This window comes from Carettochelys insculpta, chromosome 29, assembly GCF_033958435.1.
Source record: "Carettochelys insculpta isolate YL-2023 chromosome 29, ASM3395843v1, whole genome shotgun sequence".
In the NCBI taxonomy this organism is placed as follows: domain Eukaryota; kingdom Metazoa; phylum Chordata; order Testudines; family Carettochelyidae; genus Carettochelys; species Carettochelys insculpta.
In genome coordinates, this window is record NC_134165.1 from 3,353,877 (window position 1) to 3,469,177 (window position 115,301).

A 115,301-nucleotide genomic window follows, 5' to 3' on the forward strand; every position below is an offset into this window, starting at 1 on the left:
GGCTCTGGTTTCAGAGCAGGGAGTTGAGCCCAGGGCAGAGCTCTAAGCTGGCGCAGGCCTCCCCGGGAACAACCATGTCCTCTCTCCCCTCCTCCTCCCTGGGCTTTGCTGGTGCCTGTCTCCCTGGGCTTTGCCACCCCACAGCTCTGCATCCCAATCTGCTTTGGGTCAGAGGGGTGAGGGGCTGGGTTCCAAGTGCTGCTCCTTTCTCCAGCAGCCATGCAGTGCCAGACCCTCTCCTGGACAATTACCATTCCTCAGCTCCAGGTGTGTTGCCCCTGGGCATTATGTGGGTCTGAGGCCGACCTCCCTTCCCATGATGGCCCACAAAGCTCAGGCAGGGCTGGATCAAAGGGAGATTCTTCCCCAAGGCTGATAGAATCAGACAGACCCTGGGTGGCTCCCCAGAATCAGGCGCAGTTACCCAGTGCTGCAGGGGCCTAGGCTGGGAGCTGGGCCTGGTAGGCCTTGGGGCTGAGCCCTGCATGGCTCTGTGCTGGCAGCGCCCAAGCTGTAAACAAGCCCCAGCGTGGCTGCCTCTGGTGCAGCTCCCAGCCCTTCGTCACGTTGCCCGGGGTGACCTGCAGCTGGGAGTTGTGCCCCCCCAGCCCCCCCGGGCACGGTGCTGGGAAGGATCAGGCGGCAGCAGGAGAGGCTGGTGCGTCTCCCCTGGCACTGCCCTGGGAACGGTCCCCTGCTAGTGCTGCTAAGAGAAGCCAGGTGCCTGGGCTCCCAGCCCCCACCTCCCTTGCTCACTGGGCCCTGGTGCCCCTAGGAGTGGGGTGAGGGGCTGCAGGCCCTGGACACTCAGGGGGCGGCTTCTCCCCTGGGGTGGGAAGCTCTGGGCTGAGGCACTGGGCTCTGCAAAGGGGCCATCTCTAGGGCAGCGGCTGGTGGGGGAAGGGCACAGGCCGGGAAGCCCTGACCCCAGCCGGGCTGGGTGACTCTCAGGTCAGCGTGTGGCTCTGTGGGGTGGTCTCCCACCTGCCCTGGTTCCTGATTCCCTCCCCAGCACCTTGGCTGCTGGGACCCTGGGCCTGGCCATCTGCTGGGAACCAGGACTCCTCTGAGAGCACTGGAGGCCTAGTGGTTAGAGTGGGGCAGTGCAGGGGGTTGCTGACTCCTCTTCCTGGCTTGTGGGGGCCTGTTAGGAACCTGCTTTAATTTTAAAACTACTGGAGAAATAAATATCTTGGCCAATCTCCAAACCCTACCCCCAGGCTTGATGGGTAAAGGGGCTTGCCTAGGAACCTGGCTTGTTGTCAAGGTGTAGTGGAATGGCTGGGATAGTGTGTGTGTCTGAGCCATTCAGTGTGTATCTGAGTCCCTATACAGCTAGCTCCAGAGGGAGTCTCCTGTATCAGAGGCATTTGGCCCCAGGAGTGGCTGGGAGCTGCCCCAGTTGCGTGGGTCCATTCTAGCTGAGCGGGAAGGAGGGGGTACTGGGTGAACACCCCCCCTCAACCCATCGCCTCCCACCTCCAGGGCTCTGTTACCTGCGCTCCGGCTGTGTGCTCTACTGGTGGTTTCCAGGGAGGCCCCAGGGTCAGACTGCAGGTGGGGGACCTCTTAGGTCAAATTGTAGCTGCTTCCTCACCCCTCCTCCTGCAGTGCGTCAATTCAGCCAGGCAGGGCCTCTCTGCCTGTGGATCTGGGCTGTGCCCAGCCAGGGGGGCCCTGATCTCGGCTGGGGTCTGGGCAGCGCCTGGCACAATGGGGCCCTGATCTAAGCAAACAACTGCCTTTGCAAAGTGCTTTAAGGCCAGTGGCAGAATTCCCTGTAAGCTGGGCCCTTGGGCATCCACCCAGGAGAAATCCAGCTGCTGTCCAGCTGATGGGCAGAGTGCCCAGGGGATGAGCAGTGTGTGAGGCTGTTGGTGGTGCCCAGCCGCACATGCCTCGGTGCACGTGGACAAATTTATTCCACACATGAAAAAATGAGAGGGAACCCGGGTCTGTGAATGAAAGATGCTCAGTGTTGGCAGCTGTGTGATGTAGTCAGGGATAGGTGTGTGTCTGGCAGAGGGTGGGGGGCTCCTGCTGAGAATAACTGAGGTGGCCAGGTGACACCGCTGGACTGCAGACAAAGGGGGAGGTGGAGCCTGAGGGGTTGGAATTGGAACTGGGAGTTGGGAAGCAGTTGGTCTGGGCTGAGAGAAGGAGACAAAGGCGGGGGCAAGGCCCCGGCTTGGGGGGCCCCTTGAGGGCTCCTCTCCCCAACATGGCTTGGCTTGGCTGTCTCTGCCTGCCGTACCACACTGTGCCCTGTTGGCTAATAAACCTGCTGTTTTCCTGAGTGAGAGTCACTCCTGCCTGCAGCCGGGGTGCAGAGCTTGGGGACCCCTGAACCCCATCACAAGCTGTTTCTCCCTCGGTGCCAGGTTTCCCTTGGGCGCAGCGTGCTCTCTGCCGTGCTCCTACGGGGCTGGCGAGACAGCGGGAGTTCTGCATCTCGGGGTGCTGAGCTGCGTGGTGCGTGGCAGGGCAGTATCCAGCAGCTCCGGGGTTCGTTTTGGCCGGGCGAAAGCAGAAGCAGCCGGACAGGGGCTGTTCTCATCGGCCCCGGTGGTTAATTGATTTGGAGTTGGCCCCTAGAATTTCTCCAAGGGCCGAGAGCTGGGTTAGGAAGTTGGTTGCGGAAGTGGCCCCGGGATTAGTGGGGGCGGCGTGGGCTCTGGTGGGGGAGAACAGCATGCAGCTGGCAGTCAGGACTCCTGGATTCTACCCTCAAACCCAAAGTGACTTCAGGGGAGGCAGTTCCCCTCTCTCCTCCTCAGCCTCCTTGGGTCACTGGAGTGAAGCCAGTCAAGGGAAGAGTGTTTGCTCATCCCCCGATGCCGTGTCGGCTGCGCGATGCACCCTGTGTCTCAGGGGAAACAGCCCAGGCCCCCTTTGGACACCCAAAGGCAGGAGCAGCTTAAAACCATCCTGCGTTCGGCTGCAAGCAGGGGACTGGCAGGTTCGCTGGGCCCAGGAAACGCCTGCCTGGGCTGGTTTTGGTCACAGTGCTTAGAACTGGGTGGCCGGGAGCACCCAGGCTCTGGGGACCACAGATCAAGGGCCTCTGAAGCTTGGGCTGGCGTGGAAGTCGTGACGGAGGCTGGGCTGACAGGTGACAGGGGCTCTGTAAAGTTGAGGAGTCAGAAACCCCCGAGAATGAGGGCCGTGCACTGGGGGCTGATTTTCTCCCTCTAGGAAGGGCTGACGGGAGGCCTGGGCCCAGTTACAGAAGAGAACAACCACCACACAGGTCCGCCCGGCTCAGCGTCCTCTTGGCCGACAGTGGCTGGTACCAGATGCTTCAGCGCCAGTGAACAGAACAGGGTGACTGGCAAGAAATCTGTCCCCTGGTGTCCAGCTGAGGGGCACCCTGAGAATGGTGCTGCCGCCTCGATGCCCTTGGGTAATAGCTGTCAATGGAGCTGTCCTCTGGGTCACTTGACTTAGACTCTTGTTCTCCGAGCGGAGCAAAGGGCATCTACAAGTCTCCTCCACTTTTTTCTGGCTCAGGACAAAACTTCCAGCCGACCCCAGGAGCAGCCCCGGTGTCCTTCCAGCTCAGTCGATCTTCTCCACGTTGTCTGAGGTCTTCCTCTTTTGCGATTTCCTTGGGAGTGCGAAGTGAGAGCTCGACAGACTCCGCTGGGTGATGATCTTCTGAGAGTGTGGCCCGGCCATCCCTACGTTCTTCTCTTGATTTGAACCTCCGGTGGTTCTTGTCCTGCTCCGTTCCAAAGCTCCTTGGCTGTGACCAAGTCCTGCCATTGGATGGGAAGGATGGACCTCAGGCATCTGTTTATTGATGTCTGTAGATTGTGGTGTGAAGACTTTTTAGCAGGCCAGGTCTCGGATCCACACAAGAGCTGCCCTGCGCATTTATGTTGAAGACCCGGTTTCGTCTTCGCAGATGTTGTTGGTGAACTCCACGTGGGACGAAGAGTCTCGAGTGCAGCCGTTGCTTTCCCTATCCTGGCATTGATATCCTTACCTCTTCCTCCGTCTGCGTCCCTGGTACTCCCCAAGTAGGTGAGCTGCTCAACATCTTCCAGGTCATCCCCTCCCAGTGTGATGATGTCCTCTGGGAACATATCTATTACTTTTCTTAACGCCTGCCCCCATGGTACTACAGCCGTCACAGCATCCCCTGGCAGTGAGTTCCACAGGTTGACTGCACTGTGGGCAGAAGCGCTTGCTTGTCTTTGCGTTAGTCTGGCTGTCCGGCCCCCCTCTAGCTATCTCTTTTACAAGCTGAACAATCGCACTCTTCTTAATCTCTCCTCATGCAGAACTCGTTCCAGACCCTTAATCACTGCTGTTGCCCTTTTCTGGCTTCTTTCCAATTCTAACGTATCTTTGTTAAGATGGGGCAGCCAGAGCTGCATGCAGTAGTCAAGGTGTGGGTGGACCAGGGATTTATTTAGAGGCATTATGATATTTTTCTGTCTTATTATCGGTCCCTTTCTGAACGGCTCCTAACACTCTTGGTTTTTTTTTTTGACGGCTGCCGCACATTGAGTGGATGTTTTCAGAGAACTCTCCACCAAGACTCCCAGAGCTCCCTGGCGTGAAAACAGCTAAATTAGGCCCCATCACTTTGTGTCTTTTGTCTGGATTGTGTTTTTCAATGTTCATTCCTTTGCATTTATCAGCGTTGAATTGCAGCTGCCATTTTGCTGCTAGTTTTATGAGATTCCTTTGGGTCGCATTACACTTTGGACGTAACTATCTTGAGGAGTTTTGTATCAGCTGCAAACCTCCCTGTTTACTCCCTTTTCCAGATCACTTACGGATACGTTGGACTGGTCCCAGTGCAGATCTTTCGGGGATGCTGCTATTTACTTCTGTCCATTCTGAAACCTGACCAGTTATTCCTACCCTTCCATGGCCTATCTTTTAACCAGTTACTAAACCAGGAGAGGACCTTCCCTCTTAAACCAAGACACCTTTCAGGAAGTTCAAGTGTACTCTATTCCCTGAATCACCCTTTTCCACAGGCTAATTGACCCCCTCAAAGAATTCTAGTAGACTGGGGAGGCATGATTTCCTTTGCAAAAGCCAAGTAGATTATTCCCCAACATATTGTGTTTCTCCATGCATCTGATATTCTGTTCTTCCTTATTGTTTAGCCTAATTTGCTCGGTATTGAAGTTTGGCATACAGGTCTGTAATTGCCAGGATCGCCTCCAGAGCCTTTCTGAAAAGTTGGCATCACATTAGCCATCTGCTAGTCATCCGGCACAGAAGCTTGTTTACGTGACAGGTCACATGCCACAGCTGGTAGATCTGCAATTTCTTGTTTCAGTTTCTTCAGAATTCCTGGGTGAATCTCAGCTGGGCGGGGTGACTTATTACTGTTTTCTTTATCACTTTGTTCCAAAACCACCTCAATCTGGGACAGTTCCTCAGAGGTCCCATTTGTAAGAGGATGACTCAGGTGCGGGAATCTCCCTCACATCCTCAGCTGAGAAGGTGCGTTGAATTCATTTAGCTTCACCGCATAGCACCTTTAGCACTTTGATCATCCAACGACCCCTTGCTGGGCTTCCTGTTTCTGACGTACTTAAAAAAAAATGGGTGTTTTTGTGGTTAGTTTTTGTCTTTGGCCAGTTTCTGTTAAGAGTCTTTTTTGGCCAAGCAAGTAAGTCAAGATTAGACTTTTACATTTGTTTTGCCAGAGTTTATGCGCTTTTCTGTTTTCCGCAGTAGGCTTTGACTTCTTGTTTGGAAAGGATGCTCTTTGTGTCTCTCATTCAAGCTTGTACACTGTTGTTTAGCCCTGGTGGTGGGTTGGCCTTATTTTTTTTTTGGTCTGCTCACAGGACTTGTTTTGAAGTTTGGTTTGTGCCTGGAGTTTGCACCTTTGTTAGGGTGTTCTCAGACAGTCCCCACGCAGCTTGCGGGCATTTGACTCTGGTGGACTGCGCCTTTTTGTTTCTGCTGCACTGTGTGGTCTCTGCCTTTCTGTGTAGTTCCCCTTCTAAAGTTGCCTGCTATTTGTCACAGAGCTGGGGGGGGGGGGGGGTGCAACAGGCCATGCCCCCATCGGCAGTCAAATGGGATTCTCATTCAACAGGGAGAAGAGAAGCTTTCTGAGTTATCAGGGACACAGTTATTAGTGCAGTAACCAGAAGCTGCCAGTACAATCCATCTTGGCGAGAAGGGCCCAGAGGGGGTCCCCAAGCTGGGGCCCTGGCCCCTCTTCTTCCCTCTCCGGCCAGACCAGACTGCCCCACCCCACAGCCCAGTTCCAATTCAAACCCACCAGGCCCCTCCTCCACCTTGCTCCTGTTTCCCGAGGAAGAAAGACATCACCAGGTGGCCTAGGTTACAAATGGCCTGAAGCCCCATTGCCTACCTGACAGAAGTCATCACACCAGATCACCCATCACTGGCTATGCACTGAGGCTGTGCCTAGGGAAACTGAGGCACCCACCCTGCATTGCTACAGGACGGTAGGAAACACCTGCAACCCAGCCGGGGGAATGAAACCCCCACCCCCGCCACTGGGTCACACTGCCCAGCACAAGGATGTTCAGCCTGGTTAGTGGTGGCCATGTGCCTTTTGAAAAACACAGAGGACCCAGAGAAAAACCACAAAACCACAGAATCCTAGAGCTGGAAGGGATCTTCAGAGGCCACCGAGTCCAGTCCCTGCCCTCATGGCAGGACCAAGCGCTGTCTGGATGACTCCTGATAGATGTCTATCCAGCCTCCTCTTAAACATCTCCAGGGATGGTAACAGAGAGGGAGCCGTGCTGGTCTATACACTATCAAAACCAAAAAGCAGCCAAGTAGCACTTTAAAGACGAACAGAATAATTTACTAGGTGATGAGCTTTCATGGGACAGATGAAGAAGTGGGTCTGTCCCACGAACGGTTACCTGGTAAATTATTTTGTTCATCTTTAAAGTGCTACTTGGCTGCTTTTTTGTTTTGATTTCCAGGGATGGAGATTCCACAACCTCCCTAGGCAAGTTACTCCAGTGTTTGACCACCCTGACAGTTCAGACATTTTTCCTAACATCCAACCCAGCTCTGCCTGGCTGCAGTGTAAGCCCATTGCTTCTCGTCCTCCCCTGTGAGAGTAAGAGGAACAATTTTTCCCTCCCCCGCTCACAACCTTTCACGGACTTGAAAATGGTTTTCACGTCCCCCGTTGTGGTCGTCCCCAGACAAGCCCCACTTTTGGAACCTTGTCTTCAAGCTCTCATGTTCTAGACCTTTATTCATCCAAGCAACAAGTGAGCTGGGGATCAGCAAGCAAATTCCCGGTAGTGGAAACCAGAGGCCTGGTACGCCCTTTCCAAGGTTTGCCGATGGAGCTGTGCGTGTGAGACGTCTGGAACTGACAGACGCTCAGGTTGGAGCATCAACTGTAGCTCTCTGGCTGCAAAACCACCCCGAGAAGCAGGAGCTGGGCCTCCCTGGCTTGCTGGCCACGAGCCATGGTAACCAGCTCCTCGGGGAGGATTTGCGTGGTGCCAGGGTGCTCCTTGTCTGGCAGATGCTTTAGTCGAATGCTGTCTGGGCTGAGCACAGGGTGAATTCGTGGGCCTGTGGGAGGCCGGAGGAGGTGGAGGTTTGGCCGGCTCCTTCTGGAGTTGAACTAGACAAATCTCTGCAACAGTCACCAGTGTGGTGTGAAGGAGATTAGTAACAGCCAGGCTGGCTCCAACCTCCTGGGGCTGCAGAGGTGCGTTAGCTGGTGGAAGCTCCTTCAACCCTGTCCAAGAGGTCCATTCAAAGGGCATCTCTGGCCGGCCCCACTGCTGGGTCTAGGGAGAGCATCCAGGGGGCTCTTAAACCCAACCGGAGGAGAGACGGCTTTAGGAAGGGGCCTAACAGGTCCGGTTTTGCCCACATGTCTGCAGGACGGGGCAGTTTCTGTGTAGCTCGGGGTCTTTAAATCCCAACTGGGATCCCATCTCCTGCTGAAAGAGGCACCAAGATCCCTTGGAGTTACAGCCAAGCGGGGCTGCTGGGAGCATGCAGGCTGGCCTCCCGTGTTGCATGGGCCAGAGAAACCGCTCAGCTGATCCTGCATGGAGATTCTGACCAGCTCGCCCACCAGATATGGGCTGAGGACGGAGGTGGGAACGTCTGGAAGGCAGAGTAGCAGACCATGCTGGTCCTAAACCTCTCTGACTGTTACCCGAGGGCAGCACAGCTCGGCACTGGGAGAGAGAAGCTCTTTCAGGGGGGTCATCTTGCCAGTGTTGGCACTCTGAGGCTGGGAGACATATTGCTCGAGGGACGTGGATGGAGGCTGCCCTGGGACACCTGTTTGCAGCCTGGGCTGGAGACGGCAGTGTTGGGGTTGGGAGCAGTCCCGTGGCAGGTTCTCTGGGCACCGTGAGGCCGGGCAACCCGACAGGCAGGTGTGTTGTGGGGGATGCGAGCAAGTGGCTCCCTCAGAAGGGAGTGTCTGCAAGGCAGAAAGGCCTAGTGGTTAAGAGGCTGGCCTGGGATGCAGGAGCTCTGGCTTCCCACCGCAGCTTTGCTGCAGGTGCTCTGTGGCCTGTTGACGTCGCGTTATCCAACGGCCCCATGGGGGGGTGGGTCAAAGCACTGAGATCTGCCCCACACGCCCTGTGACCCCCACAGCCGAATGGGAGGAGTGACCCCTTCCCCGGCTAGTGAAAGTGTGAGCAACAGGCGCCAGGGAGTGTGTGTCTGGGCAGCGCCCGGCACAATGGGGCCCTGATCTCAGCCGGGGTCTGGGCAGCACCCGGCACAACGGGACCCCGATCTCGGCTGGGGTCTGGGCAGTGGCCGGCACAACAGGGCCCTGTTCTGGGCTGGGCCTCTACGTTCTCCGGTATTCCCGACTGCCAATAGCGCCTTTAACCCCCCGCCCTGTGGTGAGAGCAGCCAGGTAGCTGGTGATGGGGGCAGGGGATCGCTCCCAGGGGCAGCCCTAGGCGTCAGCCAAGGGCTTGAACCCAGGAGTCCTGACCCCCTGCCACCGGTCCCTGGCCTTTCCCCGCTCTCACCCCTAGGTGCTCCTACCCTAGCCTGTCTCCCAGCACTGGCACGCCAGCGTAGCTCCACCCCGCTGCCTTCGGCTGGCTGCTCAGGCCTCGGGGCTCCCTGCCATGGGGTTGCAGGGGGGAGGGGGCGGATGTGTGGAGAATAGCAGCACTCGGTGGCTGGCAGCCCGGTGCCTCCTGTCGCCTGGGCGCTCAATACCCCATTGTCCGTGGGGCCTGGGGCCAGCATTGTGTGTACTGGGTTTGTCTCTGCGTGGGGGGAGGGGAGGGGGCCTGGAGCTCCTTTCTTGCTCCCTGCCTGGCGCACAATGGAGGATTATCCCGCCATGGACAGCTCGCTTGGCTGCGGCTGCGGGCCGAGCAGGACAGGCCGGGGCTCAGGAAGCCCCGCTCCACAAGTGGAGTGGGGCCTAGTGGTTAGGGCAGGTGACTGGGAGCTACGACGCCTGGCTTCTACCGTCTGCAACGGCAGGAGAGCCGGGTTCAGTGGCTAGAGGGGGCTGGGAGCCCGGACTCCTGGGTTCCGGCTTTTGGAGGGGAGTGGGCCCTGGTGATGAGAGCTGGTCTCAATTTAAAACCGGCCCGTGGGGGAGAAAAGCCCTGGAGCCGGAACAACCCCTGCCAGGCCCAGGGCCACCGTTCAAGATTGTGTCAAGAGAGCAGCGCTTTGTTTTAAAGCCATTTGAGGGTTTTTCCCCCCTCTCCGGGCTCAGTGCCGTCACAGGGCCACGGTTCCGTGTACTCACCAGGGCTTGTGCACTGCTGTGAACCCTGGGATTCCCTCTCGAACGCCGTGACTCAAGCAGAGGCCTTTAAAGGGGCCCGGCAGCTGGCGTGAAGCAGTTCTGGGCCCAGCCCTGGGGCTGGCAAGGGAGCGAGCAGAGAATGCAGACTCCTGGGCTCTGTCTCCAGCTGTGTGAGGGGAGTGTTACCTAGTGGTCAGAGCAGGGCTGTCCTTCCCACTTTTGCCCCAGGCTTGCTACGTGAGACTTCCACACACTCGCGTCCTTGCTCCTGTGCCTCAGTTTCCCCACCGATAGCATGAGGATGCCAGCCCCCTCTACCCCTTTGCTGGCTCGTCTGGTCAGCCCCTGAGCACTGAGGGCTCAGCTTGGCTCGGCTGACCCGTTGTGTCTGTGCGTCGCTGACGCACCCGAGGGCCCTGATCTCAGCCGGGCTGTGTGCAGCTCCGGGCGCGGCGGGGCCGTGTGTTCTGCACAGTGTGAGAGGCGCCAGTGGCAGGAAACTCAGGATATTTGTCTTTGGCACCGGATCCATATTCCCAGGAAGACAAGGCTGGCAGGTGCCCCCCCGGCTGGGCACAGGGGGGGCTGGGAGACCTGGGGCTGTAGGCTCCATTCCCTCCCAGGTATCACTGGGGGCAAGGCAGGTATAGGGGCCCCCTCAGAGCTCTGCCCTGCTGGGACCCTCCCTGGCCTGTAGCCGCCTCCTAGAGGTGACCCACCCCAGCAGCAGTGGAGGGGCTGAGCCCATCTGGAAGGGTTTATGGGGAGTCTATGGGAGGGGGTGCGGTCTGGGGTTACCCAGAGGCCCCGTGGGGGGCATGATGCAGGCAGGGGGGTGGCAGAGCTGGGGGGGCAGCACTGCCCCCCGCTTGGGCCGCACCCAGTTGGGGATGGCTGTTCGGTTGCCAAGTGGCTGCCGGGAGGCTGGTTGCCATGGCGACGGGGCCGCGGGCTGGGCCAGATGGCTGTCATGTTGGGAAGGGGCCCTGGGGGTGTGTGTCTCGGTCCAGCCCCCCACCCCCTCCGGGCACATATGCTTGCTGGGGCCGGGGGGTGGGGGGGGGGGCGGTAAGCTCGTTGTGTGGCGCTAAGGCGGATGGAGCTGGGATCATCCTCATTACGGGCTTAGCCTGGCTCAGCTGGACCACAGCCGGCAAGTGACAACTCGGCCGGCTGCGCCATCCCTGCCGCCCACCCCCGGCACAGCTGCCCACGCTGGGCGGGGCGGCCGGCCGGCACAAAGGCCGGGGCCCAGAGGGCAGCGCTCCCTCCTTCGGCCTGTCTGTCTGCGCCTCCCCCCGGGCACCAGCCTCGGCCCCATCTGTGCGTCCCAGCCCCTCTGCTGGGTTCCGATTCGCCCCGAATCAAGGGGGCGCTGAGGACAGCCCCCCCCTTTACTAGCAGCTCCAGGGTGGAAGCGGGGGGGCACAGCCAAAGACGGGACGGCTGGCTGAGCCCCTCACCTGGACGCTGGGCGGGTGATGGTGGGGAGCATGTTGCAGGCTGGGAGCAGGGGGGAGGCGCATCTCAGGGTGGTTGCAGGCCGGGTGCGGGGCAGGGGAGGTGCGTCGCAGGCTGGGCATGGGGGAGGTGCGTTGCAGGGTGGTTGCAGTCTGGGGGCGGGGGAGGTGCGTTGCAGGGCGGTTGCAGTCTGGGGGTGGGGGAGGTGCGTTGCAGGGTGGTTGCAGTCTGGGGGCGGGGGAGGTGCGTTGCAGGGCGGTTGCAGTCTGGGGGTGGGGGAGGTGCGTTGCAGGGTGGTTGCAGTCTGGGGGCGGGGGAGGTGCGTTGCAGGGCGGTTGCAGTCTGGGGGTGGGGGAGGTGCGTTGCAGGGTGGTTGCAGTCTGGGGGCGGGGGAGGTGCGTTGCAGGGCGGTTGCAGTCTGGGGGCGGGGGAGGTGCGTTGCAGGGTGGTTGCAGGCTGGGGGTGGGGGAGGTGCGTCGCAGGGCGGTTGCAGGCTGGGGGTGGGGCAGGTGCATCGCAGGGCGGTTGCAGGCTGGGGGTGGGGGAGGTGCGTCGCAGGGCAGTTGCAGTCTGGGGGCGGGGGAGGTGCGTCGCAGGGCGGTTGCAGTCTGGGGGCGGGGGAAGTGCGTCGCAGGGCGGTTGCAGACTGGGGGCGGGGGAGGTGCGTCGCAGGGCGGTTGCAGTCTGGGGGCGGGGGAGGTGTGTCGCAGGGCGGTTGCAGGCTGGGGGTGGGGGAGGTGCGTCGCTGGGCGGTTGCAGGCTGGGGGCGGGGGAGGTGTGTCGCAGGGCGGTTGCAGGCTGGGGGCGGGGGAGGTGCGTCGCAGGGCAGTTGCAGTCTGGGGGCGGGGGAGGTGCGTCGCAGGGCGGTTGCAGTCTGGGGGCGGGGGAAGTGCATCGCAGGGCGGTTGCAGACTGGGGGCGGGGGAGGTGCGTCGCAGGGCGGTTGCAGTCTGGGGGCGGGGGAGGTGTGTCGCAGGGCGGTTGCAGGCTGGGGGCGGGGGAGGTGCGTCGCAGGGCGGTTGCAGGCTGGGGGCGGGGGAGGTGTGTCGCAGGACGGTTGCAGGCTGGGGGCGGGGGAGGTGTGTCGCAGGGCGGTTGCAGGCTGGGGGTGGGGGAGGTGCGTCGCAGGGCGGTTGCAGGCTGGGGGCGGGGGAGGTGCGTCGCAGGGCAGTTGCAGGCTGGGGGCGGGGGAAGTGCATCGCAGGGCGGTTGCAGGCTGGGGGCGGGGGAGGTGCGTCGCAGGGCGGTTGCAGACTGGGGGCGGGGGAGGTGCGTCGCAGGGCAGTTGCAGTTTGGGGGCGGGGGAGGTGCGTCGCAGGGCGGTTGCAGACTGGGGGCGGGGGAGGTGCGTCGCAGGGCGGTTGCAGACTGGGGGCGGGGGAGGTGCGTCGCAGGGCGGTTGCAGGCTGGGGGTGGGGGAGGTGCGTCGCAGGGCGGTTGCAGGCTGGGGGCGGGGGAGGTGCGTCGCTGGACGGTTGCAGGCTGGGGGCGGGGGAGGTGTGTCGCAGGGCGGTTGCAGGCTGGGGGCGGGGGAGGTGTGTCGCAGGGCGGTTGCAGGCTGGGGGCGGGGGAGGTGCGTCGCAGGGCAGTTGCAGTCTGGGGGCGGGGGAAGTGCGTCGCAGGGCGGTTGCAGTCTGGGGGCGGGGGAAGTGCATCGCAGGGCGGTTGCAGACTGGGGGCGGGGGAGGTGCGTCGCAGGGCGGTTGCAGTCTGGGGGCGGGGGAGGTGTGTCGCAGGGCGGTTGCAGGCTGGGGGCGGGGGAGGTGTGTCGCAGGGCGGTTGCAGGCTGGGGGTGGGGGAGGTGTGTCGCTGGACGGTTGCAGGCTGGGGGCGGGGGAGGTGTGTCGCAGGGCGGTTGCAGGCTGGGGGTGGGGGAGGTGCATCGCAGGGCGGTTGCAGGCTGGGGGCGGGGGAAGTGCATCGCAGGGCGGTTGCAGACTGGGGGCGGGGGAGGTGCGTCGCAGGGCGGTTGCAGTCTGGGGGCGGGGGAGGTGCGTCGCAGGGCAGTTGCAGTCTGGGGGCGGGGGAGGTGCGTCGCAGGGTGGTTGCAGACTGGGGGCGGGGGAGGTGCGTCGCAGGGCGGTTGCAGACTGGGGGCGGGGGAGGTGCGTCGCAGGGCGGTTGCAGTCTGGGGGCGGGGGAGGTGTGTCGCAGGGCGGTTGCAGGCTGGGGGTGGGGGAGGTGCGTCGCAGGGCAGTTGCAGTCTGGGGGCGGGGGAGGTGCGTCGCAGGGCGGTTGCAGTCTGGGGGCGGGGGAGGTGCGTCGCAGGGCGGTTGCAGTCTGGGGGCGGGGGAGGTGCGTCGCAGGGCGGTTGCAGACTGGGGGCGGGGGAGGTGCGTCGCAGGGCGGTTGCAGTCTGGGGGCGGGGGAGGTGCGTCGCAGGGCAGTTGCAGGCTGGGGGTGGGGGAGAAGCGTCGCGGGGCGGTTGCAGGCTGGGGGTGGGGCTCAGCGTTTCCCTCGGACGCACTGTGCGTCTGGCCTGGGGCCGGGGACGGTGGACGAGATCAATGGACTGATCAATAACCAGCCAGTTGCCACCAGAGCCGCCGAGGAAGCCACTTGGCCAGTGGGGGGTGACACTGCTGAGAGGGTGTTCACAGCGTGTGGATGCTCTGGGGCTTTGGCCTCTGCCGTGGGTCAGGCAGATCCTGCTGGGAACAGACCTAACCTGCTGGGGCGCTGACCCTGGCAGGCAGGGCTGTCCCCAGGGCGGTGCTGGGGGGTAGGGAGTGAGTTGGGGACTGGCCCCAGGGCAGCCCTGGGGGGCACTGTGGGTCAGGAAGCGAGTTGGGGGCTGGTCCCAGGGCAGTGCTGGGGGGCACTGTGGGGCAGGAAGCGAGGTGGGGGGCCTCTCCTCTGGCAGGAGCTCACTCTCCCTGTGCCCTGCATGGTGCTGGGGGGCAGGTACCTTTGGGCCAGAGCCAGCCTCATACTCTCCTGGTGAGCTGCCCCCCACCCCCCGGCAGGGCTCTGGGGCAGGTCTCCACCCCCCACTTCTCCCCCCCCCATACACCCCCAGCCGCACCTGCTGCCTCTGGGCAATTTAACCCCCACTAGGGTCCTGGGCCCAGTGCTGGCAGCACAGTGGGGTTACGGTGCCCATGGGCCAGGGCAGGTGTGTGCAGCCCCACTGCAGGCCCTGTACTGGGGGGCCCATGGTGCCTGCCCCACCTGTCCTATAGGGACGAGATGGTCCCCCCACTCAGGTCCACCCGGGGGGGGCTGCAGATTGCAGCAGGTGGGGCCAGCCCGTGCTGGGACTGGGGTGCCCCATTTCCCCCCACCACCAGGGTGCATACGGGACGGGGCGACCCCCTGCACTAGGCCCCCCCGGTTATCCCCAAGGCTGTGCCCCAGTGGGAGGGGGCTCGAGGGCCGGGGTACGAAGGGGGAAGGCGAAGCTGTGGCAGGCCTTGGGAGGAGGGGGTGCCCCCCAGGCTGTAGGGAGATTGTGGTGCTGCTAGGCCTTGAGTTTGTGACCCCGACTGGAGCCGTCTGAGTCGTGCTGCTTTTTGCAGTTGCAGGTGGGGGATCTGGCCGAGATCCCCAGGCGCTGGCAGTTTCCTGTGGGGCCAGGGCTGCAGGGAATTGCCTGGTTTGGGGGTCTGACTGTGCTGGGGTCCCGCACCACCCTGGTGAGCCGCTGCCATCGGCGGGTTAGTCCGGGCAGGACTGGGTGGGGGGGACGTCGCACTCCCACCGGTGCCTCCGTTCCGGCCTGTGATGCCCTTTTCGCGTCGGCCGTTTCCTCTGTCTCCCTAGGCTGAGCAGGTCCCGACGCGGCTGGCAGAGCCGCAGAGAAGAGACTGGGTGAAACTAACTGGCCGCTGCACGCAGGAGCGGCCCGGATGGGTGCCGGGGACAGGGTGGGGTGCGGGGTGCCAATCCAGCTGCCCGGGCCCCGATCCAGGCACTGAGCTGGTCCTTGCTGTGGGGGGGTGGCAGTCAGCTCAGGAGAGCCCCCATCTGGGCACCGGGTACCTCCAGACCCTGCGATCCGAGACATGGCATCCCCGGCTGCCCCCAGCTCTGTGATGAGATGGGATGTGCCTCGAAGTGGTGCCTGGTTCCACCAACCCACGCGCTGGCTGAGCCGCCGGGCTGTGACCCCTCATGTCTCTGGAGCTTTCAGGGAGACCCCCCGGCCAGTCTCCTCGCGGAAATGCAATGCCACTGGGTGGCAGTTGCCGGCGGGGAGCTGCCCTGCATTTAAGGATGGCAGCCGGGGCAGGGGACCAACCACTCGGCAGGTTAAAGGGGCCTTAGCAGGGGCCTTTCCTGCTGGCTGAAGCAGACAGAAGATGGGCCGGTGATGGCGGGAGGGATTTGACAGCCTGGGGGACAGGCCTGGGCATGGGGGTCGCCCCGGCCTTGGGACGGTTCCTGCCTGAGCCATGGGCAGAATCCAACCTCATGCTTCAGGGCTGCAGCCAGGAACTGGCAGGGGTCAGGAAGGAACGTCCCCTCCCCCCACAGTGCACAACCAGCCCAATGGGGCCCCGTCTTTTCCCTTCTTTCCTGTGGCGCTGCAGTGCTCAGACCCAGCTGGTGCCAGCGGGACTCAGGGCAGGCTGGGCTGGCTCCAATCAGGCCCCGGGTGCTGGCTGCAAGGGTTTGCTCAGGCTCAGACTGACCCATGTGTTAGGGGCAGGGAGGAAATTCCCCCAAGGTCAGATGGGATCCTCTGGGGGGGGATTGTGTCTCCCCCGCAGCCAGACTGTTCTCCATGCTCTTCCCCAGCCTGGCTGTCCGTCTGTACCCCTTGGCCCAGTTCTCTCTGGGCTGTCCTCCAGGGCTAGGGCCCTTCAGCCCTGTGTTTCATGGGCACCAGACCTGCCAGCCTGGCCCAGTTTTGCCCATAGAGGTTCTCTGGTCCTCTGGCTTCTCCCTCAGCGTGTGCGGGAGGGCGTCTGTCTGTCCGTCTGTGCTTGCTGCCCTGCGACAGCTCTCCCCGGGGCTGAACCAACCACACAAGCTCAGAACGCCAGAACTGGAAGGGCCCTCGAGAGGCCATTGAGTCAAGTCCCGCCCTCTCGGCCAGACCCAGAACCATCCAGACCATCCCTGATAGTCGTCTGTCTCACCTGCTCCAGGGATGGAGATTCCAGAACCTCCCCAGCAATTTATTCCAGCGTTCAACCACCCTGACAGCTCCAAAGTTTTTCCTAATGACCAACCTAAACCTCCCTGGCTGCGGTTTGAGCCCATTGCTCCTTGTCCTGTCCACAGAGGCCAAGGGGAATAATTTTTCTCCCTCCTCTTTGTAACCCTCTTTGAGGTACGTGAAAACTGCTGTCATGTCCCCTCCCAGCCTTCTCTTCCAAACCAAACCAGCCCAGTTCTCTGTGCTGCCTCACAGCTCATGTTCTCCAGACCCTTCACCATTCTTGTTGCTCTTCCCTGGACGGTCTCCAATTTCTCCACACCTTTCCTAATATATGTGGCCTAGAACTGGAGGCAGCATTCCAGTGCAAGTGCTGTATTCCAGTGCCAATGTCGTATTCCAGTGCCAGTGCCGCGTTCCAGTGCCAATGTCGTATTCCAGTGCCAGTGCCGCGTTCCAGTGCCAATGCCGTATTCCAGTGCCAGTGCAGTGTCCAGTGCTGTACTCAAGTGCCAGTGCAGCACTCAAGTGCCAGTGCAGTGTTCCAGTGCCAATGCCGAGTTCCAGTGCTGTATTCCAGTGCCAGTGCAGCGTTCCAGTGCCAATGCCAAGTTCCAGTGCCAGTGCAGTGTTCCAGTGCTATAGGGCCAGGGCGCTTAGCTGCCCCTCACAGTGGCAGTGCACACATGGACATCCTGCTAGATCCAACCCCCCTGCCCCATGGATGTCCTCTCCCTGCACTGCCCCTCCCCCCACAACGCCTCTACCCCCACAGCACCGCCTGCCTGCAGAGTGGTCACCCCCTTCCCCCCCTCTTATCTCCAGCAGATAATCAGCACCATGGAGACCCAGGTGTCCAACGGCCCCACCAGCAACAGCCTCCCTAACGGGCCGCCCCTGAGCGCCAACGGGGCCGATGACAGCAAAACCAACCTCATCGTCAACTACCTGCCCCAGAACATGACGCAGGAGGAGTTTAAGAGCCTCTTCGGCAGCATCGGCGAGATCGAGTCCTGCAAGCTGGTCCGAGACAAGATCACAGGTGGGGGGGCAGCGGGTTAAGTGTGGGGCACCGGCGGAGCTGAGGGGGCAGCGGGTTAAGTGTGGGGCACCGGCGGAGCTGAGGGGGCAGCGGGTTAAGTGTGGGGCACCGGTGGAGCTGGGGGGCAGCGGGTTAAGTGTGGGGCACCGGCGGAGCTGGGGGGCAGCGGGTTAAGTGTGGGGCACCGGCGGAGCTGGGGGGCAGCAGGTTAAGCATGGGGCACCGGCGGAGCTGGGGGGCAGCAGGTTAAGCGTGGGGCACTGGCAGAGCTGGGGGAAGGGGAGGGCACCGGCAGAACTGAGGGGCCGTGGGTCAGAGGGGGGCACTGTTGGAGCTGGGGGAAGGGCAGGGGGCTCTACCTGTCTGAGGGGGATGGGGATCATGGCCCCATTGGACTCAGCTGAGGAAGCGGCAATCTGAGCTCCTACCCCACCCCCACTGCCGTGCCCCCCATCCCCCGATGCCCTCACACCTCTCCCCCCTCGCAGGGCAGAGCTTAGGCTACGGCTTCGTTAATTACGTGGACCCCAATGACGCTGACAAAGCCATCAACACCCTGAACGGGCTGAAACTGCAGACAAAAACCATCAAGGTCAGTGGGGGCAACGAGGCGTGGGGGATGGGGCAGAGGGATGGGGTGAGGGTAGGGGTGGGGGATGTGTTGGAGGGTCAGAGCTGGGGGGGATGGGGCAGAGGGACGGAACTGGGGTGGGGAATGGGGCAGAGGGATGGGGTGAGGGTAGGAGTGGGGGATGGGGCAGAGGGACGGAGCTGGGAGGGCATGGGGGAGGGGGTGTGGGTGGGGGGATGGGGTGGAGGGACAGAGCTGGGGGTGGGAGATGGGACAGGGGGTGCGGGTGGGGGATGGGGTAGAGGGACAGAGCTGGGGTGGGGGATGGGGCGGGGGTGCAGGTGGGGGGATGGGGCAGAGGGAGGAGCTGGTGGGGGGGCCAAGGAGCTGGGGGGCCGGTGCTGGCTGGTTTCAAGGCCTGGCCGGGCTGGGGGCTCACAGAGTAACCCCCCCCAACAATGGGCAGACCCCCAGACCCTGCCCCGCCCAGCCACCCCCAGGGCGATCCTTCCCCTGGCCTGCCGCTCGGGGCTCGGAGTGGGGCCTAGTGGTCAGAGCTGGGGGCTGGGCTCCGGGCCTGCTGGGTGGTGACACGGGAGCCACTGGCCCCACAGCCCCCACCTGACCCCTCCGCCCCCCAGGTGTCCTACGCCCGGCCCAGCTCGGCCTCCATCCGCGATGCCAACCTGTACGTGAGCGGCCTGCCCAAGAGCATGAACCAGAAGGAGATGGAGCAGCTGTTCTCGCAGTATGGCCGCATCATCACCTCCCGCATCCTCCTCGACCAGGTCACAGGTGGGGGCGGGAGCCCGGACTCCTGGGTTCTCGGCAGGAGCTGTGGGGCAGGAGCAATGGGGCCAGCGTGGGGCGGAGACAGCTGGGCTGGGGGGGTCAGCGGTGGGGGGGGGCGCGGCTCCCACTGGGGGCCCAGGCTGCTGTGAAAGGAGAGCTTGGAGCTTATTGGCACCCTGCCTGCTGCCCCATAGTGCCCCCTACTGTCCCCACACCATGCCCCATAGCACCCCCTACTAACCCCCACTTCCCTGGAACACAGGGTCCCCACTGAGCCCCTGCTCCATAGCACCCCCCTACCGAGCCCACACCTTGCCCCACACACCCCATACTGACTCCACACCCAGCCCCATACCCCCCTACTGACCCCACACCCTGCCCCACACACCACTACTGACCCCACACCCTGCCCCACACACCCGCTACTAACCCCACACACCCCTACTGACCCCATACCCTGCCCCATACCCCCCTACTGACCCCACACCCTGCCCCACACACCACTACTGACCCCACACCCTGCCCCACACACCCCCTACTAACCCCACACACCCCTACTGACCCCACACCCTGCCCCATACCCCCCTACTGACCTCACACCCTGCCCCACACACCCCCTACTGACCCACACTGCCCCTTGTGCCGTGCTGTGGCCAGGCCCCCCCTCACCTGGCTGCTCCCCCCAGGCGTCTCCCGAGGGGTTGGCTTCATTCGCTTCGACAAGCGGATCGAGGCGGAGGAGGCCATCAAGGGGCTGAACGGGCAGAAACCGCTGGGCGCCAGCGAGCCCATCACCGTCAAGTTCGCCAACAACCCCAGCCAGAAGACGGGCCAGGCGCTGCTCACCCACCTGTACCAGACCACGGCACGGCGCTACGCTGGCCCCCTGCACCACCAGACCCAGCGCTTCAGGTGAGAGCTGCCGGGCGCCGTGGCCACGCCACCTGCCGGGAGCCACGCCCTCCTACTGGAAGCCCCTCCCACTGTCCCAGGAGCTCCTCCCCTTTTCTTGGCCCCGCCCCCTTTTGCCAGTTGCTCCTTGGTAGAACCTGCCCTCTTTTGGCCCCACCCCTTCCTCCTTTACTATTTGCACCTTTCCCTTCCCCTCTTAGTAGCTCCTCCCATTTCTCTAGTAGCTCCTCCTCCTTTGCTCCTGACTCCGCCCCTTGCACTAACATTTCCCCTTTTACCATTGGCTTCCCTGCTTCGTCAACAGCCCCACCCATCTCCACAGCCCATTGCTCCTGGGGGCCCAGTGAAGAGCCTGGGGTCCCCGAAACGGCCCCGTGTACCCCAACCCCAGGCACTCCACTCCTCTGTCTCTGCTGGAGCTGGGGGCACCTCCCCACCACCCCTCCCCTGCCCCCCAAAACAGGGGCGGGCTCCAGCCCTGGGGTGTGAGTGGTCTGGGACCCCAGCCAGGGGCAGTCCAGCACTAGGCAGGGTCAGGCTGTGCCAAGGGCTTGGATGGGAGACCCCCAAGGTGCTGAATGAAGGGCTGGGGGGCACCAGGGCTGGGGGGGGCACTGCCTTGTGGAAGAGAAATAAAACTCAGCTTGTAGGAGCGAGGTTCTGGGCGTGAACCCAGGAGTCCTGGCTGAAATCCCACCCTGCCCGCGGTCTCCTCCCTTGCTGGAAAACCAGCCCCCCCCCGCACCCCCCGGAGGCGGCTGCATCTCAGCACTGGGCTCATCCTGGCTGGAGGTGGGGGGGCATTCCTGGGGAGCCGGCCATTCGGGGCCCTGAAGCACAAGGCCAGCGAGTGGGGGCGGGGGGGGCGTGCTGTCTGCATGGGGGAGGCAGGGGCTGGGTTACTATAGCAGCTGTAACCCCCCCATCTCACATGACCCCCACACCCATTTTGAATTGCTTTGTCACTGCAGCCTCTGAAGGAAGGGCCATGGGTCTGAGCCCCCCCCCCAATGAGATGTGAACCCCAGGATCCAGCCTTCTCCCGTACCCCACCCCTGGACCCCAGATTGGGACGGCAGCGTCCGTGCTCCTGGGCACCCCGTTTTCTCTACCCTTGTAGGTTTAACCCACCAGGTTTAAAGTCCCCCCAGCAGTAAAACAGGGCCTGACCCCCCCGCCACCCCCAGGAGCCCCCAAAGCCAGGAGTGCAGGATGCAGCCGGGTCCACTTGTGTGACACAGGTCCCCTCCCGCATCTGTTCCCAGCGGGCTGCTCTGTGCACCAACGATGACACCCCCACATCCGGGCGCCACCAGCAGTGAGTCCGTGTGTGTGTCACGCCTGTGTCACGCCTGGGACATGGGAGCTATTCTGCACATGGCAACATCACACACACCGCACACACTTGACACGCGTGGATTGGGCCGTGTGATTCAGCCTCTCCCCATAGCCGCGGAGCGGGCCTCTGCCACGGCCCCCGAGCGTGTGTATGGCATGCTTACGCATGTGGCCAGGCCACACGCCAGGTTGGGGTACACACGGGCCTTCACGGCCACAGCGTGCACGTCACGGTATGTTCGTGCAAGGGGCTGCCAAGTGTAACACGTGCGAGAGCCCTGCCGTGCACAGGCCTACATTTACGTGTCACACGGCCCGGGTGGCTGCGTGTGCCCAAGCGGCTGCCTTGCCGGCGGGCCGTGCATTTGCTGTACACCGACGTGTGAAGTGGCCGGCACGCCAATGTGCAGTGCAGCCCTCGCACGCCCACATGCAAGGGAGCCTGCGTTGCATCTCCCCTGCCCCCGCCCCATCCACACGCCGTGCCCCGAACTTTCCTGCCCCATAACCAAGGCCGATGCTGGTGCCGCCCCTCCCCCCCCAACTCCCCACTTTCCAGGGTCAGCTACTAACCGGGGCCTCTCCATCTCCCTCTCACAGGCTGGACAATTTGCTAAACATGGCCTACGGCGTTAAGAGGTAACGAGCCCCCCTCCCACCCCCCCCCGGGCCACCGGCACTGGGAATTAACCAGCCCCCCTCCCCAGCCCAGCCTTAGAGCAGACCCCCACCGCCCCTCACCCCAGAAGCAGCGCAGGTTCCCCCAGAGGAGGTCAGGTGGGGCGGGGGCGGTAGGGGGCACTTTGAACACCTCTCGTCATTAGCATCCTCCCTTGGGTGGGGGGGTGGAGGCTCGGCAGAGCCTGGCCTGTGTGTGGGGCGAGGGGGGCATCCTGTGGGGTTGGGGGTTGGGGGGGGCGCTCTAGGCCAGGCAGGTGTCCCATGGGGGGATTAGCTAGGCAGGAAGCAGGTGTGGAGGGCAGCTGGGTCGGCGCAGTGAGAACGTGAGTGGCTGCCCCCCCCCGTGGGGGGTGAGCTGTGAGTGGTTCAGGTGGGCCCAGGGTCGGGGGGGGAAGCCCCAAGGAACCTCTGTGCCAGAGCCAGCAAGGTCCAGCCCTTACTGGCGACGCTGCCAGTACCAGCCCCCCATGCTCATCTTGTGGGCGCTGAGCTCCCCATACCCAGTGGGTGGGTGCTGGGCTCCCCATGCCAGGCAGGATGGTGCTGAGTCCCCAAGCCAGGCAGAAGGGTGCGAAGTGCCCCATGCCAGGCAGGATGGTGCTGAGTCCCTGAGCCAGGCAGGAGGGTGCTGCGTCCCCCCATGCCGGGCAGGCTGGTGCTGAGCTCCCCATACCCGACGGGTGGGTGGGCACCATGCTCCAGCCCGGCCCAGCCCGGCCCCGCCCGCCAGCCTGCCGCGGCCCACTGACCCCCAAGGCAGCCCCCTCTCCTTGATCTCCAGGTTCTCGCCCATCACCATCGACAGCATGACCAGCCTGGCGGGCGTCAGCCTGACGGGGGCCTCCACCAGCGGCTGGTGCATCTTCGTCTACAACCTGTCCCCGGAGGCGGACGAGAGTGTCCTTTGGCAGCTCTTCGGGCCCTTCGGCGCCGTCACCAACGTCAAGGTCATCCGCGACTTTGCCACCAACAAGTGCAAGGGCTTCGGCTTCGTCACCATGACCAACTACGAGGAGGCAGCCATGGCCATCGCCAGCCTCAACGGCTACCGCCTGGGCGACCGCATCCTGCAGGTTTCCTTCAAGACCAGCAAGCAGCACAAGGCCTGAGCTGGGCCCGCGAGGAGAGCGGAGCCGCGGCAGAGACCAGGCAGCCCCCGACCCCCCCACCGGATGGAAAGAGCGAGAGAGACCGCCCCCCCCACCCCAAAATCACCTGGCCCCCCAGGCGAGCTGCCCCTCAAAGGCGCAAGGCAAGGACCCGCTGGCAGCCTGGGGGGGGGGTGCGGGCCCCGGCCGCCGTGGGAGCTGTGACAGGTCAACGTGGGGCGCTGGGGGTCCAACCCACCCTCTGGCGAGGCAAACGTAAGCCTGCTCCCTCCCCCGCCCCTGGAACTGTGCCCAGCCGTGATGCCGGGACCCTCCCCCGCCCTGTCAGCAGCTGGGCAGTGTGGGTGGCGGGGGGGGGGGGACTGGAATGGCCCCTCCCATCCTATGCTGAACTCCCAATGGGGGGCTCCCGCCATCACTCCACAGCCTGCCCCCCATCCTCAGCCCCCCAACAGCGCTCCTCCGGCAGGCTCTCCCCCGGAGCAGCCGGCATCCTCATGGCTGCGGGGGCAGATGGGTGAGACAGGATGGGGGGAGCACTGAGTCCCAGTTAGCACTGGGTGGGGGATGGGCTACTGCAAAGGGGACAGCCGGGGGGGAAGGGGAGATGCTGCCCTGAGCCGCTGCCCCGTGGTCCAGCTGGGCCCGAAGCCCCTGCCTGTGGGGCTGCCCCAGGGGTGGTGGGGGAGCAGAGCTCTGAAGCTAACTCCGATCCATCCTGGAATAACATGTAGGGGTGCGATGGTTTTGCCACTGGCTCCTGGGCAGGTGCCTTCAGCCGCTGGCACCCTAAGATCTGCCGGCACCCTGTGCCGTCAGCCCCTGGCCCAGCCTGGCTGTGGGCGAGGGGCCTGTTGCAAAGCCCTCTCCTGCTTTCACCCGGCTGGCGGGGCTCAGGGCGGTCTTGCGGGCCCGGTGCTGGGAACCTTGGCTGGCGTGACTCCCCTGGGGCTGGTTCCTGAGTTGTGCCCCGAACCTGGCCAGGCCTGTCAGGGGGGAGCAGGTCTGGGGAGGGGGGACGTTCAGGTGACTGTACTTTTAAAATCCAGACACGCGAATCTTCCAGTCCCGACTCAACAGCCGCTGGCACCTGGGGCCAGCGGGGCTGTAGCGCCAAACAGGGAGCAGTAAACCAAGTCCCACCGGCTCAGTGGGAAGGCCACACCCACTGTGAATGCCACATCCCCCTTGGCAGGCAGGCCACGCCCACCATGTGAATGCCACGCCCCCGTCAGGTAGGCCCCGCCCTCTCAGGGTGGCACTCTGTCCCCCTCTAGAGGTGGCTGGATCACACGGAGGTGGAGGAGGCTGGGCCGGTGTGGCTAACAGAACGGGGCAGTGGGGTGGGGCGGGGTGGGGTTGGCCTCCTGTTTAACGAGGCTCTGGACCAGGTGCCAGGCTCCATGGGCCCAGCATCAGCTGAGCACCCGGTGGGCTCCGACAGCCCCCTGTGCCCAGCGCTGCTCGCCGTGGGGCTGGTGTTGCAGGGGGCTTCCGGCAGCTGAGCCTGGGCCACTCGCATGCCTGCTGGCTGCTGGAAGCTGGCACGGGCCTGAGGCGGGGGGGTTGCATCCAACGGCTGGCTCGCCCCATCAGACGCCTGCTCCAGGGCCGCTGGCCTGGGGCCGCCTGTTGACAGGCGTTGGCTGCGGAGCGGCGTCTGGCTGTGGGGGGGTGAGAAGCCGCTCGGGTGGACGGCAGCGGGAGTAGGGTATGTAGCTTCAGTGCCTTTGAGGATCGGGGGTCAGGCGCCTAACCCCCTTGGGCGCTCTTGGAGGCTCTGAACAATAGCAGCCGGTGTCTCCTAGAAATTGGGGCTGCTGCACTGGTTTGGAAACTGAATCCCTCCCTGTTCTCTGCACCCTAATAAGTCCTGACCAACCCCTCCCCGCTGCACCCCACCCCTCCCTGCCGTCTGCAGATTGCACATGGCTTTCGTTCCACAACCGCCCTCAGCAAAACGGGGGCGGGGGGTAGAGGTGCAATGGGACGTCGAGAGAAATGCACTGAACCCACTTGAACAGCAAACGAACGTCCCCCCCCCTCGGCCCCTCCACACCCCCCGTGTTCATCCATTGCCTAGAGAACGGTGGTTATTTTGTTGCCAAAAAGGGGTGAGGCCGGGGGGGAGGGCGGGGGAAAAGCGCAGGGCTTCCTCTCTCATCTCGCGAACGAACAAATGAAATAAAATAAATAATAATAATAATAATAAATAATAATAATAAAAAGGCTGAAAACAAATAATCATAAAAACCAACAAAAAATGGGGGAAAAAAATCTATTTTTATAAAAAAGGGGAAAAAAAAACCAACCTCGCTGGGAATTTTTACTGGGATTCTTGAACTTCACACACACACACACACACACACGCGCACGCACGCACGCACGCACACACGCGCACACTCAAAGCAAACACAAAAATCAGCGAAAATCGTTGTTTTGTTTTTAACAAAGAGGTTCCATGCTCGCCCGCCTTTGGGCCGAGCCGGGCCTGGAAACGGTGGGTTTCTTTCGTTGGGTTTCTTTTCAGAAGGGGGGGGGGGGTATGACTATTCATGCTCGTCACCGAGGATATTTTTATTTGCTATTTTACAACTAAAATCCCCCTCCCAGAACAACACAAAAATCAAACCTCGCCGAGAAAAGCAAGGACAACACATCAAAGAGGAGTTACAACCTGCCCCCCACTAACCAGAAATGCCACTGATTTTATCCATTGCGTAGTTTGTAAAAAGAGCTGTAATTTCCTCCTTCCCCCTGCTCGGGGGGTGAGAAGCTGGCGGCGTGTGACCAGCCCTTATTGATTTATTGTGTGTATCATGTCATGCCTGGGAGCTCTTGGCTTGGATCAGTCTCATCGTGTGAGTCACAGCACAGCTCATAACCTGATCGATAGACAGGGCACAGAAGCGTTTCTGATGAGCTCGGCGGAGGGCAGATAAAACGAACCCCCGCCCAGACCGGACCTCCCTTGGCGCGAGTCCTGTATTGATTCTCGGAACTGCATTTGACCGGGTCGAAAGGAGGATTGGTTACAGGGGCGTCTCGTGTGTTCCTCGGTTCGCAGGCCTTGACGGAGGCCTAACGTTTCAGGGACCGGGGCTCCTCAAAGTCGAGCGGCTGGACACAAGCCAGAGAACCTCCCTTGGCGATGGCCAATCCACCACCTCTGCTGGTTGCGTTAGAAGGGCACCTTCAGCTACACTCCTCACCCCCTGGCTGGAAAACCCCTCAGTTGCTGCACAGGCCGTCTTCCTCCCGCCGGAGGCGTTTGCCCCTCTGGCTGGATAAACTTGGCACCATTCTCCCCTCCGAAGTCCTCTGGCTTGGAAGCCGGATCTCGCTTGGCCATCGGCTGGTGGGTTGTAGAGTCCTGCTTCATCAGCTCGGCCAGCTGCCCGAGCTGCTCTTCCATTGGGCTGAGGCCTCTTGTGTCCCAGGGCCAGAACCCAACATTGTTCTCAGGGCCCTTCTCTGAACCCGCCCCCATTGCGCCAACAGAGAACACCAATGCCAGCCTGGTGGCAGGCCGCACGCTCCTCTGTGCCCTGCATACCAGGCTCAAGCCTGGCTCATGCCCCTCCCTTGTTGAGCTAATACCAGGAGGACGCCATAGTAGCACATTCTGCCCTCATGCCCATGACACGACCTCGCCCGCTGCTCTGGGTGTGAGCTCCTAGGGAGGCACAGTCCCCATGGCTTCCTCCGGCACGGCTCCTGTCTCCTCTCTGGAAAGGCTGAACTCATCAGAAGCTGAGCCCTGGGCTTCCCCCATCACAAGAGCTACAGCTGTGCTATGAAACTGATCCACGCCGGAGACTCAGGTCTTGGGGGCAGACCGATGGGGAGGTGCTACTTTATCTCAAGCCATAGGATAATCATGGGGGGGCGGGGAAGGCTATTTAAGAAACCACTGTCTGGCACCTGGGTCAGTCACCCCAATTCCCAGTCGCACAGCTGGGGGGGTAGGCCAAGCTCGGCTTGTCTGCGCCACAGCTTTACAGAACACTGCCCAAAGGAATCTGGGCCAAAAAAACCTAAAAACAAGAAAACCTCAGGGGAAATCAGATTTTCCAAAAATGTGAAATTTCACAGAACTTTCTCCTCCTCCCATGTTCTGCTCTTGTCTCGGAAAACTGAAAAATTGGGGACCAAAACTGAAGTTTTTGGCTTTTCAGCTCAAAATATTGCAGGCTTTTTTTGGCCAGTATTTGGCTAACAAATTTCTGGTCAGTGGCTGAATGCTTCTGTTGTTTCAGTTTTCACCTGGAAATTTTCTACTTTTTGGGCCAGATTTTTCCATTTTTTTTTTTTTTTGGCCAAAAATTTACCACGGTTAGAGAGATTTGGGCTATAATATTTTGGTGGATTTTTGGGTTATTTTCCCAATTTTCATCAAAATCTGATCATTTTTTCAGAAGTTTTCAGTCCCCCCCTTTTTTTGGACTTTTTTAAAAAAATTTTTGGGCCAAATATTTACCAGTTGTTAACACCCCATCTACCTACCCCAGCCTGTTTTCAGGATTTTTTTTGACAACTTTTTCATGTTTTCATTAGGCTTTGGCCAAATGCCCCCGTCCCAAATTTTAAGCAATTTTAAGGCAATTTTGGACAAGGCTTTGCCCTGTTTTATTTTCAGTTGCTATGAAATATTGACCAAAATAAATTTCCAATTTTGGTACTTTCCAGCCACCCTTTTTTAAGTTTTCTGCTTCTAAATACTCCAATTTTTTGGTTTTCCAACTCAAAATCTGTATTTTCCAAAGGGAGGGGGCCCTTTCTCCCATTAGCCCTTATTTAATCGATGCCTCTGACAAGGGCCAGTTGATCCCAAAGGTGACTTGATTGCTTGTGGCAGAACTCTACCCTTGGTTAATTTTTTTGCAACGGTGGTTTCATTTCAAGGAGTTGAAAGGGGCGGGCTCCTGGCTTTCTGTCGAAAATGCCCGTTCAGCTCCTTGAAGACCAGCCATTTCTGAGAAAGTATCCTCTCGTCTCTCCTCTCTAAGCCAAACCATATAAAGAATTAACCTTTCAGGCATCCTGATGGGCTTTGTAAAACCATCATTCTTTTTGCTCGGTTGGCTTCTTTCATGGCAGCATGGAACGGGACTAGGAATGGGATGGATCTATTATTAGACTTGTGGACTGTCAGCTCACCTGGCCGTTTGCTCTTCTGTTCCGCCCTTCTGAGCGCGAGCAGAAATGACGGGTTTTTTCATTGAAATCCCAAACCTTAAAAAGGGGGAAAACACAAGAGCTCTCACCTGAGCAAGTCCCGACTGTGTGGCGAGTCACGTTACACCTCACATCCAAACTGAAAAGTGGTATTTTGCTTCACGCGATTTTCTTTCTTTTTTTTTTTAGAACAATTTGACTTTCCATCTTTGGTTTGACAAAGACCGAGACCCATTCTTTCACTTTAGAAAAACGGGGAAAAAAAAAACAACATAAAAAAGCAAACGTAACGCTACTTAAACCTTTTAGCATTAGTTGAGTTTTAATTGTTTAAATGATTTAGAAGTTAGGTTAGGATTTCTTGAGTTTTGAAGATAAATGTGTTCTGTGTTCGTAAGAATCTGTGAGCGCTTCTGTTTGCGGAAAAAAAAAAACCATATAAAAAGGACAAAAAAAAATGAGCTGGCACCATTAACTTTATCTTTTTGCGGATTTTAGCTTCTCGTAGTTTTAACTTATTGTTAACTTAAATATTTATTATTACTGCCTCGTATGAGTACATTTGTGTATATTTGTGTTACCTCATCAGATTTGCAAGTTAAAAAGGAACTATTTTTTAATTTGCTGAGATGTGGTTTTACCTAATTTATTTATTAAAAAAGGGAACAGAAACATCAAAGAATAATAAATACTCATGAAGAGTAAAATGTTAAAGGACAGGTTCTCCGCACGAAGCAAAGTGCACTGAGTTAATTTAAGGGGGAATGATGTACGCAAGAAAACAAAAGGAGTATAGAGCATTATCTATAAAAGTGTGTCTGTGGGAATCAATGTTACATCGATTACTTTTGTCTTGTAGGGAAAAATTGCAAGCCTGGTTCTGCTCTTCATTTTACTAGCAGGTCAAGGGAATCGAATTTCTAGCTTGTCGTTTTCTCTATTTATTCTTGTGCGTATGTATGAGCCCTTTTGCCCTACATAACACAGCCCCCCCAGTCCCCTACTGCCCCCCCCGCCTGGACCAGAACAAACAGAAAAGGATCAATTTGGTTTTGGTGATGGATTTCCTTTTATTTCAGTTTTTTTTTCTTTTGAAAAGAGCCTCCTGTGAAGCCGACATCGCGCATGTAAGGGGCAAATGACAGTTCTCCTTGGACCTGATTCAGCAACGGCTTTAAGTACGGGAGTGGGGTTACAGAGCTGAAGTGGGGGGCAGGATTTATCCTGCCAGGCACTGCCCAGACCCCCACCTGGGATCAGGGCTCTGTTGTGCTGGCCGCTGCCCTGACCTCAACCGAGATCGGGGCCCCATTGTGCCAGGTGCTGCCCAGATCCCATCTGAGATCTGGGCCCTGTTGTGAGGCCCAGACAGACTGAGAGACGATCTCTCCCCTGAGGAGCTAAATACATGAGGGCCAGGAGGGGAAACTGAGGTACAGAGCTGTGGCACGACCTGCCCCAGCTCACACAGCAGAGAGAACCGACTCCGGTCCTTCCCTCTACCCACTGGCCCCTCCACAGCGGTGGCCGTCTCTATGCAGACCTTTGCTGAATCAGGGCTGGGAGAGCTGCCCGCTTCGCTCGGAGCTGCAGGCGAGAACTGCTGGCTGGCTTGGGTTGGATAGCCAAGACCCGGTATCTTTCAAGGCCCCTCCCGAAACCGTCCTCGGCATCCGAGGGGCCGCCGGCAGCTGCAGGGGCGCGCTCAGCAGCAGAAAGGAAAAAGCTCTACCCAGAGCCGGTCAGGTCACGCCATCTCCCCCGATATTTCTTCGAGTAGCAATAAGCGCTGTTGGGTTACTGAAGCGAACAGGAGATCGGAACAGGCCGCGTCTCCGGGTGCGGAGAAAAAGACCTGGTCCCTTCGCCAGTCGCTAGGACAACTGCTTCCACACCGTGGGATGGGGGAGTGGGCGGGAAGGGTTCATTATCTCGGGGACTTTCTCCTCCCGTCTCTCCTCCCCCCCGACGCATGGATTGAGCTGGGGGAAGAGGGACCGAGGCTGGTCGCTAGAGATGATGGATTCCCCCCGCTGCTCTGTAGTTTGCTCCGGTTAAGTTACGTGGAAGGGTTTAAAGCCGAGAGAGAACGCGCGTCAGCCAGAGCAAGGGGGGTTAGGAACAACAACAGCAACAAAAAAGAACAAAAAACTGGTTAAAAAAAAAAGAAAAAAGAAAAACTCACCCAAAGCAAAAGCGGATCTCAATGACACTTTGCATTTCGTTTCTTTATTACTGGGATTTCCGGCACAGCGACTGTAAGGACCTTTTACATGGACTTGTTGAATTATTTGTACTTTTCATGCCAGAAAATTAAAAAGTTCAGAATCTTCCGGGTCTGTGGCTCTGCTGTGTGGGCGGTGGGTGTGCGCGGGGCGGGGAGGCAAGCGGCACTTCCCTGTGTTTGTGTGTGTGGGGCAGGCACGGGGAGGGGGCACAGGGTTGTGGGCCCCTGGCCTCAGCAGAGCAAGTGTTCAGGAGCCTCCAGGCTGCTGTGTTCCCTACCTCCTTTAGGCCTTCGGAGTCCTGCGATCGGCTCAATGAGGACGGGATTTTTCACAAGAGGGGAAACTGAGGCAAGGGCAGGGCCAGGACTTGCCTCAGGCTGGACGGAGCTGGGGCTAGAAGCCAGGACTCCACAGCCCTAATCCACCCTATTGCCCCTCCCTGTTAACCCCCCACCCACCCGTCAACTAAACCCCTTGTGAACCAGCGACCGACCTCTAAACTGGGCGCGTGCCCTCGACACAGGTGGCCAGGAACTCCGGTGGGGGAATTGCCATGAGAGACGCCACAGGGGCAAGTCCGAAAAGGGCAGTGAATTCGGTGTGCCTGGTGGGGAAGAGCCACCCCCGGGCCTCTGCCTGGACCCAGCAGCTGCCTTATGGGAAGGGACCGGGGCAGCCAGCATGGACCTGGCTTAACTAACCCACCTCTCTGGGCCAGGCTGGGCTGACAGAGCCTGGGCTCTGTTCCTGGCATGGCAGGCACTGCCCAGCCTCCCAGGGCCCTTCCCTCTAGGTCAAAGCACATGGGGAAACTGAGGCACGGAGCAAGACCAAAGCATGGCTCCTTGACAAGGCAGATACACCTGGCTCCTAAGCCTCCAAGGCTCAGGGCACCTGGACCAACACAGCGCCAGTGCTGGGCATTCAGCCCCCGAGTGTGTCTCCATGCCCTGAAGGAGGTGCCAGCCCTGCTGAGGCTCGGCCGGGGGGCGGCGTAGGGGATTGGCCCTGGGTTGCACCCCCGCCACCCTGGCCGAACTGACCCAGGAGCCCGAGTGCGGCTTTTCCCCTCCTTGGCAGGCTCGGGGGACTGGGGAGAGCAGGGTGACGCCACAGCTGCCCAGCCTCACCCACCTACAACTCAGGCAGGCGGGACAGGAAGGGGACCGCCCCGCCCTGCCTCCCCCCACCACACAGCCCCAGCGCATTGCCTGTGCTGGGAGCTGCCCCCTGCACCAGGAACCTGCGGCTGAGCCGGGGGCAGGGTAGTCCCTTCGTTATGAAAATAAGCTGCGGGGGGGGAGCGGTAGAAGGGAGCAGAGGAAAGGCACCAAGCCCTCCACTCCCCCCCCAACTCCCCGCCAGCTGAGGCCTCTTGGCCGGGCAGGCGGGAGGGTCACTCCACCCCCGCCAGCTCCCCCACAGCCCCTGGCAGCCCAGCCCAGCCGCCCCAGCGCTGCACGTGCCCCTTGTAACGGGGGCCACCGGGTGCTGGAGAAGGTCTCGCCCGGGTGCAGACACGGGGCCGGGACCTGACTGGTTTGTCTTAGGGGCTAAGCTCAGCGCCCGCTGGGAGCTGTCCATGGTGCTCCTGGTCTCCCAGGCAGGGTCCAGGGTCCAGCTCGCTGGAGGGACTGCCCTGCCCTAGCCCAGGCGTCGCTTTTATAGCCCTCTGCTGGGCCCTGATTGGCTGCAGCAGAGCCAGCCACTCTACCCTGCCTGGAGGCCCTCTTGTCTGCTCCTCTCGCTGGGAGCGGGTGGGGCAACCCCTCTGGCCTGCTGCCGGGGGACATCACAGCCCCTCCCTCCCCACCCGCAGCCCCCCACGGGCCCAGCCCTGCTGGTGCCGGGGTCAGGACAGACGGGGCTGCAACTGGAGAGAAACTTTCCTTTATTGAGCTGGAAATCATGAAGACAGTTTCTCCCCGCTCACGCCCCCGGTGCCGGCCGGGCATTGGGACCCCTGAGTGCCTGTCCCCCCAGCCTGGCTCAGTCGACAGCAGGGGCGAGGGGGGCTCCCGGCAGGGGCTGGGGGGGGGGCTCCTTGCATGGAAGGTTTTGGACCCTCTAGCCAATAAACAGGAGCCTCCCCCAAGCCACCTAGGGCAGATCACGCCGGGGCACTGCCAGGGTGGCCTGTAGCAGCAGGGCCCGGCCACGGCTCACATTCTGTGCAGGGAAGGCTATGGGGTCTTGGAGATCCAACAGCCGCTTGCGGGCGTCTGTCTGGGCAGCTGGGAGGTCCCGGTGGGGGAGTCGTGAGGTCCAGCTCAGGGGTGGGGGAGGAGGGCCCCTGGACTGGCATCCTCAGCTGCCCCATGGAATGGCCTGGCTGGGAAGTGGGGCCACGGGAGAGGTCCCCTGAGAGAGACAGACAGAGAGCAGGCGCCCATGAGATGGGGAGCAGAGGGTGCCAGGCAGGGTAAAGCAGGCCCCATGCCACCAGCAGGCAGCCACCGGGCCCCCGAAGGGCAGCAAGGCTCGATGACAGATGGGGCAACTGAGGCACACCCAGCCTGTGCTGAGGACACGTGGCTGGTCCCATCCCTGCTCCAGGCTCCCGTTACTCCCCCTGCAATCCTGGGTCCAGGGCCACGTACCGGCTCTCCGGGCCCCTCACAGCTCATCGTGGTCTGCGGTACTGGGGTCGCGGGGCTCGTGGCAGGCGGCCGGCGTCACCAGCTCCATCTGGTACTCGCAGCGGCTCGGCTCCGTGGTGGACGTGACCACGGTCTCTTTGCCACACGTCAACTTCACCTGGGGCCGGAGGCGACCGTCAGCCCGGGGAGAGGTTCCCACAGAAGCTGGGCGAGCCCCCCGCACTCGATTTCCATCGCACACGCCCCCCACCAGTCTTCAGCCCAAAGCCTCTGGGTGGGACCGGCCCCACACAGCGACTCAGGCTGAGGGATCACAGTGCCGGGGTGGTGGGGCAGAGCTAAAGGGGAACGGGGCACAGGGGAGAGGGGCAGAGCTGTGGCCTGGGCGCTGTTCCTCACACGAGATGGCGATCACAGGTGACTCCCACTAGGCGCGCTGCCAGGCTGGGCCCGAGAGGCTCAGCCTGACCCCGGGCTCCTGCCCTCGCCAGCCAACCGTGGCACTGCTAGTCCCAGCCCGGCCCCCAGCACTCACCTGCCCTGGCCAGGGGGCTAAAGAACCTGCGGCCCCCGCCCCCCAGGCTAGCTGCGCTCTACGCTGGGGGTGCTGGGCCATGTGACGCCAGCCCCGGCCAGGCAGGAGCGCGCTACAGGCTGGGCTCATGCCCCCGGGGGGCGGGGGGGCAGACGGCCACTCACGGTCGTGGAGCGGTTGGGGCCCTGCCAGCAGCCCGTCCCGTGCTCGTACTTCATGGCGCTGAACTTGTTCTCCTCCGGGCCGGCCCACGAGCCCCATGTGCTGCAAACGGAGCAGGGGGGTTACAGGTCAGCAGCCCCCCTCCCTCTGTAAGGACAATGCCGGGTCGGGCAGCCTCGCACATGGCCCATGGGGCCTGCCCCCTCTAGGGGCCATAGTTCCAGTACAGTCCCAGGGCAGGGGGCAGCCAGCCTGGAGAGCTGGGAATGGGGCAGGGGGCTTCTCCCCCCCGGGAGAGACATCCCCAGTGAAGGGAGCTGTGGGGCAGGGAATGGGGCTGGGGGCTTCTCTCCCCCCCCGGGAGACACGTCCAAAGGGCAGGGAGCTGTGGGGCAGGGAATGGGGCTTCTCTCCACTGGGAGACATGTCCCCAGTGCAGGGGCCTGGGGGCAGAGGTCATCTCCCCTCTGCCCTTGTGCAGGGGGAGTTGGCTGGGCCCACTGCGAGTGCTGTCTTACCCCAGGTTGGTCTCAGCTCCGCCGAGCTTGGGTTTCTGGGACACTCGGTTGAAGGGGCAGAGCCGGTAAACGTACCTGCGGCGGGGGAGCGAGGGAGCAGTGAGAGGCTGCCCTGGCTGGGGGGCCCCTCCCCAGCTCTGCCTAGCCCCGGCCTGAGTGACGCCGGTTTGCTGGGTCTCTGTAGGGGCCCCTGGCCCAGCTCCTGCAGCATCCTGGAAGCAAGAGGCCAAGGGCCATGCGTGGGGCTGGGGGAGTCTCCTGACGCCTTCCTGGCCCCACAACCTTCCCCCGGCCCCATGCACTCCCTTTCCAGCTGATCCCCTCCCTTCCCCCACAGCAGACGCTGTGTTGCCGTGGCAGCATCAGCAGCCCCGCGACTCCTAGCAGCCCCCCCTTGCTTCCGGCCTGCGATTTGGAAGGATGTGGGGGGCAGGAAAATACCCCTCGTTAGCGAGCGCCTCCATCTGGCAGTCAAGGAAATAAGGGCCGGGGGGCAGAAGGACAAACCAGACCCACCCCTGCCCCCCCCGCCAGGCTGTGCAGTGACCCGGAGCACCAGATCCAGGTAAGTTAAGCCCCTCCCCCTGCCACAGGCTGCCTGGACCTCAGAACGCTCAGCACAGCCATCCAGGGCAGGATAGGGCCCAGCAAGTGAAAGGGGAAACCGAGGCACGGAGCAAGCTGCTTGTCCTGGGGCCAGAGGGCGCCGCTGAGGACCGAGAAGAGCCCTGGGGTTTCCTCGCTCAGAACTAGCCAGGGGCCCAGTCCCTGCCCAGCGCTGGGAGAGCATTCCTTGGCAGCCCTGCTCCATGAGGGGAGCGGGAGCTAGTGGTTACTGCAAGGGAAGAGGCCTGCTGGGCTCTCTCCCCAGCTCAGCCATTTCCAAGTCACCCGACCTCAGGAAGATGAGGCCTCCTTCGTGCCTCAGTTTCCCCATCTGAAAGGGCGCCACCAGCCCTGCGATTCAGGGGAGCAGGGAACGGAGATGACACCGCTCCTCCGAGGTACCTACCAAAGCTGGATTTTCCCAGTTCCCGCCCCCGGGGCTCAGTGAACTGTGTGCGGTTAGCTCAGTGCCGGCCACCTCCCAGGCAGAGCGCGAATCCGGCCCCTGCCCTAGGGCTGGGTCAGAGGCCCTGGCGGTGGATCGCAGCACCCCTGCCCGGTGGTCTGGGGAAAGCCCTGGCGGGCGGGGGGAATCGCACCAGCACTGGGACCTACTCGTTGGTGGTGAGCTCGTAGCACTGGCTGTAGAGATACGCGAACTCCCCCTGGGGGCCGAAATCAAAGGAGATTTCCTTCTCCAGGCTCCTGCAAAGGCAGAGGGGAAGGGGAGAGGGTCAGGCCCTGCCTCTGTCAGGCACCCACCCCCGCCTCAGCTGTGTTCCTCCCTTGCCCCAGCAGGGCAGCTGGGGCCAGAGTGGGGAAACCGAGGCCAAGAGCGTTAACAGGCGTGTGTGTGTGTTGGAGCCAGGGACAGGAACGGAATCCAACCCGCCCAACCCCGGGGACTCCCCTGCCCAAGAACAGAACAAGTCCCGGCTCCCAGCTCCAGCCTGCCTCTAACCACTAGTCCCACTCCTGTCCCCGAGCAGGGAGAGAACCCAGGAGACCTGGCTCCCAGGGTTCACCTAGTGCAAACAGCCCCCCAGCTCCTCGCTCATGGGAGGAAGGGGTTGGGGGGCATGTTGTGGCCCAGTGCCAGGCAGCCCCTGGGAGAGGCAGAGATGGGGCATTGTGGGGAGACACTGACCCCAGCCCGGCTTTGCACTCGCCAGCTGCCGGGGCGGCACCCCTGGGACTCCAGCACATCCCGTCAGTGAGGCCGGCCGGCTGCGTTACCTCCCTGGTAGCCAAGGCTACTGCCAATTACTGGCCTCTCCAGGGCAGGCTGCTGCAGTCAGCCAGAGAAAGGCGGAGGGATCCAGCTGCCCTGGCCGAGCTCTTAGCCTAATGACTGCTGGCAGCTGAGCTCCCAGCTCTGGGAGGGGAGTGAAGTCTAGTGGGTGGGGGGGAGCAGGACACCTGGGTTCTAGTCCCAGCTCTGGGAGGGCAGCAGGGTCTAGTGGTTAGAGCGGGGGGAGCGGTTCGGAGACAATCCTCCTGGGTTCTGCCGCCAGCTGGGCTCCTGAGCACACAGCAAGTCGCACCCGTCTCCTGTGCCTCAGTTTCCCCACCTGCGGCTAGCAGAACAGAGCCCCTGCAGAGAGGACAATCTACACAGCTGGAGCCTGAATGCCAGGGCCCCACCCCCTCCCTGCCCGCCCTTGGCGCAGCCCTGTCCCGGTCCCCGTCCCACTCCTCCCCAGCCGCGGCGCTCTGGCGGGATGGAAGGCTCGGGGTTCCTGATCCCACCACTGTGACCCCAGTTAACGCCGGACAGGGACCTGCCCCCCCCGTCACCACACCTCTGGCTCCGATTTCAAACCTGCCCCCCCGGGGCCCAGCACCCCAGCGGGACCCTTCGCTCGCTGTATTTCCTGCCAGGCCCCGGGTTGCCCCGGGCCTGCCTCGGCCCTGCCCTTGCCGCTGAGCGTGTTCCCACTCCCCGGGGACCTCAGCTGTTTACTTCGCCAACCTGTCCCGGGGGGCTGGCTGACGGCTCAGCCCCCCGGCCGGCATCGTGTGCAGCGGGGGGGTGGGCACCCTTGGACTGGGGAGAGAAGCTTCAATGACAGGCCCAGTCTGGCACCTGCTGCTGTTTCGGGGGCTGCGCAACTCAGAGGGGGATCCCCTCCATGGCACACGCAGCGCCTGCCCCCTGGTTTTCTGAGCTGGGGCCGGGTGGGGCACGGCAACCCCCCCCTCAGCCCCAGAGACAACTCGTAGGGTGGGACGGTGGCTTTGATTGGCACTTGCACCTGGCTGGGGTCTCCTGGGGGGGACCAGGCTGAGGGGGGGAGGAAAAGCCTCTTGCGTGCTCCAAGGAAGCAGCTCTGGGGGGATGCGTGGCCCCCGGGGGAGGGTGGCTGTCTCTCTCCCACAGCCCCCCCAGAATCAACAGCCAGCCTGCGGCAAGGAGGCTGCAGGGATCAAAGAGCGTTGCCGAGAAGGGATTTTCCAAAATCCCTGAGCCTCGTTAACAGCTTAATTGGCAAAAGCTAATTGGCTTTTGGCTCGAGCAGCAGCTCATCTCCCAGCCCAGCTGCCATACGAGGCTGGGCACTTTCGCTCTCCAATGTTATTTATCTCACACTCCTCTCCCCGAGCAGGGCAGAGAACCCAGGAGTCCTGCCCCGCCCCCCCGAGCAGGGCAGAGAACCCAGGAGTCCTTCCCCCACCCCCGGCCCCAAGCAGGAGAAAAGCCAAACCACCTTTCTGGGCATGAGGTTCCCTCAGTTAACTGGGTTTGGGGAGGGGGGGCGGGACGTGAAAGCAGGGGGCCCCCTGCCAGGCCCCCCTGACCCTCCTTTGCCCCCCATCTCCCCCTTACCGGATGGAATCCTCCATTTCCTTCAGAGACTTTTCAGCTTCTTCAAACTGGTCCCGGGCCTTCTGGGCAGCTGGAAGAGAGGCGGGGTGAGGCCTGCGGCAGCCCTGGGGTGAGGCGGCAGGGGGGTGCCCAGGGCCGGGCGAGGCTGTGGCAGGTTGGCGCAGCCCGGTGGCCAGACTGGCGGCTTCCCGACCTGCGCCGGATTGGAACCCACCTCTGGGGAGTCCAGCGCCCCGCCAGCCACCTACGCTCCTTGCGATGCACCAGCGCCGGAGCCCTCCAGCACAGGGAGAGGCAGCCTGGGGCAGTGGTTAGAGCAGGGCGGGGGAGGTGTCTGATTCCTGGCTCCAGGAGCAGAGGGGGGTGTGGCAGGACACCTGGGTTCTCTCCCTGGCTTAGGGAGAGGGGGAGCAGTTTGACCACTCTGTCAGGGGACGGCCGCCCCGGCTGCGCTCGGCAGCCCAGCCCCACTGCCAGGACTGGACCCACAGGACTGCTCTGCCTTCCCGGACCTGGCGATAGAACCCAGGAGTCCTGACTCCCAGCCAGCCCCGCTCTAACCACCCTAGACACCGCTGCGTCCCACGCCAGGGAAAACGACATGTTTAAGTGCCGTGTGGCCCTGTTGGGGCCTGGGGGCCGGTCCCAGGCCCAGGCTGTTGACAGGTGATGGGAGCACAGAGGCTAGCAGGACCCCAGAGTGTCTGCACGGGGGGAGACACAAACACAGGGCCCCCCATGTGGAAACTCATTCCAGAACTCCCCCTGCCCCCTCCTCCAAGTCATCCCCAGCTTACTGGGCGCTCAGGCTCCCATGAAGACAAGCCCTGGGCTGGGCAGGACGGGGCCATGCCTGCCGCCGGCTCCGGCCTGTAGGGCTCTCGGCAGATCTCAAAGCCCCTCTATGAAGCAGCAGTCACCCCCTTGCGCAGATGAGGAAACTGAGGCACGGGGTGAGACAGGTCACCCAGCAGGCCAGACGCACAGCTGGCGACTGCAGCCTTCCCCGCACCGCTGCCGAGTCTCACAGGGACGTGCAGCACCCACCACCCAGGGGCCCGGCTAAATATCCGACCAGATGACCCCCCCCACCCCCAAGAGGCAAGAGACGCCAGGACCGGGCTCCACAGCAGGAGGGCACTCGAGTGGGCCCCGGGAAGGGGCGGCAGGGCTGGGGCTCAGCCAAGTTTCCGCCTCCTGTTCGGGGATGGCTGGAAGGTGCTTCAGCCGCACAGGAGTCCCTGGGCTTGGAGCAGAGCTAACGGTGCCGGATGGGCCCCTCCAGCTCCAGGCCCGAGCGGGGCCATCGTTCGGAGCCACGCGCTGGGCGAGGCCAGCTCACTGGAGCAGCCTAGGCTGTGGACCGGCTTCCCGGAGGCTGGGGCTGGACGCAGCTCAGGCTGCCGCCCCGGGGAGACGCCTGCTCCCCAGAGGCAGAATCCCGGCGCCTCCGGCCGTTCTCCCGCTGTCTGGGGCATCTCTGCACGGAGGCGCTGACAGCTGGCATTGGAAGCAGCGACAGCATCTGCGGCTCACGCAGGCAGCGCTCTAACCACTAGGCACAGCTCACAGAACTCCCCCTCCCTTTGGGCGCCGTAACCGACCCAACCCCTGGGCTGGGAGTGTAGTGATCTGGGTTTGAATCCTGCTCCAGCCAGGCACCTCCACGCAGTCCCCTCGCGGACCCAGGAGAGAGCTGGGCTCGGTGAGGCCCGGTTGCTGCCGGGACGCCGGGGTTGATGGGCCCCAGGCCGTCCCCACCCAACCCGTGACAGGCGGAACCGAGGGCAGAACCCCGGCACTGTAGCCTGCCTGGGCGAGCACAGACAGGGCTGGTCGCTGCCGGGCAGAGACAAGGTGAGGCTATGCTGGAAGAGCCAGGACAAGCCAGGCCATGCTCCCCCGGGGCAGCCTGAGCTATGGCACCTGCCCCGGTGCGGCCCACACAGCTGGGGGAGACGGGTGTGCCCGGCAGTGCTGACAGCCTCTGGGGCGCTGTGGAAAGGGAGGCTGAGGGTGGGAGCTGGCCCTCCGCACAGCCCGGAGTGTGGCACCCCTGGGGGGCTCTGGGCTCCCCATGCCAGGGAGTTGGTCCGCTTGCGCTCTCGCCTCCCGGCAGGCAGGCTCCAGCCGCAGAGAAGCCAGATCCCCGACTCGAGTGACATCCCCGTGGCCTAACACACCCCCAAACCTGGGGAAGGGGCTGGGCTTAGCCCCCTTTGCTCTGCGGCGCCGGCAGACAGGGAGGAAAAGCCAGAGGAGCCCCGGCCCCAGCACAGGCCTAGTTACAGACGCTGCACAAGCTTCCGGCCTGCCCGGAGCCCAAAGCCCCCCGGCGCTGCAGCTGGACAAGAATCGGGTGAGGGGCAGCCCTGGGTTACACCTCGCGCTAAGAGCAGTGAGAGCTCAGCCCTGAGCCTGTTTCTCCCCTCCGTCCCCAGGCACGAGAGCACCGCAGGGCCCTGCCTCCACGGGCCAGGGGGAAGTACGCCGGAGGGGTAACAGCACTCAGACCCTCTGGCGCCAGCGGCTAGGAGGAGAGCGGACGGATGGAGGGGAAGCCAGGCTGAAGCCGACCCAAACCTCAGGGGCTTTGCTGCGGGACGCAAAGGCATACGCTGAGCCGGAGCCGGAGCCGGAGCCGGAGCCGAGACAGGGCCACGCTGTTGTAAACACTGGGTGCAGCTCCAGAGGCAGCGCACAGGCGGCCCGGGGGCGCGTGAGAGGGAGAGAGACACCGCTCGGTGCTGGGACCCGGGTGGGCAGAATGGGCAGAGGGGCGCTGGCCAAGCGACTGCCCAAGACGAGCCAGGGCCGGAGAGCGGCCAGCCGCGAACGGTGGCAGGAGGGGGGTCGGTTTCCCCGAGCAAAGGGCGCAAACGGCAGCCGAGCTGGTGCCGAGTCGGTCTGGCGAGCACGGCCGAGAGGAGCCGGAGAGACACCGGCCGGGAGGGCTTCGACACCGCACAGCTGCACGGCCCTTGCAGGTCCCTTCGACCCCTCTGACCCCACGGCCAGACCAAGGACTGGCCACAGCAGCGACCCACGGGCTCCGCACCCCTCCGTCATAGCCTAGGCGCTTTGGTCTGTGCGCACAGCCTCAAGCATGGGGGTTCCGGTCCCGCCTGGGGCTCCTCGGCATTACCGTAACACACCTAATAAAGACCATACAGCACCTAGCACCTCTGGGTTCTGGTCCCGCCTGGGGCTCCTCGGCATTACCGTAACACACCTAATAAAGACCATACAGCACCTAGCACCTCTGGGTTCTGGTCCAACCTGGGGCTCCTCGGCATTACCGTAACACACCTAATAAAGACCATACAGCACCTAGCACCTCTGGGTTCTGGTCCAACCTGGGGCTCCTCGGCATTACCGTAACACACCTAATAAAGAACATACAGCTCCTTGCACCTCTGGGTTCTGGTCCCGCCTGGGGCTCCTTGGCATTACCGTAACACACCTAATAAAGAACATACAGCTCCTTGCACCGCTGGGTTCTGGTCCCGCCTGGGACTCTCGGACGCCGGCTCCAGCTCTTGCGGCCCGGCAGCGCAGTCTCACGATGCCGGAGCCTTCCCCCCACGCCGCTCTGCAAAGACTTCATTGCCAGGAGGCGATGAGTCAACTCTCCTCTCGCTCGCTGCGGGAAGCGGAGGCAGCTGCTGCAGCAGACGGGGCCCTGCCCAGGACGGCTGCTCTGCGCAGGCTAGAAACGCCAGCGACTGCCACCTACCGCAGCGGGTGGGGACCAGGTGGCTTTCGGTTTGGCACAAGGTGCTCTGCTTGGCTAACATTCCTGCTCCCTCGGGAGGTGGGTGGTGCCGGAGCAGGCATGCCCCTGGGTGACATCACTAGGGGTCCCCACCTCAGCATTCTGCGCCCCGAGCCCCCGGCAGGAGGTCAACGAGCAGGGATACCAAGACGTGGGTAGAGCCACAAACTCCCTCTGTGATGGTGGGCAAGCGCCTGGGCCTTGGTTTCTCCACCTAGGCAGTGGGGATACCAGCACTGCTCAGCCTCAGGCTGCAACGGCGCTGGGGCCAGCTGAACAGGGGATGGCTGGTGACCGCCTTTCACGCACACGGCCATCCTCGCCCCTCCGCGGCCGCTGAGCCACACCCGAGGCGGCCGCCCAGCTCCTCGCTGCAGGTGCGCGCCGTCAGCCTTTGCTCCGGCTTCCGCCTGACGACTCCGGCCCCGAAGACGCAGAGCTGCTGAGTTGACAAAGGGACTTAGGCACCTCCTGGGCTTTGCAGCTGTCTTGGGAAGAGCAGCCGGCTCCGGAAGGAAGCCCCCGGAGGAGTGGAACGACTCCTATGGCTACGCTCTGACTCATTCGAAGACACAACCTGGGCTGGTTCCTTCCCGCCCCCATGCAAGCAGGCGGGTGCGCCTGATCCCTCTTCGTGCTAGCGGCTCTTGTTTACAGATCAGGTAGCAGATTCAGCCGCTCTAAACCCATAAGCCTCTCGGGGGCGATCCTGACGGAGATGTGCGGGGGCCGGGGGGGAGAAGAGTCACTCAGAGGCCGGGGGCAAGGAACCTGCTGCGGGGGGCTAGCCAGCGTGAAGCCCAGGGCTGCAGTGAGGGATGCTGGTCACCACTCTGATTTCAGCTGGCTACAGAGCGATCCCGAGCCAGGAGAGGTGGCAGGACCAGGCTTCAGGCCACAGAGAGGGGAAAAGAGGAGCAGGTGGCCCAGAGGGACGACCCTGCTCTGAATTCACGGCCCTGCTAAGGATCTGGGGGGGTCCTCCTGCCTGATACGTCCACACCCTCCCCTGGGGCTGGGATGTTTGTGCCGGGCACCGTAGGACAGGGCGTGGCACATTCGGAGGCCCCCGGGGACGGAGCCCCCTTCCCCCGCCCAGGCGGTTCCGGCCCGTGACTTCAAGCCCTACCGTCAATGAGGGACTGCGTTGCGTCATCGTAAGGGGGCATCTTCTCCTCCCCGTCCTCTTCCGCTGCCTTGTCGGACGGCTGCTTGGGCGGGGGCACCTGGCGGGGGAAGGGGGAAGGTGATGGGGAACCTGGCTGGAAGGAGACTAAGGGAGCCCCTGAAGCCAGCTGGCAGCCGGAGAGCCCCTAGCTCGGTAGGGTTAGAAGGACCCGCATGGCTCCCACCCCTTTGGGACAGGCTGATCTCCCACCAGCTGGCCCTGGCTCCCTGGAGACGCCACAGTGGGTTAGATGCACCTGGCCTGCTGCAGGGAGCCCCTTGCATCTGCCCTGGGGGAGGGGGCAGATGCTGGAGCAGCTGGGCTCCTATCAGCCCCGAATTCCCAGGGGGCTTGGGAGATGCCTGCAGCCTGGGAGCAGCAGCTGGGACTCAGCAGAGTGGCTGGGGCAAACAGGAGAGCTGCTTAGGGCCACCAGGCCATGGGCCCCCTCTCTCTGACCCAGCTGGCCCCACCCCGCGCTACCTTCGGCTCCTCTTCATCACCCCCCTCCTCCTCCTCCTCCTCCTCCTCCTCCTCCTCGTAGTCGTCCTCGGGAGCCGGCTGCTCCGGGGGCAGGTCTGGCTGGGGCTCTGGGGCCTCTTCGACGGGTGCCTCGGGCAGGGGAGTGGCGTCAGGCAGGCCCTGGAAGCACACGGCAGCCACAGGCCCATGTCAGTACTGCACCCAGCTGCCCCCAACGCCACAGACTAGCCAAGCCGGGTCCCAGAGGGGAGCAGGAGCCGGCCAGATGTGACGCGGGAGGCTGGACGCCTGGGCTCCTTCTGGCCCCAGCAGCCTCTAGGGCCAACACCCTTTGTGCCTCAGTTTCCCCAGCTAAGAGGGGGCAGATGACAAAAGGCTACAAACCCCTCGTGCAGAGCCCAGACGTTCAGTCTCAGCGGGACTCCCTCCACCCCGTCCCGCCTGCTCTCCCTAGAGAACTGACAAAACCACCGGGCGCACTCGGGCAGGCCCGGCACGCACGCAGCCCGGCAGAGCTCTGGGCAGACCACGCTGGGGCCAGATAGTACCAGGGCGCTGAGAGACACGGGGCTTCTGACTGTCGCAAGGAGCAACACCAGCACTCAGCTCTTCTCCCCCTGCCTCCGTCCCAACTCGAGGGAGTGTGGCCTAGTGGGGAAAGCACTGGCCCGTGGCTCAGGAGGCCTGGATTCTATCCCCAGCTCTGCTGCTGGGTGTCCCTGGGAAGAGACACTTCCTGGCTTCGCGCCTCAGTTTCCTCACCAGCACAATGGGGACGCTGACCCTCACTCACCTTGCGAAGCCCTGTGCTTGCCACTGACGAAAAGCGCAAGCCAAGAAGTTAGGGAAACTGAGGCAGGAACGGGGGAAGTGGGTGGGCACACCCGCCTCTCGCCCCACCATTCTGCAGACTGCCGGGGGCAACACACCATATTGCTGGCGAGGCTGGTGATGCCGTATGCCTGCGAGCCGCACGTTAGCGAGGGAAACTCAGGCACAGACGCACAACGCAGATCTCAGTCCTCGCTCCACTCACTAAGCAACGCTGCCCAGCACTCGCTATGTTATTCCAGACAGAGATGGACACAGAGGCCCCCTTTGAGGGGGCCCGGCCCTGCAGCACTCACCTCGGGCTTGTAGTTCTCCTTGACTGCTGCCCAAACAGCGTCCTGGAAGCTGGAGGCGTCGGCCTGAAGGGCATTCCCCAGCAGGGTCTGGAAGAGATGCAGTGAGGGCTGAGGACAGCCGGGCGTGGGGTGTGGAGGAGGCAGAGGAGGGCAGCACGCTGAAAGATTTAGAGGTTACACCGGTCCCGGTTCCCTGCCAGAGCCCAGCTCTAACCGGCAGGACGGACAGGAGAGAGGGTAAGCTGGGACGCTGGAAACTGTCTGGGATCTGCGGCTCAGCCCCAGCCTCCCCTGGAGAAAGCGCTGAATCTCTCAGGTCCCTGGGGCTTTGGAGCCCAGACGGCTAGCGGCATACTGGGCTGCACTGGTAGAAATGCTGCCAGCGGGTGCGGGGAGGTGATTATTCCCCAGGCTGCGTCTGCAGTAGCGCCCCTGGTTTGGGTCCCTTGTGGACGCACCGGAGGTGGGGAGGAAATGCCTGGGGGCCGGAGCACACGAGCGAGGAGGAAAAGCTGAGGGAGCTCGGTTTATTTGCGCCGCAGAGCGGGAGAGCGAGGGGGCATCTGACAGTGGCCCGAAGTGGGTTCCACAGAGGATGGAGAGAGGCTCTTCTCCATGGCGACGTGACCAAGCGAGGCGCTCTGGTCTCAAGCTGTGGGGGGAGGCCTGGCTCAGCAGGGTGGTGGTGGATCACTCTCCTTAGGGATGTTTAAGTCCCTGGTTCGGGGGCTGGTCCTGCTAGGAGCAGGGGGTTGGATACATGACCTCCTGAGGTCTCCTCCAACCCTACCTCCTGGATTCTCTGCACCTAGGGCCCAGGCTGCGCCCTGCTCACTGGAGTCCCTCGGATCTGTGCGGCCGCTGGCTTAGCGGAGGGGTCCCCAGAAATGGGTCTCGGGCGTTCCCACAGCGTGTGCAGTGCCTGGTACACCAGCAGCAACCCCGATCGCAGCTGCGGCCTCTACGGCTACCATAACGCACCTCACCCACTGCTCCCTGGCCTGGCGGTTCCCATCGTCCTGCGTGAGAGCGGCCATCCAAGCTGCCCCGGCCTGCTTGCCTGGGGAAGAGCCTGATTCGAGGGTGAAGGTCCCCCCCCCAGGGAGCCACGTGCGTCTGGGCTGACGGGCCCCAGCAACGCACCACACGGACCTTCCTGGGGCCCATCGTCTGGAGAAGATGCTCCGAGCCAGGGGGTGCCACGCCCTCCCAGGATCAGGCCCCTCCTGCAGCCGGCCCTGCCAGCTGCAGCCTGATCAGCCTGTGAGCCGTTACTGCCACCTGCTGGAGAAGAGGGGAACAGACGCGCCTGGCAGACTGGTTCTGGCCCCTCAGGGGCAGCGGACTGGGGTGTGGGGGGCAGAAGGGGCTGACCCGAATTCCCCGATTTCACAGTGGTCAGAGGAGCAAACCCGGCAGCCCAGGCGCTGGAGGGTGTCTGAGAGCTGGGCCGAGCTCTGCCTTGGTAACAGGATCAGAAACCTCTCTGGGAGGATAACAAGAAGTCCTGTGGCACCTTATAGACTCTCAGATATTTTGGAGCATGAGCGTTCGTGGGCAGAGACCCGCTTCGTCAGAGGCATGAGTGGGAGGCTGGGGTTTCAGAGGAGGATTTAAAGGGGGGTCCCAGTAAAAGGGAGGGCCAGAGCTGACAAGGGTCTATTCAGTCAGGGTGGAAAAGGCCCATTATCAGTAGTATGTATGAAGAGAGAAAAAAAACAGGTCAGGTAAGACAAGGGGGATACGACCCATTGTAAGTCTAACGTGGAGACGTTAACACCTAGGGCAGAGAAGCTGCTTTTGCTAAGGGCCAGCCACTCCCAGTCTCTGTTTAATCCACGGCTGATGGAGTCAAATGTGCAAATAAATTGCAGCTCAGAGATTTCTCCCTCCGTTTGATTTTTGAAATTTTTTTGTTTCAGGACTGTCCCCCCTTAAACCTGCCACTGAGTGTCCAGGGAGACTGAAGTGTCCCCCACAGGCTTCTGTCCATTACCCTTCCTGATGTCTGATTTACGTCCATTTATTCTTTTACATAGAGACCGTCCAGTTTGGCCAACGTAAATTGCCGTGGGGTATTGCTGGCACATGTGATATTGGAAGTGCAGGTAAAGGAGCCCCTGATGCTGTGGTTGATGTTAGGTCCTGTGTACGAAAGCTGATACTCCAAAATATCTGTCAGTCTATCTTGCTGTTTTTGAAGATACAGACTGACTCGGCTCCCTCTCTGATGCCTCTGTGGGAGGTGAGATTTCATGGAAAACGGGGCGTGTAGGAAAGCCCTCACCCCGCGCAAACACGAATCGCTGCTGCAGACCGGTGGTGGGAGCTGTTCAGTGCTGGCCGATTCCCACCCCAGGAACAGCTGCGATTCTGGGAGCGACCGAGCGATGCGGCTTATGGAACAATGAAGGAGTCTGGGTGGGAGAACGGCTCTGAGCATGGGCCGGAGCCAGGACTCCTGGGTCCCATCCCCCACTCTGGGCGGGGAGCACGGTCTGGTGGTGAGAGCGGATGGGGGGTCTACCCCAGCTCTGAGCGTGTGCGGTATCGTGCCCCTGACACTGCAGACATGGAGAAGCCCTTCCCCGCTGGCGGCTGGAAGACGACCCCAGCTGCAGGGTGAAGGTGCTCAGGGCGTTTGAAACATCACTGTGACTCCGCCCTGCCTACCTGGGCTTCTGTTTCCGAGAGGGTCCCGTCTCCATCCACGTCCAGCTCCGGGTGGGTCTGGAGCTCCGCCACCGACACGCTGGGGGGAGACCAGGCTGGAGGTGAGCGCTGATGGCCCTGTGTGGTAGGTGGGTATCGAACAGGCGAGGGGCCTGGCCCAGTAGCCTCTGCTTTGGGGACGGGGAAACAAACGAGGGGAGGGGCGTTGGACCACCATCCACCCACAATGAGGGGCAGCCTCTGACCCGAGACCTGGCCAGCTCCCCGCAGCTTTCTAAGCATTCGGAGGCGGTAATCCAGTGCTGCCCTGTTCCACCTGCATCGGGCTCCCAGGCGCCTGGCTCGCCAAAGCCCCCTGGGCCTCAGCCAAGCTCTCTTGGGGCAAGAGGGGGCTTTCCCCAGGGCTGGCTACCCCAGTACCCCCGAGGTCGCTGTGCCGGCCTGGCTGGGGGGGAATGTGGCAGGGGACCCCAGGGAAGACGGGGTGTGACGTAGTGGGGGATAGGTGTGTATCTCGCAGAGGGTGTGGGGCTCCTGCTGAGGGTAACCTGGTGACCAAGTGACACCCCTGGACTGCAGACAAAGGGGGAGGTGGAGCCTGAGGCGTTTGAATTGGAACTGGGAGGTGGGAAGCAGTGAGTCTGGGCTGAGAGAGGGAGACAAAGGAGGGGGCAGGGCCCCAGCTTGCGGGGCCCCTCGGGGCCTCCTCTCCCCAGCATGGATTGGACTGGCTGTCTCTGCCGGCTGCACTGACTCCTCTGTACGACGCTGCATCCTGCTGGCTAATAAACCCGCTGTTCTCCTGCCGAGCGAGAGTCACTCCTGCCTGCGGCTGGGGTACAGAGCTTGGGGTGGCAGAGGTGGCCGGAAGACCCTGGCCTCAGCTGCACCCACCCTGTGCCGGGGGAAGGCAGTGGCCGGGCCGGTCCCTGTGGAGGGCACTGCTGCACACCTGGGCCTCTCTGGAGCTTGTGGCAGAACTTGGAGCTCGGGAGGCAGGTGGGGAGGACACGGGGACTTGTCCCGTCTGGCCAGGGGTCGCACTGGGGACGCAGGAGCTCAGCACCCACCAGGCAACAGGGCTTGCTCCATTATCTCCAGCCGTGGGCGGAATAACTGTAGCACACGTGCCGAGACTTGTGCTGTGCACCACCCACAGGGACGCACTGCCGGCTGTGGGAGCTCTGCTAGGGAACTGGGCGGCCCCTGGATCGCTGCTGGGCGGCCGCCCAGCGCTCAGCCGCCAGGGAACCCTGACAAACGGGGCAGCTGCTGGGCAGCGCCAGCTCTCGCCCAGGTGCGGGGCCAACCCCGTTCCGGCGGTGATGTCCGACATGGGCCCAGAACGCAACTCAGCCCGCGCAGGGCCGAGGCGCTGGGGTGCAGGCTGGGCCGGGGGGCTTGGCGTGCGGGACGGGCTGAGGGCAGGAGGCCGGGGCGGGGGTGCTGTAAGGATGCAGCCCTTTGCCTGGAGCCTCGTTGGAAGCGCTAAGGCCTGCTCCTGCCGCCAGCAGCTGGAAAGCAGGGAGCCACCTCTTCCCCTGCCACGTACGTGGCGGCAGAGCGGGCGGTGAAGGAGCCCCTGTCCTGAGGCCTCCACTCCCACCAAACACACCCCAGCTCCCAAGAGCAGCAAAGGAAACCCAGCCGGCGGGAAACGCCTTAGCGGTAGCTGGGTGCTGAAATCCTCACTGGGAGCATGGCCCCTGCTTGGCTGGTGTCTGTCTGGCTGCCCTGCCTGGTTTTGGCTGTTTGTCTGCTGTGCCGTTTGTGACGGGGTTCGGGGTCCCCATGCACTGCACCCCGTCCACCGGCAGAAGTGACCCTCACTCAGCAGGCACAATAGGAGGTTTATTAAGCAACAGATGCCCAGTTTCTCACAAAAGCGTCAGTGCAGCAGTCAGAGACAGTCGTTCCAACCCGCCCTGGGGAGAGGAGCCCGAGAGGGGCCCCTCTGGGGCGTAACTTCCCCCCTCCTCAGGCTGGCTGCCTCCCAGCTCCCTCTCCCCGCCAGCCTCTAACTGTCACCTCCGATTCAAAACCAGCTCGGCTCCTCCCTTCTCTTTGTTCAGAGCAGAGGTGTTACCTGCCAGCCTGGGTTATAGCCCAGGGTCATCCTTACCCGCTGGGAGCTGCTCTGCCTGTCTCACACACATCCAGCCTGAGTCTCACCCATGCAGTCCCCCCTCACTCCATCACACTGTTCATGCTGCAAGGTGCAGGTTGCGGACGGCGGTGGGGCGGACGGGCGAGGGAGCTCTGGTGCCGGACGGCAGCACCAGTGCGTAGCATTTTAGGACAATCGTGGTTACGACAGAGCTAAGCAGGGCTCAAAGCTCCCTACGGAAAAGGCGGCCTGAAAGGAAGCTGGGTGGGACTCAACCCCAGGAGGCAGCTCGGAGATGAGAGCTGCCAGACCTCGGCCCACGACACCGCGCAGATGGACCCGATCCTGACGGGCCAGCAAGACAAGTTTGCCCACCTTAGCGGGCATCCTACGCCTAGCGCGCCCGCTGTCCGAGGACGGGCTGGTGATAGATCGAGGTGAAGCGGACGTGAGTGGGCAAAGCTGCTGCGGGATAGACGGGGACGTCTGAGCCCGCAGAAGGGCGGGTGCCTCTACTCAAAGCCCCAGGGCCGGGGGGGGAGCAATGAGGGGGTGTGTGGGAGTCTGGGTGCAGGACGGGGCTCAGGGTTGGGGCCGGAGGTCGAGGAGGCTGATGCAGAAGACTCCGGGGGGGAGCTCTGGAAGGGGACGTGGGGTGGGGGAGGTGGACGGTGCAGCTGGAGGGACAGGGCGCTCAGCTGGGGCAGCTCCCCTCTGGCACGTGTGGGGCGGGGGGCACAGAGGGCTGTGTGCAGCCTGCCCTGCCCCACGCTCACCTGCAGGCACCGCCCCTGCTGCTCCCAAGGGACACAATTCCTGGCCAGTGGGAACTGCGGGGACGGAGTCTCAGGGAAGGGCAGGGCCACAGGGGAGCTGCCGGGTGCTCCTGGCGAGGGAGCTCCGGGGGGGGGTGTGGGGGAAGGACCAGCTGCCTCCTGCTGGACCCCAGGGCTGTAGCGGGCGCAGCCCTGGCTGGGGTGTATTGGGCAGCCGCGCAGCTTAGAGGGACCCCCCAGCGAGACCCCGACTCACAGCCCGTCCCCGTCGTCGTCCAGCTCCAGGAAGGCCTCGCTGGCTCGGGCCTGCTCCTGCGCTGCCCTCTCGGCCGCCTTCTGTTCTGTGTGGGGCAGCCACAGAGCTCCGGTCAGAGCACGGTCCCCCGGCCAGGGCTGTCAGGCTGGGCAATGCACTGCAGCCCCAAGGGAGCCAGAGGGTTGGAACCACCCCGGCTCCCGCGGCCCAGGCAGGGCCCAGCTGGGAAGACCAGGGAGCCGGGTTTGCTACCAGCCAGCGACCGGCGCACGAGGCAGGAGGGAAAAGGGGCGGCTCCGAACGTGCCAGGGGCTGCGCAGCCCCACAACAGCTTCCGCCCTAGCTAACCCTGCTCCCCACCCGCAATCCCCCCGGCGCCTGCTCTGGAGCTCTGCCCAGTGGGCCGCGCTGCCTCTTCCGCAGCAGCACTCCCAGCCTCTCGGAACCAGCCAGGCATCCTCCCCCGGCGCCCCTCACCTTCCCAGTTCTTCCGGTGAATCTCCTTGGCTTCCTGCTCAGGCTTCTCCGCTGCCTCCTTCGCCGACCTCAGCGTCTCCACTTGCTCCTCCAGAGATTTCTTCCCCTCCTGCAGCTCGGCCAGGCTCCTCTACACGCAGGGCGGGCGAGGGGTGTTAGGGAGAGGGCCAGCCCCGGCCTGCCCCACTCCGCGTCGGGAGAGGAAGGAGAGTCGGGGAACAGGCCTGAGCACCCACAGAACAGCAGCCCCTGCCCTGCCTGGGGCTCAGGCCCTTGGGCAGGAGCTCCGCACTCCCCTGGATTTACCCATGGCGGGTGGATCTTGGCCCCACTGGCTACGCGGGGGACTGAGACATAGGAGAGAGGCAGCACCTGGCTTCTGCTCACCCAGCAGCAGAGCCGAGACCTGGATCCATGGGCCCTGTGCCCCCGTCCACCCCCCGCTCCCGGATCTCACCTCACACCACACCCTGCCCAGGGCTGAGAGGAGAACCCAGGAGTCCTGACGGCCAGCCCTTCCCACCTCCCCGGCTACACGGCCACGCCAGGCGGGACCGGCACAGGCTAGGCACTCCAGTCCCCCCGGCCGCGGTGGGTTCCCAGACTCCGCTGGCAGAGGCTGCCCGCCTGCCACGCCCTCACTGCATTCAACCTACGCGGCTGCTCTGCTGTGCCTGAGGGGGCAGGATCCCTCCTCAGCGGCCAGGCCACGGGCGCCCCCACGGCTGGCTCTGCCCCCGCTGGCAGCTGGCAGCGCAGGGAGCCCCAGCCCCCGATCGCCTCACCTGCTTCTCTTCCCTGCCCTTGCGCGCTTCTTCGATCAGTGCCTGCTTCAGCTGGAAGCCTTCCCTGGCCACTTCTGCCAGCTGCGCCAGTGCCTCCCGCTCCTTCCGGCCCATCTCCCTGCACCGGGGCCAGGGGAGACACCCGGATCAGCGAGCGGCAGCAAGGACTGAGCTGGACCCCATGGGCATGGCCTCTCCTGCTGGAGGGAGAGCCCCCAGCCGCTGCCGGCTACTAGGCTGGCCCAGGGAGAAGCCCCCACTTGGGGCAACTCCGCTTTCAGCAACAGAGGCCACAGTTTAAGCCTCCCCCAGGGCCTGTGGGGTGAAGAGGCCGGGCCCCATCCCACAACCCCACCCTGTGCCATGAAGCAGCTCAGCCCTGCCTCGGAGGAGCCACTCACCCCACACCCAACTGCCCCAGGCTGCTTTGTGGAGATGAAGGATGTCAGCCAGAAGGGGTATTTCTGGGAGGCCATAGCCACATGCTGGGTACTGGCCTCAGCCCTGCCCCAGTACCCAGAGAGGAGCAACTTAACCGGCTGTAGAGCCCTGTGGGGGAAACGCCCGGGGACACACTCCCTGCCCCCCAAGTCAGCACGTCCCCAGCACTGGGGCTGATCAGAGCCAGGGCTTCCCAGAGGGGAGAGCCCAGTGTCCCACCCCTGGCCCAAAGCAGCCAGTCCGCCCCCACTTGCTCCCAAGCCAAGGCCAGATCAGAGCTGCTGCATCATTCCTGGCCCCTAGAACTGCCCAGAACCCCAGCCCAGCACAGCCGGCACCCCCCCCCCCCGCGTGCGGGGAAAGCCCCGTATTCCTCCAAGCCCTCCAGCCCCCCGCCCCGAAAAAGCCTCACGCCCCTAAGGGAACCAGGGGCTGCGCGTACTTGCAGGTGTTTTCACACACAAAGCCGCTGTTGTACTCGTCCGTGGCATCACAGCAATCTGAATGCGAGACAAAGGTGAGACAAGTCACAGCCTGGCCAGGCGCTCGCAGGCAAAGCCACCCCACGTCCGGCACCCAGGCTCCCCCTGCTTACCGCAGACGCCGTCGTTGACGCGAGAAGAGGGGATGTACAGTGGCCGGTAGCCGGCGTTGGTGCAGTGGAACCGGCCATTGGGGCAAGCGGAGGTCCCTGAAATACACACAGCGGAACCCAGAGCTGCAGCTGGCAGAGCCCAGTGGGGGACCAAGGCACCACCCACGCCCAGAGCCTGCGCGAGGGCAGGAAACTGAGGAGATGAGCTGTGCCGGGCTGAAGCTGAGCTCCAGGGGAGCGAACGACCCTCCCCTCCCCCCGATACGTCCCCCCATGGCCACCTGGGATCCTCCCCCCAGCTCTTTCACACAGGACCTGCCTCTGCAGGCACATGCGGCGGCTAGCAGGAGCCAGCGGCAGGGCAGGGCACTTCCAGACCAGCCAGGGGCTCACAGGCCCGCCACCCACCTGGCTCATCCGAGCCATCCTGGCAGTCGCAGTAATCATCGTTCACCCAGTCAAAGGCAATGGTGGAGGACCCGTCCAGGCAGGTGAAGGGCTTCGACTCCTCGTAGAAGTGATGGTCTGGGAGAGACAGACGGGAGATGTAACCGTAACTGGGCGGGGAGAGGGAATCCGTGGTGATTTGTGCGCTCCGCCCAGACGCCCACCCAAGGGGCCAGGAGGAGCAGGGACTCCTAGGCCACACAACCTGGGAGGGTACGCCCCAGGTTCAGCACTCGGCTCAGGTGCCCCTGGGCCCTTCAACAGCCTCCCAAGCAGACATCAGGGCTCCTGGGTTCTACTCTTTGTTCCGGGAGACGCATGGAGACTAGCAGGAGGTGGTAATTCAGGACCCCTAGGCTCTAGTTCTGGTTCTAACTCTGGTTTCCCAGGGTAACGTGGGGGGTAAGTCACACTCCTACTCTGGACCTCAGCTTCCCCAGCCGGTTAAAACGCTCCCCTACCTTGCAAGGAGATTAGGGAGCCCAAAAATTCCCTGCAGTTCTGGGATCCTCCAGGAAGCAGTGAAGATGCATGAACCAGAGCTCCCTGGGGGCTGCTCAGGAGAGATTCAGGTGCTGCTCAGGTGACTGGCAGAGCGCCCACAGCATGTTTCTATGGGTGGTGCATAGCTGCACATTCTTTAGTGCCCATAACATTTATTCTGCTCTGACAGAAAAACACCAGGGGGAAGCCTGGCATGAACCTACTGCAATCCAGTGGGATGCGGCATTGGTAGGTGTACTCGCGCAAAGGGCTCTCCCTAGGCCAAGGGAGATAAAAAAGGGGCATTCCCCTTAGCTCGGCCTGCCCCTGAGGGCCTGCCAGTCACCCAGTTCAGCAGGCAGCCCTGGGACAGGTCCTGGTAACTCACTTGTCAAAGACACACCCCTGGGTCGCTTCACCTCCACAGCGGAGGCCAGGGCACTCAGCAGCAGCAGGGGCAGGGGCAGTAACATGATCCACAGGCAGACCCAGCAGCTCCTAGCGCGGCGAAGAAAAGGAGCCAGGATAACTCTCCGCCTCCTCTGCCCCGTTTCCTGGGGGGCCGCGGGGGGAGATCCTATATAAGCCCCTCTAAGGACATCCCTCTGGGTAGCCTGGCTCCTGCAGAGCCTGCGCCGCCCCCGCGAAGGGGCACAGGCCAGAGGCGGCGCTGGGGAAGCCCCACCCCTGCTGAGGTTCCTACAGACCCAGCCCCTCCGGCCCCACACCGAGCCCCTGACAGGCTCGGCCCCTCCCCTTCACCCATGGAGGCCCCCTGAGAATTGAGCTCACCCCTGGCCAGGGCCTCTGCAGCTGCAGCTGCCCCGCTCCCCCAGACCCCTATACACCCCTCCCCCACTGAGGCCCCTGTACCTCCCACCCCCCTGCAGAGCCCCCGAGGGACCCAACCCCGCACTGAGGCCCCTATAGGCCCCCCAGGACCCCGTTCTCGCTCTCACGTATGGAGGCCCCTATAGAAGCGGGCGCACCCCACCAGGGCCCCCCGGCCCCTCCCCCACTGTCACCCCAATAGACCCAGCCCCGCGGTACCCGGGGGTGGGGGGGCGGAATCCGCGCGCAGAGCGGTCCAGGGTCCACGCCAGAGAAACCGGAAGTCGGCGGCGGCTCACATCCGCGTGGCCCGGCCACAGGAGGCGGGAGAGAGACAAAGGAAGCGTCGTCGTCTCGCCGCCATGGTGTGTGTGGCAGAGCCGTCCCAGACCCAAAGGCGGACTCGGTGGCCATCTTGGACGTGGCGGAAGTACCCCCCCGTCCCGCTCCCCCGCCGTGCGAGCATGACGATTGTGGATGGGCCGCGCTTTGGGCGGCCACCTTGAGTGTGGCGGAAGTTGCGCTTCCCTAATAGAAAAGGAAGCCCCAGTCCCCCTACCAAGGCGGAGATGAGGAGAAGGAGGAGGCGATGTCTCTCAGTCTCCATCATTCTCGCTGGAGGACTGGAGCGCCCCTGGTACCTGGCTTCCTAGCAGAGCTGACCTTCCTCCCATCGTGCCCCGCCAGCCCCTCTCCAGGGCGGCCAATGGGAAGCTTTGTGTCCGCTGTGGTTGCCATGGAGAGCGGGGCGGGGCGAGGAGAGCTGGGTCCGGGACAGGGAAGGTTGGGGGCGTTACGGCGTTCCTTGGGGTCCCCCCCGCCATTCCCAGCCCCGTCCCCGTTCTGGGGAGCCCCCCCTTAGGGGAATCCCCATCACTGTGGGGTCCCTCTGTCTGGGGTGCCCCCCTTCCCTGCTCTCCCCTCCCCCCATCTGCTCCAGAGTCCCCCTGCCCAGCCCAGCCCCCCCCTCCGTACTGGGGAGCCCCCCCTTTAGGGGATCCCCATCCACTGTGGGGTCCCGCTCTCTGGGCCCGCCTAGGAGCCCCTCCCACTCTGGAGTGCCCCCCTTCCCTCCCCTCCCCTCCCCCCAACTGCTCCAGGGTCCGCCTGCCCTGCCCAGCCCAGCCCAGCCCAGGGTCCTTCCCCCAACTCCGGGTCCCTTCCGCCCTGCCCTAGGGTGCCCCTGCCCTGCCTTGCCCAGGCTGCTCCTCTGGCAGTCCTAGGGTGCCTCTGCGCTTCGCAGCCTGCCCTCCAGTACCGCCCCGGTGCCAGGGTGCTGCTGGCACCATGCCTGCCACGCTGGGCCCTGCCGGGGCGAAGGCCCCAGTCCACGAGCAGATCTCAGAGCTGCAGAATAAGATACAGCTCCTAGGTATGTAGGTCTTCCACAGCAGCAATCGCCCACTGGGAGGGGGCGGGGGGTCTCTTGGGGCTGGGCAGGAAAAGGGGGGGGCAGGTGTCAGCATTCAGGAAGGGCAGAGGTCCCCTCAAGGCGATCTCCATCTGCGCCAGTGCTTCCTCCGTTCAAGCTGTCCACTGAGGGCACAGCGTCGCCGTTCTTCTTGTCATTCTTCTCTCTGGCAAGGGAGATATTGAATAATACTCCACAGCTCTTCTAATCCATACGGGTCAAAGCAATTGAAAGGCAGGCACTACCATTGCCCCCGTTTTACAGGGCGGGTAACTGAGGCACAGAGCAGGGAAGTGACTTGTGTGAGGTTGCCCAGCAGGCCAACTGCAGAGCAAGGAGCAGAATTCAGATCTCCTGAATCTCAGGCCAGTGCTCCATCCCTCGGAGTAGGTAGAGTGGGCCAGGAGAGCAAAGGTGCTTTACCCACACAGCCTGTAGACTCATCTAGAACTCCCTGGCACTGGCTGGTGCTGGGTGGAGACCGCAGGACTGGAAGAGGTGCTGGTCATAATAACAAGATCCAGAGTTAGGCCAGTTTGTGCTAACAAAGAGCCTTGGAAGGGGTGAAACCCAGCCAGACTGGAGCTAGTAGAGACCAGAGGAGACCCCTGGGGTGTGGGACTTTATACCTCATCTGTAATTGCAGGTGGTTTCTTGAGCCTTCCTCTGAAGCTGTGTGCTCCCAGAGCAGGGCGCATGGGTCAAGTGGCCCTTGCATTTCCTGCGTCTCAGAGCACGTGACCCAACGGAGAAGTTCCGAGCGGTTCTCCTATTGGGTCGCCTTTCTCCAGCTTTACTGCAGAGCGCCTGGCTGCTGAGTGCCCCCGGGAGCCATGGCTCTTTGCTGGCACAGGGGAGAGCTTTTCCTCCTGGGTGTCGTCCAAGTCCTGGCTCAGCCAGCCCTGCCTTAGCTTGGCCGAGCCAAGGGGCCATCCAGCTGTGCCCTAGCTGTCTGTCTGGTTAGTATCGCCCCGCTGTGGGGCTGTTTTGCACCCTTGGCAGAGGGCGACCGGAAAGCTTTCTACGAGAGCTCCCAGTGGACCATCAAGAAGAACAGGGAATCCATCCTGCAGCTGCGGCAGGAGAACAAGAAACTGCACAAGAAGCTGGCGGCCATCCTGGCGGTGAGCAGCCCCTGGGTGGTAGGTGCTCTGACCCTGCACCGCCTCCCTCCAGGGCATGCGTCTGCTGCCTTGAGCCAGAGAGCAGCCGCCCCCTCTTGGAGGCGCCTCTCAGCTCTGGGTCTGGCCCAGTGTTGAGGGGGCTTGCAGGGGGGAGGTGTGATGGAGTGGGGGATATGGGTGTGTACGTGACTGGCTCACAGAGGGAGTGGGGCTCCTGCTGAGGGTAACCGAGGCGACCAGGTGACACCTCTGGACTGCAGACAAAGGAGGAGCTGGAGCCTGAGGGGTTAATTGGAACTGGGAGTTGGAAAGCAGTTAGTCTGAGCTGGAAGAAAGGGAGACAAAGGAGGGGGCAAGGCCCCGGTTCCGGGGGCCCCTCGGGGCCTCCTCTCCCCAGCATGGATTGGACTGGCTGTCTCTGATTGCTGCACTGACTTTTCTGGGAGATGCTGTGCCCTGTTGGGTAATAAACCCCCTGCTCTCCTGCTGAGTGAGAGTCACTCCTGCCTGCGGATGGGGTGCAGAGCTTGGGGGCCCCTGAACCCCATCACAGGCGGGAGCTTATGAGGGTGTGGCGGGGGGTGCGCAGGGGCAGGAGACACAGGGTTGTGTGGGGGAGGTGTATGTGAGGTGCAGATGGTGTGGGAGGGTCAGGAGGTGGGTGGGTGCAGGGGAGAGTACAGAGTCGTGCCGACGGAATATATGTGCAGATGAGCGTACGGGGCATGGGGTGTTATTGGGAGATGGGCTCGTGGTGCAAGGCTCAATATGTGATTTATTAGGTGTGTTACAAGAGCGCCCAGGGCCCTGCGATGAACCCACTTGGCAGGTCTTAGCGTCCTGGGATCTGGCTCCTGTCCCCCCTCCAACTGGTGCAGCTGTTCTGAGGTGCTGGCTTTCCACCCCTTATACAGTCACAGCTCATTCATTCAACAGGGCAATCTAGTCCAAGCACAGAGATCTACTCTATAGCCAGACGCTTTCTTTGCCTTAATTGTTCCTAGGAACGATAGCCTTGTAGATACCAAGTTTCTGTATGTACCAAGTTTCTCTGTTATGAAGAAGACTCAAGACGGATTGATCCACACCCTGGATCAGGACCGGGGCTCCTAAATGCTGCCATAAGACACCCACAACAAGAAGTCCTGTGGCACCTCATAGACTCAGATATTTGGGAGCATGAGCAGATGCTTGAGTGGGAGGGGTTCAGAGGAGGATTTAAAGAGGGGGGCTCAGCAAAGGGGAGGGCCAGAGCTGACAAGGTCTATTCAGTCAGGGTGGACATGGCCCGTTATCGGCAGTTCCTGTGAAGTTGTGAACATCAGCAGAGGAGAGCTCAAGTCAGTTCAGTCGGAGGATGTGGCCCGTTGTCAGTTGCTCATGCGGAGATGTGAACAGCAAGAGCGGAGAAGCTGCTTTTGTAATGGGCCAACCGCTCCCCGTCTCTGTTCAATCTTTGGTTGATGGAGTCAAATTTGCAAGTGAATTGCAGCTCTAAAATAACTGACCCACAGCACCGTGGGGTCCCACTGACCCAGTGCCTCTGTGCTACTGTATGATGCCTACGAAAATAACCCCAACCCATGACTGCCCTGCCAACTGCTAGCACATAGGTACAGGGAAAGTGCGTTCCTGCTCAGCTTGCGCTGGGCCAGGGGCGGGGGGCTGGGAATCGGGGCATCTGCTCCACAGATCAGCACCCGGTGACGGCAGCCGTCTCTCATTGTGCAGGGAGATGAACAGATCATCCAAGAGGTGTTCCGGGACCGGGCTGCCGAGAAGGCCTCTCTGAAAAATAAAAGTGGAGAGGTGTGTGGGGGCTCTTTGTGCTGGCTGCGTGCCAGCCGAGCTGGGGAGTGGGGGGCATCTGGGGAGTCCAAATGGCCTGTGGCTGGGCTGGGCTGGGCTGCAGGGGGCTGTGGGTCAGGACTGAGGGATACGGGCAGGGCCGAGTATGAGGAGCCCAGGGCCGGGCTGGGCAGGGGCCTGTGGGTGACTCTGACCTGGCACTATTTGCCCTTTCCCTCCTCCCCAGGGTGCCATTGAACTCATCAACCATCGACTCTGCAAGAAGATCAACGGGCTGAACGAACTGAAGCACCAGGTGGAGGTGCGGAAGCGGCGGCTGGCGGAGCTGCAGCTGCAGTACGACTCCAGGGTGCAGGAGGCCCAGGGCTGGCGGGAGGAGGAGGAAGGTGACACAGAGGCAGCCAAGGTGAGTGGGGGCGGGGGCTGGATGGCTCAAGCTGAGCCGGGCACCCCGGGTAGTGTTCACCCGCTCAGCACCTCATTCCCCCACCTCATACAGCTTCCCCTCAAGCCCTGCCTGGGGCTCCCGGCTGCTGCAGGGCAGGGAGATCTCAGCCCTGTAGCCTGGCCGGCTAATTGCACAAGAGCAACGGACTGAGAACTAGAACATCAGCTCTGTGTGTGCGAACCTGCGACACAGACCAGCCGGCAGAGGGAGACAGCGCCCCACGTGGCTGTCATGGGCCTGGCCCAGCTCACAGAGGCCTTCCCAAGCAGGGCCAGAAGCCTGGGGAAACAGGCCCGGAGCAGGGAGGTGTCTGAGCTGGGACTAGAACCCTGTTCTTTGGACTCGCAGCCCAGAGCCTCCTTCCCAGGAACCTCTGAATGGGACAATTGAAGCCAGGCCCCACCTTCCCCCACAAACCAACTTGAGTTTGCTGCTGTGCACAGGCCTGGAGACGAGCAGCGGGGTGGACGCATGTGGGGGTGCTTTTCATGCCCCTCCTGCAGTGCTGAGAGTTCCCTGCCCTGCCCAAGCTTGCTCCTGCCAGGGGTATTTTGGTATCAGGCAGGCCCTGGCACTGGGGAATGCCCTGAGGCAATGGCAGAAAGGGGCTGTACCATGGCCTGGGCTCCGAGACGGGCGCTGGGCTGGGCTGGGCTGGGCTGCACACCCTTTGGTGCCAGTTCCTCCCAGCCAGCTGGCCAGGTGTCTGTAGCACAGCTGGTCGTGGACAGCCCCAGTCTGGGGGCTCGGTTCAGCTCAAGCTGGGAACCAGGCCAAGGCCTCAGCCACCTGGGGAGAGACGGGGACTCCCCACATGCTGCCCCAAAGCTGGGGAGCCACGGGCATGGCTCCTGCAGGCCTGAGTGGGCCGCTGCTCGCGGTCGGCTCATCCAGGGCTTTTCCTCTCCCCGGCCAGACCCTGCGCAGGCTGGAGAACCAGCTGGAGAAGGCCCGGCTGAAGGTGGAGGAGGCGGAACGCGTCACCAGCCTGTACCACCAGCTCAAAGCTCACATGCAGGTGGGAGCTGCGTGGGGGGCAGCAGAGAAATCCCCCCCCCACTGGCGTCCGGGGGTGGGGGGCTCCCGGGGAACCCGCAGGGCTTGGAGTGGGGTGCCCTGTGGTGGCTCTGCCCTTGGAAGCTGACGCTGCCGGCCCCCAGGAGCAGGGCTGGACGGCCCACACCCGGCTGGACGCACTGGAAGCGGAGACCCTGCAGCTGCGCCATGAGCTCCGTGACCTGCAAGCAATGAAAACGGAGGCACAGGCCACGCGGGACGCTGCCAAGGTGCAGGCAGGGGCCAGTGGGGTGTGGGGTGTGGGACCAGGGGCCAGCGGGGTGTGAGTGGGCAGGTGGGGACTGGGGGCTAGCGGGGTGCAGGCAGGCGGGGACCAGGGTCCTTTGTGGGGTGGGGACCGGGGGCCAGTGGGGTGCAGGCGGGTGGGGACCGGGGGCCAGTGGGCACAAGCAGGTGGCTCCCAATGACAGGTAAGATGCTGCCAGGGTGTGGGAAAGGTGATGCCAGGTAGAGGTCGGGGGGGACATGCAGGGCTCACATTGGTCAGTTACCTGTTGTGTCCGGTCCCCTCCCTCCCGGGGAGCTGAGCTGTGCCAGGCCAGGGCCTGGGGGCTGCCTGGGGTGTGTGACTGGAGCTGTTCAGAGGTGGTGCCCCTCTGCGAGCCAGAGGCTCGGCTGCGTCCTCTCTGCGGCCAGGGGGCGGGGGAAGAGTTGTCAGGGCGCCGGGGCGGGGGTGGATACAAGCTCAGTGCAGCCCCCAAGGGGGACGGGGCCGCCACGGCAGGTCAGACCCTGGGGCATCAAAGTGGGTGTTGCCCCCTCCCTCCCCCACATCACTTCAGGCCAATGGGTCGTTCCAGCCCTGGGCCCCCAGCCCAGCCACTCCCTGCCTGTCCTGTCCCACGGCACATCAGTGGCCCATCTGTGCCCTCCCCCCACCCCTTCCTTGTCCCAGGGGACGAGGTGTGTGCCAGGCTGCAGAGCTGCACTGTCTGGGCCCCCACCTGGCTCCCCTGGGGCTAACCCAGCGCTAATGGCCCCCCCAGAGCCAGCTGCAGGTCCAGGAGGACAGCATTTTCCGGGAGAGGTACACCCGGGAGCTGAAGGTGATGGAGCTGAAGAAGCTGGCGGAGGAGAGGAGGGCACAGAACGAGCGGGCGGAGAGACGGGTAAGGCCGACGGGGCAGGTACGTGGCACCTGCCCTGCTCCTAATTGTTAGCTCAGCTCCACTCCCCTCCCTGCGCTGGGAGAGAACCCAGGAGTCCTGGCTCCAGCCCCGCCGACCACCAGACCCCCTCTCCCCTCCCTCCGCTGGGAGAGAACCCAGGAGTCCTGGCTCCAGCTCCACCGACCACCAGACCCCTCTCCCCTCCCTCCGCTGGGAGAGAACCCAGGAGTCCTGGCTCCAGCCCCGCCGACCACCAGACCCCTCTCCCCTCCCTGCGCTGGGAGAGAACCCAGGAGTCCTGGCTCCAGCCCCGCCGACCACCAGACCCCCTCTCCCCTCCCTCCGCTGGGAGAGAACCCAGGAGTCCTGGCTCCAGCCCCGCCAACCACCAGACCCCCTCTCCCCTCCCTCCGCTGGGAGAGAACCCAGGAGTCCTGGCTCCAGCTCCACCGACCACCAGACCCCTCTCCCCTCCCTCTGCTGGGAGAGAACCCAGGAGTCCTGGCTCCAGCTCCACCGACCACCAGACCCCTCTCCCCTCCCTGCGCTGGGAGAGAACCCAGGAGTCCTGGCTCCAGCCGCGCCGACCACCAGACCCCTCTCCCCTCCCTGCGCTGGGAGAGAACCCAGGAGTCCTGGCTCCAGCCCCGCCGACCACCAGACCCCTCTCCCCTCCCTCCGCTGGGAGAGAACCCAGGAGTCCTGACTCCAGCCCTCCTGACCACCAGACCCCCTCTCCCCTCCCTCTTCCCCCACTTCCCCCAGCTCATTTCACATGGGCCAGGCAAGCGGCTGCGTTTGAGCCCAGGCCCGCGCAGGTGTGGAGGGGAGCTCTGAGCGCTGCCTCTCGCCCAGGCCCTGCGGGATCGCCTGCCGCTGCAGACGGAGGCGCTGCTGAGCGTGGGGCAGGCCGGCAAGGGCGCCAGGCTGCACCCCAAGTTGCTGCTGGGTGCCGCGGCAGCAGAGGACGCCTTCGAGAAGATCAAAGTGGCCACCGGGGTCACCAACTCCAGGGTGAGAGGCCCACCGGGCTCACAACCCCAGGGTCCCTGCCCAGCCGGCTCAGTGAGGACCCGGACTCTAACCACTAGGCCGCCGTCGCCTCCCCGAGCTGGATCCCAGGTGTCCTGCTCTCAGAGCACCTCCCCCGCCGACCTCCCCCCTCCCTGGCACCAGCCTCGGTCTGCGGCTGGGTCGATGGGGGCGGCGAGGTTTGCCCTGGGCTGTTGCCAGCGTGGCTCCGCCCCCGAGCTGCCCGTCGGGGAAGGGGCGGGGCAGTGCCACCTGCCGAGGCCCGTGGGGAGCCGGTCGGTGCCAGCGGGGCAGTCTCCTTCACGCCCATCACCCCGAGCCGCTGCCATGGCAACAGCTGGCTGCTTGCCAGCCTATCTCGGTTATCGGCGTCCCTGCTCGGAGCCGGGAACGGACGCGGGCGCCGCCCGCTGCCTGGGACAGTGAGCCCTCGGCTGGCTGCAGGTGCCAGGCCCTGGGCTGTCCCTACCCGCCGGGCACCCGCGCTACCTACGTCCTGCCCCTCACACCGGGTCTCTTCAGGGGTGTGCTGTGCCCTCCCAACTCCGCCCTGCTGGAGGGAAGAACCCAGGAGTCCTGGCTCCCAGTTCTCGTGACCGCTGGCCCCCGCTGCCCACCCCGAGCTGGGGCCAGAGCCCTGGACTCCTGCCTCCCAGCGCCCCTCCCCAGAGGTGGCCGCACTTCGGTAAAGGGGGCAGAAGGGCCCTGGCTGTGGCCCCAGGGGGCTCTAACCCCCTCCCCTCCCTCGGCAGGAGGCAGTGAGCCGGTTCCTGGCCCAAGGGGACACCTTCCAGCAGCTGGAGCAGCTGACGAGGCAGAACGAGGAGGCCCTGGTGCGGCTGCGGGCGGAGGAGGAGCGGCTGCAGGCTGAGCTGCAGGGCCTCACCTACTCGGGGGAGGCCCGAGTGACAGGGTGAGTGTCACCCTGGTGTGGAGGGGCAGGAACCCCTGGGCTCCGTGGTGTGGGGGGACAGGGTCTGGGGGCGCTGGGAGGCAGGACTCCTGCTTTCGGTGCCGAGGAGAGCGTGGACCAGTGGTTAGAGCGGGGCAGCCAGGACTCCTGGGTTCTGTGCTCCATGCCGGGCAGTGCCCACGGCCCTGATGCCCACCCTGCCCCCTGCCCAGGGCCCGGCGCCTGGCGGAGGAGCTGCGAGCTCACCTGTGCCGGGAGGAGAAGCGGCGCGACATGGCCAGGGGGCAGCTGGACAAGGTGACGCGGGTGCTGCTGGGGGCCAAGGCGGGCGTCCAGCACCTGGCCAGCAGGGTGCAGCACATTGGGCTGGTGAGTGAGCGGCAGGGCAGCCCCCTGCAGGCACACAGAGGGACCCACCGGTGTGGCCCAGGGCTCGCCACAGGGAGGGGCTGGGTCATGGGAGGGTGGATCGGGGGGTCAGGACTCCTGGCTGTGCCACTGACTTACTGTACGGCTCTGGGCTCGTGGCTGCCTGCGCCCGGGCCTCAGTTTCCCTGCGCTCCGGACCCGTCTCTGCCTGCAGGACAGCGGGCGCTTCGCTGGGGCCCCCCCGGACGAGGCCGCCAGCGACTACGTCCTGGAGCTGCTGGCGCAGACGGAGGAGAAGCTGCTGAAGGTGCTGGCCGAGCTGGGTGACCAAGACCAGCAGGAGCTGCTGCAGAAAATGGCTGAGGAGGAGGTGAGCTTGGCCAGGGCTCCCCTTTTCATTCCCCTCCCCACGACAGCCCCTGGTCCCCTCCAGCCCCCGGCTTCCGGCCGCGCTCACGCCACCATCTCTTCCAGTTCCACGCCAATCTGGAGGGGCGGCTGCCCACCACCAACGTGCGGGTGAGGCTGCCGGCAGCCCCGAAGCAGGACATATTCTATGGTGAGTGATAAGTGACAGAGAGAGCTGGGCCAGTCTGTACACTGGCCACACGGAAAGGCAGGGGAGCCGCCGTGGGGCAGACCCACTTCGTCAGCCGATCGCCGTACTGCTGGGTGCAGTGTGGTGGGCATCCCCTCCCCCGCAGCACCCCCTGCTGCGCCCCCACCCGACTCCCTGCAGCACAGTGCCCCCTGCCGCTGCAGCAGCAGAAACCACAGTCCAGGGACCCCACTGCCTCAGCTGCTGCCCCTTCGTGGTCCCCAGGGGGCACCAGTGGCAAAGATTTCATCCCCAGGGGGCTCGGTGCCACCCCAGGCCCTGGAGCCTGACTGGCCACCCCCGGCAGTGGGCCCTGAACCCTCTCGGCTGCCCTGAGCCGCTTGGCCGCCTGGTGCCTCAGTTTCCCCTTGGAGCTGCTCCGCTCTGAGGCAACTCTGCTGCTGGCTGGGGGTTGCTGGGGCGGGTCCCTGGTTCGGCGCTGGGCTGAAGAAGTGGGTCCGTCCTGCGAAAGCCCATCACCTAATACGTTATTTCGTTAGTCTCTAAAGTGCTACTGGACTGCTCGTTCTGGTGAGTGAGCGAGGCACCGAGAGGGCCAGGCCCCTCTCCCTGGGGTGGGAGGGGAGCTGGCGAGCTCAGGCCAGCCGGAGCTGAGGAGAGAGGCGGGCAGCTCTCCCTCTGCGCCCCCAGCCCCAGCTCCGTCTCTGCCCCCAGACGAGGAGGGCAGCGAGGACGACGACGGTGACGTGGTGACGCGGGCTGCGCTCAAGCGCCAGTCCCAGCAGATCGTCGAGGCCAGGACCAAACGCCGCAGCCGCCCCAGGAAGAAGGAGGGGAAGCTGTAGCCTGTCCTGGGGGGAGCCCTGGGGCGCTCGGAGCTCAGCCCCCCTTAGCGGGGCCGTTGCTGGGGTATTAAAGGCACAGCTGGGTCCAGCCCAGGCCCCTGCCTGTGAGCCCCTCTCCTGTTGTGCCCCTAAGCTGGCACCTGGGCACTCCAGGTCCTGCCAGCCCCCTCCATCCCAGCCACAGGCCCTGTCGGCCTCTCTGCCCCGCCCCCCGTGGTGGGGGGCCCGGGGTTGGGGGGCAGCAGCACCAGCCCCACGGAGCCCCTGTACCCCGGCCTTGCCAGGGCCTTGCACTAGCTGTACAGGCACCAGTGCTCTCCCACCCTGGGGAGAAAGGTGTCCCCCCGCCCCCGCCCTGCTGGCAGTGGGTGAGTCCTGCCCCCCACCCATCTGGGTCTCCCGGCTCCCTGCCGCCTCAGCAGCCAGGCTCCCCTCCCCCACTGGGACCCCCAAGTCTCTTCCCCCTGCCCCTGCAGCCCAAGGGGCTCCCCCCCACTGGCCCTCCTGTGCCTGTGTGTGTATGTGTGTGTGTGTGTGTGTGAATAAAGCTGCTGGAGCTGAGACCCCCGCTGGGTGCAGTGTGGTGGGCATCCCCTCCCCCGCAGCACCGGCTGCAGGACTAGCGCCCCCTGCTGCGCCCCCACCCGGCTCCCTGCTGCACAGCACCCCCTGCTGCCGCAGCAGCAGAAACCACAGTCCTGGGACCCCCCTGCTTCAGCTGCTGCCCCTTCGTGGCCCCCGGGGGGCACCAGCGGCAAAGATTTCATCCCGGGGGACTCGGCGCCACCCCAGGCCCTGGAACGTGACTGGCCACCCCCGGCAGTGGGCCCTGAGCCCTCTCGGCTGCCACTGAGCCGCTTGACCACCTGGTGCCTCAGTTTCCCCTTGGAGCTGCTCTGCTCTGAGGCAGCTCTGCTGCTGGCTGGGGGTTGCTGGGATGGGTCCCTGGGCAGTGGGGCCATTCCCAAAGCTCAAGCCGCCAGCTGTGGGGCGGCTGGGCCAGGGCAGGCAGGGAACCCAGGCGTCCTAGACCCAGCATGCCCCCACCCCCTGGGCCGCACTGATAGGGGCAAGTGAAGCGCTGCCCTGGGGGCTGCCCCACCCCACAGGGGAAGCCGTGTCCCTGGGGGGCACTGGGCTGGAGGAGGGGGTCAGCTGTGGTGGTGGCACAGGGGGCAAGTCCCTGCCAGTCATGAGTGCCGGGGGCAGTGCGGATCAGTGGGCACTAGCCCCTCCTGCCCCTGCCGTCCCCCAGCCCTCCTCTTCCTGGGAGGTGGGGCCTCGCCCGGGGACGCTGCAGCCCCGTGGGTGGGTTGGGCTCTGAGGTGCTGCATGACTTCTCGTGTGTGCGGCTGCAGCCTGACACGGCAGCCCCCAAGCCTCCCCTTCGGTGTCAGTCACCCTGCTGGTGCCCACGGCCCTGCTGGTGCCCACGGCCCCTGCCCCACGGCCCTGCTGGTGCCCACGGCCCTGCCCCACAGGCCCTGCCGGTGCCCAAACCCCTGCCCCATGGGCCCTGCCAGTGCCCACGGCCCTGCTGGTGCCCACCATGATGGGGTTCAGGGTCCCCAAGCTCTGCACCCTGGCCGCAGGCAGGAGTGACTCTCACTCCGCAGGTAGAACAGGAAGTTTGAGAGGCGCCAGAGGCCCAGCTCAGCACAGAGGTGTCGGTGCAGCAGTCAGAGACAGTCATTCCAACCCGTCCTGGGGAGAGGAGCCCGAGGGGGGCCCCTCTGGGGCGTAGCTTCCCCCCCGCCCGGCTGGCTGCCTCCCAGCTCCCTCTCCCCCAGCTTCCAACTGCCGCCTCCCATTCAAACCCAGCTCGGCTCCTCCCTGCTCTGTGTGCAGGGCAGCGGTGTTACCTGCCAGCCTGGGTTACAGCCCCGGGTCATCCTTAGCCGCTGGGAGCTGCTCTGCTTGTCTCCCACATCCAGCCTGAGTCTCACATGCAGCCCCCCCATCACACCCTGCTGGTGCCCCTGTGTTCCGCCCCACAGCCATTACCCCACGGCCCTGCTGGTGCCCCACGGCCCCTGCCCCACGGCCCTGTTGGTGCCTCTCCGTCCCACCCCACGGCCCCTGCCCCACTGCCTGTAGGGGGAGGGAGCCCGGAGAGACCCAGCGGAAGGAGAGACCAGCCCGTGTCCTGCCCTAGCGCCTGCGGCAACCAGCCAGAGAACCCAGGAGTCCTGGCTCCCCGCTCTAACCACTAGCCCGCTCGGCCTGCCCCCCCCCGCCCGCCCAGGCGGCTCCTGCGTTGCTCCCGCCCCCTGGATGGGGGAGGGGCCCTTGAGTCCGGGCGGCGCTCCCGCCCCCCCAGTGCCCGGCCCCTCCCCGCCCCGGGGCTGCGGCCGCCCAGACCCGCCCGGCACCGCCGAGCCCAGCGCGGCCGCCGCGACCCGGCCCGGAGCGCCCATGGTAACGCGGCGCCCGACCCGCACAGCGCGGCTGGCGGGGGCTGGGTGCCCGTGGGGGGCGGGGCGCTGGGATCGGGGGGCTCTGGGTGCCCGTTGGGGGAGAGGCGCTGGGATCGGGGGGCTCTGGGTGCCCGTGGGGGGAGGGGCGCTGGGATCGGGGGGCTCTGGGTGCCCGTGGGGGGCGGGGCGCTGGGTGCCGTAGGGCGGGTGGGAACGTGGGGGGGGCGCTGGGTGCCCATGGGGGAGGGGCACTGGTATCGGGGGGCTCTGGGTGCCCGTGGGGGGAGGGGCTCTGGGATGGGGGGCTCTGGGTGCCCGTGGGGAGGCGCTGGAGTCGGGCGGCGTTGGGTGCCGAAGGGCGGGGAAGCGCTGGAGTCGGGGGGCCCGGGGGTCCGGCCTGTTAGGCCACGGGCTGAGCCCCGAAGTGCCCGCGCAATGGGGCGCCGAAGGGGCAGGGCGAGAGTCAGCTGGGCGGCATTGCGCCCTTCCCCCCCACGTGGGCCCCCGACCCCAAGCCCTGAGCGCGGGGGGAGGGAGGGCGGAGCGGGACTTGCGGCCCTGGTGGGGCAGCGCCGGGGCGGGGGGGCGGGGTCAGATCCAGCCGGACCGGTTGGGCGGCCGCGCTCTGGCTCCCCGCGCCGCGGGTGGAAAATGGGGCGAAGGGGGGGGGGCAGGGCAGCCCCGCCCTCTGCTGCCCCTCGTGCCCTCGGGTTGTGCGAGGGGGAACCCCCGGGTTCCGTGTTTTAGAGCCTCCCGTGCCTCAGTTTCCCCATCTGCCGCGTAAGGGGGTAGGAGACTCCGACCCTCCCCACTCCCGGGCTTAGGATGTGCCAAGGCCGCCTGCAGGCAGAGAGTGGCCCTGCACCCCCCCACCCCCCGCAGAGCAGCCAGCACCCCCGGCTGGCGGCTGCACAGGGTGGGCTGAGGGGCCCCCCGCAAACCGTCCCCACCCCCGGGAACCTCTGGAAGTTGCATTTGCATCTCCCAGGGCCCTGCTCCTGTGGGCGGGGAGTGGATCGTTAGACACAGGGGAAACTGAGGCACATGGCAGCAACGGGATTCACCTGGGGTCACATACTGACTCTGTGGCGGAGACGAGGGGCACCCGGAGTTCTGGCTCCCAGCCCCCCACTCTGCTGTAACCACTAGATATCACTGTCCCGGCAGAACTGGGGCGAGAACCTGAGTTCCTTCTGAGCTGTGTGGGCCCATGCGGCTACCAAGCGCCAGGCAGGGCCCCAGCTGCCGGTGCTCTTGGGGAGAGAGAGGGTGGGGGGTCCTTTCTCCCTGCTGCACCCCAAAACTTCCCTCATCCCTGACCCTACCCCTGAGCCTGCACCCCCCCTCAGAGCCCACACCCATCCCAGCCTGGAGCCCCCTGCTGCACCCCGAGCCCTGCATTTGTGACCCCACCCTGCGGTCTGCATCCCTTGCTGTCTCCCAGACCCCACAGCCCTGCCCCTGCCACTCACCACCTTCTGCGTTGGACTGTCCTGGTTCCCAGCGCCCCTGCTCTAACCACTCAACCCCACTGCTGCTCCCAAGCCGCACCTCCTGTCTGCGGGGTGGGTGCTGGTGGGGCCCATGGCCTGGTCTTTTCTCCCACCCCCAGGAGCCACTCCAGGAGTGGGGCGAAGAACTGGAAGATGGGGCCATCTACAGTGTCACCCTGCAGAGAGTGAGGGCGGAGGCTGTGGCCAACGGGGGACCCTGCCTGCTGGTATGGGGGAGCTCCTGCCAGGGGACCCCAGAGCTGATCCCTGGGGCTGCAGGGAGTCAGGCGGGGGAGCAGGAGGGGTCGCTGGGCTCTGACCCAGAGTCACTCCCCTGTATTTTCATCAGGAGCTGCAATTCTTTGCGCCCAGACCTAATCTCTTGTGCAGCGTTGTTACAAGCAGCCTCTGTGCTGCACCCCAGAGCTGGCTGCATGTCAGGCCCGTGTAGCCCTTTGGGACCCTGCAGGAGGGAAAGTGGCTAGGATAACGCAAATGGCTCATTCGCACCGTACACCTGGCTGTCCCCCCACCTATCTGTCTGTCCTTCCTGCCCTCGCTCCATCTATCCGTCCTCCTGTCTGTCCATCTGGCATCCCTCTGTCTGCTCAATCTCTCACCCCGCCCCCACACCCAACCCCCCGCAGGCTGGAGCGGGTGCTCCCTGCCCCTTCATTCAGTACCGCACCTGCAAGCTGCGCCGCCTGCGGGCGGGGACCTTGCCCCGGCTGGTGAGAGGCCTGGTCTCTGCCGAGGCGGAGAGCGACCCTGCCTACGTGCCCAGCTTCCTGGCCACCTACCGCGCCTTCGCCACCCCTGGCCGTGTGCTCGAGCTGCTTCTGCCGCTGGGCCCCCACAGGTGAGCCTGCGGGGAGGGGCGCTGGGGTATCCCCCCGGCCGGTGAACGCCGGGGGAGTTGCATTGACGTCTCCCAAGTTCCAGGGCTCTGGCATACCTAGGGGAAACTGAGGCACCGCCCTGCAGGTGAGCCCCGGGGAGATGGATATGGAACCCCGGCTTGCTCTGGGCAAGTGACCCTGGGGCCCCCACCCCAGTCCCTGGGCAGGTTGGGAGGTGAGAGCCCTGCCATTCAGGGTGGTGGTAGGTCTTTGTTTACCTAACCCAGGGGGCTGCTGTGGCCTGGGGGGTCCCAGACCAGCTCCAGGGGTTACAGGGACCCCCCCAGCCCGAGAGGGAAGGGGCCTCAGAGCCTGACCCACCGTTTCCCCAGGGCTGTGCTGCAGGTCCTGGAGCTCTGGTTGTGTGATCACTCTGAGGATTTCTGGGAGCCCCCCCAGCACCCCAGCCTGTGCCAGCTCCACAGCTACATCCACCAGGTAGCCCCAGGCTCAGAGGGGTGTGTGCAGGCTGACGGGCTACTGAAGAGCTTCCAGGAGAAGGCGGGAGGGGAACAGGCAGAGCCTGAGGGTAAGAGACCCCAGGTACCTCTGCCTCTGCCTGTAACTCCAGCCTACACCCCTGCCTCCCGTAACTACGAGCACGGCCTCCGCCTGTGCCTCCAGGCTACACCCCCACCTCCTGTAACTACGAGCACTGCCTCCGCCTGTGCCCCAGGCTACACCCCTGCCTCCTGTAACTACAACCACTGCCTCCGCCTGTGCCTCCAGGCTACACCCCCACCTCCTGTAACTACGAGCACTGCCTCCGCCTGTGCCCCAGGCTACACCCCTGCCTCCTGTAACTACAACCACTGCCTCCGCCTGTGCCCCAGGCTACACCCCTGCCTCCTGTAACTACAACCACTGCCTCCGCCTGTGCCCCAGGCTACACCCCTGCCTCCTGTAACTACAACCACTGCCTCCGCCTGTGCCTCCAGGCTACACCCCCACCTCCTGTAACTACAACCACTGCCTCCACCTGTGCCCCAGGCTACACCCCCACCTCCTGTAACTACGAGCACTGCCTCCGCCTGTGCCTCCAGGCTACACCCCCACCTCCTGTAACTACAAGCACGGCCTCCGCCTGTGCCCCAGGCTACACCCCTGCCTCCCGTAACTACAACCACTGCCTCCACCTGTGCCCCAGGCTACACCCCGCCTCCCGTAACTACAACCACTGCCTCCAGGCTACACCCCTGCCTCCCGTAACTACAAGCACGGCCTCCACCTGTGCCTCCAGGCTACACCCCTGCCTCCTGTAACTACAGCCACTGCCTCCAGGCTACACCCCCGCCTCCTGTAACTACAAACACTGCCTCCACCTGTGCCTCCAGGCTACACCCCTGCCTCCCGTAACTACAAGCACTGCCTCCACCTGTGCCTCCAGGCTACACCCCTGCCTCCTGTAACTACAGCCACTGCCTCCAGGCTACACCCCCGCCTCCCGTAACTACAACCACTGCCTCCACCTGTGCCTCCAGGCTACACCCCTGCCTCCTGTAACTACAGCCACTGCCTCCAGGCTACACCCCCGCCTCCTGTAACTACAAGCACTGCCTCCGCCTTTGCCTCCAGGCTACACCCCCGTCTCCCGTAACTACAACCACTGCCTCCACCTGTGCCTCAAGGCTACACCCCTGCCTCCTGTAACTATGACCACTGCCTCCGCCTGTGCCTCCAGGCTACACCCCTGCCTCCTGTAACTACAACAATTGTCTCCTCCTGTGCCTGAAGGCTACACCCCCAGCCTCCTGTAACTACAGCGACTGCCTCCAGGCTACACCCCCGCCTCCCATAACTATGACCACTGCCTCCGCCTGTGCCTCCAGGCTACACCCCTGCCTCCTGTAACTACAACAATTGTCTCCACCTGTGCCTCCAGGCTACACCCCCGCCTCCTGTAACTACAAGCACTGCCTCCGCCTGTGCCTCCAGGCTACACCCCTGCCTCCTGTAACTACAACAATTGTCTCCGCCTGTGCCCCCAGGCTACACCCCCGCCTCCCGTAACTACAACCACTGCCTCCACCTGTGCCTGAAGGCTACACCCCCAGCCTCCTGTAACTACAGCGACTGCCTCCAGGCTACACCCCCGCCTCCCGTAACTATGACCACTGCCTCCGCCTGTGCCTCCAGGCTACACCCCCTGCCTCCCTGCCTGCTAGTTACAACCACTGCCTTTGCCTGTCCTCTCCCCTTCTCTCTCTGCCCACCCCACCGTACAGGCCCGGCCTCCCTACTCCTGCCTCCGCCTGTCCTCAGCTACAGCCTCCACCTCTGTCAGCCCCTGTTACTCCCCCTGCTGACTGTCCCCTGTCTACAGCCCCCACTGCCGCCTGTCCTAACTGTCCCCACCCCTCCCGTCCCCTGACTTCACCCCCCCCAGCACCCACCTCCCTTCCTGCCTCCTTCCACCAACCTCTGTTCCCTGTGTATCCCCGCCCGCCAACCCTTGCCCGGAGATCCTCAGCCCCTGTCCCCCACCAGCCCCTGTGCCGCCGGCCAGTCTGATGACCTGCCCTGTCTCCCTGGCAGGCTGCGACTCCCCTGGTCTGCCGGCGCTGGGGGTCGAGGCAGGGGCAGAGGGCTGTGGGGAGCCCCCCGAGCTCCTCTCATTCAGTGCAGAGGAGGTGGCCGAGCAGCTCACGCTAATGGACGTAGTAAGTGGGGGCCTGAGGGGCAGGACTCCTGGGTCCTATCCTGGCTCTGGGAGGGCAGTGGGGTCTAGTGGTTAAGGGGCCTGGGGCCAGGACTCCTGGGTCCTATCCCAGCTCCGGGAGGGCAGTGGGGTCTAATGGTTACAGCGAGGGAGCTGGGAGCCAGGACTCCTGGGTCCTATCCCAGCTCTGGGAGGGCAGTGGGGTCTAATGGTTACAGCGAGGGAGCTGGGAGCCAGGACTCCCGGGTTCTCTTCCTTTGCTGCTCCTGGGCACAGAATACGGACCCTGCCCAGCCCCCTCTCCCCCAGGAGCTATTCGTACAGGTGCAGCCCTTCCACTGCCTGGGCTGTGTGTGGTCGCAACGGGACCGCAAGGGGGGCCGAGGGGCTGCGCCCAGCGTCCGCGCCACCGTGGCCCAGTTCAACGCCGTGGCTGGCTGCGTCGTCTCCTCCGTGCTGCATGACGTGCAGCTCCGGGCGCCGCAGAGAGCCCGGCTGCTGGAGAAGTGGGTCGCCATCGCCCAGGTGAGGGTAGGGTGCAGCTGAGGAGATGGGGGGTTCTGGGGGGCTGTGGGGTGCAGCTCTAGGTAGGGGCTGGGAGAAGATGGGGACCCCTTGCGGGAGGCTGGGGGAGGGAAGTCAGTGTTTCCTGGACTTGTGTATTGGTGCTGATGGGCTGGGGCAGATTCGGGGGGCAGATGGGCCCCACTGGAGGGCTGGGGAAAGATCGGGGGGCAGCCAGACCCCACTGGGGGGCTGGGGCAGATTGGGAGGGCAGCCAGACCCCATTGGGGGGCTGGGGGCAGATCGGGGGAGCCGCTGGACCCCATTGGGGGGCGGGGCAGATCAGGGGCAGCCGGACCCCACTGACCCCTCTTCCCCCAGCACTGCTGCGTTCTGCGTAACTTCTCCTCCCTGCGAGCTGTGCTCTCTGCCCTGCAGTCCAGCCCCATCCACCGGCTCAAGAGGACCTGGGCTGCTGTCAGCCGGTGAGAGCCTGGGGGGTCAGCATCAGGGGAGGGGCCATCTCTCTCCCCCCATTGACCAACCTCCCCATAGGGGCAGCTCTGCTGGTCAGGGTGGATCCAGGCGGGGGCTGGGGCTGCCGGGGGGGGGGGGTCCACCGGGTCCTGGTGCTGCTGGGAAGGCCGGGGGAGTGGGGGATGGGCGGAGGGGATCGCAGGCGCCCCCCCCGCAGAGAGCTGTGCCTCGGTTTCCCCCAGGGACGCCACGGGCACCTTCCGGAAGCTCTCACAGATGTCCGATGAGCGGGACCACCTGAGCTGCCGGGAAATCCTGCTGCAGGTGCCTGGTGCTGGGACCGTGCTGTGGGGTGCTGGTGCTCAGGGCATGGGGTTGGGGGCTCAGCAGGGGGTGCCGAGCTGCAGGGGGGTGGGGTGGGGGTGCTGGCAGGTGGGGGATGTGGGGGGGGGCTGGGCTTCAGGGGCAGGGTGGGGTGCAGAGGGTGGGGGTGTCTGTCGGGGGCTGGGCTGCGGGGGGCGGTGGGGGCTCCGGGGGCTGCTGTGCCCAGGCTGTGGTACCAGAGCCTCCTGTCAATTGTTTTCCCGCTGGGCTCTGCCGGTCCTGTCCCGCTGCACAGGGGGATGCTGCCCAGGGGGTCTCCAACGAAGCTGCCAGCCCCCGCTGCCCCCGCAGACCCAGTCCCCCGGAGAAGCTGCCGGTGAGTGGTGGGTCTGGGGCCTGGGCCCAGGTGCAAGCAGCAGAGCTGGGGGAGCCAGTGCTGGGGTGGCCAGAGGGGTGGGAAAGGATGGGAAGCAGCAGAGCTTGGAGGTGGGGCACTGCTGGGGCTGTGGGTTAGAGCTGAGGGGCACTGGCAGAGTTGGGGGTGAGTCTGGAAAGGGATTACCTTGGAAGGGGCCGTGGGGGGCTGCGGATCAGGGCTGGGGGGCAGTCGGGGGCTGTGGGTTAGGGCTGGGGGCTTGTGGGGGGCTGCGGGTCAGGGCCAGGGGGCAGTGGGGGGCTGTGGGTCGGGGCAGGGGGGCAGTGGGGAGCTGAGGGTCAGAGCCGGGGGGCAGTGGGGGGCTGTGGGTCAGGGCTGGGGGCTGTGGGGGGCTGCGGATCAGTCTTGGGGACAGTGGTGGGCTGCGGATCGGGCCGGGGGGCAGTGGAGGGCTGTGGGGGGCTGTGGGTTGGGGCCGGGGGGCAGTGGGGGGCTGCGGGTCAGGGCCGGGGGCAGTGGGGGCTGCGGGGGGCTGCAGGTCAGGCCGGGGGGGGCTGCGGGCTGGGCCAGGGGCTGCGGGTCGGACTGGGGGGGCTGCGGGTTGGGCCGGGGGCTGTGGGCCGGGGGGGGCTGTGGGGGGCTGCGGGTCAGGGCGGGGGCTGTGGGGGGCTCTGTGTCGGGCTGGGGGCCGGGGGGGGCTGCAGGATGGGGCTGGGGGCACTGGCACAGCCCTGCGTGTGACCCGGCCCCACCCCGCCCCGCCCCAGGCGCGCCCCCCGGGCACCGTTCCGTACCTCGGCACCTTCTTGACGGACCTGGTGATGCTGGACACGGCTCTGCCGGATTTCCTGGAGGTGAGGGGGGGGTCCCGGCTCACCCCAGCCCCGTGCCCCCGCGCAGCACCTGGCGCAGACCCTGCGGCCCGACCCGGCCCGGCTACTCCCCCGGTGCTGGGCCGTATCTCCTGCCCCAGGTAACCCCCACCCCCCTCACGGTCTCACTCTGACCCCCAGGGTGGGCTCATCAACTTCGAAAAGAGGCGGAAGGTGAGTGGGGGCTGCCAGGGAGAGTGGGGAAGGGGGTCCAGGTGTGGGGGGCTGGGGGGAGGAGCGGGGTGGAGACGGGGTGGGAGCTGAGGGGGGCGGGCGGGGGAGGCAGGGCTGGGGTGGAGCTGTAGGTGGCGGGCGGGTGGGCCAGGGTTGGGAGCTCTGGGGGGTGGGCGGGGGGGCCGGGGGTGAGAGCTGTGCATGGCAGGCGGGGGAGCTGGGAGGGAGCTGTGGGGGACGGACGGGGGGCTGGGGGAGCTCTGGGGGGGCGGGCAGGGGGGCCGGGGGGGAGCTGTGGGGGATGGAGCGGGAGCCAGGGGGAGCTCTGGGGGGCGGGCAGGGGGGCTGGGGGTGAGCACTGTGCATGGTAGGCGCGGGGGCTGGGAGGGAGCTGTGGGGGACGGAGGGGGGGCTGGGGGAGCTCTGGGGGGCGGGCAGGGGAGCCGGGGGGGAGTTGTGGGCTGAGGGGGCCAGGACCCCCATCTCACGCTGTGCCTGGGCCCAGGAGGCAGAGGTCCTGCTGCGGATCCGGCGGCTGCAGGCCTCGTGTGGGGGCTACGCCCTGCGCCCCAACGCCCCCCTGCTGGCCGCCTTCCAGCGCCAGGGCCGGCTCTCCGAGGAGCACAGGTACAGGGGAAGCTGGGGGGGTCAGAGAGCCTGGGGGGGCTGGGGGGAGGGGCTGGGGGCGGAGCCGTGTGGTCCTGACCCCCTTGTGCCCCCAGCTACCGGATCTCCCAGCTCATCGAGCCCCCGGCCGACTCCTGCCCCAGCTCCCCCCGCGTGCGGCGCAGCCTCAGCAAACGCTTCAGCTCGTGAGTCCCTCCCACCCCCCGGTCGGGATCCCCCTCAGTTGGGATTCCCCCCATCCCCACTCAGGATCCCCCTGCCCCCCAGCTCAGGATCCCCCCATCCCCCCGCTCAGGATCCCCTCGCCCCCCCCCCCAGCTTGGGATCTCCCCACCCACCCCCACTCAGGATCCCCCTGCCCCCCAGCTCAGGATCCCCCCCGGTTGGGATCCCCCCATCCCCCCGCTCGGGATCCCCCCGCCTATCCCACTCGGGATCCCCCCACCCCCAGCTCAGGATCCCCCCCGCTCGGGATCCCCCCCAGCTCAGGATCCCCTCGTCCCCCCACCCCCAGCTTGGGATCTCCCCACCCACCCCCACTTAGGATCCCCCTGCCCCCCAGCTTTTGACTCCCCCCCGACCCCAAGCTCAGGACTAGGGGTGCTGAGGGAAGGTTCTTGGCCAGGTGGAGTGGGTGGGGAAACTGAGGCACGCCTGGCAGTCGACAAACAACTAGCAAAATCCCCCCTTCCTGCCCGTTCACCCACGGCGTCTCCCCTCAGGCTCCTGCTGGGGGCTGAGGCCGTGTCCCCCCGTCTGCCCTCCCCAAAGGGCGACCTCTCGCCCTTGGGCACCAGCAACAGCTGCGAGGCTGAGGAGAGGCCCAGCACCCCCTGCTCCCCAGACGCAGTGAGGTCCCTCTGCAAGGTACCCAGGGGTGGGGGCCAGCCCGGGGGGCTCAGATCCAGCTGGGGACGGCTGTGTGGGGGCTGGGTTGGCTTGGCCCAGGGCAAAGGCTCCGGTGGTCAGGAGGGGAGGGGCCAGGTGCCAGGATGCCTGGGTTCTCTCCCAGCCCTGGGAGGGAAGTGGGGGCTAGTGGTTATGGAGTGTGGGGAGGGAGCCAGGACTCCTGGGTTCTCTCCCAGCCCTGGGATGGAAGTGGGGGCTAGTGGTTACAGAGGGGGTGGGGTGGGGGAGAACCCAGGACTCCTGGGTTCTCTCCCAGCCCTGGGAGGGAAGTGGGGGCTAGTGGTTACAGAGGGGGTGGGGTGGGGGAAAACCCAGGAGTCCTGGGTTCTCCCCCACCCCTGGGAGGGAAGTGGGGGCTGGTGGTTTTGGGGGGGTGGGGAGGAAGCCAGGACTCCTGGGTTCTCCCCCACCCGGGGTGGGAAATGGGGGCTAGTGGTTACAGGGGAGGTCGGGGGGAGCCAGGACTCCTGGGTTCTCCCCCAGCCCGGGAGGGCAGTGGGCTCCAGTACCACAGTGGGGGAGGCTGGGAGCCCAGGCACCTGGTTTCTATTCCCCACCCCCGGCACAGAGCCTGCTGGAGCTGCCGCTGAGTACCTGCCCCCCCGAGGAGCAGCCCGCCGGCCTGGCCCCCCGCCCGCGCTCGCCCCTCTCCCGCCAGCAGGGCGCCGACTCGCGCATCGTGCGCGTCAGCCTGGAGAACGCCCAGGCCAACCTCTACCGGAGCATCCTGGTGAGGGGCTCGTGGGGGGGTCACCCTGCTCCCCCCCCGTCCCGCCGTGCCCCCCTGACTCCTCTGCCCCGCAGCTGACCAGCCAGGACAAGACCTCGGCTGTGGTGCAACGTGCCCTGCAGAAACACGGCCTGGAGGGGGCCCCGCCAGCCGAGTTCCAGCTCCTGCAGCTGCTGGGGGGCAGCAGAGGTAAGGGGGGCTCGGCTGGGCCGGGGCAAGTCGGGGGGACGTGTGGGGGATGGAAGCGGGAGGTGTCGGGTGGGGGGACTGGAAAGGGGGCAGGTGGGGGATGGGAGAGGGAGGTGTCGGGGGGACTGGAAGGGGGGCAGGTGGGGGATGGGAGCAGGAGTTGTCGGGGGGGACCGGAAGTGGGGGCAGAACGGAGCAGAGCTCTGGTATCCGCGTGTCCCCCTCTGACGCTCTCACCTGCGCCCCCAGAGCTGCTGATCCCCGATGGAGCCAACGCCTTCTACGCCATGAACCCCGCCGCCAACTTCGACTTTGTGCTGCGCCGCAGGGGACCCCCAACCCCCTCCAGCCCCCGGCCCCCCCGGCCCAGCCCCTCCCATCGAGCTCCCCTCCCCCCGGACCACCCCAGCCCTGCTGACCCCCCACTCCCCTTGCCCACAGCAACCCCCAGCCCAGCTGTCCACTTCACTCTCTGGGGCCCTACCCCCCACCCCAGCCCCCTGGGCCCCCCCTCCTAGCACCTCCCCCAGTCGTCCCCCCAGCCCCCTGCTTCCCTTCCCCCCCTCCACCAGGAACCCCCTATGGCCTTGACCTATTGGGGCCTTCAAGACCTCTGGCATCCAGTCTGTGGGGGGCCCACCCTGGTATCCAGTCTGGGGGGGGGCCCAACCACCCTGCCCTGCAGCCGGGAGTGCTGGTGTGCGTGGGCGCCGGAGGCACCAGGATCGGCTGTGCTGGGCGCTAGGACACGGGCAAGTCTGGGGTGGGGGCAGCACCCCTGGGAGAGGCTCTGCTAAGGGGGGGTCTGTGCAGGGGGTTCCCCATTCCTTAGCAGGGGGGCACTGAGTCCTGCCCCTCCCGCTGGGGCTTTTGTACCAATAAACCCCCAATCAGAGCAAACTGGGTCCGCGATGGTCTGTCCCCCACTGGTGGGGCCCTGGGCAGATGGGGGGTGGTTCCATAGGGTGTGGGGGGGGACCTCCGGCTCTCTCCCTCCACTCCAGGTTTTGCAGCTGGGTGAACCCCACTAGCTGGCCTGGCCCCGGCTGCTGTGGGGGGCTCCGGCTGCTGCATTTCAGCCCCTGCTCCGGTTGCTTTGAGAGCGCTGGGGAGATGAGCCTCACTTGGAGTTGTGGGGAGCTGCCAGGAGCCCCCAGACAGGGGCAGGGGCGGCGTCGGGGGTCTCCTTCCCCACCCCAGCTTTGTGTGTGGGTGTCGGGAGGCTTAGGCCTTTGCCGTCCCAGTTAAGGATTGGGCCCTTTGCAACCCCCCCAGGATAGGGCCCATTGTGGATGTGTCGTTCCCCCCCGCCCCGGGTCCAGGGCCTGGAGCTGCTGCAGGATGGGGTGGGGGGGGTCAGAGGAGGGGCTGGTTCCTGGAGCCCCCTGGCCCCCTTGCTGCCGCTGGGGCTGGGGGCTGCTTGTTTGGGGTGGCCCCCTGGGCCCCTGTGGCGGACGGAGGGCTCAGGGCTGGGAGGGGAGTCCAGGGTCTGGCCCAGCAGCCCCCCCTGGCCTGCAGCCTGGGCCCCTCCCTGCTGCTCCCGAGGCAGGTGCTGGGGGGCAACCCGGCCACAGTCCCTGTGGAGACTGGAAACGGCCCTGCCTGCTCCAGACGGGGCCACCGACTCCCTCTCCTCGGGGCACAGAGTCACCCCCAGCCCCCTGCACGAGGGGGGCACCCAGAAGGGCAGCTGGCGGGGTGGGGGCAGCATGGATGGTCCTGGCCAGGGACAGGCGGGCAGGGCGTGGGTGATGGGAGGGACGGACGGACGGACAGGACGTGGGTGATGGGAGGGACGGACGGAAGGACAGGACGTGGGTAAGTGGCTTTGGGCTCAAGCTGCGGAGCAGGTGCTACACAACACTCCAGAGGTCCCGGGGTTGGGGGCGGCCTGACAGTGGTTACACAAAGCGCCTGTGTGTGTGTGTGTCTGTTCTGGTGCGTGGTTTTATGCCCAGGTGCCTCTCTTTGTGTGTGTGTGTATTTATCTGTGCATTGCGGGGTGTGCCTGTCTTTGGGCTCTGTGTGTGTGTGTGTGTGTGTGTGTGTGTGTATTTATCTGTGCTTTGCGGGGTGTGCCTGTCTTTGGGCTCTGTGTGTGTGTGTGTGTGTGTGTGTGTGTGTGTGTATTTATCTGTGCTTTGCGGGGTGTGCCTGTCTTTGGGCTCTCTGTGTGTGTGTGTGTGTGTGTGTGTGTGTGTGTGTATTTATCTGTGCTTTGCGGGGTGTGCCTGTCTTTGGGCTCTGTGTGTGTGTGTGTGTGTGTGTGTGTGTGTGTGTATTTATCTGTGCATTGCGGGGTGTGCCTGTCTTTGGGCTCTCTGTGTGTGTGTGTGTGTGTGTGTGTGTGTGTGTATTTATCTGTGCTTTGCGGGGTGTGCCTGTCTTTGGGCTCTGTGTGTGTGTGTGTGTGTGTGTGTGTGTGTGTATTTATCTGTGCATTGCGGGGTGTGCCTGTCTTTGGGCTCTGTGTGTGTGTGTGTGTCCCTCTTGTGCATGCACCGGTGTCTCTAGCACTGTGTATGTGTTCCCGTCTGCGCTGGGGGAATGTGGCCGTGGCCGGGGGCGGGGGGGTGGCAGAGCCCCCTGTACCAGGCGGGTGTGGGGATGCGCAGGTACTAGCCTGGCTGCAGCTGCAGGGTGTATCGCCTGCCTGGCGCTGCCCGGGCTGCTGGGTGGGGCTGGGGGCAGGATGCTCCGGCCCCCCACGGTGTTATTCAGCCCTTTCAAAGAGGCCTGGGCCTTGGTGTAAACAGCCTGGGCCAGCCAGGCGCTGCGCTCGCGCCTTATCTCTGGCCAGCAGGCCGTGTTTGTCTCTGCCTGTCCCTGCCCGTGTTCCCACCGTGACAGACCCCACCTGCGTCACGGGGCCGGAGCCAGCTTTGATTGAATGCCGGACGGTTTGTTTTTCTCAGTAAGACGTGGGGAAGCGGCTTCAGCTGGGGCTGATTCTTGTCTGCGCTGCAGATTCTGTGGTGGTGGTGCACTGTGCCTCAGTTTCCCTATCTGTACTAGGGGGCTCAGGAGTCCACTTGGGTCTGGCTTGTCCATTTAGGCAGTGAGTGCTTGGGGGCGAGGACTGTGTTTGTACAGCACCTGGCACAGCGGGGCCCTGGTCTCGGCCGGGGTCTGTACAGCACCTGGCGCAAAGGGGCCCTGGTCTCGGCCGGGGTCTGTACAGCACCTGGCACAGCGGGGCCCTGGTCTCGGCCGGGGTCTGTACAGCACCTGGCGCAAAGGGGCCCTGGTCTCAGCTGGGGTCTGTACAGCACCTGGCGCAAAGGGGCCCTGGTCTCGGCCGGGGTCTGTACAGCACCTGGCACAGCGGGGCCCTGATCTTGGCCAGGGTCTGTACAGCACCTCGTGCAAAGGGGCCCTGATCTCGGCCGGGGTCTGTACAGCACCTCGCGCAAAGGGGCCCAGGTCTGGGCCAGGGTCTGTACAGCACCTGGCGCAACAGGGCCCTGGTCTCGGCCGGGGTCTGTACAGCACCTGGCGCAGCGGGGCCCTGGTCTCGGCCGGGGTCTGTACAGCACCTGGCGCAGCGGGGCCCTGGTCTCAGCCGGGGTCTGTACAGCACCTGGCGCAAAGGGGCCCTGATCTCGGCCGAGTTCTGTACAGCATCTCGCGCAAAGGGGCCCTGATCTCGGCCGGGGTCTGTACAGCACCTCGCGCAAAGGGGCCCTGGTCTGGGCTGGGGTCTGTACAGCACCTGGCGCAACGGGGCCCTGATCTCGGGCGGGGTCTGTACAGCACCTCGCGCAAAGGGGCCCTGGTCTCGGGCGGGGTCTGTACAGCACCTCACGCAAAGGGGCCCTGATCTCGGCCGGGGTCTGTACAGCACCTGGCGCAAAGGGGTCCTGGTCTCGGCCGGGGTCTGTACAGCACCTGGCGCAACGGGGCCCTGGTCTCGGGCGGGGTCTGTACAGCACCTGGCGCAAAGGGGCCCTGATCTCGGCCGGGGTCTGTACAGCACCTGGCACAACAGGGCCCTGAGTCTGGCTGGCACCTCTCGGGCTCTTGCAATGCACAAACCCCACAATGCAAACCCACTGGCATCACAACGCCCTGTTTATCTGCTGCCCAGTCCCAACGTTCTCTGGGAGGGTTTGATTATCTCTCTGCTGCTGGGGAGGGACCGGCCCTCCTTCCAGCAGAGGGTGGGGGGCTGCAGGCAGGGGAGACTGGGACCTCTTCAGCTCCCTCTGAGGCCGGGTGTCTTACCCTGCTTGGCCCCTGCAGCCCAGGTGGCCCCAGGGGCTGCGCGGTGAGAGCAGGCGGGTTGGTGAGCAGCTTCCCACTGCAGCCAAAGCTGTGATTTCGGGGTGATGGCCTCTGCTCCTGATCCCACAGCGCAGTGACCCAGAACCTCCCCTGGATCCCACGGCACAGTGATCCAGAACGTCCCCTGGATCTTACAGCGCAGTGACCCAGAACCTCCCCTGGATCTCACAGCACAGTGACCCAGAACCTCCCCTGGATCTTACTGTGCAGTGATCCAGAACCCCCCACCCCAGATCCCACAGCACAGTGACTCAGAGCCTCCCGCCTTGGGGCGCAGGGATCTGCTCCCTGAGGCCGTGGAGAGGCACTGGTGAGGCAGAGGGGCCCCTGGCTCCTCTCCAGCTCCCTGCCCTGCTCCTCAGCCTCTCCCAGCAGCCCCAGCCCTTATCTGTCACCTCCCAGCCTGCCTGTGCACCGACCACGGCCACAGCCTGAAGGCAGCCCAGCCTGCGCCACCACCTCACTCCCAGCCGCCTCTCCCTGGCCATGGGACCTCCGTGGAGCCCCGTTGTGGCCCTCTGCACCCTGCTGGCCTGGGCCACCTGCGCCTCGCAGGCCCCAGCCGGCCCCGATGAAGCCTTCAACGTCCAAGGTACTAGCCCAGCCCCGGGGCTGGCTGTGCCCTGAGAGCTGGGGGCAGGGCACTTGGGGCTGGGCAGGGGCGGGGGGGGAGTGTGTTTTTCATAACAGGAAAGCGATTTCCTGCCTCTGCTGTTAGATCCCCACAGCTAGTGCGTGCACGAGGGTGTGAGTGTGCCTGACTTGGCATGCACGAGTGTGGGCATGTGCGTGCACGAGGGTGTGGGTGTGCTCGATTCGGCATGCACGAGTGTGGGCATGTGCGTGCCCTGTGTGTGTGCTCGAATCGACGTGCACGAGTGTGAGCATGTGCGTGCACAAGGGTGTGCATGTGCTTGAATCGGCGTGCATGAGGGTGGGTGGGTGTGCCCAAATTGACATGCACAAGTGTGGGCATGTGGGTGTGCATGTGCCCGAATTGGTGTGGGCATGTGCGTGCATGAGGGTGCGTGTGCACGAATCAACATGCACGAGTGTGGGCATGCGGGTGTGCGTGTGCCCGAAGTGGCGTGCACGAGTGTGGGCATGTGCATGGACAGCCTGGTGCGTGTGCACCAAGCTCTAGTGTACGTGGCTGTGAAACGGGCACTGGTGTCTTCGCCCAGCACGTGGGGCTGCCTGACCCAGCCGAGGCCGCCCATGGGCCCTCAGCCGGCTCCCCACCCTCAGACACGGTTAGCCTAGGCTACAGCCTCAGCGGCAGTCACAGGGCGCCTTGGGATCTTTCGCTCCCCCCTCCCCAGCTAGCTGAGCAGCTCCAGAAGGCTGCTGAAGTCGGGTGAAAGCCCCCAGCAGCCCACCTGGGGCAGAGGTTGCCACCGGCCCCGGTCCGCGAGTGCTGCCCTGCTCTGGTTTCCCAGCCCCGCCGACGGGCGCAGACTATCCGAGCCGCGCCAAGGGCTGCCGAGAGAGATGTTGGAGACCATCAGGCGTGCCGAGTGGCAGCCAACCTCCCTCCTCTGCTCCTCCGCCTGGCCGAGGAATACCGCAGGCTCCGAGGCCTGTTCTGAGCGGTGCCGGCCGGCGGCACAGGGAGCTCCGCTCGCCAGCGGCCGGAGGGGAGGGTGGAGAGCAGGAAAAACTCTTTCTGAAGCCCTGGAATGCGAAGCCTGGAGACCTGCTGGGATCTCCATCCCTGGAGGTTTTTAAGTCCCGGCTTGACCAAGCCCTGGCTGGGCTGAGTTAGTCGGGGTTGCTCCTGCTCTGGGCGGGGGACTGGACTCGCTGACCTCCTGAGGTCCCTTCCGGCGCGCCAAGAGGTGCGGCTGAGCCGTTTAAGGCCAGTTTTGTGTCAGGGAGGGGAAGGGACCAAGCCCGACCGGGCCCAGGCGGGTTAGAGCAGGGCGGGGAGACCGGCAGCCCGTGGGCCGGGAGGATGAGCGGTCCGGCTGTGCGTGGGGCTCTCGCGTCCCTGCAGCCCCTGGCAGCGTTGCAGAGGTCTCAGTGCCCTGTGCTCACCCGCAGCACCATCCCTGCAGCTCCCATTGGTCGGGAATGGGGAGTGGCGGCTCATGGGAGCTGTGGGGGCGGTGCCAGCGGACCAGGAGCCACCAGCCCCTGCTCACCTCTAGCAGCTGCTGCCAGGTGTGTCCACCCCTTGTGGGAGCAGCTTGATGTGTGGGGGGGGCACTCCTGGCCTTAGCTCTGCTGTCCCACTGCGGTAAGTGGGGCCCAGCCAGAGCCTGCACCCCAACCCCTCCTGCACCCCAACCCCAGCCCTGACCCCCTCCTGAGCCTGTCCTGCACCCTACACCCTCCCAGCACTCTCCCCTGGCTCCCCCTGCACCCGAAACCCTCCTGCACCCCAACCCCAGCCCTGACCCCCTCTGGTGCCTGTCCTGCACCCTACACCCTCCCAGCACTCTCCCCTGGCTCCCACTGCACCCCAACCCCAGCCCTGACCCCCTCTGGAGCCCGTCCTGCACCCTACAACCTCCCAGCACTCTCCCCTGGCTCCCCCTGCACCTGAACCCCTCCTGCACCCCAACCTCAGCCCTGAACCCGTCCTGCATCCAGTTTCCTCTTGCACCCCAGTGCTCTGTCCTGAAACCCCTCTTACACTCAGCACCCCTCCCGAAACCCAAGTCCCCTCTCCAGCCCTACATTCACGGCGCCTTAAACAAACGCCCCAGCCCGATGTGGCCCTCAGCCCAAAACATCTGCCCACACTTGGGTTAAAGCATGTTGAATAAGACAGAGAATATCTTCCTGCCTCTGTATAAATCCAGGGGACGCCCACATCCTCAGCACGGCGTGCGGCTGCAGTGGCCTCATCTCAAAGAAGATCTCTTGGCATTGCAAAAGGTTCAGAAAAGGGCAACAGAAATCAGGAGGGGTTGGGAACGGCTGCCATGGGAAGAGACATGAAAAAGGGGACTTTTCCGAGTGGAAAAGAGGAGACGCAGGGGGATAGGCCAGAGGTCTATAAAGTCCCGGCAGGGGTGGCGAAAGCGAGCAAGGCGAGGTTATTTATTTGGGGGTGAGCCAAGGAAATGAATAAGTAGCAGGTTTAAAACTAACAAAAGGCGGATTTTCTTCACGCGGTGCACGGTAGGGCCCAGGGAGCTCCTCGCCGGAGGTTGTGGAGACCAGGAGTTTAGCAGGGTTCAAAAAAGAGCTCCTGTGATGGGGTTCTGGGGTCCCCCAAGCTCTGCACCCCGGCCGTAGGCAGGAGAGTCTTTCACTTAGCAGGAGAACAGCGGGTTTATTAGCCGACAGGACACAGCATTGTACAGAGGAGTCAGTGCAGCAGGCAGAGACAGCCAGTCCAATCCATGTTGGGGAGAGGAGGCCCCGAGGGGCCCCCAGAGCTGGGGCCTTGCCCCCTCCTTTGTCCTTCTCTCCCTCAGCCCAGACTCCCTGCTTCCTAACTCCCAGTTCCAATTCAAACCCCTCAGGCTCCACCTCCTCCTTTGTCTGCAGTACAAAGGTGTTACCTGGTCGTCAGGGTTATCCTCAGCAGGAGCCCCACACCCTCTGTGAGTCACTCACACACACACACAGGTATCCCCCACTCCATCACATCTCTCCCCCCTTCCAGACCGAACTGAGCGGGGTCACTCAACTGGTGACCTGGGGAAGTTCGGGGCTCTCCCCTTGTGACAGGGCATTGGCTGTACCCTCTGTTCTCCCCTCGATGTGCACCACCTTCACATCATAGTCCTGCTGGGGGAGGCTCCAAGTTAGGAGCTTGGTCTTGGCCCTTTTCATGTGATGCAGCCGGGCAAGTGCCTTTAGTTCCCTTGGGTTGGTTGGTCTCGCTGCTTCGGCCCCGGTCCGTCAGCCACGTTTTTAAGTCAGGCGGGCAGAGCCCATACAGATGCTGCAGCACCAACAGATCAAATAGTTCTTTTCTGGTCTGGGCCCTGCCCTGTTTGACCACCAGCCCATACAGCTGCTCCGGCCAATGTCTGGAATTCAGTTACAGTCCAGTAAAAGAAGGTACGAATGCTTCCACCCTTGGCATTTAGCCAGACCACCACAATGGCTGTGTGCCTCAGTTTCCCCTTCCATGCCACACAATAGGTTTGGAATGTTCCTCCTCATGTGAGAGGTTGCAAGACTAGTTACAGGGAACAATGGTGACATTTTAGAGTTACAGACTCCTTCAACATACAATTCATACTTTTACATCAATGTTATCATGTCACACGGCTCTTTCCAAACCTTCAGTACATGGTACAATTCTACAGCTTTTGGTAGCAGCACCCCTTGGTTACAGCAGTTAGCGTGAGTAACAGAACAAACCCATTGCAACTGTACATTTACGTTGCTCTTTGGTAGACCACAACCTTTGTGTAACCTCCTTGAGAATCTGGTATTTTGGGGAAAAATGGCTGAGGCCTTTCTTAGCACCATTAAGTTCTAATCTTCTCCCTTGCCCCCTGGGGTGGAAATTTGATCTCTCTGGCTGTGCCCTCCCTTTTAACAAGAGCTGGGCCATTGATGATCTCAGGGAGACGGCCCCCTCCCTACCAGTCTGGAAATTTGCAAACCAAACTGCTTTTTGAGAGTTGTTTTGTGAGTCCCAGACGCAGAATCCATATGAAGGAATTCCTGTTTATCCCTTACTGGCCCACCAGGCCCAAAGCTCCTTTGTCCTTCCACCTCCAACTACTGCCTCCCCATGGAATTAGAAGTGGAGTCCAGTATAAGAATATAAGTGTTTCCACCATTTGGAGATGGGGAATTGCTGGCCCTCTCCTGCATCCTACAGAGACTGACTGTGCAGCTGTTTTACTTGGTTTTCACAGGGCTGCTCACATTCCCTGATAGTTTTTACTTTACTTGCACCAGCTTCCAATTCCTGAGAAACTTTTACACTGCCTGCTTTGGACCCTTGCAGAGCACAGCCAGTGGTTTTATACTGAGGCAGGTCCTGGCCATCAGGAGCTGAAACAAACTTCTCCCCAGGCAAAGGGCTGCTCTGGCTCTTACAGACTTGCACCTTTTTTGTTCACTCTCCTTCACCTCACTCCCATTTTCTGCAGTCCCCACAGACGGGTCAGGAAAAGTTTCAGGGAAATTCTTTTCCTTAAGAGCTTCCCCAAACAATAACTCACCCCTGTCTGGCTCCACAGGGGCACTGCTCCCTTGAGCCACAACCAGCTCCTGGGTTTCACCTACACCCAGGATCACTTCTGGCCCATTAGGCAGATTCCCACGTAATCCCCCTCCAGGCAGACAGCTAGTACCACCGGACAGAAGGTCAGGATCCCTTTCCTCCCTTCTGCTACCAGCTTTTTTATCTTCATCAGTCAGCGTAACTCCATTGCCCGTCTGTTCTTGTGTCCTGGCGAGAGGATGACTCTGGTAGGACAGAGTCCTCTCACCCCCTCCCAGTAACACCTCAGCATCAGGCAAAGAGCAAGTACCAGAATCGTCTGGTCTCTGGGATTCCCTGATGATCCTAACTGGATTAGACCAAGTTAAAGCATCATCCCCCCTGAGAGACACAGAGGCAGGCCCACTTCCCATCTGGGCTTCAGCTGCCCTCATATCCAGCTCTGGGACCTTGGCTCCATCTTGAGCCCCCACAGGCTCAGGCAAAGGATTCACTTCCCCAGAAGCAGAAGCACTTTTCTTGCACCAAGGACCAGTGTCCTTAGCAGGGACACCACTGCCCCATCCCGGAGCCATTCCCTCTGCTCCAGCCCCCATGGCTGGATTCAGAGACACACCTGGAATGCTCTTTTCTGGTGGTTCCTTCTCCAGCCACCCGAGGCTGGGGAATCTTCCTCAGACAATGGGCTTGTTTCCTCATTGGCACCTTTTCCAAACGCAGGCTCTGCTCTCTCCCCAGGCTGCTGCTGCTGTTCAACACAGACAGACAATGGGAGACACTTTCTCCTTTGTCCCAGCCCCCCGGCTGGTCTCCACACACACACAGAAGGTGGAGCAGCTTCTCTCACAGACAACTTGCCATTCCCAGTGGATCAGCTGCTTTCCTGCACAGACACACAGGCACCTTCCTCGGCCTAGACCTGGAAAACTCTTCGCAGGTCTGTCTTGGCCACTAGTAGATGATGGGTTGGAATCGCTCCTTCCCTCCTTGAGCTGTGGCAGGCCACTTGGTTTAGAGCTCCATGCAGTCCAGGGTTCCCTGCCCCAATCCGGGCTCACCTCTGCAGGATTCTCCCCAGCCCTCAGCTCCGCCACTGCACATCCACGCTGCCTTGTCCAGTTTCTTTAATCTTGATTCGGTTTCCAGGTGCTGCCACTTCACAGCGGAGTTGCTCAGCGTGGTTGCAGGCTCTCAGGCTGATGCCCTCTGCACCCCACGATTCCTGGAAGAATCCCTTCAGTGTGCCAGGCTCGTTGCGGGTCACAAGCTCCCCGGGGTTAGGCCGTAGGCCCCTCTGCCCTCTGGGACCGACTCCAACAGACTCCCAGCGGAAACCCTTCTTCAGTGTGACACCCGCTCTCAAGGGCCATGAGCACCCTGTCTTGGGAAGAACTCATTCAGCGTCAGCCTCCTCAGGGGTCACTTGTTCCTGGGGGTTGGGCTCTCGGTCCCTCCACCTTCTGGGACTGACTCCAACAGATTCCCAGGAGTAACCCCTCCTCGGGTGTGACACCCCCTCTCGAGGACCACGACCGCAGTTGCCTGGGTTCGGCCGCAGGCCCCTCCGCCTTGGGGAACTGCACCTCACTGCCCTTCAGCACACCTGGGTCTCGCAGGCCCCTCTTCTTCTTCCGTGGCACCCGTTACTTACTACTAGATGCTCCATCCTCGGGGTGCAGAACATCCCACTCCTGACACCAGTGTGATGGGGTTCTGGGGTCCCCCAAGCTCTGCACCCCGGCCGTAGGCAGGAGAGTCTTTCACTTAGCAGGAGAACAGCGGGTTTATTAGCCGACAGGACACAGCATTGTACAGAGGAGTCAGTGCAGCAGGCAGAGACAGCCAGTCCAATCCATGTTGGGGAGAGGAGGCCCCGAGGGGCCCCCAGAGCTGGGGCCTTGCCCCCTCCTTTGTCCTTCTCTCCCTCAGCCCAGACTCCCTGCTTCCTAACTCCCAGTTCCAATTCAAACCCCTCAGGCTCCACCTCCTCCTTTGTCTGCAGTACAAAGGTGTTACCTGGTCGTCAGGGTTATCCTCAGCAGGAGCCCCACACCCTCTGTGAGTCACTCACACACACACACAGGTATCCCCCACTCCATCACAGCTCCATGAATTCATGGAGGTCTGGTCCCCTTCTGGTGAGCCAGGCTGGGTAGGAACGGTGTCTCTGGCCTCTGTCAGAGGTTGGAAATGGGAGACAGGAGAGGAATCGCTCAGTGACGTCCTGTTCTGTTCAGTCCCTCTGGGGCACCTGGCCTTGGCCTCTGTCAGAAGACAGGACACTGGGCTAGGTGGACCTTGGGCCTGTCCCACTGTGGCCGTTCTTATGTTCTTACAAAGCAGGTAGCCCGTCGTGTCCGACAACGATGTCCTGAGCTTGCCCAGGTTCATCAGTTGTGGACTCGCATGGGGCTGAGGAGTCCAAGCTTTGACCGGCCTGGGCGTTCCCAGTGGGGGCCAGGGAACTGTCCTGGCTCTGTTGGGGCGGCTGCTGCTGTTGCTTTCTTCCAAGTTGTCACGAGCGCGTTGTAGGAGAGCAGGCCAGCCTGGTCGGTCTTTCGCATGCTGCTCTAGCTGATCTGGTTTTAAACCAGCATGAGCAATGTTGGCCTTCACACAGTCTTTATCCCTCTTGCGAGGCCGACCTTGGTTCCTTTTGCCCTTAGGTTCTTATGAAATGTTAGATGTTCGCACATTGCCCAGGGCTGATAAAAGCCTTCCCAGGTTGCTGGAACCATTAGCGATTACCGTGCAGAACACCTGGAGGACGGAGAAGGTCCCAGAGGACTGAAGAGGGGCAATCAGAACATCTATCTTTGAAAGGGGAAACCAAGAGAACCCAGAGAATTACAGGCCAGTTGCTCTGACTTCCTCGCTGGGAAGATTCGGGAACAAATTACTAAGCAATGTGTAAGCCTCTAGAGGACAACAGGATAATACGGAAAAGCTGGGATGGATTTTCCAAGACCAAATCATGCCAAACCAACCCAATTCTCTCGTTTAACAGGGGTGCTGGCCTAGTGATCCGGGGGAAGTTTTAGACAGGAATTATCATGACAGCATCGTAGACAAACTAAAGAAATGAGCTCTGGCTGTCCCTGCCGGGTGGAGGGGCACAAAACAGACTCAAAGAGTCGTTATCAATGGTTCACGGTCCAGCTGGGTGGGGGCGTATCTGCTGGGGTCAGTCCGGGGCCTGGTTCTAGTCAGTGTGTTTCTTAGCGCCGGCGGCGAATTTCAGCAGCTGGAGGGGTTGCAAGCACTTCAGTGGGCGGGATTCGAATTTGGGACAAAGGGGAGAATTGGGCTGAAATCAACAAGGTGAAAGTCAGGGGAGAAAAGGGAAAATGGGGGGACCCCAACTGCTGCAGAGCAGCTGGGGGCGTCCCAGAGCCAGCAATGGGAGACAGGAGTCACAGTAGCTACTGTTGGAGGTATATTAGCTGGATTGTCAGGGGAGGTCATTGTCTCACTCTGCTGGGCTCCAGTGAGGCTGCAGATGGAGCTGTGTCCAGGCCTGGGCAGCAGCCCTTACAGTAGAGGTGGGTAAACTGGGGTGAGTCTAGAGGAGAGCAAAGACTGAGCAAACCAGGCCTGTGCAGAGAACAGCTAGTTGGAGACAAGACAACTGAGGGGGGGGACCCGAGAACTGTCGTCCAAGATTGGAAGGGCTGTTTCCGAGAGAAGGAGACTTGATTGTTCTCCATCTCCCTGGCCGGGGGTGGACGTGCTCTAGAGTTCGGTGAGATGGTCAGAAAACCCTTTCATTGGAAGGGGAGCTGAGCTCGGGAACAGACCCCCACGGCAGCTATGGGAGCCCAGGCCCTGGAGGGTTTTAAAGACCAGGTTGGACAAACCCCTGTCAGGGCTGGTGGAGGTTTGTGGGTCCCACCTCAGCGCAGGGGGGCTGGACCTGATGGCCTCACGAGGGCCCTTCCAGACCCCCATTTCTCTGGTATTTTATGTCTCAACTGTACAGACCTCTGTTAAAACCAGGTCTCCATGTCTGGACGAGATGCTGTTTGAGCCTCTGTAGTCAAGGTTAGCTTGAATTTTGCTCTTAAAGCAGGATCCATCCATCCATCCATACACAGGGTAGCTATCTATCCCCATACACCGTATCTATCTATCCCCATTCACTGTATCTATCCATCTATCCTCATTCACCATATCTATCTATCTATCTATCTATCCCCAAACACCATATTTATCTATCTATCCCCATACACCATATCTATCTATCCCCATTCACTGTATCTATCCATCTATCCTCATTCACCATATCTATCTATCTATCCCCAAACACCGTATTTATCTATCTATCCCTGCCCACACCTACTCTCTCTCTCTCTCTCTCTCTCTCTCCCCTCTAACCCACTCCCACTTTCTCTTTCTCTCTCTCCTTCCCTAAACAACCTGACGCGCCTGTTGGCTGCAATGCAGCCAGGGAGACTAGCAGATGAAGGTTATTTTTCGGGGCTGTGTGTGTGGTGCAGATAGGGACTTATTAACAGAAAGTGCTTCACACAAAGTGACGCGCTAGGGAGAAGCCGAGGCCTGCGCTTGGCTGGATCGTGGTGAGACGCCTGCAAGGGGCACTGGTCAGTAAAGGGGGAATGAAATAATATTTGTTGTCTGGATTATGGCAGAGCCCAGCTGAGGTTGGGCCCTGTTGTGTGAGGTGCTGCGCGGACACAGGCTAACAATACACCCAGGAGGTGGGTGATAGCTCTACCCATGGTGCTGTGTCCCCTCCCCGCACATACACCAACCTTCACACACGTGCACAGACACACAAAACACAGATACACACACACACATCCGCAGAGACACAACTACACAGGCATCCCTATGACACATAGATGTGTGTGTGCACATGCGCACACACACACACACAGAGCTGGGTCACAACATACAATGCACAGCTACACCTAGGCCATCCCCCCATTAACTCCCCTGCCGCTGTCCGTCAAGCCCCCGCACTGTTCTCTGGCTGGCGCCCGCCGTGGAGCAGGCATGGAGCTGAGTCTGGCCCTAGGGGGCTGCCCTTCGCACTCAGCACCAGATGGGGCCTCACTGGGGGTTCTTGTGCCCAGCGGAGGGGGCCTATTTGGGGCAGTTCTGGGCTTGGCCGTGCAGCCCTTGCAGGAGGCTGTTAACCCTGGGAACTCCCTGCAGCAGGGTGTTGCTGGGGTGCAGGCTGGGTGCAGGGTAGTGGTGCTCTGGGCTGGCAGGGCTTTGGGGGGCAGGGCTGAAGGATCTTGGGGAGTGTAATGTCCTGGGAGCGGGACGCCCTGGCTCGGTGCGGGCTCCGCCGGGTGGGGCTATGGCTCTGTGGGAGAGAAGCGGCTGCTAACTGGGCCCTTCCTGTGCCCCCAGCTGCCCTGCTCCTGGCTGAAGAGCCCCTGGACCCCAAATGCTTCACGCGCTGCCTGGAGGACCTGACCTGCTTCTGGGAGAGCAGCAGCCCCCCGGGCCCCACGGAATACAGCTTCTTCTACGTGGTGGAGTGAGTCCCCCTCCCCCTGGGGCCCCTCTGCAGGAGCTGACCCCAGGCCTGACTCTGTGCCCCTGAGCCTGCCCCGCTAGCCTGTGCCCCCGTTTCTGTCCCTCAGCACGGGCACTGCATGCCTGCCCCATGCCCTGCTGTGCACCCCCAGGCTCTGCCCCCCACGGCCCCACAGGCTGTGCCCCCCATGTCTGCCCCCAACGCCAGCCCCTGCTGGCCCATACCCCCCCGGGATGTCCCCCCGTCAGCTGACACCCGGCATCTGAGCCCGGGGCTGCATGGAAGGGCCCCGGTCTCTGCTGCTGCTGACCCGGTTCCTCTTTCTGGCTGGCTCCCGCAGGGGGGATGCCCCCCAGCAGTGCAACCTGAGCGTGGCCCGGACGCCGTGGAACAGCACCCGCTTCAGCTGCACCTTCCCCCCACAGGACACCCCCTCCTTCACCCCCCTGCACCTCAGCGCCTACGCCGGCAACCGCAGCAGCGTGCTGCACGCCCGCACCATCATGGTCAACCAAGTGGGTAGGTGTGACAGCCGGGCGCGGGGGCCAGCCCCATAGCCAGCCCCGACCCAGCCTGCCCCCCTACAGGGGACAGCCCCATGCCCCATAGCCAGCTCCTGACCCAGCCTGCCCCCCTAGAGGGGACAGCCCCATGCCCCATAGCCAGCCCCCAACCCAGCCTGCCCCCCTACAGGGGACGGCCCCATGCCCCATAGCCAGCCCCCAACCCAGCCTGCCCCCCAAGAGGGGACAGCCCCATGCCCCATAGCCAGCCCCCAACCCAGCCTGCCCCCCAAGAGGGGACAGCCCCATGCCCCATAGCCAGCTCCTGACCCAGCCTGCCCCCCTAGAGGGGACAGCCCCATGCCCCATAGCCAGCCCCGACCCAGCCTGCCCCCGGCCCCAGGTGGGGGGGATGGGCGCCAGCGCCCCAGAGACACCCGCTCAGGTTCCTCCCCACCGCCCTGCAGTGCTCCTGGACCCTCCCTCCAACCTCACGGCGCGGCCGACCGAGACGCCAGGGCAGCTGATGGTGCGTTGGCAGCCGCCCGGGCTCCGCTACCTGGAGAGCAGCCTGCGCTACGAGGTGCTCTTCGGCCCCGAGGGCGCCGAGCGCCAGAGCGTGAGTGCCCCCAACGGCTGTGCCCTGTGCCCATCCCCCCACCCTGCCCTGTGCCTCCGCCCCCACACTGTGCCCATCCCCCCGCCCCGCCCCCACACTGTGCCCATATCCCCTGCCCCCGCCCCCGCCCCATCCTGTGCCCGTCCCCCCCTGCCCCTCCACACCGTGCCCACCCCTGCCCCTCCCCCCACCCTGTGCCCATCCCCCCCACCCTGCCCCCATGCCCCTCCCCCACCCTGTGCCCATCCTTTGCTCCACCCCTCCCCCTGGCCTGCCCCAACCCTGTGCCCCTCCCCCTGCCCTCGTCCCCTGCCCTGTGTCCTTTCCCTGCCCCTTGTTCCCCAGCCTGCCCCACCGTGCCCATACCCCTGCCCCATGGTCCCCTGCTTTCCCCACCCTGCTCCCTTCCCCTTGCCCCTGCCACCTGGCCTGCCCAGTGCCCCCCACCCCACTCTGCCCCTCCCCCTGCCCCTCACTCCCCGGCCTGCCCAGCCCTGTGTCCCTCCCCGCCCCAACCCACCCCTCCACCCTGCCCAGTGCCCCTCCCCGCACCCCCTCCTTCACCTGCCCTCCCGCCCACCCCTGCAGGTGGACATCCCGGACGGCCACACCGAGTGCCTCATCCTCAACCTGCAGGGCCGGACCCGCTACACCCTGGCCGTGCGCGTCCGGCCCGATGGTGTCAGCTACAGCGGCTACTGGAGTGCCTGGTCCCCGCCCGTCACCGCGGTGACGCCCCATGGTGAGCGCCCCTGCCGGGCTGGGTGGGCATGGGGGGGGGGCCGATCCCGCGCTTTACTCCATGGGCCTGGGGGGCTGGGGACAGTGGGGGGTGGGGTGGAGGGGGCCGATCCTGCTTCCCTCTCCATGGGCCCGAGGCGGCTGCCGGTGCCATCCCTGGGTCCCTGGTGCTGCAGCCTGGGCTGAGCCAGGCTGACCCTGTCTCCCCCTACAGATCTGGACCCCCTGATCCTCTCGTTGTCCCTCCTCCTGGTGCTGATTGTGGCGCTCCTGGCTCTCCTCGCCCTGCTCAGCCACCGCAGGTACCGCCCACCGGGCTGCCCCCACCTGCCCCTGCGCTTGCCTGCCAGCCGGGTGTGCACCCCACTGGGTGTGGCGGGGCGGAGTGCACCTGGGTGGGGGCGGGTGCTCCTATGTTCCCCTGTGCGCCCCTTTGGCTGTGCGAGGCGTGAGTGCACGGAGCCGGGGGCCGGGCATGTGCACACGGCTGCGTACACGCTCAGGAGGGCCTGGGCACGGGTGTGCAAGGCCTGGCCACTTGGCCACTGGGAGGGGTGTGCCCTGGCAGGCACTTGTGGATGTAGCATGTGCCTGTGAGGAGCCCGTGTGCCCGGTGCTGGCTGGGCCCTTTGCAGGGGTGGGCGCCTGCATTTCCGGGGGGTCCACCCCCGCCAGCGCTGGCTTTCTGCTCCCCCTGCCCCCTCCCCCTCCAGGTTTCTGAAGAGGAAGATGTGGCCGGCCATCCCCAGCCCGGAGCACACGTTCGAGGGGCTTTTCACCCTCTACAAGGGAAACTTCCAGGTACCGGATCCTGCCTGGCTGCGGTGTCTGGGGGCTGCTGCCCCGGGGGGGCTGGTCTGTGCCAGGGCTATGGGTGGCTGATGCTGTGGGGGGTGCTCGGGGTGGGGGACCCAGTGATTGCCTGGGGCTGGTTGGTTTTCATGCTGCCCAGTGATGGGCTTTGTTATTGTAGGCCCTACATAAACTCTCGGTTTAAAGCAAAGGGGCTGGCTGGATCCCCCCGGCCCCTGGGGTAGGTGCTGGGGGGACAGGCAGAGCCTGGCAGCCCCATGGTGCGGGGAGGGGGCTCCGCTCCCCAGGCCTGGCTCTGTAGATGGCCCCCCCAGGCTCGCCGCTGACCTGGGCCCTGTTGTCCTGGCAGCTGTGGCTGGGGCAGAGGAACGCCTACCTGTGGTGGAGCAGGAGTCCCGGCTACCTGGAGGAGCAGCCCAGCCTGCTGGAGGTGCTGTCCGAGGGCTGTGACGCCAAGGGGGAGGGGCCAGTGCTCCCTCTGCCCCACAGAGCCCCAGGCTTGGTCCCGGCTGCCTGCCCCGTGCTGCCCCCGGAGCCCCAGGATGACTACCTGGTGCTGGGTGAACAGCTGATGCCATGCACCCCAGGCGAGGACTCCCTGCTCCTGCCGGATGCGCAGAGCGGTGCCGGCTCGATGCTGGGCCTCCCAGGGGCTGCGCCGGAGCCTGTCCCGGAGGAACGGGTCTCGTCGTCCTCCAGCTTCGAGTACACCGTCCTCGACCCCAGCCTGGAGCTGCTGGCGCCCTGCAGGTCCCGGCACCTGCCCCAGCCCAAATCCTCCCACCTGCTGGCATCCGACTCGGGGATCTCCGCCGACTACAGCCCCCTGGGCACCAGCCCCACCCAGCCCAACCTCTACACCAACCTGTGCCAGACAGGGCACCAGGCCCAGCCCCTCCCCGCCAGCTACGTGGTGTGCTCGTAGGGCCGGCAGCCAGGGAGGGGACTGCGGGCCAGGAGGGCAGAGAAGGGACCCTGTGTCTGTTGGATGGGCAGGAAACATTCCTGACAGGACGGAGCAGGGACCACGTCCCAGCAGGACACCAGCAGGGTGTGTCTGGGCCAGCAGGATGAACAGGGACCACATCCCAGCAGGACACGGAGGGACACCAGGAGGGTGTGTCTGGGCCAGCAGGATGAACAGGGACCACGTCCCAGCAGGACACAGAGGGACACCAGGAGGGTGTGTCTGGCCCAGCAGGACAGAACAGGGACCACGTCCCAGCAGGACACTGAGGGACACCAGGAGGGTGTGTCTGGCCCAGCAGGATGGAGCAGGGGCCACATCCCAGCAGGAGGAAGCAGGCCCCATGGCTGGAGACGTGACCCCAGCACCCGCACCTCCTTGCCCAGTGCTTGCAAAGCTGCGTGGAAGCTGGTGCGGGTGGGGCTGAACTGCACATGCTCAGGTCAGACTCGGTTCCCACCTGGCCAGTCCAGCTGTGGAGCAGGTGTGGGGGGACCACCCTAGCCGCAGTGGGCATGACACAGGGGGCTGCCCCTGGGGCAGGGCTCCATGCCAGCCTGGCTCAGCTGTGATGGACTCTGGTCCTGGGTTCCACCCCAGGATTTGCTGAGTGCGTCGTGCCAGGGACACGCCCGTCCCACCACCTTTTCATACCTGTGTGCGGCGGGCGAGCAGGGGAAGGCAGTTAGTGCGGGGACCAGTTCAGTGCGACAGCTGATGCCAGGCGGCCGGCCAGAGTGCTGCGGCTCCAGGAGCGCAGGGGAGGGGCTGCCAGGTGGCAGGACTCCTGGGTTCTAGCCCCAGCTGAGTGGGGTCAAGTGTGGGGGCTGTGAGCCAGGACTCCCGGGTTCTACTCCCAGCCTGGCCTCTAACTTGCTCTGTGCCCCTGAGGCAAGTCCCATCCCTGCTCCGTCTCCTGCCGTGCCTCAGTTTCCCCACGCGTTCCCCCGCACAGAGCTGACAATACTGCTCAATCCTGGGTGTCCTTTGGCTCTTCCTTCCTGCCAGTGTTTAGCCAGGTGAAGCTGCCCCGGCCCTGGCATATCCTCATCAGTAACCCCTTGAGGGACATCACCAGTGCCAGGTGGGCCAAGGCGTCCAGAGCCATACAAGCTGTTAGCTGCCACTGCAGCCGTCCTGGGGCAAGTATCATTAAAAGGAAAAGTATGGGGGGGCCTGGGAAGTGGGCTGGGGGGGGTTGAGACTCCCCCAGAACGAAGGGACTCCCCACAACATCCTGCCAAGGGGGTGGGCCTGGCTAGGAGCCCGCTGCAGCTGGGCGCACAATGGATCTTTGCCTTGTAATAAAGGTCTGTCCCAACACTCTGCATCTGCCTGATGTCTGGAAGGGCCGGTTCCCCAGATCCAGGATGTTCTGAGGTATCAGCCTGTTGGAGAGGGAGGGGGAGGCCGAGGCCAGGCAGGGCAGGGGGTACGCAGGGCCTGGTGGCCCAATCAGCCTCACCCTGGTTCCCCTGCAGCCAGTATCAGGCCTGGATGGGTATAAAGGGAGGGAAGCCAGCCCAGTTTGGGGGCTGACCAGCCAAGACGCAGGAGGCCCCAGGTCAGAGCTGCCACCCAGTTAGCCGCCAGAGGGCACAGCCCAGGACCCTCTCCCAGGTACTGAGGGGAGCCCCACCCCGGGAGACCCCTCTACTGCTAAGAGGGGGAACTAGATTCTTGGGGCCATGCCTCAAACTCAGCCCATAGCCTCTCAGGTGGGGGCTGCGGACCCACCCAGCAAGCCCTGGCCAAGGGGCCAAGCCACTAGGCCACCCGGGTATGAACCGCTCACACAGCCCAGTGGGAAACGGATCAAGCTCTATCTTCCAAGGGGTCTCTCCCATCGCTGCTCCTGCTGGGGCTGCTGCCTTCTGTGCCGGGTAGAAGCCTCCTCCCCAGCCAGCCTTGGCCTGTCAGGCCCCGAGCTCTCACCCCTGCCTACGGCCCCCCATGGTTTGCAGATCAGCCTCACTCCCGACAGCTGCATTTTGGCTTCTGCCATCCTTGGAGCACCCAGCAGCCCTTGGTGGGACCCAGGGTCAGCTTGGAGTGAGGGAGATGCTGGGGAAAGGACTGGAACTGCCTTAGTTCAGGGGCTGGCATTGGGACCTGGTTTGTACAGCACCTGGCGCAAGGGGCACTGAAGCATCCAGGTGGTCCCGTAGTACCCTAAGAACTGTTGTACAGCGCCTGGCACAAGGGGGCCTGGGGCACCGAGGGAAGACAGAAATTGAGTTTTCCGTTCCCCGTGGCAGGGCCCGTGGGAGACAGGTTAAAGCCGGGGGGCACACAGGCCTGTCCCCTATACTGGGGTCTTGCACACGCATGGCACTAGTGCAAGGAAAGGTGGCGATGAGGTTCTCCCACGCCCTAGGCATCAGACTCTGCTGGCTCCCTGCCAGGTGCCAGCAGCACTCCAGTGGTTTGACTGGGCTGCACAGCCAGTCCCAGGGTGCCCGGAGCATCTCTGCTGGGGTCCAGCCCCCTACCAGGCTGAGGACACACACACCACCCTCCAAACAGCCCCCCAGCCAGGGGGCAGGCAGAGCCCCCTAGGTCAGCACCCGCCCGCACCTGATAACGATTATCTCCCCAGCCGCTGGCTTCCTGGGCGTTATCAGCACCGGCTCAGCTTGCTGCAGGACCCCAGCCGAGTGCGGATGCTCAGTGGGGCCTGGTGCCCACCCAGCACCAGCAGGGCAAGCTGCTGGGGAAGGGAGCCTCCTGGAGAAATGGAGGGGGCAGAGGCTGAAGGGGCCTGCTGGGCCGGAGTCACAGCTCCCTCATCCTTGTGACAGCCACCAGCTGCATGACACGAAAGCAGCTGCGGGACTCTCCTGGCTCTGGGAGAGGAATGAGGTGCAGGGGATTAGAACAGAGGAGGAAGGGGCTGGGAACCCTGTCCCAGCAGCAGCTCTGGATGGGGAGGGGGGTTTAATGGCCAGAGCAGGGGAAACAGAGGCAGGAACAGAAACCCATCTCCCCTGCTCCCAGCCCTGCAGCCCAGCCCTTGGGATGGACAGGCTTTAAACTGGGCACAGCCAATTAGTCAGGTCCTCACCCTCCTCAGAGAGCCAAACTGGGGAAAATCAATTCAATTCAATTCAGGGCAGGGACTGTGTATTTCTCTCTGTCTGGGCAGCACGGGGTGTGGTGGGGGATCCCTGATATCTGATGGGGTCTGGGCAAGCAGCCAGAGCGACATGTGTGTGTGAGATGGATCTTGGCTGCTCCTTCATGAGAAATATAATAAACAGATTTGCATTGCTGACAATTCCTCTGTTTCTATTCACTGCAGATGGGAAATTAAGCAGGCTAAGAAGGGGGATGCACAGAGACAGATTTTCCCCCCTAAATTGCCCAGGGCTCAAGCAACAAGCAGGGCAGAACCCCGCCCCCCCATGTGGGAACCAGCCAAGTTCACAGCTGCAGTGGAGCAGGCAGGCGGCCAGAGCCCCGGGGTGATTTCTCAGCCCCAGCTGTGTCCAAGGGGGACCCTGGATGCTCTGCACGGCCCCCGGGAAGTGGGGATACTGTCATCTCTCCGTCGAGGCTGAATCCCACCCTCCACTCCTGGTCTGGAGCACCGGGCTGGGTCAGGCGCGCCCTGAACAACCTGTCGCCCTCGCAGTCCTCCTGGCCCAGGGCTGCCGCAGGGTCCGGGCAAAGCCAGCACCTGGCCGGGAAGTAGCGCTGGAGAACGCCGAGATGCTCGTCCGTCTCTGCTTCCCCGGAGACCCGCAGGGAGGCGATGAGCTGGACGCCGGGGCCGGGGCCGGATCCTTGGGGGTCGGGGCCGAGGCCCCCCGCGAGGTGCGAGGCTGTGTCCACCAGCAGGGCTGAGAGCCGGGCGGCCGCCTGAGGGCCGGAGCGCCCGGCGAGGTAGTGCTCCAGCCCGTCCAGCAGGATGAGGGCAGGGGGCCCGGGCGGGCTGGGGGGCAGCGAGGCCAGCAGCCGCAGCAGGTCCGGCAGAGAGGGCGGGTAGAGGAACTGCACGTGCTGGGGGGAGGGAGGCAGCTCAGGAACCGGGCTGGGTCTGCCCCCACCTGGGGTGTCTCCCCCAGCCCCCGCCAGGCCAACCACAGCCCCCCAGCACCCACCCAGCCCTGACCCCGCCCACTCCCAAGCTCCTCCCTTCACCCTATGCCCCGCCCTAAGCCCCTCCCCTTCACAAGCCCCGCCCCCAAACTCCTCCTCTTCCACAAGCCCCGCCCCCTCAGCCCCCAGTCTTGCTTTGTTTTGCTGCCTCCCACCAGGCGCTGCCGCTTTCAGCCCCGCCCCGGAGGCTCTTCCTCCCGCCCCTTCCGAGCGCTCGGCCCCGCCCCCTCGCCAGGCCCCGCCCCTTCCGGGCTCTCGGTCCCCGCCCCCACCTGCAGGCAGCTCCCCGCGCGCCGGGCTCCCGGCAGCCGCTGCAGCGCGCGAGGCGCCAGGAAGAGCGCGCGGGCCCCGCCCAGCGCCGCCCGGAAGAGCAGCGCCGAGCGCCCCGAGCGGGCCGGGCCCAGCACCAGCACCGGGACCCGACTGCGGCCAGGCTCGGCCGCACCCAACGCCCGCTGCAGCGCAGCCGCCATCGCCCCGCCCGTGCGCGCGCTCTCCTACGGGCCAATCCGCATGGACGTCCTGCCCCGATTCGGTTGATAGCCAATCCGCTGGTCTCATCCATTTTCCTCGCTCCGACTCGCAAGTAGTAGCCAATCCGGGATAAGGCCCGCCCACTCCCCTCACTTATCCAATCCTGCAGCGCTCCCTCCTGGAGGGCTCTTTTTCTTCTAGCCAGAGCGGGAGGAAGGCCCGCCTACTCTGACACCTAGCCAATCAGTGGCTGCGGCCGCCTGTGGCCGTGCTGCCTCCGGAGCCAATCTCTACGCCCCCTGTGTAAACCGTACGGTAGCCACGCCCCCCCAGTTAGGGCGTCACCAATCTCGACGGGGCACATGCGGGGCCCCGCCCCCCCCGTGTATTTCGGAGCGCGGGATCTGAGACGTCCCCTCCCTCCACGTGGTGAGATCGCAGCCCCGCCCTCGCCCGGGTCAGCCTGCGTGGAACCCGGGAGTCCGGCCCCGCCCCCTGTTCCGAGCATTACCCCCCCGATAGAACCCAGGAGTCCGGCCCCGCCCCCGCCCCCTGTTCTGAGCATTACTCCCCCCCCCCCCCGATAGAACCCAGGAGTCCGGCCCCGCCCCCCGCTCCGAGCATTACCCCCTCTCCCCCGCCCGGAGAGAACCCAGGAGTCCAGCCCCGCACCCTGCTCCGAGCATTACCCCCCAGATAGAACCCAGGAGTCCGGCCCCGCCCCCGCCCCCTGTTCCGAGCATTACCCCCTCTCCCCCGCCCGGAGAGAACCCAGGAGTCCGCCCCCGCACCCTGCCCCGAGCATTACCCCCCAGATAGAACCCAGGAGTCCGGCCCCGCCCCCGCCCCCTGTTCCGAGCATTACTCCCCCCCCCCCCCCCGATAGAACCCAGGAGTCCAGCCCCACCTCCTGCTCCCAGCATTACCCCCTCTCCCCCGCCCGGATAGAACCCAGGAGTCCGGCCCCGCCCCAGGGGCCTGGCTGGAGCCCCCCGCATCCCCAGCCCTGAGCTTCCTGCTCCCCGCAGCTGTGCTGATGCCCCAGAACCTGACCTGTACCCCCGCTACCCCAGTGCTCCCCCCACCCAGATGCTCCTCACCCCCCCAACCTCTCCTGCCCTCCCGGCCCTGGGCTCCACCTCTGCCAAGGCCTTTAATCTCCACCTGTCCCCCTGCTTTCTGACTCTGCTCTGCTCCCCCAGCTCTGAGGATGCACCTCAGCACCAACCCGTGGATGCTCCTCAGTCCTGACCCACAGCTTCCTCGGAAAGGCTCCAGAGAAACAAATTTCACCGGCACGTGAATGCAGCCCGGGCGATCTCTCGCTTTGGGCCCCAAAGGCAACCGAGGGCCACAGGGGACGTTGTGGGGGGGGCGGTATTAATTCCTACGTTTAGCAGTTACTAAATGGCAGTGTTTTGAGCCGGCTGGTGTCACCATCTGTCTCCTGCTCTGTGGGGCATCTGCAAACCTCTCGCCATCTGTCGCCTGCTAGGGAGGCAGGGAGAGGGGCCAGAGCTGGGGGGGGCATGGAGAGGAGCCAGTGGGAGGTGTGAATTTGCAGAAGTGGGGAGCAGAGGAAATCCAGGGTAACCCCATAGAGCAAATGCTGGATGTGATGCCTCAAGCAGCACCCCAGCAACCTACTGTTACCACCTGGGCCTGCATTATTGCAGGGGAAGCCCAGCCTAGGCTGACATGCTGCTAAGGAAGCTTGTCCCTTTCCTGAGGGGCTCACCAGCTAGGGGGCAGAGTGGGCCACAAGGGTCCCAGGCCAGGGAGGGATCTCAAGAACCCACCCTAACTCTGGGGGAGGGCCCCATGCCAGTCAGCCTCTGTCCCTTCCCCCTGCATGGATTTTAAGGGGGATCCAATTAACCAGGTTAGGCCGTGATCACAGCTCTGGGCACCTCAGTTGTTAATTACCAGCCAGGGCATTTTGTGTGTATGGCCACGTGCCAGGTGGCTCTGCAGCCAGTGTGGAGACCGGAGAGAACTGGCTCTGACCTTAGATGGGGGGCCCTGATCTCCCCATCGCACACAGGCTCAGTTACCTCCAACTCACCTGTCAGCCTGCGTAGTGTTGGGTATGAAATGCTACATACCCTGGCCCCTGGGGTAATAGCTGTATTACCCGAACAGTCTGAAGGGACACAGACACCCACCAGGGGCCCGCTCTGGGGTACATGCCTGTGGCATAGGGGAGCTACCTAACGGGGCTTTGGTACCATGGCCCCCTCGCCAATCTGCCCCACCCAGAGAGTGCTTTTGAGGGGCAGCAGATCTGAGCCCATTGGGGCTTGGTACCATGGCCAGAGCAGCCCTGTCAAAATCAGGGGGATCGGTGGGGGGGTGGCTTGTGTGGGCTTTTGCCCCCACATCTCTGCTGTGAATGCCTGAGAATCCCTTGCTAATGGATAGCCAGGGCCCACCGCATCAGTGTGTTTTGGAACAGGAGGGCGGTGGGGCTGTTTACAGGGCGGTGGGCAGTATCGTGCATAGGGGACAGGCTGATTTAAGGTCAGGAGAGGGGATGTGATGCAGTGCATGGGACAGGAGATGAGGTGCAGCCATGCCAGGGTCCCTGTCTTTGGCACGGTTCCAGTGGGTGCCTGGCTGTGGGTGGCCTGTGCCGTGGGCATGCGGTACTGGCAGAGTGAGCGGCAGCCTGTACCCATAGCACGGCCTGGGTGAGCAGGTCGTACCTGGGCTGCATTGTGTGACCAGCTGCCTGCGGCCCTGCGGGGCGTGACTACAGCGGCGTGGGGCTAGAGCAGGAGGCTGGGCACAGAGCTTTGGGGTCTGTGCCTGGCCATGGGAACTGGGATCTGCTGGGTTATCGGGTGTGCGTTGGATCAGCCGCTCCTGGACCAGACCCCTACATCGTCCCAGCTCTAGTGCCCTCCCCTGGCTCTTAGCCCCCCACCCCCCAGCTCCTTCCCCCCAGGATGAGGGTCGTGTACCCTGGTGCTGGGAGGCGGCGGCTGCTGCTGCTGCTGCTAATTTGGCCAAGTGCCATTTTCCAGGCCTCTGTCAGAGCTGCCAATCACCGCCCCCCCCACTCACACTCACACTCCCTAGCAACTGCGTTGCCTAGCGCTGCTGCTCTGGTTGCCAGGCAACGCTGAGAACTTTCAGGGCTCCAGTGGGTGGAGAATTTGGAAGGGGGAGGCTATTTCCAGCCTCCCCCCATGACCCCTCCCCAGGATCCATCCCACCTGCAACCTTGACTGACCGCGGGGTGGGGGGGGCTGTGGCCCAGTAGCATCGTCGATATCGATCGGGGGAGGGGAATTAAAGGCAATGGGGTGTTCCCTGTCCATCCCCCACCCTGATCTGTGTGTCTCGGGGCTGCGAATGTGCCCATCGTTGGTGTTCCTGGGCACTGAGTTCATCAGGCCTCTGCTCCCCTACTCGGCCCTCCCACCCCCCATCATCCCCCAGACACACTGTTCCCATCGGGGGGGGTTGGCTGCTCCTCTCTGCGGGGACTAAAGGTGGCAATTTAAGGGAGGGGGAGCCCTGGGGGTGGTTCTTGACTGGGATGGTTCTAGATTTGGGGGGTTCTAGAGCAGTTAGGTCTGGAGCCTGTGATTCTGGAGCTGGGTTAAGTTGCGGGGGGGGCAAGGAGCCTTCTAGGGGTGGGGGCTCCAGAACCAGACAGCTTTAGAGTTGGGCGGTTCTCATGCTGGTGTCCAGCCTGGGGGCCCCGGAGCAGGGTGCTGGCTGGGGGCAACGGCCGAGCCGTGAGATCCAAAGCAGCGGCATTTTCAGCGCAGGGTGAGTTTGGAGAAGGAGGTTCTGGGAAGTGGAGGGGCTCGGAAGAGCTGGGACTGTGGAGCACAGGGGACTCTGGAGCCTTTGCCAAGCCCGCTGGGGGACGGGCCAGAACTTCTGCCCCAGCGCTAGACCTGCTTGGGCGAGAACAAGCAGGCAGGATCTCCGCCTGCCTCCACTCTGCCGCAGAAGCCCAGAGACCAGACCCCAGCCTGGCATACAGGCCCACACCCCCCAAGGCAACGGCTTCCTCCCACAGCTGGGGCTTTTACCCTCGTCCAGTGCCAGGAGGAGCCAGCCACAATCCTGCCTCCGCCAAAGAGGGACTGGACCCCATCAATTACTCCCACCAGGCCCCAAGCCTCATGGGCTGGTGGAGTCAGTGGAGCAGAGCTGAGGGGTGCTGAATGGACATATCCCCCAGCCACGCCCCTTGAGAGCAGAGAATCCTGGCTGGCCAAGCATGGGGTTTGCTCAGATAACATGGGCTTGAGTTGCCCATCAATAACTCCTATCTGAACTAGGGCAGCGCTTTCCAAACCACGGCCCGGCGCCTTTGGGAATGTGTCTATGATGGAAGATGCAGCACAAACCTGGGGAAGTGGGGCCTATAGGTAATTCCCCTTGCCAGTAGCACTATGCACTTCAACTACCAGGTTCTGGAATAGGTTCAACCTGTTGCTGCTCAGTCAAAGACCCAGTTACTAAAGATTTGTTCCTTGTTCGTACCTGCAGATGGGGATCAATGGCTCTAAGCTGTGTGATGCTAAATGGACCAGGTTTGGGGAGTCCCACTCTCAAAGGTCTGTTTTCTAATCCTTACTGAACTCTCCAATTTATCAGCGTGTGTCTTAGCTGGAGACAGGCCTCCAGCCACAGCTGCGCCAGTGCAAAACACAGAGAGAATAAAATCTTGCTGCGTTTATTTGGCAGTCTGTAAAGGGGTTTGAAATGTCTCATTTCAGGCTTCTAGGGAGAGGTTCTGAAATCCTTATCTCGGCAACTGAAGAAAATCTGTTGATGTTTTCCAAGGTGCTGTGCTTGGACCAGGGGGAATCCCCCTTTAAATGGCTTTTTGATGGACAGCGGGGGGGTTGAAAAATAGACTTTTTGTGTGTGTGGAAAGTGTCTGATTTCTTCCCAGCCATTTGGCTGAGCCTCAAACACCTCTCGCTTCTGAAAACTGACCCCAAAATGGGAAAATCCCCAGTGCAAGACGTGGCAGACTGAAAATCCAAAATAAGGATGGTTTAGGGGGTGAACGCACACAAACTAATCAATTTTTTTTCTCCACAGTGAATTTTAAGCAGTTTACCAATTGGGGGGGAGGGGCGTTTCCTTCTGGGTTTTTGTTGAAAATTTCCACCAATCACCTCCTGGCTCTCCCAGTGCTGATTTCCCTCAATGTCCCTAAGCTGGTATAAAATTTAGATCTGCAGCCAATCTGTCAGCCCGAACGCAAGCCACAGATCCGAATGGATGGCTGCAGGCTTGCAGGGCTCTGCCCGTTTGTAAGAAAGAAAGACGTGTCTCTGCAGAATCTCAGCCCCAGGGGAGTCGTGGCCCTCACAGACCAGTGTAGTGAAGCTTAACCGGAGCCAGCGATTGTCCCGGGGATGAGCTTTTCACCCTGGGGCTAAGGAAAGGCCCAGGTTGCACTGGGTGACTCCCAGCCCAGCTCCACACACTTCCTGCTGAGTGAATGCACTTAACAGCCAGCGACTGTGGCCTGGCTGGGCTGTGGCTCAGGGCCAGTCCTTGCCAGGGCTCTCCTAACTCAGCAGCCCAGGGCTGATGTCCATCTCCCAGCCCTAGATGGTGCTTAGAGCCGTGGAGTCCAATAATAATCCGAGGATCGCCACCCTTGTGGTTATGATCCCTGCAGATTCGCCCCAGCTCCCTCCCCTCACAGCAAATGCCCTGCCCCTCCCCCAGAGACAGGTACCCCCAGCCCCCGCGACTTTATATTCTGGCAGTTCACCAGAGCGGCCGCCACTGGAGCCGGGGCCAAAGGTGCTGTGTGGCTGTGCTGGGGCAGGAGCCACCTCCCAGCTGGAGCTGCAGGGGCCGTGCTGGGGAAGCCACCTCCACCCCTGCCCCCCACCGCACACATCCCCGCAAGAGGGGGGCGGCTGCGTGGAGCGGGCGGAGGGGCTGTTGGTTAGGAGTTAGGACCCCTGGGCTGGAGCACGGGCCCTCGCGCCTGGAGGTTTTGGAGTCCCATGACTGGCAGCATCTTGGCTGTGAGCTGTAGCACACCTGCGGCTCAGTCCACGGGGGTGGCCAGCTTGTGCCGACGACGTTCCAAGCCAAGAGCTGACACCCCGGCTCGCTGTGGGGCTGCGCCTCCCGCCCAGAGATCCACTGCTCCCGGGGGGGCGGTTTCTGGGTTGCCGGGCCTCGGACATCTTCACACAGTGCCCGGTCACCCTGCGGAACTCCCTGCCGGGGACGGTGGGGAGACCAGGACTTTAACGGGGGTCAAAAGAGAACTCGCTAAACTCACAGAGGGCAGGGCCATCAGTGGCTGGTCACCAGGCAGGGCAGGGCTGTTCCCCCTGGCCTCTTCTGTCAGAAGCTGGGGATGGGCAACGGGATGGAGCACTTGGTGATTCCCTCCTGTGTTTGTTCCTTGGGGGCACCTGGCGTTGGCCACAGGGGGACGCGCTGCTGGGCTGGGTGGACATTTGGTCTGATCCACTCTGGCCATTCTGATGGGCACTGTTGAGAGAGGTGGAGGGAGCACAGCGCCAGGCCAGCCGCTCTGCACCCCTGAATATTGGCCCATCGTTCGTCTGCACCCACCCCCAGGCAAAGCCTGGGGTTCGCTATTCCCACACTTCAGTTCGAGTCCCCCCGGTGCCCCATCGCTGCGCTTACAGCCAGAACACAGGCTTCTAGCGGGGGAGGAGTTTGCTGCCATCCAGGGCAGCCATCATTACAGGAACAAGCTCTAGGCTTAGACCCCAGCAGAGCCCTGCCAATCAACCTTACTCAGGACTCTTCTGGGCGATCGGTCCTACAGGACCCCGGGAGCTGCTGGGCAGAGGGAGGCCGGTTTGGGGTTGAGGCAGGGGGGCCCTCACATGGCAGATCTGAAGCTGCTCCTGGCTGGGGGGAGAGGAATCCCTCCCTGGCCCTCAGGCTGTCTCCCCCAGAGCTGAGGTGCAGCTGCTTCTGGGGTGGCTGGCGGGGGTCGGGGATAACAAGAGCCGGCGCAGACTAGGCAACCATGGTGAATTCTGTATCCAGCAGGAAGCGCAGCGTGGTGGATCTTAACTGGAGCTGGATGAGCTATCAGCATTAGCAGCCCCTACTCCTGTCACGTGTCAGAGGTGGGAGTGGGCAGGCGAGTGAGTGGCAGGGGCCTGGGTGCCAGGACTCAGCCCTGCAGGCTCCGGCTGTGGCCCTAGGAGGTCAGGGCAGCTGCTGGCCACTGGGCATTTTGGAGGCCGACATCTGCCTCCTGTAAAGGGGCAGGACAGACCCTGGGGAGAATGTTCTCCAAACACCCCGGACTCTGCTCATGTTGCATCCCCAGCTCTGTACAAGGCTGCTGCTCCCTTGGACTCAATGGGTCCAGGCCCCTACTGGCTTCCCAGGATGGACAAAGATCCAGGAATCCCCTGAGCAGAGCAGACCCAGGGACGCTGGCTCCTGGCTCCACCCAGGGCCAGCACCAGCTGCTGCAGAGCGAGGTGCAGCCCCACCCCCTCAGTGGGCTTACTGCTCCCCAAGGGAGCATTCTCCTCTTATCCTCCACTAGCTGGAGGTCAGCTCCTGGCCCAAAGCCCAAGGGAGGTCAATAACCTTCTAGTCACCCACTTACTCTTACCCAGAGGTGAAGTCTGATCCCATGTGGGCAGTTACCTCGTCTTGCAGCGGGGAGTTCCACAGGCCAGCATCACCAGCAGGGGGGCTGGGAATAAGTTATGCAACCCAGGGGTCTGCACTGGTCTTGGCTCACTGGCACCCTCTGGTGTGGCCGGGCACCGATCCCTTTTCCCCCAGGGAGACGCTGAGCCCAGGGCTGGGGTTGGCAGAGGGCGAGTCGGCTGGTGCAGGAAGGAGGGAGGGAGGCGCCAGATGAGCAACTCTCCCCTCGGCTACGCGTATTCTCAAGCAATAACAACGCAATCCGTATTATCTACCCAAGAATACCCGTCGTCGAAGGGAGCTGGCGAGCCGGCCGCCTGTGAGCCGGGGGTCCCTGTGGGCCCAGCACTCAGCCGTGTGACCCGGAGGAGCCGTCAGCCTGCAGAGACAACAGGAGAGAAAGCAGGAGCTGAAAGAGCAAGAGAGAGTTAGGCACAAGGGGCTGGGGCCGGCGGGTTTGGGCTCCGGCTAGCAGCGCTGCCCTGCCTCCGGAACAGGCCCTCTGGGCTCTTATCCACAAGGCCCCAATAGGCCCAGCTCTTGGGTGGGGCATGTGTATGTCTCTCTGCTGGCTGCTGGGCAATGCTGCCTGATCACACCTGATGGGACATGGCCCCATTGACTCCAATGAAACAACGCCCATTGACACCCACCAGGACTGAAGTCATTGATTCTTATAGAGGGACAACCATTGACACCCACCAAGACCTAACTCATTGACTCCTCTGGAGTGACAGCCATTGACACCAGCTGGGCTCTGGCCCCTTTGACTCCATTCTGTGAGACTGGGCTGGAAGCCAGGAGGCCCCGTGTCCGGACTCCGCACACACATTGCAGAGGGAGCCCCCTGCTAACGCAGTGGTGGGTGTCCAGGAAGCAGTGCGGCCTCCCAGTGCAGGGCTGGGGCCGGGAACACGAAATGGGGGTGGAGGTGACAAAAAGGCCTTTAGCTCTGGCCCAGCGGGGATGGCTCATGGGCCATGATTCCCTGAGTCATTCCAAAGGCCTGACGCAGGGTGGGGCCCACTGGGGCTAGCCAGCACCTCTGACCACCCAGTCTCAACTCCCCAGGGTGGGGCAGGGACATCCCAGCTATCTCTCCCACGAACCAGCCCCCAGTCCCTGCTGGGCCCGCCTGGGCCTCCTCCGCCCCAGCAGACACTATCCAGACCACCCTGGCTAGGGAGGAGACGGCGTCCAGGGATCCGCTCACTGCCAGCGAGGCCTTCCGGCTCCGTCCGCGGCGCCCCTGCCCGGCCGCTTTCAGCACCAAGGCCAGCTCCCTGGGCACATTGTCCCGGGGCTCCGGCGCCAGCCCGGGCTCGCAGGTTCGAGGGCCGCTCTGGGAAGGGTCCCTGCTGCCCCCTTTGGTCAAGGCGAGCGGGGGGGTGGTATATTCCGGGGGTCGGCTAAACAGGTGGGAGCTGGAACTTTTCGGTTCCGGCCTGGGCCTTGGCCCTCGCCGGGGGCTGTTCCCCCATCAGCTGACGCAGTTCTGTGCCACTGGGGCGCCCCTCTGGCTGGCGGGGAGCGGCCCTGGGGTGGGGGTGGGGGGCTCCTGACAGCAGCCACAGGGACAGAACTACTTATTTAAACCCCCTCCCCGGCCGAGCAAGGACTGGCTGGGAAACCGGGGCGGAGGGGGGGGGGCGGTTAGCACAGCCCAGAAGTGACCCGACCTCCTCCCCAGGCAGGAAATACCCCGGGGCGTTACCCGCGGCCCTGGGCCCGGCACCACCCGCCCGAGCGGCGGCTGAAGGCTGCTGGGGGGCCCGCGGCCCTAGGGGCTTGGGCGGGGGGAAGGAAAATAGAGACCATCCCGGGCAGCGGGGGGGGGGGGGGACAGGGGACAGGAGGAATGAACGGTGGGGCTGGGAAGCACCCAACGGGGTTTGTTTAGCATGGCCCTCCCCTTTGCTGGTCACGCGCACTCACACTCAATCACACACTCACTCACACACACACTCACACACTCATTTCAGTCACGTACACACCGACTCACAACCACATGCTCACACTCGTGCTCACCCCCCCCGCATCCCGGCCATGCGGAGAAATGGCAAACGGCAGCCGAGGCGGGGTGGGGCGGGGGGGGACCGGAGCGCTGGACTCACCCTCTGTTGTCTGGCAGCTGGCGGGGGGGGGGGGGGCTGGGCTCGGGACCGTCTGTCCGTCCTCGGTCCGGCTCCGCCCGGATCTCCTGTCCCCGCGGAGGCGATCCCGGGTGGCTGGTGGATTTCCAGCCGGAGGCGGCTTTAAAATCCCGCCCCCCGCCCCCCTTCCAGCCCCCCGGAGAGCCCCCGCCCCCCCGCCCCCGCTGCAGCCGGCTGCCCCCCCACCGCGGGGTCCCCCACCCCGGGAGAGCTCCGTCTGGCGAGCGCCGGACCTGCCGCATCCCGTGGCTGCCACGCCCTGCGCCCCTGCCCGCGGGTGGGGGCAGAGCCCCGGCGTGGGTGGGGCCTGCCCGCGGGTGACAGTCACGCGAGTGGGGTGGGACCGAGGGGGTGGGGGCGATCATGGTGGTGAGGGAGGCGACGCCCCGGTATGGGGCGGGCAGAAGGGGGAGGGAAACGGGAGCGGGGGGGCGGAGGTAGATGGGGGCCCCGCCCCCTTGGGAAGCCGCCCCGGTAAAGGGGTGGGGGCGGGAGCCCTGGGGTGAGCAGCGGCGGGGCCGGGGGCTCAAAGGGAGCCAGGTGGGGTGGGGGTGGGGGGGTGACACACACCCCCGCCAGGCCCGGCTCTGGCCCTGATGGACTTGGTTACACCTCGGTGGGGGGCACTGGGGTCCACGGACACGTTGTGCCTTTGGGCCCCTCCACCGCCCCCATGGCACAGCCCAGTGCTGGTTCAGCACCCCCCAGCATGGCCCTGTGCCTGGCACTGGCTCAGCCCCGCCCCCATGGCACAGCCCAGTGCTGGTTCAGCGCCCCCCAGCATGGCCCTGTGCCTGGCATTTGCTCAGCGCCCCCCCCCATGGCACAGCCCAGTGCTGGTTCAGCACCCCCCCAGCATGGCCCTGTGCCTGGCACTGGCTCAGCCCCGCCCCCATGGCACAGCCCAGTGCTGGTTCAGCGCCCCCCCCAGCATGGCCCTGTGCCTGGCATTTGCTCAGCCCCCCCCCCCCCCATGGCACAGCCCAGTGCTGGTTCAGCACCCCCCCAGCATGGCCCTGTGCCTGGCACTGGCTCAGCCCCCTACAAGGCACAGCCAGTGCCCAGGCCCAGCTGGCGGAAGCTGGCTCACACGCTGCCCAGGGCACACAGGGCTGCTCTCCTGGCCCCGCCAGGTCCCTGGCCCTGGCCCAGACTCTCCAGGGTCCCGGAGCCCTGCAGCACCCCTGGTGCTTCACCCCCCCGGGGGGGACTGTGGACGCGGCTGAGGTGCGGGGAGGGGACAGCTGAAATACGCCAGGCAGAGCACGACTCACCAATAACCCGGCTCCCTTGCAGCCCCGATCCCCGGCCCACCAGGCCCAGCTGCTCCCCTCCCCCTTCACTGACCCCGCAGCGCCCCACTCCCTGCCACACCCACACCAGGCTCACCAGGGCTGCCCCCCCACAGCTCCAGGCCAGGCTGAGAGCAGAGCCCAGAGGCCGCTGCGCCCTGAGCAACCCTCAAAGCCCTGGTGTAGCACTTCCTGGGGCCAGGCCGCCGGTGCGTGGGGGTCACCCAGTCGGAAAAGCAAAGTCCGGAGACTTGGGTTCTACCCCCAGCCTGAGGGGTGACTCACCCCCTGCCTCAGTTTCCCCTCCCATTCCTTGCCCGTGTTGATTTGGCGCTGTGAGGACCATTCCTTACCAGGTATCTGCGCAGTGCCAAGCACAGAGCTCAGGCAGGGTCTGGGCCTTGTGGGGATCCTGCTCTGGGTCTGTGCGGTGCCCGGCATGACAAGGGGGCGCCTACTGGAAACCAGCCCCCTCCCCAGAGCCCCGGGAGACATTCCGGTAGCGGCCCAGGCAGGCCGTCCGGGACCGGCTTCAGTTTATAGCCACGGGTGCCATCAGGGGATGGGGAGTCCAGCCCGTCCTGGCCAGCTTTGGGGGGAGAAGGGGGTCATGTGGGGGGCCAGCACAATGGGAGCCAGGTCTCCCCAGTGCCCGCTGCACCCAAGGCCGGGCTGAGGCCCCAGACGTCCAGCGCCAGGAGTGACACTCGTGGGGGGGGGGCGGCCTGTGCCTGGTGCGCCTTGAGGCTGCCCCGAGCCGGAGCCTGGGACTCCTGGAGGAGGGGCGCCAGAGCTGCCCACATGTTTCCCAGTGAGGGGCTAACTCCTCTGCTGCTCTGTGTGGGGCGGGAGGGCACAGGGCACTGAGATGTGCCAGCTGCAGAGGTGCCCACTGAGGGGCCCTGCTACCACCCATCTCTCCGCCAGCCCTCCTGGGGCTCGTGCCTCAGCACCGCCGGGCCCAGCACGCACTCCCCACCACAAGGCTACATGGGAGTGAGGCCTGGCCGGCTTCCTGCAATTGGGATGTGGCAGGGGGGGCCTGAGGTGTTATTCAAGGTACCAAATGTCTGACTCAGGCTTCAGCATGGGCACGAGGGCCCAGCCACAGCTGGGTCACTACAGACAATAAACCACATTGTCCCACCACACGATGAAACAGGCAGCACACGGGGAAACTGAGGCACGCTCCCTAGTCATACAACATATGAAGGTGAAGCCCCACTTGGTCACACCAATGACCCTCTACCTCTAACCACTAGACCCCCATGCCCCTCCCGGAGCCAGGCAGAGAACTGCCAAGTCTTGGCGCCCAGCTCTAACCACTAGACCATAAGCCCCACAACCCATGGCTTTGTGAGGCATCTTATCCCACATTCACACTCAGTGCTGACTTTCAGGGCCCCCCCGCCCAACCCCTGGCTGGCCAGGGGCCTCGGCCCTGGGGTTTTATTCCTTACTCATGCTGCTTGGGTCCTTCGGGGCTGGGGCGGGGGGGGCGAGGGGGGGTCAGAGGAGCGGGGGAGGTCAGGCAAAGGGACTCATGGCAGAGGTGGGGGGGGGGGGGCCACGCAGGTGACCCCCCATGGGGCTGGGCCGGTAGCAGGCCAGCCCAGGGTGGTGGGTGCTCACTGCCCCCTTGTGGCCATGCTTGAGTATAACGGTCCCCGCCATCACACCCCTCCCATTCCAAGCACAGCCCACTGCCCTGGTGCAGCCAAAGGCTGCAGCCCCAGTGGGGTAGTCGTGGGGCTTCCAGTTCCGGAACACACAGGCTCCTGGATGGACAGACGGACACCCACTTCTAAATGACACAGCGTGATGAGGCCCGGCCCCGCTTGGGAACCAGCCGGGGTCGTGGCATCGCTCCACCCCAGCCGCAGCTGCAGCAGGGCAACCGCAACCCCCGAGCGTGTCTGGGATGTGGGCGAGGGGTGCCCAGCAAGGTCCCACCCCAGAGCCTTTGCGTCCCCCCCCGCCCCCCACCATGAACCGGCAAGGGCATGGGCCAGCGGCCCTCTTCCTGAGCTAGTCCCCGACATCCTTCCCAGCCCCCACCCCAGCTCCGAGCTCCGGGATCACGTGGCTCTGGAGAAGCGCTGCTCAGCTGGAAGGCTGTGAATTAAGGCAGGTGGCCTGGCCCCTGGCCCTGTGAGCTGCCTCAGGTGCCGCCCAGCTATTACCAGATCACCGCAGCCGGCAGCCTCTCTCTCTCTCTCTCTCTCTCTCTCTGTGTGTGTGTGGTGCACCTCTGCACCTGCCTCAGTGCACATAAAATTTATTCCACCCCAGAGGGACAAACTTGATGGGAACCCTGGCGTTGAGCCGGATCAAAGGCTTAATGAGCTCTGCTGGGGTGGGGGCTGACCTAGACAAACTGCCCACCCGCCAAGCTCTGAGGGGTTTGGCACCTGCAGCCCTTGGCGGAGACGAGTCAGGGTTTCTCTGCGTGCTGCAGGAGGCGCCCCAAGGTCTGGCTGGGCTGGACTGGGTTTCGCCACCAACAGCCTGTGCAGGAGCCCTTATTAACAGAGGGGAAACTCAGGCAGGCCACAAGGGGGTGCTGGGGCCCCCCATAGAGCCCCATCTGGCCCCACTGGACCCCCTCAGAGGGAGCTGCCACCCAAGTGGGGAGGGAGGAAGTTGCCTCGCCCCCAGGGGGTGGAGCCCACCTACCCAACCCCCCCCCCCACTGTGTGGCCTTCCGATGCTTATGGTGATGGTGTTTCCGTGGCAACAGAGGAAAAGCCCCGCATCCGAGGCTGCGCGTTGGCACTGGGGACAGCGGGCAGGGGTTGGCACAGCCCAGGGACCCTTCCCCTAGGGCAGGGCACTGGCTGGAGCAGGGGTGGGACACAGGGCCTGGTTTTTTTACCTGGGCCTGAGAGGGTCATTGGGGGACAGGGGCCCATCCTGGGGGTCTGGCTTAAGGGGCACCAGCAGGGCTGGGGGTGCAGAGCTGGACTGAGGGGTGTTGGTTGTGCTGTTCGCTGATTTCTGCACACCCCCCCCCTTGCAGGCTCACACTCCTTCGGGGGCCCTGGCAGGCGGGGAGGGGGCCTGGGCGGGGGGGCGACTGACAACTCTCCAGGCTGCCAGTGTCTGTTACAATGGGATTTTTATTAAAGTCTCTCAGAAACACGTCACATTTGGTCTGACCCCCACCCCCCCACCGCAGACCCACCCCCCACAGCCCGGCTGGACACAGAACCACGCCTGGGACGGCTTTGGTGCCCATGACCAACTGGCGCGTCAATGCAGCCAGGCCGCCCCCAGCCCCCGGGATGGAACCGAGTCTGGCTCCGGGGGGGAGGGTGAGACCCCTGCAGGGCTGAGTCCTGCCCAGCCAGTTTGGGCAATTCCTGTGGGTGGGGCTTAAGTAAGCCTCCCGCGCCCCCCCCGCCCTGTGGCTGGACAGCGAGCTGCCCCCAAGGGGCTCACAGTTCCCCTTCCCCACTTCTCTGGGCAAAGACGTGGTTTCCAGGGGTGGCCAGGGACCCCCGAGAGAAGGGTCCTGCCTGGAGGGGTGGCCCAGGCCTTGGGCCACTGGGGGGGGGACGGGCACCAGAGGCAGAAGCAGCCACCCAGCAGTGCCCCCCCAAGGCCCTTGCCCCCTCACAGCCCCTCCAGTCCCTCCCCCACCCTCCTGCTCAATGCAGATGAAAACTCCCCCAGCCCCCCCACCCCCAGTTCCCTTGTCCCCCCCCCCCCGACCTTTCGGCTGGTCTCTTCCCTCTCTCCCTTCTGCGGTGAGCCCAGGTGAGGTTTGAAAGTAGCCGCCCACCCCCTCTGCCCAGTGCCCCTCAGCCTCCAGCCCCTCTCCCTGTGTTATCCCCTCGCCCCTCTGCCCTGGCTGCCTGGGGCTCTGCTTACAGAGGG

The 115,301-nt window shown here is 63.8% G+C and overlaps 6 protein-coding genes across 16 annotated transcripts; 4 read left to right on the forward strand and 2 right to left on the reverse strand.

Moving 5' to 3' along the window:
• The first annotated feature begins 17,126 nt into the window (after window positions 1-17,126).
• ELAVL3 (ELAV like RNA binding protein 3) lies at window positions 17,127-22,746 on the forward strand. 5 transcript variants are annotated; one of them, XM_074979606.1, is made up of 7 exons: window positions 17,127-17,343; window positions 17,832-17,935; window positions 18,556-18,709; window positions 19,393-19,618; window positions 21,557-21,595; window positions 21,924-21,926; window positions 22,419-22,746. In XM_074979606.1, the coding sequence occupies exons 1-7, from the start codon at window positions 17,142-17,144 to the stop codon at window positions 22,744-22,746; spliced, it is 1,056 nt and encodes a 351-aa protein (XP_074835707.1). In that variant the 5' UTR covers window positions 17,127-17,141. The 5 variants fall into 5 exon arrangements, with proteins under 5 accessions (XP_074835707.1, XP_074835706.1, XP_074835708.1 ...); XM_074979605.1 differs by lacking the exon at window positions 21,924-21,926 and having other exon boundaries at window positions 22,398-22,746; XM_074979607.1 differs by lacking the exon at window positions 21,924-21,926.
• A 9,280-nt stretch (window positions 22,747-32,026) lies between these two features.
• Window positions 32,027-54,164, reverse strand: PRKCSH (PRKCSH beta subunit of glucosidase II). 3 transcript variants are annotated; one of them, XM_074980101.1, is made up of 18 exons: window positions 54,044-54,164; window positions 53,382-53,491; window positions 52,472-52,588; window positions 52,064-52,159; window positions 51,911-51,968; window positions 51,028-51,145; window positions 50,243-50,372; window positions 49,766-49,850; window positions 46,627-46,705; window positions 43,954-44,040; window positions 42,827-42,985; window positions 42,305-42,401; window positions 37,401-37,470; window positions 35,189-35,278; window positions 33,968-34,042; window positions 33,452-33,551; window positions 32,753-32,909; window positions 32,027-32,513 (listed from the first exon to the last, which is right to left on the reverse strand). In XM_074980101.1, the coding sequence occupies exons 2-17, from the start codon at window positions 53,464-53,466 to the stop codon at window positions 32,769-32,771; spliced, it is 1,587 nt and encodes a 528-aa protein (XP_074836202.1). In that variant the 5' UTR covers window positions 53,467-53,491; window positions 54,044-54,164; the 3' UTR covers window positions 32,027-32,513; window positions 32,753-32,768. The 3 variants fall into 3 exon arrangements, with proteins under 3 accessions (XP_074836202.1, XP_074836201.1, XP_074836203.1); XM_074980100.1 differs by having other exon boundaries at window positions 32,027-32,909; XM_074980102.1 differs by lacking the exons at window positions 32,027-32,513; window positions 32,753-32,909; window positions 33,452-33,551; ... (1 more) ...; window positions 35,189-35,278; window positions 37,401-37,470 and adding an exon at window positions 40,784-41,614.
• Window positions 54,165-54,878: 714 nt separating this feature from the next.
• ODAD3 (outer dynein arm docking complex subunit 3) lies at window positions 54,879-65,079 on the forward strand. 2 transcript variants are annotated; one of them, XM_074979840.1, is made up of 13 exons: window positions 54,879-55,196; window positions 56,238-56,359; window positions 58,091-58,168; window positions 58,395-58,574; window positions 59,533-59,634; window positions 59,783-59,902; window positions 60,680-60,802; window positions 61,658-61,816; window positions 62,587-62,747; window positions 62,960-63,116; window positions 63,331-63,486; window positions 63,591-63,675; window positions 64,390-65,079. In XM_074979840.1, exons 1-13 carry the CDS (start codon window positions 55,112-55,114, stop codon window positions 64,518-64,520), a joined length of 1,659 nt encoding a protein of 552 aa, XP_074835941.1. In that variant the 5' UTR covers window positions 54,879-55,111; the 3' UTR covers window positions 64,521-65,079. The 2 variants fall into 2 exon arrangements, with proteins under 2 accessions (XP_074835941.1, XP_074835940.1); XM_074979839.1 differs by having other exon boundaries at window positions 54,883-55,196; window positions 59,777-59,902.
• Window positions 65,080-66,848: 1,769 nt separating this feature from the next.
• Window positions 66,849-78,064, forward strand: RGL3 (ral guanine nucleotide dissociation stimulator like 3). Of its 4 annotated transcripts, XM_074980165.1 has the most exons (17): window positions 66,849-66,938; window positions 68,550-68,657; window positions 69,078-69,289; window positions 69,662-69,858; window positions 71,865-71,989; window positions 72,265-72,513; window positions 72,874-72,977; window positions 73,212-73,293; window positions 73,589-73,669; window positions 74,437-74,523; window positions 74,683-74,715; window positions 75,221-75,342; window positions 75,438-75,527; window positions 76,065-76,209; window positions 76,820-76,981; window positions 77,056-77,170; window positions 77,420-78,064. In XM_074980165.1, exons 1-17 carry the CDS (start codon window positions 66,936-66,938, stop codon window positions 77,686-77,688), a joined length of 2,184 nt encoding a protein of 727 aa, XP_074836266.1. In that variant the 5' UTR covers window positions 66,849-66,935; the 3' UTR covers window positions 77,689-78,064. The 4 variants fall into 4 exon arrangements, with proteins under 4 accessions (XP_074836266.1, XP_074836264.1, XP_074836265.1 ...); XM_074980163.1 differs by lacking the exon at window positions 66,849-66,938 and having other exon boundaries at window positions 67,608-68,657; XM_074980164.1 differs by lacking the exon at window positions 66,849-66,938 and having other exon boundaries at window positions 67,608-68,657; window positions 72,283-72,513.
• A 3,827-nt stretch (window positions 78,065-81,891) lies between these two features.
• On the forward strand, window positions 81,892-97,063 carry EPOR (erythropoietin receptor). Its single transcript, XM_074979938.1, has 8 exons — window positions 81,892-82,046; window positions 91,977-92,106; window positions 92,447-92,625; window positions 93,077-93,228; window positions 93,817-93,970; window positions 94,184-94,271; window positions 94,683-94,770; window positions 95,132-97,063. Exons 1-8 carry the CDS (start codon window positions 81,941-81,943, stop codon window positions 95,705-95,707), a joined length of 1,473 nt encoding a protein of 490 aa, XP_074836039.1. The 5' UTR covers window positions 81,892-81,940; the 3' UTR covers window positions 95,708-97,063.
• A 1,947-nt stretch (window positions 97,064-99,010) lies between these two features.
• On the reverse strand, window positions 99,011-100,353 carry SWSAP1 (SWIM-type zinc finger 7 associated protein 1). Its single transcript, XM_074980105.1, has 2 exons — window positions 100,123-100,353; window positions 99,011-99,751 (listed from the first exon to the last, which is right to left on the reverse strand). The coding sequence occupies exons 1-2, from the start codon at window positions 100,321-100,323 to the stop codon at window positions 99,173-99,175; spliced, it is 780 nt and encodes a 259-aa protein (XP_074836206.1). The 5' UTR covers window positions 100,324-100,353; the 3' UTR covers window positions 99,011-99,172.
• Between the last annotated feature and the right edge of the window lie 14,948 nt (window positions 100,354-115,301).

Excerpts from the sequence above, each read along its gene's own strand:
- SWSAP1 (XM_074980105.1), bottom strand. The coding sequence starts at position 100,323 with ATGGCGGCTGCGCTGCAGCGGGCGTTGGGTGCGGCCGAGCCTGGCCGC. Across the intron at positions 99,752-100,122 it reads GCGCGGGGAGCTGCCTGCAG|CACGTGCAGTTCCTCTACCC; the intron begins GTGGGGGCGGGG and ends CCCTCCCCCCAG.
- ODAD3 (XM_074979839.1), top strand. The coding sequence starts at position 55,112 with ATGCCTGCCACGCTGGGCCCTGCCGGGGCGAAGGCCCCAGTCCACGAG. Across the intron at positions 56,360-58,090 it reads AGCTGGCGGCCATCCTGGCG|GGAGATGAACAGATCATCCA; the intron begins GTGAGCAGCCCC and ends CTCATTGTGCAG. Across the intron at positions 60,803-61,657 it reads ACGAGCGGGCGGAGAGACGG|GCCCTGCGGGATCGCCTGCC; the intron begins GTAAGGCCGACG and ends CCTCTCGCCCAG.
- PRKCSH (XM_074980101.1), bottom strand. The coding sequence starts at position 53,466 with ATGTTACTGCCCCTGCCCCTGCTGCTGCTGAGTGCCCTGGCCTCCGCT. Across the intron at positions 50,373-51,027 it reads AGGGCAGGGAAGAGAAGCAG|AGGAGCCTGGCCGAGCTGCA; the intron begins GTGAGGCGATCG and ends CCCTGCGTGTAG. Across the intron at positions 49,851-50,242 it reads TCACCGGAAGAACTGGGAAG|AACAGAAGGCGGCCGAGAGG; the intron begins GTGAGGGGCGCC and ends TGCCCCACACAG.
- ELAVL3 (XM_074979605.1), top strand. The coding sequence starts at position 17,142 with ATGGAGACCCAGGTGTCCAACGGCCCCACCAGCAACAGCCTCCCTAAC. Across the intron at positions 17,344-17,831 it reads GGTCCGAGACAAGATCACAG|GGCAGAGCTTAGGCTACGGC; the intron begins GTGGGGGGGCAG and ends CCCCCCTCGCAG. Across the intron at positions 18,710-19,392 it reads CCTCCTCGACCAGGTCACAG|GCGTCTCCCGAGGGGTTGGC; the intron begins GTGGGGGCGGGA and ends TGCTCCCCCCAG.
- RGL3 (XM_074980163.1), top strand. The coding sequence starts at position 68,148 with ATGCGGCTACCAAGCGCCAGGCAGGGCCCCAGCTGCCGGTGCTCTTGG. Across the intron at positions 68,658-69,077 it reads ACGGGGGACCCTGCCTGCTG|GCTGGAGCGGGTGCTCCCTG; the intron begins GTATGGGGGAGC and ends AACCCCCCGCAG. Across the intron at positions 69,859-71,864 it reads GGAACAGGCAGAGCCTGAGG|GCTGCGACTCCCCTGGTCTG; the intron begins GTAAGAGACCCC and ends TCTCCCTGGCAG.
- EPOR (XM_074979938.1), top strand. The coding sequence starts at position 81,941 with ATGGGACCTCCGTGGAGCCCCGTTGTGGCCCTCTGCACCCTGCTGGCC. Across the intron at positions 93,971-94,183 it reads CACCGCGGTGACGCCCCATG|ATCTGGACCCCCTGATCCTC; the intron begins GTGAGCGCCCCT and ends CTCCCCCTACAG. Across the intron at positions 94,771-95,131 it reads TCTACAAGGGAAACTTCCAG|CTGTGGCTGGGGCAGAGGAA; the intron begins GTACCGGATCCT and ends TTGTCCTGGCAG.